Here is a 144,179-nt window from a genome sequence, read left to right on the forward strand (position 1 = left end):
TGCTCGCAATCGCATCACCAGAGTATTATCCCATCATCACACTAAAAATCGACGCTTTTCCGGTTTCGATGCTTTTGGTTAATTCGGTGGTTGATTATAAGTAATTTACATATTTAATTTGGACGAAGTGTATGGATTGTATTTGAGTGGTTGGTGATGGTCTGTGGGACTGTATCGAGTAGAGTATGAGGTGTGCGGTGTACCGGTGAGCACGGTGAGCACGGTGGCGACGCAGGGCGGCATGGGCGGCGCGGGCGGCGGCTGGGCGCGCGAGGCGCCGGCGCTGCTGAGCACGGCGCTGCTGCTGGGCGGCGCGCTGCCCGAGCGCCCGGCCGCGCCGCTCTTCACCATCGACAGCATCCTGGCGCCGCGCCCGCACCCGCCGCTGCCACCGCTGCAGCTGCAGCACCTCGCGCACTCGCCGTTCCATAGAGCACATGACCTCTTTGGTACGTTTGCCAACTCATTAGGTAAACATTGACGTTATTATTTTGCTTGGGATAGGTAAAGACTAACGCGTGAAAAACGCAAACCTAAACCTAAAGAGCTCAGCTAACATTTCCCAAAAGGCTTAACTGCAGGCTATAATGCAGTGTGCACCTAGTTATATCTTCCTTTCTTTATCCGTAGGAAACGGTAGTCGATTGCAATCTGCAGTTTTCATTCCGTTTTCTTATTTGAGGTAGGGTTCATTTATAACTATTCTAGCAACCTACGCCATATATGTGAATATTTATTTTAGGTAATACTTCTTAGTTTTTCCATATTTATTTTGATAGAAACTGTTATTGCCTTTAATATTTTTCTGATCGTTGTTATTTTTTTCACTCCTTAAAAAAACGATTTGTACTTCAAAACCCACACGACATAATTGTGTAATTTCTGTTATTTAATTTGGACTGTAAAATCTTACCAGTGAAAAGTAAACATTTTAACGAGGCCCTATTTGAACTATTCAAATTTTAATTGAAAAAAGTCTGTAAACCTTATTTTTGATAGATTTTTCCAAAACAACAACAACAACCTTTATGGTAATAAGTATCATATACTTCCTTCTTGAATTCTGTTGTAAGTACATCTTTGTACCTTATAAAACCAAACAATCTATTGTATTTAATTAAAATAGACAATTTCTACATTGTAACTATGTCTTTAAAATAATAACCTATATAAAAATAGAAATATCAAATATTATTAATATTCCTCCTTTTAAAATATTTTCGCAACTAAAAACTTTGTGCTACGAGCTACAACCGTCGCGCTACGAACAATCTTGCTATGGCGTAGTTAATAGTTATTTGTTATACAAGTGTGTTTCAATAATTAGAATCCTGAGCGATAGCGAGGGAATCAAAAGAGCACAAGGTGAAAAATCTTTGCACTCGAGTGCAACACGTAACTTTTCATCCCACCTCATCGAGGAAATTACTAAATGCAAAAAAACAAAATGGCGCGCACATATGAGTATCAAATTAAAAAGAAGTAAGAACCTATTAAAGTTCATTTCTTTGACAACTCAGTTTAAAAATGAAACGAGGTTAAAAATCTATGTTAAAACAATAATACAAATTACTTAATTAATTGAATAATTATTTTAAGCAGTATTTTATTTGTTTAATATGTATTTGTATGAAAAGTCTTATCAAGATTGTCACAAATGGAGGATTGCACACGATGTTCTAAATTCAAATCACTTTGCCGCTCTAGAGGATAAAACGGCTTTTGCGCTCAGATATCAAAGGGTAAAACTACTCTTTCCGAGATGGTGGGATGAAAAGATACTTTTTTAGTATTTGAATCGCTTTTTTTTCAAAAAAGATAACATTTAGTAGATACATTTCTAAATACTAATGTACGTGTGTAATTTTACACATAATTGTAGTATAGAGACATTGGAAGTCTGAGGAAAAAAATGAAGATGTATCAACCAAAAAATATCAATGAGATTAATGAAAAAGAAAGATTTCAACGCGCGTTACTATAAAGCACTTTTACCTAATTGTTCAATTCAAAAGTTATATTTTGATGCCATTTTATAATTATTTTTAGTTGTATATAAATAATATATAAATATAAATAAGTTTATTTTTAGGTCATGTAAATATGTACATATAATTCATTATTAATTATTTTGTAAATAAGTTAATATAATATAGCGATAAAACTGGCAGATATTTTAAGTACATATTGAATATCCTAACTGTAACCAAAAAGCTCCATGAAATATATAAAAAAAACTGCTTCTTACATTTATCCAACATTCTAAAGTTTTATAAAGTGAAGTGGTCCTAAGTTAGTTTTATAAAGCAAAGTTATGTAGCCAAGTCAGTTACCAATGCCTTTCATGTGTTTCCTCCTAATCAAGTTCTACACATAATAGTGTGTAATAGCTTGTGCAAATTTTTAAAAATATAGGTATGATACCTTTCTATACAAGACGTAACTCGCATATAAGTTATTTTTTATTTATATTAACAGTTAAACAGATCCAATACTTCGGCGGGTTGCACCATTTAACTACGACGATAACTGAACCATTTTTCGGTAATCAAACCACCGATTAGTCCAATAGGTGGCAGGCACAACCCTTCACGCATTGCTAAGAATGTTCATTTCCATGCAATTTTTGACTTTATATGGTAATACGAGCTATGACGACACAGGTTTTTTACATAAAGCTGTATAATTATTCTGCTTATATTATCAACTAGCTGACCCGGCGAACTTCGTACCGCCTAATTTATTGGAGGCACATTTAGTAAGTCACAAACACATGACACAATACTTTTTTAATTTTTTCCTTATTTGCTCACCGTCTAGACCTACCCTGGACTACGACAAACATTTTAAAACCAAAATCAGCTCAATCGTCCCAGCCGTTCCCGAGTTTTAATCAGACTTTGATAGACAACAATTCATTTTTATTTATATAGATAAATTGAAAACATTTTTTTCCATCACAGCGATAAACTGTTAAAATAAAGGAATTTGTTTTTACCCCTCTCAAATTCAATAACAGCTCGGATGTATTATATAAAAGACTAGCTTCTGCCAGTGGTTTCACCCGCATCCAAATCTTTCACTCACGATGGGAACTTTTGCACAAACCCGGATAAAAAGAAGCCTATAGCATTCCTCGATAAATGGGCTATCTAACAATGAAAGATTTTTTTAAATAGGACCAGTAATTCCTGAGATAAGCGCGTTCAAACAAACAAACTCTTATGCTTTATAATTATTTAAGCTTTGATTGATTAATAAAATAGTAGAATTCATAAAAAGTGATTAGTTCAAAACCATGAATGAACATTAGAATGTCTCAGGAAATAATCGATAGTGATTTTTACCATGACTTTATGTTTTTAAATCTTTCCTTCGATGCCTTAGAGTGAAAACCTCGTAACTGAAAAAAAAACTTTCTTGGAAGAAGGAGTACGATGTCGTTTGGAGGTATTCTTCCTAGAAACGTATTAAAGGAAATTTTTATATGGGTAAAAGGCACAGAAATACTTTTCTTTTAAACGTAATTAGGTTATAGTAATATTATAATAATAATTAGCAATAGAAAACTGCATCTACGCTGACGCTGAATTATTTTACATGGTCTTACTTAAGTTGTAATGTATGTAAAATGCATAACGGAGCACGTTGATCTTGGTCCTGCGCCTGATCTCTGTCCGCGTTTATGTCGGATCTCTGTCCTATCGGTCTATGAGAGTGGAGTTATAGTGAGAGCACCTGTGTCTGCATAAATGCTGGAGCACTATAATATGTCCTGCACAGTTGCCTAATCTCCTTACATGAGAACAGCCTCCGTAGCCGACAATTGGTTAGGAGGGTCTTATCATTTCTTCTTGGACATGATGTTGTCTTCTGTTGTCTCTTCTTGCAATTGAGTAACTGTTGTTTTGAAACAGATCATTGATGGAGTTATTTGGATGAAAATGCATGACTTGATATATGACGTACATTCTTAATCCAACATGACGGCTGAACCAAGATGGTGGACCAATTGTTTTTAATGCATGCAAACATTATGTGTGAAATGAAAAGGTTTGCTGATTATAGTTCGGCCATTCAGAGAATGCGTTCCTGACACGTCGCGATTGAACTGACGACGTAACTTTGCAATGGCGTTGCAGTTACGATAAAAATATTTTTGCTGGTTGTTTACCGTTTTAACAATTGAGGAGCATTAAAACAACATTATTATATCAATAATCAATGAATGTAGTTACGTCGTCAGTTCAATCGCGACGTGTCAGGAACGCATTCTCTGAATGGCCGAACTATAATAGTTTAATGAAATGGCTGACTCCTGAAACTTTCAATTCTCATGCAAATATAATAATCGATTGAGTTACGATTTGAAATAGATAAGTCGTATGACTCAATTTATATGATATATGTAAAAGATATGATGTAGATAAGAAGTAGATTAAATAATTTGATGCTTTTAATTCTATCTTACCAAAAAAAAACTAAATAAGTATCTAATAATACGAATATATCTACGAATAATATATCCTACTATGTAGATACTTGAATCTTGCGACGGTTAATGTTTTGCTATCCAGTGTCTTGGTTTAAAGTCGTTCATATCCTAATCCTAAACAAGATCATAATTATTTGAATTTCTCATATAATAGGTACGAATAAATCAGCAAATATGCCTTCCAATACAAGTATATTATTTTGCTATAGGAGCGGATTATTCTGAATTATTTAAAGTATATCTTCAAGCTTTTTTGTAAGTTTTTACGTAGTGTAGTAGTTTTAAGATAGCTTGATGCTAATCGAAGTAATAAATTAAAATGCTATCGAACAAGGATTGACTTTCTTGGTAATCTACAGTTACTTCTTTGTACATGCATGAGACTTGTCTGCCTTATTAATTGGAATATGCCTAAGAAATTGGAATGAATTATAAAAAACATTTTTTAGAATTTTTGCAGACACCTTTTACTTAGTGAGTCTCTTTAACATGTTATCTATGGACTACTTAGGCCCATTCTTTTGTCGGTGAACTTGGGTTTTATTGATCTGGTGCCAGAAGTAATTCACATATATACTTATTTGTGAATTAATGTTTGATTTTGAATTATTTTTTCACAGTTTTTAGGCGATTCTAATATATAATGCATATTATACCTCAATATGCAATCTCAAGATCAGGATCTATTTGAGAAAAAATCCCAGTGATAGACAATGTGAAATTACAGAATACTTTATGCGTGCATGTGGGAAGTGGGCAATTCTCTCAAGAGAGGACTGGCAAAACCTCGGCCAGTAGCCAGTTAAGAAGGTACCAAATCGACTCAGCCACTAAATATATTAACAGCCAAACCTTCAAAAAATTTAGTATCATAAAGAATATTTCATTAAAACCCATGAAAAATACATGTCCATGAACTCCGAATATTTTGATGCCTACAGCAAAGATTACAAGAAACAAAAGATATCTCAAAAGCTATGTGAGGAAAATAAGGTGTCTTTTCTATTTATAAAATTCAGACTGCATGTTCCTATTTTTAGGCTATGACTAAAAGCGTTAGTTGGTCTGAATGAGTAAAAATTACTGCTGGTATTCAAAAGAATCGTGTATTACTAAAAGTTTTCTACCGTATATACTTTAGCGGTAAAGCACAAGATATCGTCGGTGAGAGCCTCGGGCTTCCCTCTCACCGCAAAGAGGGTGAAGACGGCTTATCTCAATTAAAATCTTTTTTCCATCATCCAACCGAACATTTTAAAATTTCAAAATATCCCCAGGGTTTGGTGAATCGTTGCCATAACAAAAACACACTTTTATTTTCTTTTATTTTGGATGTTTAACTAAAATCTGCTTTAAGTAAGCGTATCGAAGTATAAATATTAGATGACTTGGGTCGGATAATAAATAAAAAAGTTATGCCATATTGCAAATACTATATTCAGGATTTAGATAACTTTGCGAATATATGTGTCTGTCACCCTACCAAAGTTCCTTTTTTATTATAACACGATACGTCAGTTATTCATGTTCCGTGATTAAATACCTCCCATAAAACCTGATTAACTCTAAACTTCTGTTTATTAATACTATCAAATAGGTACTTTGACACAATAATTAATTAGAATTGCTCCCTTCGGAACCCTCTTTGAGGGTGCTTGTCAAATTAATTCACAATTAGGGGTCAAACATTAATTGCTCATACTGTCTAGTTGCAGTCGTAGGTTGCAATGATTTGCTATCTATACATATAATAAATCTGTAGAAAAGTAATTTTTGTACATTGAAGAAATTGACAAAAAAAAATAGCCAGCATTTTAAAGGATAACTAACAGAACCCATTTCCATCATTTTTGTCATTTTTGTCTGTTTGTCTGTTTATCTGTTTGTTTGTTCGCGATTCACGTAAAATCTACGAATTAAATGCAGACAATGCTTATATACAAAAACTCTACGTAACTTGGGGTATTACTTAGTTTTTGTTTCATCGAAATCGATTCACTATATCAAAAGATATGATTAATTTTGTGAATTCAAGATGTAAAATATTACGGCACGCAATCTATTTGTCAAAACTGTACATTTGAATGTTGTACTTATATTAGTTGATCGGCCTATTATTAATCTTTACACAGAAAATCACACCTTTATAAGTAACATCGGAAGAAAAAAAAAATATGAAAATTTTGTTTAGCCAAGGTTAAAGTAGCTCCATCTGTGGTAAATAAAATACATCATCAATTTGTCAAAGGAGCGAGGTGGTAAATGACAATATTACCATACATTCTTTATAGAGGATTATTATTTCAACAGATGGAGTTGTGTATTTTCCGTAATTCACCATATTTTAACACGAAGTGTAATTTTTCGATAGACATTTCAATAGTGTTTGTCAGTTTGCCGTGCCACATCAAAATCCAACTATAATTATTACCTTGATGAAAGGAAAATTAATAGTTCTCGGCCAAATTTAAAACGGTGCCATCTAAATTATTTTTTTAACATTATGTCAAAAATGATGACTTTAGTGGAACAATTAATTATCATTTAAAGTTACAGATGGAGTTCATATCAGGATTTTTTCATAAACATAGTTTAGCTATCTTCCACTAATGTGGTGGCCTTAAAACAAATTACTTTGGGTGAGTAGTATTAAGTAGACCTTAATTATTTTTTCTGATGCAAAATATGTAAACTTAATCCTAGAAGAAATGAGGATCTATCTCTCGCAAGCGCTGCTAAGCGTGAGGTAGGTAATGTTTGGATTCTGTAGCTTTAAAAACAAGCCCAGATACAAAGTGCAGACAAGAAATGGGAGCTTTCTCGATTTAATACCATACACACGTAAAATGCTTTATGCGTCTGAAAACGTACAAATTACGCGCCGCATACCAGAGACATGTTTAACCTGTGAAACCACAATAACAGTAGGAGCCAAAGCGTATGATCGCTTCATAGAGCTCTGATTGGTGACCAAGTCAGGTCTGATTTGTTCGTTCATCAGATCTTTGAAAGTGTTTCGGTGGATACTTACTGTCGTCCTGTTTACGTGTGACACAAAATATGGTATATAAACGTCCTCCGCAATAGCGAAATTTTCCCGGTGTGCGGTAGTGACGCACAGTATACAACACTTATGTTTCTTTTGATTTGCTGGCTCCACCAAGAAATGGCAAATTGCGAGCGTACATTTTGAAAATCTTGGCAAAACTGCAGGTTTCAAGTACGAACACATGAAGTGGACTCGCACAGATACGTACATTTTGCCTATTCGTGAACTAATGCAAACATTTCGGTGGAGTCCCGGCTTAGGCCACCACATTAGGCGTGCGCGATCCTCGGGCGTGTGAGTAGCGCGGGCGCCGCGCGTGCGTCGCGAGCGCGTTGCGTGAGCGTCGCGTTTTGCTGCCCTGCGGCATTTGCAGCGCGCTCGCGGCGCGCACGCGCCGCTCTCCTTGACGTTTAACTGCTAAGGCGTTTAGCGGGCGGCGGGGATAGCGGGCGAAGGGGTAAGAACGCAACTCGAGCGCCGCGTGCTCGCCGCGAGCGCGTCGCTTGCACTCTTCACACATGCCGCAGGGCAGCAAAACGCGACGTTCACGCAGCGCGCTCGCGACGCCCGCGCTACTCACACGCCCGAGGATCACGCACGCCTAATGTGGGGTCAGCCTTACCATAGTGAGTAAGTGCACAGAAAATCCCCGTCATACAAGTGTTTCTCCCCAGTAGTGAAACTATCCTACCCTATGCGCCTGCTGATGATGATGACTCATTTTATCATCCATCCAGCTATTCCCCAACTATGTTGGTGTTGGCTTCCAGTCACCGAATCTGTTTGAGTACCAATATTTTGCTTGGAGCGACTACCTATCTACCTATCTTCAATCCAGTCAACTACACAAGACGATATCCATGGTAAGACTGACAGACTTTCTGGCTTCTGATTAGTCGCAGCAGCTGCAGAAAATGTACAAATGACAGCTTTGTCAGACTCAAAGCATATAGACATAGATTATAGCTGTTTCCTGTGAAAATTACTTACGCACCATACGTAATAATTTTCCAAATTGGCTGACTAGATCCAGAGATATTCACAACGTCACAAACTTTACTTCTTTTGTTTAGATAAATGGTCACATCCACAACACAACCTTGATCAATGAATCTATGCGACTGCTAAGTGCTAATCCTAATTATACTGTCACGTGAAAGAATGCACCTACGGGATAAGTAGTATTTTGACTATTCTATATTGCCCACGCAGACGAAGTTGCGGGCAACAGCTAGTCTTCAATAATGTTCTTATTAAATTGTTAGTTGTCAGATTTTTATGTTTGTGCAATGCAATTAAGTATGTACCTACTTACTTTAGTTGCATTAAGATCTAAGTACACTACTTTTTAAAGACACTTAATTCCCAAGTTAATTGAAGAGAGTAAAAAAAATGCTTCAGGTCTCATATAACATGAAATCTACGAATAATGCCTGGGCACAATCAACATTAATTCTTTAATCTTAATCATAAATTATGAGAACAACTGATTTCTGACGTCATATTATTTAGTTCGAGTTGGAATCTTATAAAGCGAGACTATGCTTCCAGGTTGTTACGTAGTTTATAAAAATAACACAGCACGAGTATTCATTGTATTCAAAATCGATAGGGCTTAGGCGGGCGGTCGGAGGTGCTGCGGCAGCGCGTGTGGAATCCCGCCGCTAGCGCCTTAGCAACGTGCCGCCGGCCTTAAAAGCTCTTATATTCCTTTAAGAAATAATACAGTGTAATGCCTCTCACATTTCCGGCACTGTGCAAAAATATTCAATTTTTATTCGTGGTGCTAATATTTTGAACGGGTCGCTTATGGAGTGCGGCCCGGGGGAGCCATGAGGGCTCTAAGCTCAGATCTTCACGCATCGCCTACTCGAACGCGTATTAACACTGATACGTGGTGACGCTTACAATTTTTAAGTACAGATTTCTTTTAGACATATTCAAATTTAAAAAAAGGACTTGTGGATGCCATATTTACAATGATAAGTCCGAAAAATGTATTAGTATATTTCCAAGAAAATACGAAAATGAAATGTCACTACTTAAGTTCCTTTAAAATAATTATTTTTATCTATATACCAAGGTAAAACAAATTGAACTCACTTGGGAAGAGGGATCCACATCTCCATGAGATCTGATTATTTATCAATAGTTTTGTTTCATAATGATAGAGACTGTGCCTGTTTTACTCAACTTACAACCCAGTTACCGCGTTACAAGAAGACACTTGTCACACTTTCGGCAGACTAGGCAGCTACTTACTACTCCTACAATATTCCTTTCGAGACATAGAGCACAGTCAGAATCAATAATGATTAATAAGTAAACTAATATAAATTGTTTTTGCTCATTTCCGGAAAAAAGAGCAGGTTCTCAGTTTGTCGGGATATCCGAACCTAATAATACTATCCCTGAGAACCATAGCCTATATTTTATATCGATACGAGAAGCAATTGCTCCGGGACGAGGGTGAAACTGCGGTAAAACAGTTAGTCCTACAGACAGCAATAGATGATGGGATATTTTGCATGCAGGTGTGAGCGGCAGCGCGGTGTCCAACGCAGGCGGTTACGCGGGCCTATACGGTGGGTACGCGGCAGCAGCACTGGCCGGGCTCGCGGGCCCGCCGCCCAAGCGCAAACGACGGCACCGCACCATCTTCACGGAGGAGCAGCTCGAACAGCTTGAGAGCACCTTCGACAAGACCCACTACCCTGATGTAGTGCTTAGAGAACAGCTCGCCTTGCGGGTTGATTTGAAAGAAGAGAGAGTTGAGGTATGTCTTTATATCTTCATTAATTAATTTTTTGTGAGAGTTACTTAATCAAGAGACTGGTTCAAAAAACCTGGTTATAGCTAGTTGATTATATTAAACTTCTACTGATTTTTTGATGTGTTTTTGCTAAAGTAAGTCATTCATTGTGAACTAGACTAGAAAGATATGACTTTTTATCATTACCCCTAATACCTTAATTAAATAAAAACGATTTTGTTCATTTCGGAAACTATGTACACTACCAATACCAAGTAGGACGTTATTAAAAAGAATAAAAAAGTGTCAGGAGAGTGATTTAAGAAGATCGATACGATACCATTTATTTCATCAGTTAAATGTTTTGGCCACGGTTTGACTGCTTGTTTTACTCTATTCAACGAACATACCAAATTGAAATATAAAATTGTTTCACTATTTTCCTCCAAACAAAGTTAAATAGGAAATCTACTTAGTTAATAATGCCAACATAAAACCGTATTTTTATTCCTTTGTTGTATAAGGCTTCATGTTAAGTAATAAAGAGGTTTTTTACTAAGAAAGTATAAACGTTTGACACTTTCCTTTTATCGAAATCGCTGCCAAAAATATTTTTAAATTCGGTATGTTTTTTGTGGTTTTTCATGAATTATTTCACGATGGTTTTAAATTCATTTATTTATTGGATATACCTACGGTTATGTATATCAATTTGACCAGATGTTAAGAAGATAGCTTAAAAACAAAAGTTAAATCAATTACAGTAGGTACTACTGAAGCATACACCGCTTTCCTGGGTTTGAAATGAAATAATTATATTATTTCGTTTATTAATCTGATAAAGACGTGTTGTAATATAAAACATATGATTAAAAATTCATAGTCTAATTAGCTAAGTAAAATTAACAATACCGAACAAGTATCCCTTAATTCACTGCGTTTAAAAATATACAAATAGAGTTTCGCTTAATCCTTCCTTACCCTAAAAAACGCATCTGCGGCGCCCATGGGTTGGTATGTGACGCTGCCTAACAAGTGACGAGATTAACGGGGCGTAACGTTTAGTAGTAGCGAAGGGCCAACGTGTCAACAATGATGACGAGACAAGTTCTACACACCACCGTTGTGGGTGGTCGACGATTTACTATGCATCAACATCTTATTTTTTTTTCAAATTTGACGCAATTATTAAGTGCAGTTTGCTTCTGTTCTATATTTCAGTAAAGTTATTAGGAAATAAACGCGATAAAAAAGATAGCCTACTGTCTGCTATCTGAACTTTATATTAAAATTTTAATATTCTTATTATCCGAAGTAGGTATTGATCCCTGAAAATATCATAAATACATCTCTGGTCACAAAATCGGAGTGAACAATATGTACCAAATGTTGGCAGCTCGATTGCACAAGATTAGTTTGAGATCCCGTGTAAAGGTAGTAGAACACAGAGTGGTTGGTATAGAGTTGGTGATGTTGAAAGTAAGTCAGGATATGTTTGCGGGCCGGCTGCCGGCCACCGGGCAGGCTACCGGTGTTGTGTGCCGACCACTTGACGGCGTGCCACCCAGCCGGACGGCACTGTTTGCTCCGCCACTCATCTTATCCGGCCACGGACTGCGCAAATCCAAATGACATTCTGTACTTCTTAACTTTCGAAGGTCCAATGAATTCATCATCAAGTGTTTGCTCGATGTTATGTCCATGTCAATGATTCGGTTAATAGCACAGTTTGCTGGTTTTTTTTTCTATAATTTCATTAAATCTTTTAGTATCCTAGAATTGTTCCTATTGTAACTTTACAGTACGCTAAAAAAACTTTGCTATTTTTGCTAATATTAGGGAATTTCGTTTCAGTTGATTTCTTAAGCCCTTACGGCTGATATATTGATGTAGTTACTGTGAGAATCAACCAATCGTTACCGACTTTAATTTACAGTTTCTTTGTTTCACAAATATACATTTTTAATGACATATCGATGATCATTAATTGTTGGCCTTAATTGGCAAAATGAAACCCTATGTATAAACAATTTAAAAGATCAGTACGTAGAATAAATAAGTAATTTAAATAACTTGTATGGCTTGTCAGGCTGAGAGCTACGGTCTACATGTGAAATTTGCTTTAGTGTAAACTTTTTATTAAGGAATCCATAGTAAATCACCGCGGGCGGGTAGAGTTTTCAACCGAGTAGAATTTTGCCTCAGGGCAAATAAAAAGGGACGCCCGACGCGGGTGAGACGGGAGCCGCGAAAATTAATCTGAGTTAATTAAATTTGATTTATTTATGCTGCCCCGGTCGGAGCGAAGGGAACGATAAAAGCACAACAATACGACTAATGAGGGTCACTTTTACGGCTTTTTCCCGGATAACAGAGTTTTTTTCCGATTTGCGTAACTTACAACTTCGGTAATCAACCAAAGTTATTCTTTATGCGAAGCTGCTGTTTTCATTTATCACTGGCCAGATTTAATTTGTTGAAGGATAAGTTGTTTTCAAATTCAAACTTTTTACAATGAAGTCATAGATGTGCCGAGTAGCAATTGTTTCGTCTGAATAATATTGATACCAGCGAATTAACCAACATTTAAATAGAAACAATGATATATTTTAGTCAAAGTTGTTGCTAGGTTACTCCTTGTGTAATTAGATAAATAGCATGCGCTTTTGTCCGGATTTATTTATTTGGAAATGGAAATCGATAGAGATATCAATTAAAAATTCTACATCGAGGTTAGGTATGTCAGGCTGAATGGGTAGTTACATAGGTAGATCATATTTAATTTAAAACTAACGTTCACAATAGCTTAGACCAGTTTTGTTAGTAGAGTATATTTTGTTATTTCTTTATCATAATAAAGAATATAAATATGGGAGTATTTGTGATCAAGTTTAAATCAAGTGCACAACAATGATCAATTACGAATGTTACTGTGTTATTAATATCACTACGTATTTATGTAGCCTTAAACCTTGTATGTATTTATTAACTTTTCACACGAAGTCTTTTTATTTAAGCTTTTACTTTCACTGCGATTGTTTGTAGGGAGGTAACCTACTTAAAGTCTAATAAAAGTAAAGTTACTTACCATATACCTACCTACCAATTGATGAAATAAAAAAGAAATTCAACATTTTCTAAAGCAATTGAAAATCGTTGAATAGATAAAATAACATCGCACAAAGAATAAAAGCTAACTCTGAAAAGCGCGATTCATCATTAAAACAACTATAACAACATATTATTGTGCAATATTGTATACCGAGTATGTGTTGTGTGTCGGTACAATGTGCTCGCAGATACAACAAAAGTGTGAGTTGTTGAGGCAATACACTCATTTCGTTGTTGCCCCTGTTATTTGCGGAGCGGCAATTGGAAATTGCATTATTAAAACGCTTTTGTTTAGGCATCACAACACTTGCTCGAAATCGAGCGCTCGCGCGCCGCTTTGTTTCTGTTTTTGATTCGGCGTTTTTTTTTTTTTTTTTTTTTGTTTCCACCATTAATTGATGCAGTGAACTGGGCAAGTTTTAAATATTTCAACGTTACAATAGAAAACCTCGGGCAATTCTAGCCATGAGAATAGTTAAGGAGCGATCATCACTCATCAGTTAGATAGATAGATTATGCTTTATTGTACACCAAGAAAAAAGAAAATTTAAAACACAGGACATAACAATACACAAAGAAGAGTACAAATGGCGGTCTTATCGCTAATCAGCAATTTCGGATGGATGGAAATGGAATGGAACTACTGCTTGCCGTTAATGAGATTCAGCCAGTAGGCAGACAAATAGTTTATATGGGGTCTCGTTGGCACGTCGAGGCTTTGGGCGGCGGCGACCTCTCGCGTCCGGCCCTGGTTCAGGCCATGGTCCGGGGCGAGAGGGAATGGGATGCCGTCGCCTCCTTCTGCGAAGCGGTCATGCTCGAGAAGGAGGAGGCGGAACGCCAGAGAGTTCGCACCTCTCATCCCGGCCACCGCGCTGGACCAGGTAGACACCATGGGCGCCGGGTGTCGCGAGATGACTCCCGGCCACCGTAGGCGTGGGTCTGTGGGCGGTGAGTTCGGGTGGCTCATCGTCCCTCTGTCTACTTAGACGACAGACCCGTGTCGACGGCGCGCGTTGTTCCACGCGCTCCTCAAAGAGATGTCAGCAACCCCAGCGGGGCCCAGCAGGGCCAAGGCCTGCCGGGGCTGCGGGTTGTTCGAAAGAGATACCGCGGCCCTGGTACACAAAAGGCCTATGACGGAACACGACGGTTTTTAGTCAGTAAGAGTCTGACACTCCTTCTCCGCTGCTAGCCCACAGCGGGAGGGGTCATTTGATGATTTTTGACGTGGTTAAAAAAAAAAAAAGGGTCTCGTTGGCACTTTGAAACCTAAGAAACGACCGCATTTAACAGCATTTTTATTTAACCACATAGGTATTTAAAAAGAATTTTAAATAGGCGCATAATCAGTCCTAAGACACAATATTCCTACTAATATTTTAGTTAGTCCCGTAGTCTTTCTAATATTAAAATTAGAAAGCATAGTTCATGAGGAATTGTGTTTTCATCCAACCTTGGTTGACTTGACATTATTCCGCAAGGTTTGTTGAAGAAAAACTCTATGTCAATATTGTAAGAAGAATGGCGGCTGAGCAAACGAAAAGACAACGAAGGGTGGTTTGCAATCTTCCACTGTACCGTAGACGTACAACTCTTTACACAAATTAATTATTAAGTGAGGTGTAATCTAGTTGTCTCCGAAGAGTGCTCGCGGAGCCGCCGCTGCTGTCGCCGCGGGCAATGTTGATCTTACGCTGCCACTGTCTGATTAACTGAATGGCTTATATTCACTTATAACTCCGAGATTTATGTTTTCTGACGATATTCATAATTAAACCATAATAATACGCCCCACACAATTTGCTGTTTCCATTATAATAATATTAGTTGCTTTATCTTGTATGTTCATGAGTCTTCGCACTTCGATTTAGTCTATTGTAGCCGTGTCGCGTAGTAGCCACGTAGCTGCTGCGTAGTATTGGCGTAGTCTCGGCGTAGCCCTTACGTAGCAGCTGCGTAGGCCTATGGTAATTTATCGTTTTTCTGTGCAGACGTTATAATATTTCGATAGAATTAGCAGTATTTTTTTTGAAAGTCATATTTATGTTGTTTTGGCAGCCTTGCCATAGTAACAGAAATTATTGTTAATTATTGTATTTTGTATATACGTAACTGATTTAATTATAACTAAATAAATATTGTAAAAACAGTTTCTGGCTCTGATAAGCTTAAAAAGCTGATAAATATTGAACAATTCAAATAAGTAAATCGAGTGTATCCTTATAAGCAAATGTAGAAAATATCAGATTTTTTTTTCTTGTATTTTGTTTAAATTTGATGCATATATTCCATAAACATATTTATGGATAATATAATATAGTGTCTAGCGAGGAAAATAAAAATTGAAAATCCTTTCTTAGAAAGATTTTTTTTTTTAATGCAGTTCGTCGACATAAGATTCTGCGATAATTTGTATGAAAGTAAAAGATCCAGCATTCGCAATGATATTGACGTAGTGTCGCTCGTGTGCGAGCAGATGACACAAATGGAAGAACATCCCTACACAGCGATGAACAAGAAAAAGTGGGCGTGACGCTCCGCCCAGCGGGGCCCGGCCACGCTTTCTTGTGATCTGCAGCCTCCCCCCGGCAGGACTTATCTCCTAATAGGTAGCTACAATAAAACAGATACGCTAGCAATGTGTTACTAAGTAATAAAGCGCCGCCATTTTGTCCTGTGCTTCCGTGTCGCCTGAAAGCAATAACGCCTTTATGAGCTGAGCAGCGATCCGGCATCAAGTGATCAAAGAGCTCGTCCTGTTTCATTTTACGCTTGTTGCTCTTCTTTCATTGTCAAACGAAACAGTGATAACACAATCTTTCAATTCTTTTTGTAGGTACCGTGTACCTTGGCTGTTCAAATAACTCGTGTACCTATTTGTCGAGGTTCGTTAATATAATATACGTTTTTGATTCTAAATAGTTGTTAATTTACAGAACAGTTTTATACAGTAACAAAAAATATTACTTCATTTATATACAATCACCCTTTCAAAAGTTTTCATTGTTTTTCAAATCCTTTTAGTAAAACTAGGGACACTTAGTTTTGAAACACTTTGACGCGTGCAAGAAACATAAGTTTTACATCAGGCGCCGCTAGCACACAAGCTGAATAATAAGCGTTTACTAAATAAAATTTAATTATTCATTAAGCTGTACCGACTCATCGTCGGTGTCATCCAATATGGAAGCTATTTACTATGTCACACAAAATATATGAAATCTAGTATCAAAATTAAAACCCTTCTGAATCCATAAATGGATTAGTAGAATAGAATAGAACAACATTCTGACTTCATGAAGAGTAAAGTACAAACATTGACGTTTCCATGCTTAAGCTTTCCTTCTCTAGACCCAAAAAATCACAATTCCCTTAAAACTTGTATTCAAAACACTTTTCCTCCTATCGTTAAGCCAACAATCCATATGTTTTAATACAGATACAACATGATTAATCGTAATTATAATTTAACCCATAACGTTAAATATTATAATTAAAATAAACGATTTAACGCATAAAAGGCTCCCTAAAACTAGTTATCAATTAACTGATTATTTTGCGCTCGTTGAATGTAACAGTGCGGTCACATCAGCGAGTGAAGTATCACTCTATTATTTATAGACGCGTTCGATACGCAATACAAATTATTGTTTTCAAAGTATAACGTTTAGGGGAGCGTTGTTTGCAGAACGACCCTCTGGGACTCCCCACGGGCTAGCGCGGCTCAACGAATTTCACATTTACTTATGAAGCTTTAAGTGTTATTTTGTAAGGCTATCGCTGGGATGAAATACTTTTTCGCTTTGCAAAGGTATTGTGGTACTATTAAAGCAATCTTTTGACAATTGAATTTCGGTTCGAGTGGCGCCCACAGCGCAGTTACGACTTTACGGCACAGAGCGATAGCATGGGTGTTTGCGTGCGGTAATTGATACAAAGTGACAGACACGAGGGGATACTTTTTCAGCCTCCGGCCGTGGAGAGGAGTAATGTTTTGACATCAACCGAAAAGAGATGGGTGTGATTTGAAGTGCCCTTTGTGGAATTATAGTCGCGGATGGCGTCTTTAATATTGACTAATGCATTTCGTTGATAATGGGGAAATGGAATACGACAGGTGCGAGGGCTTTAACGATGCTTGGGATTAAAAAAATAATGAATTTTATTAGTCTGTTTGATGTTACTCTGCAATTGTTTGATGTAAATCTACCGGTGCTCGATGTGTTATATTTAACTGGCTACAGGTCTACTAACTGTAAACTTTTAATGAATTGGACAGAGCGAAAAGGGTGGAAATGAGAATTATATTTACCTAGTGCTAAGCTCCGTTCTATTGTAAGGTTTGGAAATAATTTAGAGCGTAAACCCGGAGCATGAAGATTCCTTACCATAATTAATTTAAAACATATTGTTATTTTGAAACATCTTCTTTACTTTTGAATTGATTAAAAACAACGGCTTTGTCTAAGAACTATCTAATATCTAGAACTTATGCGCGAGCGTCTACTTACCTAGATATGCAAATTAAATCGACATTAAAGTATCAAGGGCGGATCAGGCGGTCCATTAATAAATCAGTTCGCTAAAACCGTAATTGTAATCTCAAACAAGGTGGAGGGAGCGCGGTGTTTGTTCTAACAACATTATTACAATAAGTTTGGGTTCGGTTCGCCGCCGCTCCGCCGCGCCGCCGCCGTGCCGCGCCCGCCTCGCGCTGCGCCCGTCGCGATCCCATCCGCGCAGTTCACACGATGTAAGCGGTGCCGTGGTTCACCGTTGCAAACCTTAAACATACATTACATATTTATATTTTATAGCATCATGCACCGCTTGCAGTATTTTTGCGGTCAACCTTCATTCGCCAATAAATACATGAGTTTGGTAAAGTCACACAGAAAGCTATGAACGAATGATTTATTTGTCTAAATCTTCCTTAGCTATGGTTTACTGTGTAGTACAGTGAAGCTCTAGTCTCTAGTTCCTATTCAATCCAACACGATTGATCATTCCATTAACTACTCACTTATCTGATTCCGATTAAATGTATCTATTAGTGAAGTCGGTAAAGTGCGACTGGTAATAGGAAGACTACTAACAGTTTGCCACACATGCCCCTATTATATTTGCGGGGGGTAAATCTATACTTACTGTTAGTTCTTATCTTTTTAGGTACTGTAAGCAAAGGCCTATTAGTTTTTAAAACTCGTGAAACTGATTTGATCTGCATTGTTCATATAGTTTTCCTTGACAGAATTTGCCATTTTCTGAAAATTGGTTTATCCTCGTTCAAAATACCAGAAAATATTTGAGTCTGTTGTTATTTTTAGGATTTTCATCAAAATTATCTAGCTTTAATAGACGTTTTTACCGTCCTATGAATACGAATTTATACTTTGGAATATAATAAAAGTTTTACTTTACCCACAGTCTTTGAATGTTTTCATTGTATAATTCGTAAAATTAATCTTGTTATCACTTTAATTCCAAACGTTTAATATAAATCTCATTATTTCAATTGGTGGTAACTTACCAAAGCCCTTTTATTATATTCGTATCTTACGTTAGAAAAATAATCTACGGGCGAGTACATTATGTTAAATTGGTAAGGTTTTCCTACAATTTCGAATCGATACTCACGTAGAATATAAATTACCTATGTAATTTTTAATATTTCTTGCTAGGTATAAATAATCTATATATATAAAAATGAAACCCGCTTTCCTTTGTCACGACATAACATGAAAACGGCTTGACCGATTTGATAATTAGGGGGGAGGTAGCCGGGGAAAAGGTTTTAGGATAGTTTTTGTCACCATCCGGCTACGGGATGCGAAACCGCGGGCGAAAGCAAGTAAATATATAAATAGCTTGGATTCTGTTATTATATATGTAGGTATATAAACATCGATGTTAAAAATAGCATGTATTCTGAAGGTATATTCGTCTCTTAACTGGTGACGTGTCATTGGGCGATTTCGTTAGAAGCCACTTTCAAAATCATCGAGTGTCTCTATCTATGGCTTGAGAAAAATGTCATGATGGCAATATGTGTGTAGTGTTGGTGGTGTAATGTAACACCCGGGTGCGTGTGATGTGATGAGTCTCACATGTTTATGCAGTATGCAATGTGGCCAATACATATAATATTGTTTTTATTACTATGCTTGGAAATAAGTTTTATGTATATTAAAGTATATCTCAAATACAACAACAAGCTATGTTTCTTTAAATTATATACTATGTAATATCGGTAACGGTGAAAGTTGAAGTAAGCTTTCATATAAAAATTATTACGTATGGCGCCGAAGAATTGATTTTTATTACATTTTAGGCAATATGACTTATTTAAATTATTTTCAACGCCGGATTTTCGGCTTTACAATTAACAATATCTCTTAGAACTGCACCGTCTATAACTAGTTATATTGCCTGCGAGGTGTCTTGCTCAATGCTAGTGCTGGGGTGCACGGGGAGGGCGTCGAGGCGTGGTGCACACGCCGCGGGCTGCGCCCCGCCCTGCCGTCTCATCTGTTTGTCTTCCCACACGACATATTCTGCCAAGCCACAGTGTACACTCATCACCGACTACCACTAAAACTTGTACATTCAGCTACAATTTATATTATTTATTTCTTTTATCAGGCACCTAAGGCCCATAGAAAATACGTAAATATTAAAACACTAGCTTCTGCCAGCGACTTCGTCCGCGTTAGATTCGGACTTTGTGCAAAGAGAGGAAGAAATAATAATGACCAGGCTATCCAGTTATCTAAATCTATGCGTACCTATTAGTACTACCTATTAGTAGCCTATTACTACTTAGCTTTAACCACTAAGGCTGCACACGCGACGGAAGCTTAAAAAATGGAGTAACTTCTCCCGTTTTCCCAACATTTCCCTTCACTGCTCTGCTCCTATTGATCGTAGCGTGATGAAAAGTATCCTATAACCTACCCAGGTGTATGAAGAATAATTGTACCAAGTTTCGTTAAAATTCGTCAAGTAGTTTTTGTTTCCATAACGAACATACAGACATTTTTGGCATCAGTATCGATCACTAATCACCCCCTTACAGATATTTTGAAAATATATTTAATGTACAGAATTGACCTCTCTACAGATTTATTATAAGTATAGATTAAATCATACACGAATAAGTTTGAAATAAAATATTATGAACCGAGAAATAGGTACGTTGAGGCGATATGCGAATGATTATTGACTACAAGTGACGGATCGACCCGTCACTTGTAGTCAATAGTCATATCAATCCGGATTCGTAAATTGTAAGTTACTCTTTATGTTATTTAAACTGGCAGTCGACCCTAACGTAGTTAGGTAGGCAAAGTAGGAAAAGGCTAGACAGATGACGATTTATACATATGGTAAGTTATACTTACTGTATTTTTATGTATTCGTACCTACTTGATTATGCAGTTCAGGCACGATCATGAATTTCATAATGGAACGATACTTGTGATACAGTCACGCAAATACTTAGTTTACATGCATAATTAAATCGATAACCAAGATGACATTTAAATTAAATAATACACATACAAACAATGCAACGTTTATATGATGTAGGTAAATTACCTACAAATGCCTACAATTAGCTGTGACCTGTTCCTGAAAACTAAATATCTGAGTCAATTAAAAACCCAATCAGTGATCTGTGCGTAGTTATTGGTGACTCTACATAAGTAAGCATCAACATTTAAATGTTTCATCTAGTTATGATAACGTTATAACCCGGTAGTTAGCTTCAATACAATGTTTGTGTTCAACAGAATGAACATTACCGGCAAAATTACCGCATTGATATTATGCATGCATGATGCCAGTACGCTGCAGCACTGGCATACAATAGAATTTGGGAATTCTCCACGCTCTCAATGGAATTAAAACAATGGGGAATATCAAACTTCTCATGTAAGCTATGACTATAAGCCTCCGAGTTTCCGCTTCGCTTAATGAAGCTAATCTATTTTAATCTAGGTGTAGCCACATTAACAATGGCTTTGGTTTTAGTTGCTATACTGTAACCAAAGTATTCATATTGTTATAGTGTAATCATAATCACTGATGCAAAGTGATTCTATGAAATCTAAAAATAAGATCGACTATTTTGAAGATATACCTAGCAAAAACGAGTGAGACTTAGGGTTTTCTTAGAAACGAAGTTTAGCTGTGTGAAGAAGTGCTGTTTTCTTAGGATTATTATAGATAAAGATATTCTTATAGACTAAAAGCATTTAAACTGCTCAAATAAGTATCGCTTAACAAATTATTATTACTATGTATGTTCTGCACCAAAATATAGCAGCTTCAAAAATAAATATCGACTATTGTCCATTCCCTGAGTGTATATCACACAAACGGATAAGTACCTAACGCACTTAACGCTGTGCAGAGAACAGGGGAACTTTTATTGCGAAAAATGAACTCATCGGCTGCAATGAAAACAGCAAACGAGTTAAACCAAACACAATCAGCAGTACACAAAAGAACATCGGGCTAATCTTGTTGTGGGTGAGGAATGACAAAGGAGTCGGGTGCGAACTCCACGAGCGAGTGTAAGGAGTCGGAGCCCCGGAGTCTGGCGGTGGCAGCGGCCATATTTGCCGCTCGAGTGGCGCCCAATGAGCAGGGCGCGGGCGGACGACACCAAAACCCCGTCACTCTTTCATCGAAAGTTAATGGGACCTTTGTCGGCCGCCGACCGACTCTTGTAATGCAATTAACTCCGACAATGGTGCTATCGTTAACGAATTAATTTTAAAGGTTCCTACTGAATAAGCTCAGGGTGCCCCTTTTAAAATGTAGATTTACTGTTTGGTACTCGTGTATTATCCTTTGAGGGATCACTTTGTTTCTTTAGATGTTTTTTTATGATTATTTTTATGAAATTATTAGGCTAGTTATTTGTTACGAATATTTTATTAGGTATTTATTAACTTTAAGACAGACTTGTTAATTAATATCTTATTAATATACTGACGTAACACCTGTCCGCAAGATTTGAAATATGTTGAGACTTAGGTACTTTATTTTTGACGTTAAAATTAATTTTCTACGAATTTTATGTTTATCTGAAGAATTATTTAAATATCATTGGTTTATGAAATGTTATGAGAATTCGTTTCGCTACGCCTGCGTTTACACGCATGATCGTTTTGTAATAAATAGTTCTATTATACTCACCTATTTAAATTGATATTCAACATCAATGAACGGCAATGTTGTAAAAGAGATGAGATTGGTGGAAGGCCGGTCCAGTGTTGTGACGGCGAGGTGCTACAATGGGCTGGCCAGCCGGCCAGGCGGCGACCACCCGCAGTCTGGGAACATCTCGCACTTGTGCCGACCCACTCGTCTGGAAGTGAGCCAGCCCTTCTCTACCGGGAAATATCAATGATACCTCAACAACAATGCTAGCTTTACGTTTTTTTTACTATTATGCAGTTCAGTAGCTCAACCAATGTTTGCTACAAAATTGGGTCGTTCCAATTGTCCGTAGATAACACAGTGTAACTTGGTATAACAATCAATTGATCTACGCGATTTGGTACGGATATGTTGATGGGTTCGTATTTAGCTACCGTTCTCAATAGCTCAATATGTAAGAATCCTTTGAGTTATGATATCATACCGTGTATTTGAGTCTTTGTCCTCAAAGTAGAAAAAAGATTTTCATTCAATTTCTGAACCCACACAAAAACAGATTTAGATAATACCTTCCTACGCATAAGTCTAAAATAAGTTGATAGACTTCGTAGAGGTTATAAGTACTTAGTCATTCAATATTAGTATTTTGGATCGCGAAAGGCCATCAGTTGCATATTGAAGTACCTACATATTGTGCTGTTTAATTTAGGTGTCATCGTAGTGCTACGTCAAAGTGGGTTCACTTGACAAAAATTTTATAGGTACCTATAGGTAACCACTCACAATGCGTGCTAAAGTGTTATGGTACACTAAATTTTTCTGGCGCAATTATTGAACTTTCGTTTTGTTGTCAGGTCTGGTTCAAGAATCGTCGAGCGAAATGGCGCAAGCAGAAACGCGAGGAGCAGGAGCGGCTTCGTAAGCTGCAGGAGGAGCGAGCATGCGGCCGGGCTCCGCTGCTGGCGCGGCCGCCGCTCTCGCCGGCGCACTCACCCGCGCACGCGCCACCAGCGCCCCCCACGCCGCGCCCCTACTCCGACGACTCTGACTCCGACCTAGAAGTCGCCTAAATACTAAACCACCACCTAACGGAACATTCGCGGGCTAATGTTTCTATAGACTAATTAACGATGTACTTTTCAGTAGACAAGTGTTTAAAGGTGCAATTTCAAGTGTTTTCAGTCCTTCTAAACTCAGTGCGAGAACGACAGTGAACTATGGTGTTGTGAAACTAATAATTCGGACTGGCAGTTATTTAAAACGTGAATGAATTATATGTAACTCAACTTACTTGCCTATACATAGGAGAATTATAACTTATCGCGTATTAAGAATGTATAATGTTTAGAAGTTAATATATTACGTGTATATTATGTATGGTACCATAGGTAGAATCAGTGCTTCGAAATCCTCTTGGAAACACATTTTCTTTTACTCTAGATGAACTTTCAATTATAATGTAGATGTATTGCACACATAACTACGATAATTTGCGATCTATCCCTTGATGTTCTTATCTAACTGATATAGTAAAGAAATAAAAATATATCCCGTTCTGAAAATCTAAATAAATGTTTAGCAACGTGTATTCTGAAGATGTAAAGATAGGTTATCTGACAAAAAACAGATTTGCTTTCTTATTTGTTACAATACGTTCCTTAGAATCAAATAGTTGATACTCCCCAGCTTCTGGAGAAACCAAGATTACTTTCATACTTCTTACTTTTAACTAAGCATTTATTCTTTTCAAATGTATAGATACACAATATGCATTATTGTATTATTTTGGTGTAAAGTGTAAGTGATATTATTTGAATCCGCACATTGTATATTACCGATTAATCAAGAATGTTACATGTTGTTTTATAGGTGCAACAAATTAGGAAATCTTGACTATGCTTATTGAAATAGTACTTACGTGCTTAACGTAACATAATTGTGGTTTATCTATGTAGATAAAAAGTAATTAAAATCTTAATTACACAATATACCTAATAATCATCTAAGTGTGTTTTTCTCCATTCTTTAAAATAATCTGCCAAATATTGAAAGTGATTGTTACAAAAGCCTTTACTTAGGTGCTTAATTAAAAACTATAACGGTAGTTACCTATATTGGCCTTCTAAGTAAGTATTTCTTTTATTTCATGTAATTTAGTCCAATTAAAGTTACTACAGCAATAAGTACTTCTTCGGAACATTATGGTAACCAGAGGGGGCACTCTGTATCTACTTACTTTATTGCAGTTCAGCTGGATAACTCTATAACATCATATTTTAAAATTAATTACTGTCTATTCAATATCATCTCTCATCTAATGCTCGTTTTAAATTAGAACATCAAGAGACATATTTACCTTGATTATATCGATGACAAGACGTGATAACGTCAACGGGGTTCCCAAAGGCGGATTAGGTATCATTGTGTTGTCAAAGGATGGGGTATTGCACTGGCATACTAATCAGCTTGAATTGATGTAAGTGTGGCCTTGTAATGCCACCATTATTGTGTCATTGACTATGTCATCCCGATTAATAGTTAGAGCACTCGATATGCATGCGTGTTAACATGGCGGTCAATGATGTGACCATAGATGCTAGAGGTGCTACTTCATATTATTTTATTTCGTGATCATGTTGCTCAAACGCGCACCAGTAATCCGGTCAGGTGCTACTGAAGAACATTTAAGATGAGCTGATGAGATGAAGGTACTACGAATTATTACCGATTTGTCACGTAGATACTTATATGAGTATTATGTGAATTCTGGTTCTAAGGTAGGCCTACTTTTCTTTTTATATATTCGCATTCTTAGGGTTTGATCGATCGAGCTTTAACGAGTTACAGAGACGGAAACTTTGGCGTGGATTAAATGCCATACAAAAATGAATTTAGACTTTACTTTTCTGAAAATCTTGGCACCTGCAAAAACGTAATGGAACATGGAATTAACTGTATTGAATTTGAATATATCTTATATATCAGTATTTAGCTACCTAGGTACCTATAATCTGATTGATTGTGTGTTGTGTTAAGTGTGTGTGTGTGCTTGGTTTAGGCTTGTATGCAACTCATCATGATGCAAACAGAATTCGGCTCTTAGTATTTGATGCGGCGGATTGCAAATTCTGGTGCATTCATTAGACACCTTACGGTCACCTTCCGAGAACCCATAAATTAGTATTTCGATCGAGTACCTACCTATCGATCAATTCTATCGTATTTATTTATAATCTGAGCCTCAGGTAGGTATCTGTATCGAAAGCCTACGTAAACTAACCTCTTGAAGGAACATTACCCAACTTGAAACAAAGTTAATTACTTATTCACGAAGCGGCCCGGTCTTCAGCCGGCATTGGCTAGATTAATTCTTCATATTTACTTTAATGTTTGTTTTCAATTAGGTACTTTTTTAAGTATAAACCAATAAAATGTTTTTTATTATTCGCTAAGTTACTATAGTTATATCGGATGCCAAATTCTAAAATCTTAGAAACAGAATTGATTTTTATTTCTGTTTCACATTTCTTTTACCTGACTGTCTCGTTCTAGTCTCGTGGTCGCAAGCGCGGCTGCTGTGCTCGATTCCCGGGTCGGGCCGAAATTGCTTTGTGGGTTTTCTGAAAACTTTCACAAAGCAGCGCGTAGTCTGGAAGTTGGTGATTAATTCACCCGTTCATCGGAGAGCACGTAAATGTCGGTCCTGCGCCTGATCTCTTTCCGGTCGTGTCCCATCGGGTTATGAGAGTGAAGGAATAGGGAGTGCACCTGTGTCTGCGCAAATGCTCGTGCACTATAATATATGACCTGCGCAGCTGGCTGATCTCCCTAAATGAGAACAGCCGCCGTGGCCGGAATCGGCCGTGGACGCCATTATTATTATTATTCATGTTTACTTTACAAATAAATATTAGAACAAAACTTTTAATAAATAAATCGTGAAAATTTAATAAATGATTGGTGAAAATTTTGTAAATATGGTGTAGATAGGATGGTACGAGTATGAACATTACAAATTATTTGTAAGTGTTGTATATAAAGATACCTATCTACTTACCTTTGGATTACAGCTCATACCTACTATTTGGATTATTATGCAAAAAAGATTCATTCATATCTAAGTTTAGAATACCAACCATTCAGGCATGACAAATATGAGTCATTGGCTGGTAGATACGTTATTAGGTAGGTACTTAATAAATCTTTGATCTAATTCTAGACTAGATAGGAACATGGTAACTGTGCCTACGTCATATTGTTTTAAATAAAGATTGGCAGAAAAAGCCCTAAAAAAGTGATTTAATAAGGAATTTTAGAAAATAATTTCAAATTAGGTAACTCGCCTTACTTATCAATGTAGTTGGTGTATGTACAAGCTCTTAGAAAAAAAAAATGCTTTATTTTTGTAGATATGCATTTATTCATATATAAATACCTCGGGTTTACATCATAACTTTTAAACCTAATATTATCACATTTTCACAACAAAACAATATAATTTTGCAACATCTACCGATACCTCGTGACTATGCAAAGGATCAGAATAGCGAAGTAAATATATGTGACAAAAACATTTAAAATTATGGACGATTCAACTTGTAAATCACATTATATTCCAAATCCTGACAGTCACGGAATACTAACGAGAACGTTTTACGAATCGTGTGAAATATACGAGTAAGTAAATAAGGTTCCTTTATTATTATTATCTTCATACGGACGTTACATCGGGAGAATAGACGTCACTCACTTTGGTGGGTAGGGGTGGTACAATGAGTGCTGCTAGTAATAGGCCAGCGGATAACTGTAGGCGTAGGCGTAGGGATAGGAATATGAGTAGGCGAGTGGCGCGCTGTACGCATAAGGGTAGTAGCCGTAGTCCACCAGCACTTGAGGTTTCGCCACTGCAGGGCTCACCAACAGCACCAAGGCGAGAGCGACCAGCATCAACTGTGGACAAAATTATATTATTACAAAATTGGAAGCAACCATATAGAAATAGGAGCCTTTATTCAAAGGAATACATGTGTATACTTAGGTACATAGGTACTGTAACGTAGTTAGAAACACACACGCAGGTATGCATGTATGAAAGATGATGAAAATATATATATGCTTAAGACATGCTTCCCATGGCATGTATGTGCGTTGCGATAGTTTAAATTAAACAGAGGGTTTAAGAAGAAAAACCCTTCAATAGTGTTTGGCCCAACTCACGTTAGTATCGTAATGAAAGCGAAATTTCATTAAAAATGCGGTACCTGAAAGCTACACTGTGGACACTGCTACGAGCATGTGATTGAAAATATTATAAATACCATAAATAACAATTGATTATGAAGTGCCTAGGTACCAAAAGTGGCAAAATACTGACTACGCACTATAAGATTAATAAACTGAACTTCCGAACAGTTAATGATGGGCCAGACCCACGATATTGTGAAAATTACTGAAAGTAACGACGTTAATTTAGGAGAGTTGAAACTTTAAGATTAACCTAGATGACATAAATTAACGACGTCACTATATATCAATATTTTCAGATAATCTAGTGAGCGTTACGCAGTGACTATGTTTTGGCAGAATGACGATACATAAAAGAGCATTCGAGAAGTGGCAGGTAATTAAATCTAATTGGTTATGGTTTTTAAAACTCACCAGCTTGAACATGATGAATATTTTCCGATTCTCCTCAAAGACACAGCACCAAACAAAATCTAGTAGAGACTAGACAGGACTGTAGCCGATGGATGCGACGGTAGATATCATAACATCTCCTCTCGCGGTCCAGCTTATATACGGAGTTCGAGGGCCGGCAGCGTCCCGTCCGTGATTGGAAAAACTAATGATCCTCAGACCGTCTTCAACACGCTGCATATAATAGGATGTAAAAAAATGTTATACACAATGTCGCATTAACAGTTAATAGTACTTGATTTCCATATCGGACCCGGATCATAGTGTGACAATAGACGCGTAGAAGATTCGACACAGGATTAATTGAGGCAAAAAATATAGACAAGGCTTATGTATGTACCTCTATGTTGCGTATGCCTATGTGTTGGACGCTATGAGATATTTTTATAGGTTTAGTCTGAGAATGAGAATACACACATGTACGTTATGTGTCTTATAAAATCTAAATTAATTGATCTAAATGTATGTCTAATCAGGGTTTATCAAAGTGGGGTCCACGGACCTCCTAAAGGGCAAGTGTATCAGGGAAATTGATGGGAACGAAACGCATTGTAGTTGTTGGGTGGCGAAGCTGCGAAGGTTTTTTTTTTCATTTCCTAAAATATTTTTTGACAGGGATCCGTGGAATCGTATAAACTGTGAAAATGGTCCGTAACTGCAGAAATTTTAAGAAATCAAAAGTTTTTAATTAAATATATTTTAATACGTTAAATATATTTTAATTCTTTAGACGTAGGGACTTGAAATGAGTTTTTGATATGCAATTCTATGATATTTTTTTTTGGTTATTTATTTGAAAAGCTAATCGAAACTACACTTACGTACCTACCTGATCTATATTCTTACGTACTAGGAAGGTGATTAGTACCTACCAGCTTAATTTATTACGGGTAATAAATCGTGATGGCTGAGTAAGTAGTAGGTACACAATAGATATCTACCTAGTATAAACTGTAACAAGATTATAATAAGTTGAGATTATGCTTATGCAATTATACTTATTTTGCATAACAACGTGATTAACAATTCTAATTTGTATGCAAAATAAGATGAGTGAATCTGTTGCCTCATAACAGTTTGTAGGACGAACAAGGACATTGCCACTGAAAATTGCTGAAAACGCTGACATGACCATCTGGACATAATGCGAAGAAAACGCCTTTTGACGTTTAACTGCATGCATGAATTATTTTTAGAAGATGCAGCACTAAAATAGCAGTCAATTAAATTTAATTGTACGTGCACAGTCAATACGTAATTGAAACGAGTCGTTTGTTAAAGTACAGCACGTCTACCACCTTTTATATAATGGTATGCGACGGGAATATTGTGTAGCTGTTTGTTTCATAAAGATAATAAATCAAATACATATATTCCTCATGCATGTGTTTCACACGTTTGATAATTCAATAAATACCTACTACTTATTTACGTTTCTTGGCGCCTAATAAGAATGAGTTACGTTACGTAGGTAGCTAAATCCTGAATCCTGTTCACATTGACCAAAATATCTTCGTGTTTTGAATCCAAAATAATACAGATTTTTTGTGTTCGCGAAGATCACATAGGTCGAGTTTGTGATTTATTATTCACATACAGCGTGCTTAAGTTTATGATCCATGGTTTTATTTATTCCCATCTTCCACCCATGGTTTCGCCTTAGTCCCAAGGGAACTCTTTGCTGCGCGTGGATAAAATGTAGTTTATGTGATTATGTTATTCTGTTAGGTAGGTACGTACATAGGTATTTTAGTTCTACAGTTCATCAAAATATAAACAATTACCTAAGCTTCAGCTTTCGCATTAATAATATTAGGGTAGGTTTATGTGCATTTCTATCAACAACGTCGAAAGCTAACCGCACTAGCAACATAGATAGCGAGGTAGCTTAGGTACTATGTATACATACACTTATTCAGATACCTACTGGAGAGGGTAAATTGTCGATAGACGTGATGGCACTTTACTAGGAGAAAAAAATATGACCATTCAATATTAGGTAGCTAGTTAAGCAGGTAGTTCTATTTATCTTAAAACCATTCCGTACCTACTTACTTGGCAATAAAATGTAGGTTTTTAAACATTCCTGAAGACCCATCTCTTTAATAAACACTGAATATAAACATTTTTTCAAATTAGGGGAACCCTTCTTTGCAGAGGTGAAGTCCTACAAAGGTGAGTAATTACCGACAACAGAGTATGGTTTCATTTCCTTAACTTTTCATATTCTGTCTGTAGCAGTTTATTTTCAAGGAGCTCTGGGATATATCGGATGTAGAGCCTAAAGGTAAATGGCTCGAGCTTGATATTTATTGTTTTGTTTATTGCATTAACCTCTTGAATGCCGCTAATTAGAGAAAAATAGAAAATCAATTATGTCTCGCGTATATGTACGCACCGGCATACAAGGGGTTAAATAACTAAGTAGGTAGCAAGTATTACGTCTAAGGCCGATTTCAGCCTTGGCGGTTATTCTCATACAAGGAGATCAGCCAGTGCGCAGATACAAGCGCACTCACTATTTCTTCTTCACTGTTATAGGCCGATGGCACGGAAAATCCGACGCGACCGGAGAGAGATCAGACGCAGGACTTAGTCTAGTCTTACCAACGATTATCGGGTTGTCCGGATAATTGGGTTGAGATCATGTAAGGAGTCGGTCCATGTAAAACACTGGAACTCAGCTGTCTTATCATTCGGTTAAAATGGAAGTAGATCCCAATATCGGTAGTTGAGAAAAGGCTAGGCACATGAGTTACGATATCTTATATAAAAAAGTATTTATAAACAAAACACGCTTTGATTTTATTTACAGATTTATTTCATTTCTTTCACATCAATAAATTCAATCATCATCTGTCTTTTGGCGCATATTTCTTTTAGGGTTGTTAAACTTTCTCTTCTTGAATTCTACGGGTTCATCACCGAGCGACTCTACGCGTTTCTCCTTAAACTGAATGATTTCGGGTTGCATAACAACTGGGGGTGGTGGCAACTCCTTCTCAATTTTTGGTAGTTGGAGATCCACATTTTCGGCGGGTCTGAAAAAGTGTATAGGTAAGTATAGGGTACCGAATGTTTTGTGCAGTTCACAACTGTAAATTTTCAAGGAAAATTTGCATTTTTTGTACTGGCTGACAGAATTGTCAACTGCACCAAAAAAACATTTTAATTTTATGGAGGGCTCACCAATGCCTTATGAAAGCATGTACTAAGAAACGATTTAAGAAATGAGCGTTAAGGCCATCCATCGCACACATCAGCGGCACGACGCAGCTGAAGCACGGCTGAAGCGTGTTGGAACTGCGCCGTGCCGTGCCGTTAATATTTACCTCTGAGCTTTATTCTATAGGAGAGTTGTATAATCCAAACTAATATTATAAATGCGAAAGTAACTCTGTCTGTCTGTCTGTCTGTCTTTCTGTCTGTCTGTCTGTCTTTTCTTCACGCCTAAACTACTGAACCGATTTGTGTGAAATTTGGTACAGACATAGTTTGAAACTTGAGAAAGGACATAGGATAGTTTTTATTACAAAAAAAAAAAAAAAAAAATATTCCGGACATATAGCGCCATCTATTGGTCAAATCAAATATCTGCTGGTAGTCACTATTCCACGCGAACGAAGTTGCGGGCAAAAGCTAGTCTGTACATAAGTTTGACTTACTGACTGACTACTGGCGTCCAGGATCCATACGGCTTACTGGCGCGCGGAGCTGGTCCATAATCAAAGAACTTTTTCGGCGGTTCTGGATCTTTCTTAACTGCTAACTCTCTCATTTTCTCTCTAGCTATGTGAGCATTAACTTCCATGTGCACCTCTTTTTGAGCTTGCTTTTGTTGTTGCTTCCTGAAATCCAAACAAATATTATTAATATGGGAAATAAACTTAAAGGTGCCAGATATATGTATTCCTACCCCACTTTGTAAGGCAACTTGCTCACTGCAATTTTTGTTTCTAGGCGAGTACCACAATACAATATTTTTGTCTATTTTATGAAGGACTTCACTCACTTTATTTTCTGTTTCTTTTTCTCTTGTGATTCTTCTTTTAATTTATTCTTTTCTTGTTCTGCTATTGAAACATACTCATCAGGAGCGTCCCAGGTTGTTTCTAGAATAAAGAGATATATATTTTATTTACTTGACAATACATTTAATTTGGACATTATGTCTGATCTGCAGATGAATTAATTAAATTGCTTCGTATGCAGGATATACGACGTTGTGTACTCTGCTCTTATAGGTTATTGTATACAATGCCTAGGTTAATTATAATCTGCCATATGAAGTCGGATAAATACCATTAGTAACAGTGTTCCAGTAATAAGAGCTACCATCTTCACTTTTAACTTCTTCCCATGAGGGTGGTGCCTTAGTGGTGGGCATGTTAGCAACAACTACCGTGGCTTCACTGCTGCCGCTCTGAGTCAATATTTCATTTATACTCTGGAAATAAAAAGTAATAATATTTCATTTATTCTCTAAAAATAAAAAGTAACAGCACTTCATTCCATAGATATAATATTACTAAACAAGATTGCGCACGCTCAAAATATATATTTACGAAAATGAACTCTATTCTAACGCAATAAGGTACTAAATTGGTTGCATAATACACAGAGGCAAATCCGAGCCAAGAGGGATAGTTCGAACGGAGGCTGTTTGTCTCTTTCTAACACCTTGCCAGCATAAAAAAAAATGTTGTGATCAAAAGTTTTGTCTTCCGAAAAACAATTGAATCACTTATATTTTTATCTTATTTTAACAATTGTAAGTCAACAAATTAATAACAATCGCATTAATTTATTCGTATTTATTATTAAAACATAAACAACATAAATTTTTATTTTGCTTTTTTTTATTTTCTAGCGGTAACCCTGAACATTCTTGGCGCGTAATCAGCATTTAAAATTTTGTTTATATTTTTTTGTATTAAATCAATTTAAACTATTAAAATGGTGAAAAAGTGTTGCGTTTCTACTTGCAAAAGTGAATCCTATGGTGGTTGCAATATATCGTTCCACAGGTTAGCTAATAATAACATTTTCGTAAACCAAACAACTAGGGTGCCCATGAATTCTTGTAACGAGTCAAAATATGGGTGATGGATTTTAAAACTGTTGTACTATTGTTATAGCTTCCCAAAAAATGAAGAAAGGCGACATAAATGGCTCAGCAGTCTATATATGAAGTAGAAATACAAAAAAAACAGTCTTCACTTCGAATCTTCCTGCTTTTATACTGCTAATTTCCGCTAATTATTAAAAGCCTTTATTAGTATCTTAAGGTCACAAACTGCGTAAGTTAAAACTTCAATACTAATCTGTGTTTAATAATCTTAGCAAATTCGGATTTGTCTCACATAGCTTAATCTCATAGTCACCCTATTAGAAAGGGACAGACAGCCTCCGTACTAACTGTTTCACTCGGCTCGTTTTTTGGGTTTATATGCGCAGTCCTGTTTACTAATATTATGTCTATGCTTCATTCATACTCTGAAAAAAGGTGAGGTCTACAAAGTAGTACACATTATTCAAAAAATAACATTGCACAATATCCATAGATTTATCTGTTTTGTGTTACAATACTGTTATACAGCTTGATAGTATTAAGTTAGCAAATGACACACATTCACCAATTTAAATTTACGTGTAAATATAAACATTACAAATAAAATGATTCACCTGTGATGTTAGGTCTGCATTGTTCTGCACATCTTTCAAGTAAGCAGCCATGGCAGCTGCTTCCATCTTCTTGATATCATCGTCAATCTTCTCTTTCTGCTTGAATTCTTTAGCACTCTTCTTACTGAGCTGTGATATATGTTTCTGAACGTTTTCCTTGTGACGCTTACCATTCTCATGAAATGAAATTGACTGAAATGTACAACTCTGTTAAGTATTTCATAAACCAAGTTGAACTAATATTGAACAAACTCTGACACTAACAAGTTGTCCTTCCAAATTATAGTTATAGTAATAGGTATAGTATAGCTATTGCATAGCATTCAAACAGAGCTTTGTGAAGAATGTAGCATGTACAAATCATGCATACAAATTTTTGAAAATTAAAAGGCTACATTACTTACTACTTTGTTATCAGCAAACCAACATTTGCAAAACTCACAATATTTTCTTGCCTGAGACTTCCAATATTCAGTCCTAAAATATAAAATACAATATTATTTGTGTATATTTTTTTTATTCCAACGTCTTGCTTAAACAACTTACATCGTGTAGTTCTAAAGAAAGGCAAGGAATATTATAGAGAAATATAAGGTTTTCCCTTTTGAGGAATATATGTTCGAGACTACAACTGTCGACTATCACAAGTCGCTTCAATACAAGAAGTTTATCATTTAGCACACATTTGTTACGTTTTATGTATTTACTTCGAAAGTCGAAAAGCAAAGTTTATCAAAGCAATAATATCAAACCAGACGACAGACAATTGACAGCAGACAGAATGTCATAGTGACAGTTTGGATTTTAGGATTTTAGTACCAAGCAACCATAGAGGAGATTAAGGTGAAAGTTTCAACTGCTTAATTAAAAGTGGGGAATACAAAATATAAAATAATATTTTACCTAAGTTAATATTCGATATCAGGCCTGATCTTATCGTTCGCAGTTTTTTAAACTCCGAAAGTTTTTTAAAATTCAAATGCACTCCAATATATATATGTAAGAACTTTCGAAGTTAAACTAAGACCTTCCAGGGACCGTCTTAACAATAGGGTCCTATTTTTCTTTTTGGGTTCGGAACTTCTGTTTTTCTATGCAAAATGAATAAGGAGTTAATTGATTCCTGAAAAGTCAAAGACAATACAGAAATGGAAAATATTCCGGGGCTTAGAATATACATAAGCTAGGAGTCTGCCGGTAACTGCAAAAGTGTCGCTAGTACCTAGCGCATGAACTTGATTAAAGGTAAACCATCTTGATAGGACTTTTAAACTGATACACTATTGCTTAAATCAAGTAACTGTTATTCATGTATTTGCACTTTTCTACTACTACTTACATCTTAGCCACATTTTAAATAGATAGATATTATGTACTATTAAATAGAGAGATATAATGTGATATTATGTATTTATAATTTGGAAAGCTTTGTGTAAAACGTAGCATATATCGATGCCCTTATGCTTGTTCCTTAGTGTCTACGATGTGGATAATGAACCAGTTGAAATAAAAGTTGTTGGTTCCCTTTTTTGTACTTTTCGCTTCCTTTATGGACATAAATGGTTGTTTCTTACAATACAGAATTTTCACCGATTTTAGGTGTGTCGTATGTTTATGTTTCAAAAATATATTTACTGTTGTAGCTTGGGATGAATTGGCAACACTGTTTTGGTTACATTGTGATGTCGTCGTCGAGTATCGAGTGTCGTCGTCTTTTGTAGAATTTTATCAAGGTAATGTTTATTTATGAATATTGCATGATTTTAATTTACTTTCCCCAGATAACGATTTAAATGAACTTATTTCTCAACCTTTATATTAATTACAGACCCTATTAACTACTTGTCATTTATATATTTCTTGGCGGCCATATTAAAATTTGAAGATAAAACTACGACTTTGTTTTATCCCTTGTAATCTTTCTAATCTTGCTGTGATCGCGTTTAAATACTTAATAATTTAGCATTAAATTTAATACTCTTTATCCTAGTGGCATTAGTTATAACAGGTATTTGTTTGCAACATAGATTTTGGTGTTTTGTAATTATTTGTACTTATTTTGGTGCTTGTTGACGCGTCTCGTAATCTCGTTTACCTATCTTGCTGTGGCGTACCTATCTATACTATATTGATAATTGACTATGGTCTATTTATTGTTTCAGATATCCCCGGACTAAGTTGGTGAACGTGATAAACTTCTAAATAGCTTATGTGTCGAAAAGTGACTTATCGTAAAATTTGTTTAGTGTCGGACTTGGACAAAGAATTGTGATTCTAAGTTTCTAATTTTAGTCGAGTCCCTAGTGGGATTATTTGGCAAAATGATGACCGAAAATAGAATTAGTTCAAGTAATCACGTCGGAAACAGTATGACCAGTCAGAATAAGGGGTTCGTATATTTCTTTGTTGCTGCTGTACTTACTAAAATCGTAAAGAATAATAATTTTAATAAAAATCGTTACTTTTTTTCAGTGATGTCGATAAAAGTATCGATGACATCGGTTGGAAATCAAAATTAAAAATACCCCCGAAAGACAGGAGAATAAAGACTAGTGTAAGTAAAACTCACTACCCTCACTTTTTTATTTGTCAGAAATTAAACCTATCTTTAGTCTAACAATTTTTTAACTGATACAGTTCTTCGTTAATATAACAACAGATGTTATTTATATTTTTTCCTTTTTTTATTTGATTTTTTTTTCACATATTTAAAGCATTGCGTAGTTTGAAGTAAAATAATTAACTTGAACTATTATACATGCATTTAAAATAGGTACTTTCGCCTTATGCTTATGGTGAGTGACCTGGCAGAGCATAACTGATACTTTAGTGAGGACACTTAACGATAATCAAACAATATCAATAATTTAAAATAATGAAGGGGTTTGCAAATAAAATGGCAAATATAGTTGAAGATTTAAAGGTGAACACTACATAATTTTTTTGTCTATTCAGTAACTTATCAATCTTTATTGATGTACATCACATTCATGGAGAACAAAATTACCAGCGGAGATATCATAACACAAAATATTCTAAGACCTAAGTGCACAAGTAATGTGAGTGTTTCAGGCAACGAGGACACTACTAGCTCTGCTCTTTATTATTTTCAAAATAAAATCACCAATAAATCAAGAGCAATCTTGTCACTCATTTATCTTTAACAGATTGGTTTTGATTTGACTAGGAACCTGAACACCTTTTTAGTTTTAGCAACAGATGATGCCTACTATACGTTAAAGGATGGCACCTAACCTACGTTCCTTTTGGAATCTCTGCTATCTTTCCTTCCTCCATTTGTCAGATTCAATTTTATGATTGATGATTTTATTCTTTAAACTCATAATTATATTACACTATCTGTTTTTGCCCAGCTTCATTCGCATCCCTTAGGATCTATTGACAGCAATAAGTTACTTGGGAATAGTGGTAGCTACCCAAAAAAGAAAGATTTTTTCAAATCAGCTCAGTATTAAATATACCTGTTTCCTATTACTATATCACTACATAGTATAAAACAAAGTCGCTTTTTCTGTCTCTATATAATATACATGTATGCTTAAATCTTTAAAACGACGCAACAGATTTTGATGTGTGATGCGATGTTTTTTTTAAATAAATAGAGTTATCGAAGATGAAGGTTAATATGTATAGCATCCATTAAATCCAACGCGATGCATGCACCCGGGGCGGGTGGCTAGTTAATAATAATAATAGAGGAAACATATTTGTTCCCTAAAGGCTCCAAAACTATTGTTGGAAAGCTACACTCTTTCTAAGTAAATGTAAACATAGCGGTTAACAGTAAAATACCAAGCTCTTAACATTGCCATAAATCTTAGCATTTACCATTTTTATTTGTGAAATTTAAACCAAATATGCATAGTGTTCATAAATATAACATAAAGGTACAGTAATCAGTTGTTTAAACTGCATTGTTTTTCAAAACACTGATAAACTTTCTACCAAGAGTTAGTTTTTTTTGGCAATTATCTGAAATTCAAATTTGGAATGTACTCTTATGCACCTCACTCCAACCCTTTAGTAAGACGCTAGTAACTCCCGTCAGTAAAAACCTATAAAATCAAATAGAATAGTCCTAAAATGAAATTTTTCTGAATGAAAAATATCTTTATACAATACATTGTTAAAATCTTTATTTTAACAATATCTTTATATTATATTAATATTTTCTGTTTTTTTTTTACAAAAGAGTTTTACAAATATTCATTCTTTATAAACAATTAATCTTTATGTAGTTCATTAAAAGTATGTTATCATTTTTGTTAATTTTTATTCCTCTTAAGCGGTATGTGTCACAGGGAAAAATTAGAACTGTCAGGGAACTCATCATAACGCGAAATCAATTTCATCTGCATCCACATTCCGAGGGCTACTTCAAGCATATAAAAGTAACTTTATATGTGTGTGAAAGTTTATGCATGTAGAAGGAACACATCCAGTTGAACAAAGTCCAAAGTAAAAAGTTGTAAGCCTCAATGAATAAAATTGAATCTTTTTGGATTAAAGGATGTAACAGACACAAGAGGTAATGAGTTTGAAGAGTTTTGCCTGAAACGTGAGCTGCTGATGGGCATTTTTGAGAAAGGATGGGAAAAACCTTCCCCCATTCAAGAGGCTTCTATTCCTATCGCACTCAGTGGTAAAGATGTCCTTGCAAGAGCTAAAAATGGAACTGGCAAAACTGGCGCTTATTGTATTCCAGTTTTAGAACAGGTTTGATACAATATTATTAACATTATTACTGTACATTTTTGTTTAAACTTTCATGATGATATTTTTGGATTCCCCTTCACTTCTTTATAAGTGACAAAACCCGTACATACTGATTTGATTTAAAGTCTATAAGCATGTTCTTAGATACAACTGGAATTACAAAACTTTTATTTGTCTATATTTAGGTGGATCCCAAAAAAGATGCTATTCAAGCTTTAATTGTGGTACCAACTAGGGAGTTAGCGCTCCAGACATCACAAATTTGCATTGAACTGGCAAAACACACAGATATTCGTGTAATGGTTACTACAGGAGGTACTAATCTCCGGGATGACATTATGCGTATATATCAAAATGGTAAAGACCCTGTTTTAATTCAATATTACTTGAATTGATATTGATAAGTTTTACATATTCATATATAATCGTTTTGTTTCAGTTCAAGTTATTATAGCTACGCCGGGTCGTATGATTGATCTCATGGATAAGCAAGTTGCCAAGATGGACCAGTGCAGGATGCTGGTTCTTGATGAGGCAGACAAACTTCTTTCTCAAGACTTCAAAGGAATGCTTGATATGGTTATTTCACGGTATGCTAACATGGTTATTACAATATGTGGTTTGCAAATAAAGCTTGTTGCTTGAGTAAATAATATTATTTCAAATCAAGTAATTTTTCATTTCAAGTAACAGATTTATAACTTCACAGATTACCCAAAGAACGCCAGATCTTGCTGTTCTCTGCTACCTTCCCACTGAGTGTGAAACAGTTCATGGAAAAACATTTAAGAGAGCCGTATGAGATTAATCTCATGGAGGAATTAACACTGAAAGGAGTTACGCAGTACTATGCATTTGTACAAGAGAGGCAGAAAGTGCATTGTTTAAATACACTTTTTTCAAAGGTAATTTTTATATTTTGTTGTATATTATTCTATAAAAATATTGTGTTGTGTATAAATATGAAATTAATAATAAAACTGTATCTCTGTTTCAGTTGCAAATAAACCAGTCTATAATATTCTGTAATTCCACTCAGCGTGTGGAGTTGCTCGCGAAGAAGATAACAGAGCTTGGTTATTGCTGTTACTACATTCATGCGCGCATGGCGCAGGCGCACCGCAATCGTGTGTTCCACGACTTCCGCGCGGGCCTCTGCCGCAACCTCGTGTGTTCTGACCTCTTCACTAGAGGTATCGACGTGCAAGCCGTCAACGTCGTCATCAATTTTGATTTCCCGCGTATGGCCGAGACCTACCTACATCGTATCGGCCGCTCGGGACGCTTCGGCCACTTGGGTATTGCCATCAATCTAATCACGTATGAAGACCGTTTCGCCCTGCACCGCATCGAGCAGGAGCTGGGCACGGAGATCAAGCCGATCCCGAAGGTGATCGACCCCGCGCTGTACGTGGCGCGTCCGGACGACGACGACTCGGCCGACAAGTAACGCCGTGCCGCCGCCGCACCGCCCGCGCGCTAGCGCCCCGCTACTAACTGGACTTGCTGACTGGTGAAAGGAACTACATAGTTTAAATCTTTAAAAACAAAAAACTTATTTGTAAAAAAGTGTAATGAATTTATTGTAACAAAATGTGAGTGTAAATAGTTTATCGTGAGTAAGACTTTGACCTGAATGGGTTACTTTTTTAAAGTGTAAATAAACCACACATCAGGACATAAACAAAAAGGTATCTTGTGTACTTTGTCCATATTGGATATTGTGTGCGAATTCCTACAATGTTAAAATATAAAAAATATTTATTTGAGCATCTGTGAGAGTCTACCTAGATTTGTCCATCATCTTACATAAATTGTGGTTGACTTTCTGCTGATATCACAAATACCTGCCCACACCATATATAAGTTTGAGCTAGCACCAGATTAATTTTCAATAAAAAAAACTTCAAATTCTGTGAGGTTGGGTAGGTATTAAGTCTAGCTCAAACAACATCTATTGTAAAATGAAGAAACATTTCAGTGTAAATCATGTTGTTTCTGACCGCTTGAAACAATGTTGGTCATCAAGCCGTAGTTGTAAAAAGGATGGTCATTATGATACATATCTTTTCAGACAAATTTAACTGATCATGAAAATCTGAGTAAAATCAAAATGAATATAAAAATTTCAGTTTAATTTTGGTCTATGTGAAGTATCATTTTGACTAACCCTTGCAGAATTGTGTTGTCATATTATATGATTCATTTTCAATTGTAGCGGTTTGTCACAGAGTTCAGTAATTTGCAATATAAAATAAGGCTGGAGGCATTCACTAAAAAGACAACTTATAATAGTCTTTTATTCTTATCCACAAAACATATTCTTTATTGGCAATAATAAATATGTGATAAAGTAATCCTGCTCATAAGTCCTCCAAGCTTTATCTGGTTAAGAAAATGTCTTGTTGCATAAAAACCTAACATTTGCCAGGAGCTGTGACATAAGTTGAGGAATGAACCATTCTGTTACGGCTTGCAGATATGGAACATTGCTCATACTTGGGGAAATAAATTTTGAGAGCTTCGTTTTGATAAACGAAACCACCATCTGCTCTCTGGGGATAAAAAAGATTCGGGATGTCAAGTGAAGAGTTAATTTGGTTAGCCAACTTACAGGAAGTATAGAGTACAATCAAAGTTTGTCGAATATTTTATATTTGGTCTACTAAATATATCTTTGTTTTGTTACTCGGTACAATCTCAAGTTTCCCTTATGTACATATGTCCTACTGTCAATTTACAATTTATTTCACAAGTATTTTTTAACATTTTAAATTGTCAAACAAATTAGCTGTTTGTAAGAAGATTAATTACAAACTTAAATTTGGACTGAAATTTCGGTGTTTCAGATTTTTTATATATACACTAAGCGTCAAGTATTATTTATTTTATTAGCCTGTTAGATTTGACCTATAAGAAAAGCATTGGTGCAAATGCAGGTTGTAACTTAAGGATAGACCAAGTTGACAATTGTTTTTGAAGATTGCTTTGCTGATTGACGATTGTATTTAGTATAAGGGTTGTTTTGGAACATGAAAGTTTGGATTTCAATTAATATTTGGTGGAAATTGCATTCAAATGTTGCGAGTCAGGGAAAATGATTTTGACAAAATATATCTGTGATAAAGGTTGATGATGGTTCCATGGTACACCCAGCAACACAGTGACTATATAATGTTTATAGCTATTAAAATATACAGAATAATTGGATGTAATGAGAAAATATAATCATCTGTGTTGCTGATCATGAGTAACAGGATTAAGATAGATTGTGCGTGTACCTTCTAACTATACATTTAATTATTTAGTCTTCCGATAATCTCGAAGTATGTGTAAATGTAACCGACCATTTAATGTTACGAAATGGCGCAGGTTAATAAAATAAAATGGCAATATTCCGAATAATACATTAACAAAACATGTAACGACGTTGATTCTGGGTTGCTGTATCGTCTGATAAGGATAACAGACTCAATACTCGGGAATAGCGTATTTTAATTAAAATTTGAAATAAAAAACAAATGAAAACAACGCTCTTAAGTGATAGTCAAGCTTATGCGCAGTATTTGATCTCTTATTTTCAGTTTATTATGCGCATAGCGATATGACAGACCAAGTAACCTCGTGTTGCTTTTACGCGTTTACGAATTATACTATTGATAATATGTACCTTTAATCAACGTTGCAGCTAATCCGACAGTAAGGGAAGTAATAATTATGATCTTAGCTACACCAGATTTTGAAACCCGAAATAGAAAGCATATCAGATAAGATTTTATATAGATGTTATAGTTTCAATAAATCATGCTCTTATACAAAATATGTGTCGAAATGTATACATTCTAGAGTGAACTATATTGGCAGTGGCATATTCTGTAATTTAATAATTGTTTATCTTGTTTTTATCTATTTCAGAAATATATTGTTGTTAAAAAACAGGCCAAAAATAAACTCTTCACGCCATTTTCTCTTTCATTTTATACATAACATTTTATTTTCCTGTACATTATTTGGGACATGTTTATATGCCATGGGAACTACTTCCCAGACCGGATAGATTCTATCCTATATTATATCTATAGAGTCCCCTAGAGTCCCCTGGAGATAGGCTACTTTCTATCGGATAGAAAGTATCTCCAGGGGACTCTATTCCAGATATCATCTCTATCGGTTAAGTCGTGGTCTGGGGTGAAAGCGGAACATACTCAACGTTGGCTTCCGTGAAAGGTCTCAACCGTTTTTATCCTCAATAAATGAGAATTTTCCAATTGGTTACCGCGTTCAAACAAAGTTCAACAGGCGATTGCTGTCCAGACCAAAATTCTCCGCTCTGATGGAATCTGGACCGGAGTTAGTTTACAAAATTATCCAATACATGCTCACAAATCCCTCACGTTTCAAAATTCCTGCTTAAGAGCATTGATATATGCTAATGACAGTTTGCGATGAACTGAAGGCACTAAACAAAAATCATTCCCTCGACGACCGTGTATTCCATGCAGAAAATCTACTAAGAGCTCTGCCTCACTAGGACGCCAATGGCGACGTCGCCGGCTACGTATCCAAGCAGTTAGTATTGAAATGTATGGAACTTAACTCACTTGGCGACGGTTTGGCAGCGTCGCCAAATTGGAAGCGTGGCCACGAGCTACAGTTCCCTACGTGGCATCTGGCTACTCTGGCAGCTTGGCGACGATGCCGCGGTTGCCACTATAATTTACGTGGTCAAGTGCACCTCCCTCACTGAGTCGCCAGTGTGGTCGCGGGTGAGCGTGCTATTTCTTCAGCGACGACGTAAACAATTGACTGCCGAGACGCCATGGCCACTCGAATTGGCGACCTTTGGATGCCAGAAGTGGCCAGACCTGAGCCGCTGGCGACGTCGCCATGGCGTCCCAGTGAGGCAGAGCTCTAAGAGGAAACCCTTTTTTGTTTGTTTGCACCTACCCTAAAGGATCCGTAACTACCGAACCGATATGAAAAATAATGGCTTATGTTTAACTTACCACCAAATATAGTAACAAATAGCAGACAAAAATAGTAAATGATCACCATAATGAAACTCGCATTTTAATGTAAAATTATAACCAAAGTTTTAACACTTTGCTATCCTATTTAAGTAAAATTACTCCAAGTAAATCATGAGTAGACCAAAAATAGTAAATGATCACCAAAATTAAACCAACATTTTAAAGAAAAATTATAACCAACGTTTTTAACCTTTTCACCGCCACCCCATATCGGTATTCCTATGCCCTGTACGCCAAGCCCGAAAATCTTAATTAAATATCTACTAAAAAATACATAAAAGTAATGATTTAATAGGTTTATTTTGTATTTTTCTGCGACCTGTTTTTTGTCGAGTATAGCCGTCGTTGGCGCACAGGGCACGCTTGCTCATGTCGGCTATAGCCGACATTGGCGTTCAAAAGGTTAAATTCTGCTATCCTATTTAAGCAAAATGAGTCCAAATAAATCATTGATATCCCAAAAGTAGTAAATGATCACCAAAATTATTGAATCGTGTCCGGGCGGGCGCAGCGTGGCGTTTGCGGTGCGGTGGGAGGGGATTGCAAGCCGGAGACATAACTTAATATGGCGTCATAATACTTTATTTGATAATAAGCCTACATTTTAGGGCAATCACAGTGATTTATTTAGGCAAAAATAATACATTAATTTGGTCGTCAAGATTTGGTGATCATAAACTAAATTTGGTGGTCGAATACAATTTAAAGTGGAGTCGTAACTAAAATAGGTGTTACTATTGTATTTTCAGACTTTATTTTTCTGGTGTTAAGTAGATATTTTTGCTTACAAAACTAAGGGTATCAAAGCATTTTATGGTGGTCATTATATTTATACCCAATTTAATTTTTTTCACTAGTGGTAAGATAGACTAGGTATTCCCGAGAACCACAAGTTCAGAGGGACATGGGTGAAACCGTAGGATTTTTTTTTTCCACTTATATTGATCACGAGATAATAATATGGTTAAAAAAACCCGCCGTTTTATATACACGTAAAATCGTTACAAGACTTCTAATACCTAAGTCAAAACACAGCTATGATTAGGTGTTCTATCATAATATTCCAGTTCATATCTGCCGGCTCCATCATCAGATCATTTCGACAGTACTTACTATATTATTGTATTTTCGTCAAAACTACATGTAGCCACCAGTTTTCATGACACTTATTATATAGTTACATACAGGTCGACCTAATTAAAAGCGTGTTTAAACTGCTCATTAGCGAACAAATGTGAATGTTTATTTATTTTTCATCAGTATCATTTTTTTTTGTATCAGGTTCTATTACTCAGCAGAAATAAAACTCATTAGGATGTGTAATAAAAGTATTTAATGAAAATCAGTCATAATTAAGTACATTATACAGTTCATGTAATTAAATCAGCAGTTTCAGTTAAATAACCGTTTTATTATTCTATGATTATTATTTACGTCGTAAATTGATATTTTAACCTGTTAATATTCGTATCATACAAACTGAATGTGAGGAAATTAAATATTTTACACGTTCTATTAGATATGTTGTTTCTCGTAGACGCCCGTGCTTTGCAATCGAACTTTGAATAAATATATATTTTTCATACAAGTTGAAATATTTATTTGCATCTAAGATGTAAAGTTAAATAAATAAAATTAAAAATAAGGACACTACCAAGCGCTTAGCAGCCAAACAAAAACCAAATAAAAAATATAACTCTGGGCAGTGTTAAGTTTAATAAATACTGTATTTAACTGGGATAGCCGTTGTGTATTTCAGTTTTTACCGTATCCTATCATCATCAGAAAAAATGAAACCTAATTAATTAGCCATTCTCATATACATGTTATCGCAGTTCTTCCTCTTTATACTAAACATAAAGCGATAGGGTGTTTTTCATCTGCGGCTTATATGTCCTATGTTAATTTAAAGACAGAGGGTGTTAATATGTCAGAATGGCATCTGATGTTCTGCAAATAATTTAATAATATAATATTTATACCTATTATTTACATTAAAAAAGAAATAATAATAGTACAATTTTGAACACATAGTTTATTATAGATTGGCAAATTCATTAGTGACACTCGGACTACGTGAGTTGTCGGGGGACATATTGAGATTGAGATCGTTCGACGGAAATGATCAGCGGATTATATAGTTTTTCGATATAATACAAACGACGTCTATTCCACAGAGATAGCGTTGACTGCGTTCAGCGCTTTTGACAGATTCCGCGCTTTTGAACATGTATATAAATGCATTTTTATGGCACATATCGATTGAATATAATTTTTGGTATTTTTTAAGTGGATTAATAACATCTTATTACTGCTATGGCTGCCTACCAACCGCAGACCATGACAGTGTCACTGACAAATTTGCTAAATTGAAGTGAAATATTGTTTTCACAGTAAAAGTAATCTAGGTAAATCAAATAAAAATAAAGCTGCCTTACGAAAAGCAAATGTTATCGGTTGGCGGACAATTCTGGTGGGTAATGGAATATTAGTTACACTTCAGGTCCCCTGATCTTATATGTATGTATAACTTTGTTAATCAGACATTAAATAAAATAAGAACACAAAAACTTTAAAACTTATAAATAGGGAATATTCATACTTAACTGCAATGTCATGTTTCCGCATGTTTTTTAATTATGTTACACATTAATTTGTTCATAGTTCATGACTAATAAAAGGTTCATATTCAAGAGATCAAATTGTGGTTAATAAGTACAAGTTCATTATTTTCTTATTATGAAGTATTTTATACACATACTTCATTTATGGACACAATCTTAGCGTTATATGGCATTCAGTTTCGAGAAAAGGCAATCAAGAAAGCAAAATCTCACACAATCAAATTTCTATACCTATCTAAAGACATTAAAATATATTATGTTAGTTTTAAACGCCTCTTACTTCTATGGGGGCCATTACAAAATATTTATATAATGACAATAGATGTAAATTCGTTATTCTATTGCGTATTGTAAGTTACGTAGTTTCGTAAACCAAAACGGCACAAACAATATACTGTGTAAAAAAATTAAGTTAAATTAGATAATCATCTCTATGTTATAAAAATAATGTGCGTAAATTAAGTTTGTCGACGTTATAAACTGTACTTGCTGATCACAAAGGAAGTCACCACTGCGGACTAATAAATAAAGGCGGCGCTAGTCTCTCGATAACAGTAAGTATAACTGGGTTTAGTTATTTATATACCCTACCAAACAAACATGTTACGTAGTCGCCTCGGGCGGTATATAAGTCTAATTGTACGAGGAAACGGACTTAGTTCATATTGTCCAATATTATTTGTATTATCTTAGAGAGCCACCGACTTGCCTATTCGTTACTGAGCTGCTAATTTGATGTCATTTTAAGACATTCATCAAGAATAATAACTTTTTTAAACGTGTCGTTGTCACTCGGTGGCTCTTTACGTATGTAGATTTTAGAGCACTTCGGCAAACCTCGGACAACCTCGTTTTTGTTCGGGTGAGGGGAGGTTTCGGCTAGTAACTCGTGTCGCTCATTCGATGGCGAGCTGCGACATCAGCAGTTCTGGAGGCGGCGTGAGTCCGGGCTGAAGCGTGACGGCGACACCGCGGTTCAACGACACTGCTGGGTAGAACGCGCCGCGAAGCCCCGTGAACGCTATATCACCCTGTGAAAGAACACGATAGAATAAGTGTGTATTTCGCAAACATTTAGAACATTACTGCCACTAATGCTCCTATTCAAACTACGTCACCTTTAGAAAGATATGGTAGCCTGGACTATTATTATGGTTAAACACGTAATATAAATATGTATGTAGATATTTTCACCAGGTATTCCCGGTGTCATGACGGAGTTGAAAACTAGCTTCTTTCGAAGTAGCAGTAGCATAGTACAGTACAGTAATAGCGCAGTAGTAGTAGAAGCGTCGTAGAAGTAGCGTAGTAGTAGTAGCGTAGCGGCGTAGTAGCAGTAGCGTAGCGGCTTAAGCTTGGGTTTCCTAGGAAAGCGGTGCCGCCATATAGCGGCCGTAATATTACGGACGCAAATAGACGGTCGTCTTTACGGTGATGACATGTGGAAAGTTCCACGGCCGTTTTAACACACCGTCATAAACTTTTTATTAGTTGTATTATACTTACTAACCTGTTTTATTTAATATTTCTCAAATTTCACGACACCAATTCTGTTTTAGTTACTTTTTCTATAATCTTTACTTTTTATATTATTTATTGCTTCGTGGTTACGAACGAAATCTATTAAAATTTCGTCTTCCTCGCTGCTCCAAGAGTTGGAACTCATTTTTTACATTATTCCGAAAAAAAAAAAACACAAATACGGATTAAAAACGTTCACCAAACCATCTGACACCGACAAGACGGCCGTCATGCAAATGCCGGCACCGCTTTTTGAAGTTACGGTGTCAGTTACCGCTCTCTAGGAAACCGCCCCATTTCGTTTACATAGACAACGTTCTAGTGACGTCATTGACCGCTGTATTACGGCCGCTATATGACTGCACCGCTTTCTTAAGAAACCAAAGCTTTAGTAGTGTATGTGTACCTGGGGACGGTCGTCGACGGTGAAGCGCAGCGTGCCGCGCGCGAGGTCGAGCAGCACGCCGACGCTGGCGCCGCGCGCGATGCCGCCCGCCGCGCGCCCGCCGTGCGCGCCGCCGTGCACGAACCACGAGCGCGCCCCGTCGATGTACATCGCCCAGCCCAGCGCGTCGCTGCCTGCACACAGAACGCAGCATTTATACAATCCCAGCGAACAATAAAGAGGACAGTTTGGGTGATAGACAGGTCCGACTTTCCTAGAGTTGTTTAATATATTGAATGATTATTTTAGTTGTTCATCATTATTAAAACGTGCTGTACTCAAATATGTTGTGAAGACTATGTGTTGGAGGTTAATTGCGTTTACAAAACTTTTATCAGCAATATAACTGCAAGCTATTGTTCGATTTATTGACGAAACCTATTTTACATCTTCGAAGTCCACCAGTTGGCGATACGGTGGTTGCAGCTATCCAATAACATTCTGCACGGTGCCCTTTATGTGTGAAACCTTAAAACTCCTAAATTTTCCTATAGATAACTTACCTAACATCTTATCCCTAGCAACATCAGCTCTAGCAATTCCAAAAGCAGGATCAGCATCACCGTCATAGCGGTCGATGCGTAGTCGCCAGTAGTGCAGGCCGCGGGCTAGAGGCTGATCGGCGAGAGCGACTCGCGGCTGCCAGCCTGTTGCTGCCGCGCTCAGGCCTCCCGCGCCGAGCGTCACGCCTCCCTCTGCGTCCGCGCACCGAGCGTCCCATGTGAACCACGCCACTGTTAGAAAGAAATGGAATTCGAGAATTTATTCCTTTGTGAAGTAATTTATAGAAGTGGTGCTGAAAGCGACCTCAACGTCGAGTCGCCCTCAATGGACGTTAATGCTTGACACACGACGCGACGTTGAAGTCACCGCTCGTGGGCTAGTGGCCATGATGTAAACAATAATACTTTTACAAACTGGCAAAAACTGTGGATAGGCAGTATGGTAATGTCATGTCCTTTGATGAAGAAGCCCTTCCATGAATCCTTCTTGCTTAGATATTAAGACAGTTAAGAAAGTCTCTCAAGTATACCTGGAGAAGTTTGTAGTCCAATGACTTCACTGTAAGGTCCCTCGCCGGCGCCATTGAATGCCTTCACTCGAGCGCTGTACAGCGACGCATAGTGCAGTCCATCTATTGTGCAAACAGTTTCCCGACCGCAATACACTTCCTAAAAACAAACCCAATTACTCGTTTATTTTTATATTTTTATCAATATAACAAGACACTTGTTATCTTTATTGTTAATTTTTTTAAACAAAACATTCTTAAATACGTCAGAAAAGAATTATCTTACTAAATGATAAACATTTCGGTAAACAATGATAGCACACTAACTAGTAAATGTTGTTGTACAATATGGTGCGATAGCTTATCTATAAAAGTAGGTAGGTATGGGACAAGGCCAAATTAGCTTATGCTAGAAAATATTATGATATCATTATACTCACTAACCCCCTTGATTATTAATAATCACGGAGTAAAGTAAATCTAAGGCAAAGCCGATGAAATTGTATGGTTATTTCTTGGTGTAACTTTAATCTGTGTTATTAGTAAGAGGTTAACATTCAAGGTTTGTAATACTTAACAGAACCTCAAAGTAAATTGTGCGTCTGGTATGTTGGCTTGTGATATATGAATGTAACCGTTACTCAATTTGGTTATGAATTGTTAACATTTAATTCCAACCACAATAATGCTATGCTGACCATTGTTTAAACAATGGCCAGTGTGAAACATGGAAGCTTGATTTAATTAAGGATGCATGACTCCCTAGCGTCAATTGAATGGTTCATGTATTTGGTGGCAATAATGAATGTGAATTCTCATATACCTACATCATGTTCTATTAAGTTATTTAGTATTGTAATAATAGGATTAGACAATTGCTAGTACACTGAACTATGTATTATTGTTTTCCTGACTTTACATACACAATCGAGAGTAGTTTTCGTCAAATGAGTTTTGAAGTTGGCCATTTGACGACTACTGTGATTCTTATGGCCGTTTCAAATAATTTATTGTTATTCTATGATCTAACTGTTAATTTGCTTACTAGAGAGAAACAGAATTTTGACATTAGTACAATATAAGTAATGTCAAATTTCTATCTTGCTGTGCAGGTCAATTACTGTGTAATTTGTAAGGAAACATTCCTATTTGTAAGTAACCTGTCGAATTAGATTAAGTTATCTGTAAGGACAAAGTAACTTTGTCATGTGATAAATAAATAAAATCTTTGGTATAAATGTCTCACCCGGAATGGTCCGCCGAGCCCGTCGTCGAGCTCGAGCACGTACCCGCGCACGGCGTGCGGCTGCGCGGGCGCGCGCCACGCCAGCGTGCACGAGCAGCCGCGCGCCGCGCACGCCTCCACCGCCATCTCCGGCGCACCCGGCGCTGTGCACCATAATATACAGTGTTATAACATTGACAAAGATCTCGTGGCTAAAAGTGCGTCTACATGGTGCAAGTAGCTTGCGCATATTGAGGCACACGCGCAGGTTACATGCATTTTAAAAACGTGCGGATCTAACGACTCGCGCATGTACCAAAGCAAAATAACTATCCGGTATACCTGTTGCGTGCGCGCGGGACACTTGCGCATGTTAACTAGCACCAGCTACATGCACCGTGTAGACGCACCCTTCGTCAAAGGCACGCGTTTCTATCGATCATAAGCCTAAGCAACGCTTGTCATGAGTTCTTCCGTGTCTCGGAAGACATGATAAACTGGCCTGGCTGTCATTTGAACATCTTTGGCAGTCGATACGAGTCAGAATCCAAAAAGTCTGCCAATCAGCCTTACTAAGGGGTATTGAGTTACAAGGTAACTGATTCGAGTAGGTCAGATCGGCAGTCACTCCTTGGAAGCCGACTCCAACATAGTAGGGAAAAGTTAGAAAATGCATTTATCCTCTGTGTTAGGCTTGCTAGTATCTAGAATAGGAATACAATACCTGTTGTTTACGACTAACATTCTAGATTTTCATGCAAATAATACTATAGTTTGTTTACCTGATGTCGCCATAAGACATTCAGCTGCTGTATATCCAATGTAAGCAAAACAATAGAAAGAAATATGATTACTAATCATTCTTCTAGAATAGGCAAAAGGTTCGTTGTTATTATTCTTACGTATGCATTCCACGAAGTTCATACTGCGGACGGTACGTAATACCGGCTCGACGTCGAGCGTGAGCGCGGGCGCCGCGGGCGGGGAGTCCAGCGACGAACATAGATTGGACGCAGTTTCTTGAGCACGCGCCGTCAATATGCTGCCCACCTGACAAAATAATCAATTGTTTAAGGATGTACTGATGTACTTTTGAACAAACACCAGGCTCTAGCTAGTTATATTTATCTATGGAATTCAAACATGGTGATATGATCCCTGTTTGGATAACACTTCTACCTTTACATCACATTGAGGACTGTCATGGATTTGTTTACATTGCTGCAGAAAGCTTGACTTATTGATAGCAGACACCTGGAGAAACAATCTATGACTGATAATAATACTTTTATTTATTATAATAGTTGTGATTCTTATTGAAGGATTCACCATTCTGTTACATTGATTATGATGATGTATCAATAATTATTGCTGCCATATTATAACATATATTTTTCTATAATGCAATAACTATTATGAATGAATAGGTATAGATTCTAGATAAACCGTAAACACTTAACTAAGCTATTTATATGGAACAGTTTAACATAGAAGATAAGCTTTATCAGTGTTATAGTACATAATACTGTTTGCTGATAGCGGTACACATTAGAATCAGGTCAATCTAATATTACATGATTAATATTGTGATGCAACAGGGATCATTTAGATTCACCAATATTATAAAGTAGGTCTTTATTTGATAGTTTAAATGGTAATGGACCTATATATGCCATACATGGCAACTCAAGAAGAAAGGACTTTTTTTACTAAGTATAAACTATGGTATCCCTAATGCTATAAAGCTTATCCAAAATTAAAAGGGATATCAGTAAATAGTTTTAATTTCTTACTTGTAGAAAAGCTGCATGATCAGATTCTTTTAAAGCCTCAATAGAGAAGTGTAGCAGAGCTGTTGCTTCTCTCAGTTTCTGAGCAGCATGTGATGTAAGTGAGCGCATGTTGGTTATGGCTTGAGACCTTGTGTTGCGAGCTGCTCTGATCAACTCATCTCGTCTCCTCTCTATGGCACGGGTTACTTCAGCACAAGTTTGATCTATTTGTTTCTCTAATTCTTCACATGATTCCTAGGGTTGAAAGCATAAAGGGATTATAGATGACATGTAATTTTATTGTAATAGTTAGGAGAGATATCATTGTAAAGAGTGCAAATTAATAAAGTACTTACATTAATTTTATCACCTGTTCCTTTAACTATTTGAATATACTCTGTCATGGCTTTGGCTTGTTCAGATAGATGTTGCAGTGATTGTGATAATTCAGTCTGTAATTAAGAATACAGTTTTTATTAGCATATTCTGGATTAGCATTAAAAAATAATATAAAGTGTAGTAAAGTTATACCTTATGAGCTCTGGCAGCAATTGACAATGCTTGTGTTTCATGGGTGGAGTGTCTCTCAGCTAGGCAGCGCTGACAGATTGGTACCAGGCAAGTGTTGCAGTAGAGGACGGGGGGCGAGCCGTGATCAGCGCATGTGGTTCCCAGCGGCCGCAGCTCGTGCTGCGCCAGTGGGCCGCGAGTGGGGTGCCAGGCGTCGCGGCAACCGGCGCAGTACCTCACCGAGCACTGCTCGCACCGCACCACGGCCGCACGCCTCTCACCCTCGCACATCTGACATGCCTCCTCAGCCGGCGGCGCTCCCGTGACACCCCCAAACCGCTCAACAATAGTTCGCATAACGCGAAACGGTGGAAGACCCTCAGCCCCATTATCGTCTAGGTAAACTAACTTACTGCAGGATGGGCATGTTATTGAAAACGCTGCGCTCGAATACGCGGGCGCAGCCGGAGTTCCTGCGTAACTATTAGGCCTTGATCCACATACTACTCCACTGTCAGTTTCGCTAGACACCGAGGCTTTGTCCGCTTCTTGATAATCGTTAGAGGCTGCTGGATTATCTCCTTCATGAATGTGGGTTTGTAAATTTACCGCACAAACTCTACAAAGTGCATGCCCGCAAGGTAATAAGACTGGTTCCCTGTAGAATTCTTTACAAACAAAACATCTTATCTCTTCTTCCATTTTGTTCTAATTGGAGTTAAGCTTAAACCCACTTTGACAATAAATTTAATTACAATTCACATATTCTTGTTTAATACAAAACATTGTTTAACTTATTTGTATGCATGTTATTGAAAAATAAATAAAATTAATAAAAAAAATAACGCAACATGCATTGCATTTCATTTGCAACACTACACCACAGATAAGATACATAACTTTTTTATTTAGCTGGCTGACCATAGAGAAAAGAAATATCTAGAGATGTACCCGTGCCAACCCGTACTACTAACCATCCTCATCCTTCTGTCTTAATCCTAATTTTATTTAAGTTACTATTTATTACAGCGTATTTTTACCTAACATAACTATTTCTTTTTGTAAAAATCATTGACTTATCGTAGCGCTCTAGGTCTCGGCGCAGACTACATGTTTCATGAATGCCTAAAAACGCTCTTACGACGCAAGTTAAATCGTAGTCTAGGGCGAGGCTATATAATATGTTTTAAGTGACATATTTATTGTGATATACTATGAGTATTTACTATGAGTATTTTGAATGTAAATTAGATTTTTTTATGTATTTAGGGTATGGTCTTAGAAAAGGTTAGGTAGCTATGATAGGGTTAAATTCCTGTCTAACACAATTGATGCCAACATTGACATGTTGAAAACAAAATAACACAAACATGTCAAACTCATGTCATATGTCAAAAGTAAAAATTTGTACAGTTTGTAAATAGGAAGATAATTGATTGCAGGAGTTGTGGTTATCAACTATCGATGTTTTTATCCTTTTGTTATGTGCTTTTGAATAATTATATACTATATTGGAATGTAGATTTAGTGAAATAATATCTTATTTGTGTAAAATAAATAAATTCAAAAATGGAGCCCGCGCTTTCCTCTGACGATAGTTGTGATTCCGAAATGAAGATAATGAAGAATGAATTGATCGGTAAAGCAGAAGTTCTATTGTATTTACAGATTATTTATTTTAATCAAATTCATGTTAGGAGTAAATCTACTACCTATATTATTTCAAGAATCGATTCAAAACTGCATTTTATTGTAACTTTGTTTGTTAGGTTGCTTCGTAATTTAAGTTTAATCTCACGATTTACGAGCCTATTTTATCTGTTTTCATAGAATTTGGATTGGAGGAAGACAATCTCAGCAAAGAAGAAATGACTGACCTTTTGAAAGCTTTGAAGAATTCAAAATCGACAGAACAAGAAGATGAAGTAGCACGAGACAAAGTAAATGTTAGATGAGTTTAATGTCTTATTACTTAATTTCCATAAAGTATTTATAAAACATAAAATACCACTTCATGAAAAAATAAAACATTTTTACATGTTCCAGGTTGAGAATACTGATTGTCCTTCCCCAAAAAAAAATATGAAAAGGAGGTATTTAAATGTAAGAGACAGACGTTTGCCATGGAGCTTGTTACCCACCACTATAACACCAGCTGAGAAGGCTCGGACGCTAGCTGTGTATATCAAACTTATGTCTCTGAACAGCTACCACCAGGCTAGACAGTCTGCTAACTTTGCTGCCTGGCCACCACCGTTACAGATTGTGGAAGAGACCACAAGAGTACAACCTGTGAGGTCAACAAGAAGTGGCCGCTCTGTGCCTGTCTATGCTGATTTTGATGATGACTCCTCAGACCTAGACTTTGTTGTCACTAAATCTAAGAAGAGAAAGGTATCTACTAGTGATCATAATGGAAGTGATGGCATATATACCAACAAAGTTTTGAGTCTAAAAAGAAAACCATCCAAGGATGAGAACAATAGGCCAGTGAAGGAACCTAAACTGAATACAGACAATAAATTAGAGGTTGTATCTTCAGTAGTTCCTGTAAAGCCTAAGAAAGATCTTTTTACTATAATTGAAGACTGAAAACCTCCTGTTCCAATATTTGGTACTTTAGAAACTTTTGAATGTTATTTGAAGGAACTGCAAAATGTGCTTTCATTCTTTGAGATGTCTGTCATATATTATAATCCAAATGTATGGAATTAAAATTATGAATGGATGTCAGAAAACAAAACTTTGATCTGTAGTCAAAGACTTATAGATTTTGTATATAACATAGTATATAGTGTATTGTAATCAGAGATATAGATACTAAATGCTCTTTGATGCATGAGAAAGAAGTATTGTATTTTTTTTGTAAAGGTGAAAACCAAGCATGTTAAAAATTATTTTTACTATACCTGGGGCCTTAAGAAGAATGCTTCAACTGTTAGCAGGGAATACAAAAATTAAATGGTTTCTTGTTATTTTACCTAATTTAACATTAGATGTGATAATATACCTCAAAGTAATTTTTCATGTCCTTATTTAAAAATTCTTACAATTCAAATATAATCCAAAGTACTACTATATTTTGCATTAAAAAGTTTATTGGATTGCATTTATTAGCTGACTATTATATTTAACTTACAGAGTTAATATTAAATATAAAAATAATGAATACATAAAAATACTCTGAGCTGTATTAATACCACTACTACTGTTAGCTTATGTAAATTATTTAAAAAATCATTTTATATTTACATTTTCTTCTACCAGCCTAAGTATACTCCTTAGAAAATGTGCTTTGAAAGTATTATATAACTTATGGCTCTCCAGGAAGATTCTTATAAGATAAAGAAAGTATATAAATGCTTAAATATATTCAAATTATGTTTATATGGCTGTTTGGTTACGGCTTATAAAACTTGTGTAGTGGTGCCTGAATAAATATGAATAATACCTACTCAAATGGAGCATAGATACATAATTTGGAGCTTTCCTTGTGACTGGTAATAGTCAGTTACTAATATAAGATATTCCATGTAAGGTGCCTGAGATTGCAGCTAATAGCTCCCCTCGTGGATAGCACTAAGTCATTTATCTACATAGAAATAATAAATAATATGGATTCTCTTATGTATTTTCGAATTTCCTCCATACCTCTCTCATTTCAATTTATTTATTTATGAAATTTCAAATTAGGCTGATATGTACAAAAAATCAAGTAAAAGTTTCTGAGTTTTTATTTTAATTTACAACAATCTCTTAAATCAATATGTCTCTTACTTAATAAATAGGTACATATTGAAGTAACAGTAGGTATAAGTATAGATTTAATAAAACAAACCTATCTTTTTGCGATTTTGAATTAATAAAAATAAATTCTAATTAATACTTACATGCTGAAAACACTAAATACTAATCTTTTTAGGGTTCCGTAGCCAAAATGGCAAAAACGGAACCCTTATAGTTTCGTCATGTCCGTCTGTCCGTCTGTCCGTCTGTCCGTCTGTCACAGCCGATTTACTCGGAAACTATAAGTACTACAGTGATGAAATTTGATGGGAATATGTGTTGTATGAACCGCTACAAAAATATGACACTAAATAGTAAAAAAAAGAATTGGGGGTGGGGCCCCCCATACATGTAACTGAGGGATGAAATTTTTTTTTTCGATGTACATACCCGTGTGGGGTATCAATGGAAAGGTCTTTTAAAATGATATAAAGTTTTCTAAAAAACATTTTTCTTAAAGTGAACGGTTTTTGAGATATCAGCTCTCAAAGTCGTAAAAAGTATGTCCCCCCCCCTCTATTTTTATAACTACGGGGTATAAAATTCTAAAAAAAATAGAGGTGATGCATGCTAATTAACTCTTTCAACGATTTTTGGTTTGATCAAAGTATCTCTTATAGTTTTTGAGATAGGTTGATTTAACTGTAATTTACGGAACCCTTCGTGCACGAGTCCGACTCGCACTTGGCCGGTTTTTTTAAGTCTAAAATGAGCAAATATTTTTTAACTAGCTTCTGCCAGCGGTTTCACCCGCATCCCGTGGAAACCTCTGCACGAACCCGGGTAAAAAGTAGCCTATAGCCTTCCTCGATAAATGGGCTATCTAACATTGAAAGAATTTTTCAAATCGGACCAGTAGTTCCTGAGATTAGCGCGTTCAAACAAACAAACAAACTCTTCAGCTTTATAATATTAGTACAGATATTAGGTAGGTACTTACACAGTTACACTTATAAACTAAGTAGGTATGTAACAATAAACTTAAAATTACATTATAACCTAAGATCACGTTTGCCCTTATACAATTAAAGTGCCTAAGTACATGCTCAGTACTTATTAGTATACAGTAGAAACTCCATAGTAACTTACAAAATTGTTTGATTCTGACTAATAATTTTAAGTAGGTAAGTTCCTAATACTGTAATTACCTGAGGAATTACAACCTATGGTTTTAGTATAGAAGTCTGATGCCACTAGTATTGATCTATTATATTACTGCCCCTGGTATTTTGATAAAATTTAGTCATCTCGTGGTTCACCCCTGGCCTTTGCCACCGACCTGACCAAGGATGGTGATGCTTCCTTCAAGTCATACGCCCATCCGATACTCGCGAAGTAATTCAACAGTGTTGTAGTCAAATTCATTGGTATTCCAAGTTCAGCAGCCTTGTAGTCCCAAGGGAAAGTGTGGTGGTAGTTGTGCCAGCCTTCGCCCATAGCCACTATTGAGACACCCCAATTTTCTACTGGCATTATGTTCCTAGAAAAGACGTAATGAAAAGTCCGTTATTTGTGTGTGTTATAAAAAGTGCCCTAGCTAAAAAGTACCGTCGAGTTAGTTAGCAACGGAGTTCAAAAGGAAGAATTGGAGACATACTTGTCATAAGGCTTGTTGCCCCACAAATGCGCGAAGCTGTTGACCGACCAGGTGAAGTTGAGGCTTAATAAGTACCGCAACACTGACTGCGACATGACGGAAATTTCCCAACATTCGTCCCAGCATAGGGCAGGGATCACGGAGGGTATGACAAAGCAGAAGACTATCTTGAATAACAGGAAATATCTGAAATATATCAAAATTGAAATGTTAAAGAAGCCATGTATATAGAATTTGTGGTTGAGGCTACGAAAAGCAAGTTTCAGGTAGGTACAGGTAAGCATTGCCCATTTACCTTTCTAACTCTTAAGCTTTTTGAAAAATTCTGTAGTATACTAAAGACTTGTAAGTAGTTGGATTTACGATAAAATTGTCTTTCCGAGACTTATCTACTTGGAAACCTTACCACGCAGGATGTCTCGTAAACAAAAGCGTCTTTCCCTTAAGTACCTAAATTCAGTATCTAGGTAGGTACATTTCGCTGAAATTAATGAAATATTTTATTATAAATTATATAGAACTACTTACTTGGTATGGAACTGAATAAGTGGATCATTGGTGATGTCGCTCAAGTCAAGCTTGGCGCCTTGTCTTAGCACATTTGGGTGTTTCTTCATCATCAGCCAGCCGACGTGCGAGAACAAGAAGCCTCGGTTTGCGTCATGTGGGTCTGCTGTGGTTTCCGAAAACTTGTGATGCACGCGGTGGTCCCGAACCCACTCGTATATAGTGTTCTGGATATGAATAAAGTAAGTAATTAATTATCGTGCCTTATCAATCATAGGAGAATTTAATATTAAGTACGCACATAGATTTATATAGATATACAACATGTAACGTAATTAACGCACACCCTCAAACACCCCAATTAGAATATTATGTTATAATCATAATACATACACTGAATTTTTAATTTAACATGTATATGCATTGTTATTTACTAAATTAGTTATACCAATTCTTGGAGAACTTTTTGGTCATACTACTACGCACGCAAATATCGCGCCGCGCGCCGTTCGACACAACATAACGAAACTACAGAAAAAGCCGACAATACACGAAGTCTTATTACTTTGAGTTACGGTCTATTTGAATTTGTTTTGACTGTACAGGTTAATATGACAATAATTTCCGTAGTTTTAATTATTTTTGGGATAAAAAATTACCTATATTAAAAATGATATAAATCGATTCAGTAAACGATTCTGAACAAACTAATTTCAGGATGTGCGTTAATTAAGTTACATGTTGTATATTATGTGTATTGTGATCTTTATAGGATAGAGAATATACTACCTGACCAGCCGCTGAGTAGCATATGATGAGAATCCATTGGAGAGGTAGTTTAGCTTTGTATGAGCGATGACACCAGTACCGGTGTGCTCCTCCCGTTACTCCAAAACCAGCCACCTGGCCAACGAGGTAGCCTGAAAGGTAAAGGCCACTGTATTTTACACCCGACTATGTCAATTCGAAATCATAATAATAATAATCTCCACACCCCGCAGGGCATCTGAGGCGGATGACGGGGAGTAGCGACCCCGCGGGGCTATATATCCGAGTGCTCCAGGGAGAGTATACTGTCCCCCATCTCCGGCCTGCCGGAGTGAAGCATGACGGGGGATAGGTCTCCCGCCTCTTGGCTTGCCTTCATCGGCCGGTCAGAGTGGAGTCGCTAGAGTAGGGTTAGCAGCCCGCTCGGAGGGTAGGTGCCTTGTGGTAGGTGGCGAGTGGGCCGGTGATGCTGGACCCACAGGGAGCGCGTGATCTGCGTTTAAAGTCCGCCGAGGTATCCTCAGCCCCTCATGTACCTGTTGCCCCCTTGTTGCGATTTAGCGACTGATTCCCGGGGGCCCAGTAAGTGAGGTGGCGAGTCTCCACCTGCCATTTTTACATGTATTTATTAATACATTGTGCCATAGTTCCCGTAGTTTCCCCATTCCTAGTCCATTAGCATCCCATCACAATAGCCCAAGTAGTTTTCATCCACAGTTAGCAATAGTATAGCATAGAACCGGGGATTGTCCTTGGGTACATTTCTATAGTGTATACAGGGATAATCGTCGGTTTTATGTCACCTTCTCATTAAAGTTGTCTCAAAAGGGCTTCAGCGTGTTGGCTTCGGCCCCACGTTCGCCTCCCAAAAATCCGGGGCTCCATAGTCCCGAGGTCTGGTAGAGACATACAAAATAATCTCCACAAATTAAGTAACTTCACGGGATTAGGCTTATTTTTCCAAGCCGGAGCAAATGGCAACAATGAAATTGTATTAATCCATTGTTATACCTATTATGTTAGGTACCCACTTCCTAGTTTATACATAGTATGAATAGATAGGGTGTCATAATAACGTACGTAATTACTGATAACAAAACAGTATCCCTTACTGGACTCGATTCGGTTTTGTCAGTAGGGAGTTACCTAAATAACAAAAGGTTCACTACTATCGTCACCAATTTCCCATTTGATTAATTATAGATCTCATGTTACCACCCAACCTCACGTTAAGGTGGCAAAGTAAATAATAATATAAATAAGTTGTTTATAGCCATTAAGTAACATGTAGACAAGTTGTGCATACTCACCGAATATTAAAGTTTGCCATTTGAATGGTTTTTCTATAAAATATACAAATCTTAAAAACCATAAAACGCCAATAATGTGGAATGCTGTTATAGCAATTGTGTTGACCCATCTAATGGGAGTAACGAAACCCATTCTTTTCTCCAAGCATCGTAGTGGCGCAAGGAATTTGGGTTCTTTAGGATTTAACATCTGGTCATAAGGACTGATCTGGTACAGTGTGCCATTGTCTCTGGTCTCGCCAGTGTCCTTCGCTGGGTGGTGAAGCTTGTATTGAATGTAGTCATTTATATGTAACGGTTGTTCTATCAATTCAGTTTCCGTGAAAGTTATTGGAGCCATTGTTGTTACCTGAAAACAGAACACGTTAAGTGTGACGAAGCTCGTTTAAACTCGTACAATCGATGATGTCTAGACTAGACATCTGTGCGCCCGGTGCAAGTGTCCAATCGTGAACCCACGGATTGGCGGATTTGCAGACTTTGCCCTCCCAAGGTCCATTTTCATTGACCACATAAACGTCCATTTTCTTAAAAAAACTAAACAATATCTTGAATAAAATAACGTGAAAATTCTTGGTAAACAGTTGTTTTAAGAAAATTGATGTATATGTTGTCGGTGAACTTGGCCTTCGCCAGTCTATAAACATATGTTTAACTATTTTGTAACACATAGGTACCCATTTAATTTCAGGTAACAAACCTGAACAAAATTTCGAAGTAGATTCATTTTAAGTAAGTTGTTTTAATGACAATGATAACTTCGATTGGCGTTATTGAAATGTCCGGAAATTAAATCGAGAATTAACCCTGACCGATTGAAGGAATTACTTTAATATTAAAAAAATAAAAAATCATGTCTGTTTGTTTCATGTCTAACTTCTTGTAACTCTACTTAACGTCAAAGGCTAGGCTGTAGGTATGCTCTGATCGGGTAAAATTAACTTAAAGGAATAATACTTTAAACACGCCAATCACGATATTGATACAAATTCTATTATTATATGTAGTTCAATCAATTAATACATCAGAATATGTTTGCCGGTACTGAATCGACGCATACATTAAACATGAAGTTATTTGTTTGAATAACAAAACAATGTAGAACATTAATCACAGTCGCACTACGGCTGAAATGATTGATTTATAGTTATTATGAGTTTGATAATTCTAATGTAGATAGATTTGGTGTATTCCATTTCGTGTCGTTCCCTATTACAAAGGTGAGGTGACTGAAACATTTTGTAAGTTCAAACTAAAGTTTTTAAATAATCATTATGTAGATAATATAAATTATTGTTTAGGTTAATCAAGTAGGCACAGTGTTTGTTATTATCTCCAAGGGTATGTAAAATAATTAATCATAATGATTGAATGTAAGTTCAGAAGACCTATAACTGATTATCGTAAGTTATATTATTTACATTTTGATATGAAAAAAATAAAAATAATACGAAAATGTTGAAATGGCACAATTTTATTGATCTGAACGCGTAATATTTTTTAGAAAATTATGGTATACCTACAGCAAGAATTCCCTCGATAAATTATTTATTTATTCTCAAGTGCTAGTTAAGAATATGATTTTCAGGTAATATTCTGAAGATGAAGTTTTTCGCCGTAGTGTCCGTTACAATATTAGGTCCTGCATTATCAGTAAACGCTTATTGCCCTGAAGCTGCGCTCGCGCCGTTGCCATTTGTGTTGGAGTACGCCGTTTGGCGCGGGTGGCATCAGGCTGTTATATACAGCCCGGATATTGAGCCAGGTATATATTTACTTATGTATATCAAATCACTGCTTCAGCATTATTTGATGAGATTTAATGTAATCAAGGTAAAATTAAAATCCTGCCGGGGCTGTGGGATTGTTCGAAAGAGTTACCGCGGCCACGGTACATAAAAGGCTTACGACGGAACACGATGGATTTTTAGTCAGTAAAAGTCTGACACTTCCTCACCGCTGCTAACCCACAGCGGGATAGGGTCATTTGATGATTTTTGCCAAAGTAAAAAAAAAGGTAAAATGAAAATAGTTGTTGTTGAGGCACGTGATAATTAGGTAAAGGCGCTGTTAGCTATGAGTCGAGTTGATTGTTTTACGCATGCAAAAAAATATTTGTTTACTTTTTAATTCAAGTCGTCATAAAACCATCCGATAAGATACTTATTGTTAAAAATGACATTAAACGTTGCAATTTGTAAGTAAAAAATTTAGGTCAGTAGGGTGAGCTCAGTCACTCGGAATCGTTAAGTTCATACCGATCAAGTTTTACTTCATACAAACTTATAAAGCCCCGGTTCACCTTACGCGAATATTAAATAATAATCAAGTTTTTTTGAAAGTCAAGTTCACAGGAAGTTAAAATTCATGGGCTATAGGTGTTTTGGTATAAATAAATAATTGGTAAGTGCACATGTGTATCAAGAGATAAGTATCTTTTGGTATTTTTTAATTAAAAGATCCTCAAATTAAGACCTTGACCGTAAAATGTATAGTTACGTGACAGCTGTACCGTGAAAGCCTGTAATGTACAGAGGTAGGTACCTATAATGTATTTCTTTCAAACGCAGCAAAGTGTTTGGTCAAAAAAATATAATTTCCTCCCCGCTTCGACAACAGTTTATGAGATGATAAAAGTATTTGACTATCTCATAAGTCTTAAAAAAACCATACATACTTTTTCAAGTTGTTCCAGTAGTTTCAGAGATAAGCTCGTCCAAACAAACAAAAGAAAGAATTAATTAAATAAAGAATGATAAAGTGACTCATTATTTCATTATGTATAGTAAGTGTTTCTTAATTTGTTTGTAGATAATATTTCAGTAACTGTGTTTTACTAAGTGCACATGAATGTACATACCTACTTGTATACCAAACTTTGTTTTTGTTTGTTCCGAATGCCCTCTGAAATGACTGGACCGATTTTGATGGAACTTTTACTGGCAAATAGCTAATGTAAGGAATAATTTAGTTAATTATTAGAATTGTGAAGGAATTAGTTCCTTTCGTGAAACCGCAAAAAACACCTACTTCTAATTATAATAAAGAATATATTGGAAAAGAGAGATGAACATTATTTTGACCTACTTACAATAACACTTATTTCCTTATACGTTTCGTGCCGGGAAATAATTTCTGATTATCCAAAAAAATCACATCGGTGAATTTTATTGATAAAATGATTCATGACAAAGACTGCTGGAATGTGTAATTAATGCTAACTCGAACAGATACGGCACGAACAATCTTTGAGATCGATGCATTTCTTACTCACCTACTGATAAAAACGACAATTTTTATTTTGCAGTGCGGTTAATTTATTTTCAACTAGCCGTTTTCCCGCGGTTTCACGCGCGTCCCGTGCTAACTACTGCCCGTTTCGGGATAAAATATAGCCTAAGGCACTCATGAACATTGTAGATATTTGGAAATCCGACCAGCGGTTCCAAAGATTATCCCCTACATACAAACTTACAAATTTTATCTCTTTATAATATTAGTATCTATAGATCACTCAATCTATCAATTATTACTTATTTCTCATCACATGAATTAGGTAGTTACAAATTGCATTAACCACAGAGACTGGTGTCTGATTTAGGTTAATCTTGTATTAAAGAACACTAGGCTTACCCTTCGATAATTACCTAGCTTTTGTCAGCGGTTTCACTTATCTCTGAAAGCACATTTTTGTTGGTTCCACGATAAAGGATACCGATTTGGAATTTTTATGAATCACGATTCAATTTGTTGAAGAATTAAATCGGTTAAAGAATTTGCAAAGATTGCCGTGATGTAAAACTTTTTATTTAAGGTTCGTTTTATTTTGTTAAGATTTGAAATACCTAATTTAAAATGTGTCTTTTATTTTTGGTATAGATTTATAGTTATTAGTTTATAGTACCTAAATACGGATCGCATTATGTACGGTACTCAAAATATAATTGCATGCATAACTTAATGAGTCTAATAGGTTTCAGCGTTGTACCTCATTTCATGTTTCCTTAATGAACGCAATTTACCTTGAAAGCGTAACGAGCAAAAACAATCACATTTGTTTTTATAGGTTTAGGCATAACAATTTGTAAGTTGCATTTCAAATTGTCCCGTTATCATATTTCAAACACGTTGAATATTATGTCAAATTAAAATATCAGTGTAGCACTCAAGTATAAAACAAAGGTACTTACTCAATATTTGTTTTACGTTTTTGAAATTGAGTTTTGTCTAGTTTAAAAAAAAATATATTCTAACAAAACAATAAACAAAAATGTAGTAACGGGTTTCTGCTATGTTTCGGTTCACATGCCTAGTATTTATTTCAGATTGTAAATTAATCACTGAAATATAAAACAATATTTTATTGTGTATTGCAAAATTACTAATTTTACTTACCAATTTATTTTCCGGTTAAAAATTCACACATTAATTCACAACATGAAAATGTTCTTGTCACCACAAATTAATCACGTGTGCGGATGTCGCGCGGACTAAGTTACATCTGTGTAATGCACGAAGCATGTGTGCGGCTGTGCTGCGCCCGCGTTGCTCACGTGTGTTTACCCTACGTGTCTTCAGCCTCTGTTCAGAATCTGCTCAGCACAAACCTTGTCACGTACTTTCACTGAGCAATGCTATCGATCAACAATGCGACATCGCTATTTATTAGTGCAACTAATTTGTAAATTGTTATTCTAAATAAGACATGTAAATTCAATTTGTAATATTTTATTCAACTTCATATTTACATGATTATATATAAAATTAAATTTCTTAGAATTCAATAGTTCACACATTTTAGTAATTTTACATGGATTCTGCATCGAATGACGAAGGAAAGTATGGATTAGTTAGGTCCGTTTCAGAAACGTCGTCGATTTAACACTTAACACGATTTTCTACTTACCTAGACCATTTTTATTTCACTGTCTGGTAAGGCATCTTCGCGAGCATATAATAGGTACAAATAAAGATTAAAAACACTTCATGTGTTCAGAGAATGATCTTCAATTTTTCATTCCAGCCATCTTACTATGAAAACGAATTTCATCAATAGTCTGAGAATTGTCCATAAATAGGCACGTCTGCTATTGTAGTATGTATATGCATATAGAACAACCTAAATGATTACATTTTAGATGTTTGGTATGGTGCTGTGAAACATACAGTCCTATGGTGCAGATTGCCGTGTCAAGGTTGCAAGGACACTGTTGTTACTGGCCAAAATGTTCTAGAAATAGACGACTCTGTTATTCCTACTCTGTTACTATACCTAATGGTTTGCAGAGATTGTTTAAACCAATTAGCACATCTGAAAATGTACACTATGCCATCATAACCTATGCCGTGTATGTAACGTAGTTCCATACACATAATTGCAATATAAACAAGTACCTATGTAAGTAATAAAAAATAAGTGACTATATTTAGTGCTGGCGGAAAAAATATATTTTTTTATATATTTATGTCATAACAATATATTATATAAACACAATTTCCAACATTTATGGGAAATTCATTTTTGATTTGATTCAATTTGCAGTGGTGATAAGTTCATGCAGACGTTTTATACAATTCAGTTATTTTCTCTTGGGAAATCAATCCTAAGGCTGTGGTACTTTGTCGCGGCACGACGTATTTGTACTGTATCTATTTGAAGAATATAATAATAAGTATATAACACATCTGCCAAAGATAGCTGCTCTGTACTGGGGTTGATAAATGAAGGAGGCAACAAACTCATCTTCCAACAACAACATATTCCACACATTCGAAACTTCTCTATTGCTAAAAATACATCATATGATCGATTTGCCTAATTATTTTCTTTTATTCATGGAATTTAGATTATTTTTCATCGTATAATAATAATATAACTATAGGGATATCGTTAACACAGCGAGATTGTGTTTGTTTACGTGATTTAATCTCAGGAAATACTGAATCAATTTCAAAAAATCTTTCAGTGTAACATAACCCATTTGTCTACTCAGGGCATCCGGGACGCGGGAAACCGCTAGCAGAAGTTAGTAGCTAGGTATAATATGAATATTTCTGTGACATTTCTTTCAGGATGTCAGTGGGCTATAGTTCGCTTGATGAAATGTCTGAGCATCAATGGAGTGGCTTCAGCATCAGAATCATTGCACAATGTTCGCTTACGCGCTAATCTTGGCATCATCATTTTATCTCCGCGTCTCAGAAGAAATGCTACTGCCAACCTCACGAAACTTGTTAATAAGGTAATTAGACTTTAAAAACTGGAATAATGCTTACCTTGAAGGGTTGAGGTATTGTGGCGCATACAGGTCTTACTGACCTACAAATTTCTTTTAGTTACATCACTTGCACATGGATACTTCTTCATACGACTGGTTGATAGCAGCACGAACTAATCAAGACTTTAATTATATCAACGAAGTACTTAATGTTACTTCAGTTCGCTTCGACCAAAACATTGTGGTTGCATACACGCAAACCAAATACGTTCCTGAAACCAACAAACTCGGATTGTGTGATGTTAATTTCATTTACAAAGGCAGGAGTAATTATTTCAGCCAACGCCCACGGGATTACGGGAGCCACTATAATAAATATCAAAATGTACACAGGAATCAGAATATCAAAACCGAGTATGAAAGGAACTATTATCGTACTTCGGAGAGGTTCAGAAATTTGACAAGGAATAAAACTTATAAAAGGGACGGAAATGTCCTTCCGCTGTATCAGACCGGAGTTACGAACTATAATTATTCAAGAACATTTACTATGTTGAATATAAGTCGCTTCTCACTGTATTCGCAGTTCAGGAAGTGGAATCAACTGCACAGTCTGGAACCCTCGGAGAGAGTCATTAGCGTTTTGCAGTATTTTAAAGTACGCGCTAACTCTACGCTTTACGCCTACTTTCTAGGTGAGCTTCAATAACAAATCATCTCCTATTTATCAGCAGGATATCTGAAAATCCGGAATATACTTATGTAGATACTTATTTATGAATGATTTAAAACATAAAATCACTCACACACACATCTTCTAGGCTTATTATTAATCTAATCTGAAATAGTGGAAATGTTATCGATCTATCCTGTTATTGATAAAAATGTATGTAGGCTTCTTTCTCTATAAGTTTAATGTATTATGTAATGCAGGTAATTGGAGCCCAAGTCAATCGATGTCAGGAGTGGAGGTGTCGTACCCAGTGGAGTCCCGCACCTTCTTAGGCGAGGAGCTAGTGGTAGGGAGATGTAACTCCACGGGTGATGGCAATCCATCGCTGGATGACGAGGGTCCATCTTCAGAGCCTATGTTGGATGACATCCTTCATTTCTTGACAGTGAGATTGAATACTACGTAAGTTTGAAAGAAATGTCTTTTCTAAAGAATATTGATGAATGTACTTTTTCATGAGGTATTCCAACGTGTTGGAGAATCTCATAATATTTTATTTAATAAATAAGTTTCAATTTTATTTGTTTTCCATACGTGTGACTCTTTTTATTAAGAGAGATTGATAGTTTGTTTGTTAGCATTGATTGATGATCATAAAGTTTTTCAGCTTGACAAAGTATTGTTTGTCGCCAGTTCATCGACACGGTATTATAGTAAGCTGGGCTTTCGCACGTACGAGGGTACATGGACCGGCCTCCTAGGCGCTCTGATGGACAATACCGTGGACGTGGCGCTTGAACCCGTCACCGTGCACGCGACCCGACTACAAGACATGGACTTTATCTTCCCTATCGCCGAAACAATGTGAGTGTCACTTATAACAGTATAAATAACTACACTCCTAACTTTCACGTGGGCGAGTAATCTATAATACCAAGTTCGGAGCAAGTTTCACTCAATAACGTTGAGACTTCTCAGAAAATACTCACAACAAGGAATAGCCGATTTTCTTAGAAATGAGAAAATCCTTCTGAGATTTTCTTCTTTACATCGAGAAATCTGCTAATACACCGAACAATTCCAAAGCGATGTGAATTTTATTAAAGCTCCCTGCTGGTAAGCTGATCACTTGACAATAGCTGGACTTTCTTGGCTTCGGATTTTCAGGAAAAGCAAAATTATGTGGGCGCGTAATTGGATTACTTGAACTAAACTAAGATTGCCGAGCGACCAGCAACGGGCTTACTTTAAATATGTATTTTATTGAGCTTTATAATAATATGTTTACAGAAAATTAAAGCACTTCAGGCATTTCAAAAATCAAAAAGTTTTCATTTCATTTATTCGCTTAAATTATATTAATTATTAGCCGTTTTCCCGCGGTTTCACCCGCGTCCAGTGGGAGTTACTGCCCGCACCGGGATAAAATGTAGCCTATGTTATTCGCAGATAATATAGCTTTCTAATGGTGAAAGAATATTTAAAATCGATCCAGTAGTTTTTGAGTTTATCCATTACAACCAAACAAAAAAACAAAGTTTTCCTATTTCTAATATTAGTATGGATTGTGTCAAGGATTAAAGAATAAGAATAGAAGAAAGCGAGTTCAGAGCTTTGTGGATAAACGTCAAGCTTTATTTAGATACTCAAATGTTTGATATGAAACATAATTTTATACATTAAAATATCCGAAGTAGTTACGTCTGATACGGCTGCATGTACATTATTTATGAAGATAAAACCCCAGATCGCCGTTTGATAAAGAATGATAATTTTGTCCATTATTTTACGTTGTTATTCGAATTTTATTATTTTACATCGTTAATGAAACAATCACTGGTATCTTAATATTGCTTCAGTTCATATTTATACTTACTAAAAAAATACTTACTCTAGCAATAGAAGCTTAAAAATATACATATACATAGGATTTTACATTGTATAGGTAGATTTTGGACGATACAAAATAATACTTTCGAATTACCGGTTTTAGTGATTTTTTGTGTTAGTAACATTAATGTCATCTATTTTGTGTCTAATATTTTGGCTTACTAGGTGCAATATCTACATTCGCCAGCAAGAAACATCGACAGTCCGGGACATATTCCTGGCTCCATTCAGCGTGAGGCTCGTGGCATGCGTATTGGCTGTCGTGTTGATATCAGCTATTGCCATCGTCATCATCAGCCGAGCTACCTCGACGGTATGCGCCAATGATAGGCGTATGGGTTACACCGAAGCATTGATATGGTCCACTGGGATATTGTGTCAGCAAGGTACATTTCGTCTGAAATTTATATTCTTAGGTTCCTCAAAAGGAAGAGTGTTCTTGGTATTTATAAAATTTAAAAAGTGCAATATGGCAACTCTTGCTCTGAATACTCCCTTTTGCTAATTTATACGTAGTCAGGTTGACCGGAGATCTTCGATCAACAATAATGATGTAAGCCGGAGATGACAGATTTGAATTGATGATACTTTAAGGAAAAAGTCAAATAAAAATTAAATATTTGCAATTTTAGAGCCTTGTCCTGTCCGTATTTGGGTGAACGAGTTTCAGAAATGAATAATTGCGAACGTAATGATAAAAAGTGACGTGTAATTACAAATCCCACCAAAAACATTAAATGTAAAAAAAAGCCAATCCTCTACGCAATTTCTCCACCGTAAAAAGTTTTGAGATCGCATAGAAGCCAAGTCCTGTTCAACTTTATTTGTAATAATAAATCAATATTTTGTCACTATATCAATAGTTTCGTTCACTTTACAATAATATTGACTTGGCCATGAGCACAATAAACTACAAATATAATACAGCATATCTTGGAGAGGTGAAAGTCAAACATGAAGTTTAATATCACAGAATTAAATACTTTTAGTTTATTCAATTGTTACTCAATGACCGACAGTCAGTATCATCCAACATCAATGAACTGCACATGTACTATGGCGCATGTTTAGTCCATGGTGATCTCAAATTCCAATCAGTGCATAATCAGTCCAATCGTAAAATCATGTCCATATAGAATTTATCAATTCAATGGTATTTACACATTATTTCAAGGAGCGACTTTTAACTTGTGCTCATGGCCAAGACAATATTATTGTAATGTGAACAAAACTATTGATATAGTCACAAAATATTGATTTATTATTATAAATAAAGTTGAACAGGACTTGGCTTCTATGCGATCTCAAAACTTTTTATGGTGGAGGAATTGCTTAGAGGATTGGCTTTTTTTTACATTTAATGTTTTTGGTGGGATCTGATTTATTTTTTGTAGGTCTCTTTCTTCTCTAAGTATACAGGGTGTGTCGTTCACAATCACATTAAATCCTATCGCATATACTTTATGGTATTCTATGGCGAATTGTAAAAAAATAGCCCAATCCATTCTGTGGTTTAGCCACAGGAGTCATTTTTCGTTTTTATAATTTACAACATCATGTGTAAAGCAGAGATAAAGTTATAAGTATCGAATGTTTTGAGCTGTCAGTTTTCAAGGGAGTATGTCAGTTGTTTGTAATGACTGACTTTTATATGGTGTTCTAATTTTTGCACATTTTTATTCTATTTACTTTGTTTGAAAAATCCATTTTTTTATTTTGACGTATTTTTATTTTTTCTTTGTTTTAATCGACATATATTAACCAGTACATTAAGGCATTTCATTTAATGTGATTGTGAACGACACACCCGATAAAACAAATTAAATTAACTTACATGCAACTAACTAAATATATGTATAACAAACTAAATACGTACACCTAAAGTAGCATGTAAACAACATTTTTAAAAAATAAACTATAAAATTTCGAAATTGTTGAATTTTTGAATCGATTTATTTCAGAGGTAGATGGCGCTATCACATGAAATTATTTGATTTTTTTTTAAAGTACTACTTATACTAAGCTATGTAACGAAACCATAGCGCGATTTAGACCAGCACAACGCCATCTATCGAGCGAGCATGCAGTATTTATCGCACTGCATTAATATGAAATATTTTATCATTATTCATTTCATTTTAACCTAGCTTTTTTATTCATATGTATGTATATTTAATACATGATAACAATATACCACACTACGTAACAATAAAACAAATACATTTTTTAAATAAATAAATAACAAAGTTATCAATGCAGTCAAAATTCAGACACAATGTTCTTGAAAAACCGCAAATATAAATTTGTTTCCTATTTTTTATTAAGTTTTAAGGTTTTTATAATTTTCCCTTTATATGTAGCTAATAACCTATCTTGGTGCCAAATTTGAAGGTTCTAATAAGTTTGCTAGAAGTACCTTAGACTTTTGATGATCGGTCAGTGAGTCAGTGACAAAATGGTGTAACTTTGATCGCTCATAACTCGTAAACTATTTATTCAAATGTCTTGTAATTTTGAGACTGAGCTTATTCTAATACTTACTCTTGGTCATCGAAAACCTAAACTTCTAGCTTTGTTCACATGGAAGATACAGGGGGCTGAAATAGCCGCGAAACGCTTCGAGAAAAGATGGTACGGCCGTGCCCGCTTTGCTCGAGTCTTGGCTGGGGCACTGCCGTGCCCTCAGATTCATGTTTTGTTTTTAAGTTGTATCGAAAAACCTTGCCAATTTTTAACATTGTAGGTCATCAACAGTAAGTTCCCTTTAGGTTTTGATTTACTGAACAGTTAATAAAAACAATATTTGCTGGTGATAAAACAAGATTTTTTAAAAGCTTCAAGGATCACTAGTGTTAACTATTCTTTACGGTGTAAAAATTACAAAGGAAGAAAAATATATGTATACGTTAAAAACCAATACATTTAAATAAGGTGGCTAACGTTATTATAGTAACATGTTGATAACATAATGGTTTTACAGCAATACTTTTCTAATTACTTAAATATTTAAAGTAAAAAATAAGGTTTTGAAACTAATTCTTTATGACTTACGTGAACACTAAGTCAGAATTTAATTAATCTTGGTACCGTTGTATTAGATTACGAAAGTACTTTCAATGTAATTAGGTAATTTAGGAGACGATATAAACCTACGGAGTGTTTCCAGAAGTTTATCTGGAATGTAGATTAAACCTTTTTGAGGACTGGGGCCTGAAACATAGGTACCTGAAACATAGGTATAGGTACATTTTGTGAATATCAAACATGTTGGAAAAGTCAAATTAACTCACAATATCAAGTTCACTCGTCCACGCATATTTTATAACATAACCGAAATATTTGATTCTTTTGAATACAACATTAATTTGTTTTTATTTCAAGTCGTTAACCTTGTAACAATATTATGTTAAGTATAGTAACTAATTTATTTATTCACAATATATTTACATTAATTGAAAATAAAATAAAATAAAATAAACTTATATATATATATACAACTTAAAACTAATAATAACTTTGTTTTTTTTTATGAATAAGTATGGATACTCTAGCGAGGTGAAAAATATTAGCATGTAAGCAAGGTGGTCGCGGGGATTACCGATTCAAGTTTAGCTTTGACAATGTATTTGAATGGCACGTTGCAAATATTGTATTAGGTTGAAGGTTTTCAGCATTGTTATTATTTTTATTTACACAAATTGTTTTTTTCCTCACATATAGTAGGACGGAGCTCATAGCGGGTGATGAGAGTAAATAAATATGAAGCAAGCCTTGATAAAAATATCCTGATTTTTATTTTTATGTAACAGTAAAATTATTAAGCTTATTGATTTTTATTTTTTATTTTAAATATATTAGTTATTGATGTTTCCTGTAGGTGGCACTTGGACGCCCTCGAACCCTGCCGCCAGCGTGCTGCTCATCGTGTGCCTATTCTTTGCCGTCGTCACGTACAATGCGTACGCAGCGTTCATCACCTCCGTACTTTCGGTCCGAGTAGCCAGCGTCGACACCATAGCTGCCGTGCTGCATTCACCCAACTTCAAGATCGGATACATTAGGAATGGAGCTGACCAGATGTATCTAATGGTATGGTTTGCGGAGGATGTAAAAGCAGTTGATATAGATAAAACCCCAGAAAATACAAAACCTAACGTACATACTAGTTGAGAAATCGCAAGGAGTGTTATCTTTCTTCTTCTTCCTGTTCCCAATTCTATTTGGGGTCGGCTCAATATGCCTTTCGCTTCCATGCCTCCCTATCGTCTTTCTGACACTCACTCCCATCTTATTCGTAATAATTAATCTTTGTTGTCGTTGCGATAAAATACAGGATTTTGCGCCTACAATAATGTATATAATGTACAATGTGTTTGTTTATATTGCAGTCGACAAAAGACGTGCAGCTGAATGCTTTTTACATTCGAGGCTATTCTGACGCTGACAATTTGGTGACGTCAGCCGAAGAGGGATTGGCGCGGGCCGCGAGGCAGGATTATGCGTTTTTTGCGGGACAAAGGGTTGCGCGATCGACTTTACGGTAACGTAAAATGGCTAGCTCGCAATTTGAAATTTTATATGTAACTTAAAAAAAAATTTGGCCATCATGTTTTTTAGTCTAGTTAACTTAATTTGCTTCATAATAACTTTTTTCCTTCGACATTGCATCTTTGCATGCACGTTTCACTTCAAACTCTGCAATGGCAGGCCACTTACAAAATGGCATCAATAAAAGTGTACATGCACGAGTACCTATTTTAAAGTAGAAAATACACTTGAGGGAAACTGAAGTAAAAGTTTAGAAGCCGATGCCTGAAGTTTGCACTTTGTTGAAAGTATATATTATTCGCAACACGTCAAGAAGTTGTTGCAATTCACACTTCAATGCAAGTGAGTGTAAATATAGAAGTTATTGAATGCTCTGAAATGAATATCACATTGAACTTTAGTATTGTTGGCTTAGCTGTGTTTATTTAGTCTGCTTTTGAACGGGGATCCGTCTTACAAAGTTTATGTTTTGTAGCATGAAAAAAGATAAACATTATAGTTTAGTGCTGTGATTAATCAATTAGTATAGCACATATAACAAGCTAGTCAGGTTTAGTAGTTAGGTAATAAATATATTTGCTTAGTAAATGATATATAACGTGTATTTACTGTATCATTAGCGCTTGAATCTCGTTAGAATGTCCTGGATGTGTTGTTATTTGCTTATGTAGTTTAATATAGTTCATATCTAAGAATATGTTGTGTTAGGTATCTACTTGGGAGACAAGTAAAATGAGTCGTTGCTGTTTAGGTGAATACCTACTGACCTTTATTAATTTGAACAATGATTATTTAATAAGTGCTAGGGTAATATGGGTACATACTGGGTACATACTTAGAGTACATGAGTACATAGGGTACAAGGACAAGAATATAAAGGCAATTTATGCCAAGCTGTGTGTGCGGTTGGCCTTTGCCTGGATAATTGATTGTTATCTCAATCAACATTTTGGAAACACTACCGTGCCTCGGAGAGCACGTACAGATTCGCCACAGATTTGCCTTCAGAATGGGAAATAATTTAATAGCCTTGTGTATTTTGCTTAGTTAGTTTAGTTTGGGTGGTTGCCTAGCCTTATGTATTTCTTTTTTGTAAAAACGTATTATCTGAAGAACATATGCTTATTTTTATATAAGTATGTCAATTAACGACAGTTTCTATTGTTCTACTACCTATGGTTTTGCTTAATTTGACATTACTTGTGGGGCTGGGGCTAATGTCAAAATTCTATCTCCAGTAAGGAATACAAAAGATAGGTAAAATATTGGAATAGTCGTTAAACCTCTTTGTCTCTGACAGGTCTTTAAGTCAAGCTCGTGGTCGGTGTGCAGTAAGGGAACTACCAGTGCACTCGACTCGGGCTCACCTCGCCTTCCCACTGCCTCGACAGTCGCCCTATGCTAGACCTACATTGCTTTCGTAAGTTTAATTTGGATCTTATAGATTTCAATATTAGAGTTATTTGTTTATTTAGGTTTAACACCTTTTAAATGAGTTGCCACATTGATGCTAAAAACTACTAGGGGTCACGAGTTTGTAATACGTACAATTTGCAACATCGCTCTTTATTTTTGGTACTTTTTTTTTCTACATGTTAAATCACACTACTTTAAAGTATTTTTTTAAACTTAAAGAAGATTATTTTTCGGCCTACGCAGGTGATAATCCGTAGTAAGTCGATAAAGGCGTGAGCATATTGTTTATTTTTTATGAAAAGACGCTCGATGTCATTGACCCACAAAACAGGCATAGCTACATTATTTTATTATACTTAAAAGTGCAAGTTTATGAGAATAAACGCAGAAAGTGCTTACGTGACTTGGGCAGCGTAGTGCAAACGAATCTTTACATGTGTGAAATTATAATATTAACGTTTTAGATAAAGACAGTAATGTTATTGAGGACTGATTTCACTGTACGAAACCAGATAAAAGATTAGTTTCTTGTACATAAAAACGACTGTCAAAATGTAGTCATGATAAACCAATTAAAATAAAACTAAAATATTCTTTGATAATGTAAAAAATACATCAAAATAATCATAAACGCTTTAATCGATATTTATCACAATTATTCTGATCTTTAGCGTTAAGAATATTTTTTTAAACCCAACTTAATACTTTACACCTTTTTGCACTATTGCCGACTATGTAAAGAACTGCAAGGGAGCAGCAATAGGCATGATGACAAATTTTTAAATTCCTTTGTATGATGTAGGTATACGTCTATTTTATATGAAAAATTATTAATTTTAAGAAAATGCGAAGTTTTTTTATCAAATAATTGCATTTTTCTTTGTCCACTTTGAATCCGGCGCGAAAACGCTTGTCAGTGTCATGTCGTCACTTGTGACGTCACGACTGAAATTACAAGACGCAAGTAAACAACGCTCGTGCAATAATTAAGTTTTTTGTGTTATTAAATATGAATTCGAAAGGGCATAGGTGTTGTGGGGTCCCCCAGTGTAAGAACACATCCAAAACAACTCCTGATAAGTTATTTGTGTACGTTCCTCACAATAAAAAAATACGAAACAAGAGTGGCTTAAACTTGCAAGGCGAGATTCAAAAGCAATATTGCCCAGGGTACAACTTTATTTTTGTGAAGATCACTTTGATGTAAGTTATTACATAGTTCTCTAGATTCTAGCATAGTTTATAATGTAAATAACTATTTCGAGGTTAGGTTTCATCTCTCATTGTTTTTTAATTAAACTAGTATACTTACATGGAAGTTTTAACATTTCTAAATTCAGCTGAACAAAAATCTTTATTTGATGCCAAAAACTTTCCCAGCATTATGATATCAATTCTAGGCAAATTAGCGCTGTTTGCCTTGATAAATCCGGGCTCCATAACTCGTGTTATAAACAATTAATTAATTAAAAACAAAGATCGCAGTGGAAGTTCACAATAACGAAATATGACGTTCGCGCGCTTTCGCGCGAGTTGTTTTGAGAAATGACGTCACGAGCTCTGATTGGTGTTCAAGATATCATGGCGGATTGCCTTATTTCGTAATTTTATTTTATAAAAATACATATTAATCACATTATTAATAAAGAAAACAATGCGCGTTTTATATTCCAAGCTTCAAGTTTAATTTAATAAATATATTATTTTAATGATTTTTGATTACTGTCATCATGCCTATTTGTAAATTCAATATTCACGAAATCAAATAAAAGTGAATTATTAAATTCTTATAAATAGGTACCTTTGACTTGGTATAGGTACGAGTGCTTGTAACTCAATAAGGTTCTATATTTGAACTTTGTATTTGTGTTCTTTTTAATAATTTTCGGAGAAAATTCGCTTTTTAAACGTACGCAAGCGCATTGAGATAGAAAATCCTTAAAGCACAATTACACATAGGCACCAACTTGGTTTGACTATGTGACTTTTAGTACTGAGCTATTTCTTAGAAAATATTGTACTTGCGTTAACTCAACCTTAGGCTAGAATAATCGACCTAGCTATAATTAGAGTATTCTCCAAAGATAGATGGTAAAAAATATTTTTATTGCTTGGGTTATGTTTGTATCTGTTAAAGGCAATCGATCTTAATACCATTGTGACTTCTTCTGACATCCGCAACTCACTCGGTTCTTTAGCAAGGGTAAACTTAATAGTTTACTTCGAAATCACTGTAGGAAGGTATATTTTGTGAGCATACATTATTTTCTCCTCAATGTCAACAATAAAGTACAGTTTATAATTGATCAAGGAAGAAAGATTTTACGTTAACTTCTTGAAAGAGTTTTTAATCGGCAAGCCAAGTCACCTCAATTATTTGTCAAGGACGACGCTGTAATAACTGAATTCAGCCAGACAATTTATAATTTATATCTTTAACGTCTGTTATCTGTAGTTACCTCTATAATATTACAAAGCTGAAGAGTTTGAACGCGCTAATCCCAGGAACTACTTACTTGGTGCGATTTGAAAAATTATTTCAGTGTTAGATAGCCCATTTATCGAGGAAGGCTATAGGCTATATATCATCATGCTAAGACTTATAAACGAAAAAACCGGCCAAGTGCGAGTCGGAATCGCGAATTAAGAATTCTTACTCGCACAGCCAATAGGTAATCTTTGTTAATTTTTGTGTGTAAATAATAACAAAACCTTTTTTACACAAAAGTAGCATGATGAACCGAAGCTTATCCTGTAATGATCAGTAATTCTCATCGTTACTCAATAAGGCGATTATTGCCTGGAGAAATATTTGTTTTCCAAAAGGCTGAAAGCTTAACCTATATTAATGTATATTATTCGTTGCTGAATTACTTATTACTAAAGATGTTGTTGCTTATTAATTAGCGTCTTTTATTTATTTATTTTAAGAACAAAACATTTTAAAATGCAGCTGAGATAAGAATAGAGTCTAGAGATAAATAATTAATAAGTATGTGTTCAATGACGAAATCTTACTGCATTAGCATTTAAATGCATGCTAAAGGTGATTTCCGGATGACTGATATTTTCTCATAACCTCCATGTTATGCAGACGGGAAGACCAAATTAATCAACTTAACTTATTTATGTATGGTGTTAATGATATCTTGCACATGATAATGACTTCCTAGCACAAGAGACGTAGATGTGACCCATACTCACTCATCTCTGCTGACAGGAAGACCTGAAAATTGTTTTTAGTGCTGAGACTTCACTATATTCCGTAAGGCCCTGAAGTTGGGTTCGAGTCATACTGTGTTGGTTGTGTTCAGACTTCTGCAGCTCCGCAGTGGTGGTGCTCTGGCCCGTCTGGAAGCTGCCTTAGTGCCCGACATGCCACAGTGCGCGCCGCCTCCCGGTTTCGCCTCCGCTAGAGCTACCGACGTGCGATCGGCCCTCATATTGCTAATTGTTGGCCTTATTACGTCATTGCTATTAGGTAAGTCCTTAGTGCTACTTAAAAGATTTATTCAAAGACAAACAGATTAAATGAATAACAATCTTATGATCCTTCAAAGAACTCTGTAGAAGATGTATATGTACTTGAGTTTGCCCTTGGTAGGTTCCATAAATTAATGTTTCAAAGAAAAAGTTATCAACCGTAATTAATTTAAACAAGATGACTATATTTTGACCCTTTAAGTACCTCTTTCTTTAATTAAAATCGATTTCGAAGATAATGTCAGGGCTTTTGTGATCATAAGGGCATAGCGTGTCTCGATGACCATCTGCTATCTGACGTCATAAGTACATTTCTCAAAATTGGCTGAGGTAAAAGATCCCAAGGTAAGCCACTAGGCGTGTTTTGGAACCGGCTGTCAATACACTTGCACTTTTGATCATAAACAATCCGAAGAGGCTCAAGGCTGGGAACAATGTATTTACTCCCTAAAAAGGTTGCATATGCAAAGGCGTGATTTTATTTTTAGATTCCTATTTTAAGCAATTACAACCTTCCTGAAGAGTCCTGTCAACTTATTTATGCATGAGCCAAATCAAAATATTTTTATATTGTATGATAATGTTAATCTTCGACATTTCAATAACTAAAATAAGGAAGGAAAAGTATCTGAATATACTTATTTTATTATCAAGTTAAGAAATAGAATACCTAATGGGTTATCAACAAAATGTTAGAAGCGGAACTCAACATTCCCTTGAACTTTTTCGGTAAGCTTTTTCGGTTAGTGATTTTAAATGAATCCATTTCAGGATTCATTTAAAATCACAAATAACTTAAGGAGATTAGTATTCATTTATATTCAATAATACATATTACTTAAGTAGAATCTGAGCTACTAACATCGGTTATTCGATTGATATAGTTAGCCTTTATGGTATGTTATATTTCACACCTAGATACAATGTGTACGTAGATACATAGTTTCATTATGTGCGCGTCACAGTCACAAAACTACGAAATGTCACATGGCATTCATTGTATGATCACATTTAACCGACTTCTGAAACAAAGAAGCATCTTTTACAGTCTTTCATGTATCTTTAACACCTACCTATAATTTATCGACGTTGTAAAAGACGTTATTTCTATTTAGATATATCATTTACACTTATAGATTTGGTATTTTTTCAGGCTTAGGAGAATATTGCTGGAAAAATCGAAAGGAGTTGAAGGCCTTTTTAGCTGGATTTTATCGCCGTGTCGTGAACATTGTAATGCATTAAGCCTTAGTATGTTTTGTGCTCGACAAGACCTCGGTTAATTTTATTAAATCTACCAACGTCTCGGAATTAATCCAATAGTAATAGGTAATGTGCGAGATTACACCGAAATTGATCGCAAATAAGTAATGTGAAACCGTTGGCCTGAGTCCACTGCTAGCATGTATTAGCAGCACACAAAGGTTGCAGATTTTAGAAAATTTTAGGCAATTGCTTGGTAGAGCGAGTACGAGAACAACAGAAGAAATATTTGTATCATCATCCTCCGAGCCTTTTCCCCAACTATTTTGGGGTCGGCTTCCAGTATTTAAATATTTGTATATGCAGCTATAATGCTTAGTAAGTATGTTATGTATGTATGTCTAGTCAAAAACTTATTTTAGTACAGAGTTTTAATAGCACGTGTATTTATGTAGCATATGTTCGATTTATCAGTATTACCTCGTATTTCCCAGAACCGTTTAATACATCAATATAGACTGCATGCATGCCTATGGCGTTGTTGATAATTTCTCGGCAAACCGACAGAGGAGTTAATTTACAACCAAATGTACCCTGGCGACCCGCATGGAAATTTCAACGTAATCACCATATTAATTACTCGACGGTTCGTCTCTTTTCTTGAATGTAGGTACATAAGCTTTGCAATTTTTTTACCCGACACCACCAGCATGAAGTTTATATCTTTACCTAGTAGTAGGCTTTTAATAAAAATATTTGTAAGACATTTGTGTTTAAAGCGCTTTTAGTGTCAATTTTTCGGTCAAAAGATGATCCAGTGATATCCCTTTTAGGTTTGTTGTCTTTTATGTATTTTGTTGTAATAAATTCAAACCCTTTTGCTGCTCCAGTTCCTAATATTATTTTACCAACGAGAAATATTTCGAAACCATTTACTTACGCTTTATTGAAAAGAACTAAGGTACGTAGACACTTCCAAACTTTCCAGTTGAATAAATATCGCGTGGCCATTATATGGTAATTTGTAAAGCTAATGTAGATTAGCTTTCTAAATAAAATGTAGATTTTATTTTACGCCCATTTACGTTTTCATGACAGTATACAATGTTCGTAGGCATTTTAGCTTAGTTATCCAGAATTGAAATTCAAATCTGCTATCTGTGTAATAAAGGTGAAACATAAATTATTTCGTGTGTTAAATCTAAATTAGTCGATGATCTCGAAACATAATGAGTAGTAAATAGAATGTGATATACGACCTGGAGCCTGGAGCTTTGGTCAAGGTTTCAAATGTTCCAAACCATTTGAGACCTTACAAGAAAATTTGAGAATACAGGTCTTAGATATGCGAGTACCTACCATAATTTTCTAACTAGAAAAGCTAAATATGAGCTCTAGCAAGTGTTATCGCTTCTCGATTATTATCTACAAAACGCTTAATATTGAGTGTATTGATAACTGTGATTGTAGTTGTGTGTGGTTGTTTAAATAAAGTGTCGTTGCTGTAAAATCTGTACCTATGTGTATAATTTATCACAACCGTAATTGAATCGAGTTGAAAATACCACAGCACTCTGAGTGCTATTGAAGCACTTACTGGGAAACGAACGAAACAGCATTTACTATAGAATAAACCTTAATTTAATTACAAAATAAAAAAACATTAAATACTATCCTCTTTTTAAGTAATGCTCTTCTGGAAGCTTCTGGTTTACCACGGCTTCGTCAATGCAGGTTTTCAAGTCCTTCTGAGTTCTTGCAGCATCAGCTAATGCCTTCTGGATGGTATGAGCTTCCACAGTCTGGAGGTTTGTGGCCAGACCAAGAGCTGCCCACACTCGGATAAAGGCCGACGAACAGCCACAGTCTAAAAAAGAAATTCACAATAAGAACTTTTTTGTTTGCAATTGGAGAAAGCTTTAAAAAAACGAAAAAGAGACATTCACGTTTCTGCGAGCCAAGTCTAAGGAAAACTTCATTAAACTGTAATATTTATGGAATTTGTTTTCAGAGAAGTTAACTGCGCGTGGCAGCCGACATTGTTTGTTCTGCCTCGGTGCAGTGCAGGTCTATTAAATTGTAGCAATAATGCCTTTGTGAAAGTTGATGCTGATGATAGCTATTTTATTATCGAATTTTGTACTTTGTTTATTGTCTTGTGTTTTGATACGACTTGTATGTGATAAATAATAAAAATTAATCTGGTCTCTATAAGACGTTACCCACCATGAAATACCTACTATTGAGTTTTCCTTTTCAGTCACTGTTGACCGTTTTGTGGAACGTTTCAATTCAGTTTCAAAGCGCACACAAAATATACTAATAGCAACACATTATGTTACTTCCTAGGATTCCTAATCCGTATGTTGACAATTTCGAATAACTTGTGATGAAAAACTATTTGAGTTACTTACCATATGTTCCGTATTCTCCCGATTTGTAGTCATAAGGCACGAGGTAGTGGTAGTGAGGCCAGAATGTTTTTGTTAATATGAATACTGTGTTTGAGTCTGGCGGAGATCTGTAACGAGAGTTATAAAACAAACGTTATAATCTTATTTCTAAGTATGTATGTGTAAAAGAAAGTCGAGTTAGTTTTCCCCATCCGGGTACGGGAAGTAAGTTCAAAGCAAGACAGCCACAAAGCGTCTAACTTTCATACACAGTTACTGTTCTACCTATTTAGTTAAGTACTAATTTAGTTTTAACAGTTAGGGAGTAAGTTTCTCCGCTCTCAAAGTGTATCAGTTTAATATGGTATCACAACACACTTAATTTACGTTCTGACATAACTAATTAGGTTTCCTAAATATAACTCGTAATTTTACTAAAAACATTTAACATGAAAATATGAAAGCAAATAAGTTACATTGAGGTACTTAGTTTAAAAAATAGCCAGAGGTTTATCTAAAATTCCACCAGCTTATAGTAAAATCAACTCAGATATTGAAGAGGCTACAAAAGTACACCGAAGGTCTCGCTTTAAAGAGATTAACTAAAACCTCTTCTGGATTAAAAGTATAAGCGTTCTGAATAATAGAGCAATTTCAAAGAAAAACGCATTGAAATGTTATTTGTAATAGGGTTGGAAGTTATTTTTACAAATTAATATGTTAATTTAATATGATCGCTTTTAGGTTAGGTTTAATGCTCATTATGTGAAGTATTTTTATTATCAGACGATTGGAAATTAGGATTTCTATGTAAAGCAAGGTACCTATGTAGTCTTATAAAGCAGACACAAGAGAATTCAATGTTTCTTATACTATAATGTACTTACTTTTCTCCGGGCCTCAGTCCCCACACACTGATAGCGCTGTCAATCAGCCAGGAGGCATGTAACACGATTAAGTATCGAAGGAAGCCGACGACGAACACGGAGCTCAGAACTGTGTCATCCCAGTACTCGAGGGGAGCATTCAGTGGTAGCAGCGCGAACAATATCGCGTATAAGAACCAATACGCTCTGCAACAAGAAAAAAATCATTTAGCTTTACAATACTTCTGGTAGCAACTTAAAAGATGGCTTATGTCATTACAAGCTTCTGCCAACGGTTTCACTCACTTCCCGAGGGAGCTTCTTCACGCTCCCAGGTGAAAAGTAGCCAATATCTTATTGTGTGTGACATATAAGCTACATCACCGCCAGGTTGAATTAAAACCCATCCAGTAGTTTTTGCGGGAAGAGTAACAAACATCCATAAGTACAAACTTTCGCAATCGAATGTCAGTAGTATTTATACGTGTGTTTGAGTGAGGATCGTAAGTAAATAAATGAAAGAAAAACTTATCCTTACTTCTTTTGGAACATAACAATAGAATCGTTTTCAAGATCCGACATGTCTATGGCACTCTTCAGTTTTTCCTGTTGCGGGCTCAATTTCCTCAGTCGAGTCAGAAAGTGTGCGTACACGAAGCCTTTGTTATAATCATAGGGATCGTCTTCCGTGGCGAAGTGGGCATGGTGGAGTCTGTGGTATTGCACCCAGTCGTATATCGAACCCTGTAACATTAAAATAATTTGTTATTAATATAATTTCATATCCGCATTATATTCCTTATCGTAACAAGGGTCCGTAATAAACATTTACATCTTCTAGTGGCGTAGTTGGTGTTATTAGACCTCTGTTCAAATTAACTTTTACTACGTCCATACACCTTATTGTGACAGATTTTAATATTTCTTGTATTACAGGTGAGTACTCCTATTCCATTGTCTCAAGTGTTATTAAATGGTGAATCTCTAAGCTACTAAAAGACGCCGTATTTTGTGATTATCCATTCATTATTAATTGAAGAGCAGTCGTCTATGAAGAACAGCGATAAAGTTCTTTGTTTCCTGAATAAAATGGGAAATATCTGTCATATTTCGTTGTTCATCTGTTCATTCATAAGATTGATTGTGGATGTGAATACCTTGAATGGTGTCAAAGGCATTAATATAGTCCCATGACAATCAATAGAAGTACCCACCTATTCAATGTTATGGGGGCAAATAATAAAGAATTTATCTTTTGGGGTCATCTGTGGCGTGAAATGGAACAAATATCTTTTGAGACAATACAGGGATGGAGTGTACAATCTCGTAAAGTGTGGTCCAGCTAGTTCAGAATATACTTACAACGCCGGCTAAGGTCTGGAACAGCATAAGCGTGACCCGTAGCCCCGTGCTCGCTTTGTACGCTCCGTGTGCCCATAACCGATGTGCTCCGGTCGTCATGCCCAAGATTGCCACAGATGTGAGGATGAAAACTGAAAATGTAAGGCGATTGTAAGTTATCAGATGTAATAAGGCACTGGTTTAAAAAAAAAAACATACGAATTGGGAAGTTTCTCCTTTTTGGAAGTCCGTTAAAATTACACACTGGATGTAAATAAATGCTGCTTGATTGTGAAAAGTGGTGGATTGTTTCCCGATGCGGGTGACATAATCACTATGTGATTAGAGCCTTTTACAAAAATAAATATTTAAAAAATGTGGTGGTATTTTTTAAAATATAAAGTTGTTTTTGTGACTTACAGAATAGAAGGGTCAACAGTTTGACTTCAAAGATCAGCAGCCATAATCCGTATAGAGAAAGGAGGTGTATATGTATGAAGAAGAGGACCGCTGGCCAGTTGGCCTCCCGGCTTCTGCTGATCGGTTCCTCATTCTCAGGCACCGCTTCTTTCACTTCCACCATCTTGTCAGGAGATCTATCTTTAACAAAAATAGTCAAATATTGAAATACAACTTTTAATTTCTTACTCAGAGTTTTTTTAAACAATTAATTCAAAGGCAACTTTCAGTTTCAATCGTACACTGTTAGCCCATAAACTTTTAATTAGCTAATGAAAAGTACACAGAAACAAAGTACATTCTTAGATCCCTGAACTACATTGAAATAAAAAGTGAATTACAAGAAAAGCTATTGCATAGAATTCCGTTGTTCTCCCTTTCTTTTCGATATATCGGATCTTTACATATCGATTTGTGGTAATAACAGATATCCTTGTGAATACTGAATCTTATAAATAAATGCACATAAAATCAGTGAATACGAGTAAAATGCGAAAGAGAAATGACCCATATTTGTGACGTATAATGAATTCACGGGTTTACAAAGAACATTCGCTGCGTACAAAATGAGTGCCAAAATTAACAATTTAGATTTAGTACCTACAGTACAATTGAAGCAATGCAGTTTCTACTTCGTTGCACTGCAAGGGTTATACTAAATAGATTAACTGGTAACCTTTTTCTTTTTGGGTAGGGGAAAGGGGGGTAGCCCCGGCCGGTGGGTAGCCTCGGCCATAGTAAATATTAGTATTTCGCGCGGCGTGATTTTGAAGTTCGTGTGATCTCCATGTGCGTTTAAGAGTAATTCGTCAAATGCAAACAGTTGAAGTCGATTGACCGCTGCGTTCGGGCGTGATAGAGTGAATTTCTTTTTCGTCGTCGACGGCCGCGTGACTTCCATTGTTTCGAAAACCGTTATTCATTGGATAAAGGTAAGTAATTATTTATTTGATTTTGTTTACATAATGGAATACTATTCTATTTTGCACTTTGAAGTTTATTTCAACGTATAATTAGCTGCTTTTTTTTTATTTTTTTTTTTTCGAAGAAAGTCATGTCGGGTAACCCCGGCCATTAGTTTTGGGGGTATCCCCGGCCATATGTTAGTCTATATAGAGGTTAATATTTTAAGTCTTAATTTAAAAAAAAAATAATTTCAGTGTCACAATGCCGAAATTTAAAACTAGAACTACGAATCGCGGAGACTGGAGTGAAGAAAACATGAAAAAAAGCCATTCAAGCGGTGCTTGAGAAAAAATGTTCTGAGAGAGCTGCCGCAGATCAGTATGACGTTCCACGAACTTCTCTGCAGGATCGGGTCAGGATTGGATTTAGATTGGGCTCACGAGGCATGTGTAGATATAAATCCATCGGATTTGTACTATAACTACGATGCGTGTCTCGCCAAAAATCGATTTGGCCACTAATTACGTAGGTGGCCGGAGCTACCCGCCACTTTTAAAAGATATCAAAATTTGACCACTATTTGAAGTGGGTTTAAAACGTATTGGATATTATTTTTGTTCAAATTTTCAATATTCTAATACGAATAAATATTGTGTTGATTATTTTTTCGTAGTTTTCGTTGTATTTCCCTTGATAATTTAATCACAATAACAAAAAAACAAAATTGGCCGGGGCTATCCCCCTTTCCCCTAATGAACTTAAGCAACTAATTAGTAAATCTGGACTGCTTAAATGAATAGCAGTATAACCTTTGACCATTCATTGTCCCGATGTGAAATTAGCCCTGACAAAAAAGAATAAAAACAGTGAGTGAGGTTAGCGGTGCATAAATTGAATTTCCACAAACATGCTTGCTATGTTGAGGTTTTACGGGGAAAACTTATTTACTGCAAAATAATTGAATATCTATTATATCCTTGACATTGTGTACGTATAAAAATCAAAATATGTGTATATTGGGGTTTTAATTTATTATTTCTTTAGTGTAGATATTTTTTGTTTGTTTTAACGTTCGTTCCGTGCAATAAATTTATAGCAACCAGAGGAAAAGTGCTTTGCTACAATTAGTTAAGTATTAAGTGCTGCACTCTTGCTACAATATATAAGTATAGACTGAAACTACTCTGTTGCTGAGATCATACCTACTTGTAGGTTTTAAGACTACGTATTATATCGGGTGTTTTGTACCTAATCACATTAAATCAAATACGTTAATTTACTGGTTTTTATATGTCGATTAGCACAAAAAAACGTAAAAATAAAAAAAATGAATTTTTCAAATGAAGTAAATAGAATAAAAATGTGCGAAAATTAAAACACCATAATATATGAGTCAGTCATATGTATATGGTGTTTTAATCATATTCATAATTGGTTGTAAAACTGGTAATAAAACATTCGATACTCCTAACTTTATCTCTGCTTTTCACATAATGTTGCAAATTATGAAAACGAAAAATGACTCTTGTGGCCAAACCACTGAATAAATTAGGTTACTTTAAAAAAAAAATGCCACAACATATCATAAAGGATATGTGATAGGATTTAATATGACTAAGTATGAAACATGCTATATATAATTTTACATACTTGTTAATTTTTTGCACCCGTCAGCGTCTTCAAAAAACGGATAGTGTTGAAACAAAGAACGTGTAACAGTGTGAAGGTCAAAAGAGCAAATGAAACGATTGTATGTAAATGGTAGAATTACTTTTCCAAAACGTACCTATCATTTGAAATTGAAATAGGCTGATTGATAAGTTTGGAACAACGAACTATCTGGTATAATAATGACCTACTTAACCCAGGTCTACTATTTTTAATTTTCTCCGATTTAGAGTGCCCTACAAAGTTTTAGTCGCCCGATGGTTTGTTGGGGCCCATAAATCAGTATGGAAAGCACGCACATTAGAACAACATGGTATTTGGCCGGTATCCGACTGACTCAAAACTTTGATTGAATAAACGACTTGTTTTTTTTAAATATTGCTTTCCAACCATCGGACCAATGGAGGTCGACTGTTTAGTCTGTAGTGTGCGAACACGTACTCTTAGACATACGGTAGGTATTAATTGTTCATTTATTCGCATGTTGTTTTTCTATTATCTACCGACGAGATTGACGGTTGGTTGGGACCAAAAGCCACGTGTCACTTTCAGGTCTAGATGTAACTAATGTGATTTTAATGATGACGATAGTGCAAGTTAAAAGTAGTGTACCTACTGCGTGTTCATTTAGGACACCGTTGATACTTGACAATGAAGCAAATGTACGTAGCATTTTTTAAAATAAGTATATAAAAATTATGCAAATATCATAATTATGTAAGTTTGTTAATAGCTATAATATGTTAATCAAAGAAGCACAATGACGATATGCGTAAAAATAATTTTGTTATTTTTTTTATAATTGTTTTTTGGATTTATTCCAAGTCATTAGTGTTACGTACGTATTACTTACGTAATAACTAAAAAAAGAGACGTCGATAACCATCAACTTTTAAACTTCAGTTTATTATAATTTAAGGCTGAAACTACTACAGGGGCCCGATTCTCCAAAGTTAATAATGTCAAAATCGAATAGAAATCGGATCGCAATAGCAGTTTTAGCCATATCGGGCATTCTGCTACTAATATAAGACCAATCGTATACCAACGACATTCGATTGGTTTGCGATTGGTCTGCTATTTTGGTGATTTTGGTCTATACGGTAGTTTGCTCTTCAATCATATTGCAATAGTTAATCATTTGCAGACAAAATGATTTATTATTGAATGACAGAAAAGGATAAAAACGTTTATTTCAAAGAAAAAATTGCGGAATGCCACATATGTTTCAATCGCAATCGAGTCGGGATTGGATCGCAGTCGAACGTGAATCGTATGTTGCTTAAGTAAAATTAGGAGAATCGTGCCCCAGGACTGAGTCAAGTTTTCTCCTTACTTTTCGCTTTCAGTTCGGTGAACCCATTGAAAATTAAAGTGCGGTCTCGTCAAAAGTTAAAGCTGCGAATATTAAATATCTATTATAAGTTGTAGTTATTAATAAAACACCCCTTGTCAAAAGCGAAATTTCCTTTAGGAACGGTTATTAAACTGGAGAGAGCTAGGTGTTTATTCACAATATAAAGTTTTCATCCTCATTGGCAATCTTGTTTCAATAGTTGTTGATTCACAGTGATGTTTCAGTTTCTGTCGAATCGCAACGGAATTTCGAAATAGCTCCCAACCTTCTTATCAAAAGCCTTCAATGAGACCAAACCTTTAGATAACTTTACATAATCTAAAGACCGCTTTGAAGTGATCTTTTTTACAATTCAATTTTTGTGGGAAAGTATTTAAGAACTCGCAAAACTTAGCCACAGTTGCTAGGTATCAGAAAAACCTTTTAGACAAACTATGTTTTTAATTAGGCATTTATAAAATAACTTATTACTGGCGTGACTATAAATCAAAACTCAAGATACTAGAATTTATATTGAGAAACCTACGAGGCTCATTTGACATCAATTCTGTGGACAATAAAGACACTACAGACGGGTGCAAATTCTTTTTAAAAATATTCATACGCATTTTTGCCGTGCTTTACAAAATCTGATTATGTAGTTACCTACATTCCGTTTTCTGCTGTTACTAGCTAAAACAGTTAGGTACGTAGGAAACAAACTGCGTACGGTCGTTTTTTATTGCTATTGTTATTAAGACAATGGTAGTGTTGCGATATATTAGATACACAAATATTTCACAAAACCTTGCATTATTTTGGGGTCATCAAGTATTTTGGCTTTTTCGTTCTGCACATTGAGGAAATAGATCTCAGTGGCGTGCACTTGGAGAGGCTTGTATTTTGGAGTGCAGTAAAGACCATGACTGAATTTTTAGTAATCGGCTTGTGGGTAAGTAGTGTGAATATGTTTGAAATATGCAGTCATAATTCGCATTATCTAATGTTAATAAACATTTTTTAGGGCCTGAGTTCAGAGTGAATGAACCAGTCAAGGTTTCAGACATTGCCCTCGGAAAAATGGAATCATCTGATGGATGGATTAAGTTTTTTTGAAACATTATCTTACAAAACACCCTATTGTGGGTTATTGTTATTGTGTTTATTTCAGAAGACTCATTTTATTAGTCCTTCCAATATTGTTTCAAATCTGAAGTTATGACACTAATACTATTTTGCAGTAGTAGGTACTTCTTTTTTTTTCATTGCAAAAAATCTCGTATGTGTAGGTAAATATAACAGATTAAAAAAATGATGGCGATCAAAACTTACTAAGCATTGCCCATTAAATAGCAAATAATAAAAAAAACGAACTCACCCTGCAACACTGAAAGACAGGCAACCGTAATCAATGAACACAACACAGTGACAAAGCAGAACCACGACTCAAATCATTATACATTCACGAGCCCTGGGCCAAGCTACATGGTTAATTACGGCATGTATTTAACGCGGCGACTAAGTAAAACGAATATAGGTTTTAAAAAATAATAGACTGGGTACCATGTATAATGGGTTGGCAGCTAATAAGGAGTATCATAATAAGTAAAAGGTGGCATATTAATATATCAGTTATAAGGTCCGTTTTATTTTAACTTAGCATCAAGTTTTTCTTTTGGCAACTGAATTAATATCTAAGCGAAAACTTAATGATGACAATAAAATAGAAAATGGGCATTCATAAATAATACAAATCAGGTTCTATTTAAAATTGTTTGTATGAAAAATAAATATAAACTAGCTTATATTATAAATATATTGTGCGACTTTTTAATAGCTTTAAATAAACTCTAAAATGGCATGAAGAAAAAATATTTTGTGGCTATATTTTCAAAATTATAGGTGAATAGCATGGAAGTAAGCATGCAACATGCAGCCAGCATGGCTTCTGTTACGGCTCCGGTGCTGCGGGGCTTCGGCAGTCCCATGCGAGCAGGCCGCCTCGCCCCTCCGCGCCTACGCGGTTTTGAATTGCACTCTAGGGGTAGGGCAGACAAGACTACGTGGAGTCGGTTTTGCAGCGATTCGTTTTCGTCACTAACTTAAATTTTTAATACAATGTTTTTAATTGAAGGTTATAAATTGCAATATGCTAAATAAAATGAGATAATACCACCGCACCTTCCGCCATTTTCATGAAATTATGATAACAAAATATTAATAATTAACTCTTATTCCTTTTTATTGTACTCCTTATAACATTTAGAGCTATCCGCAAGGCGAAGCCTGAAACTGGGTTTTTAGTTGGCACGAAATAGTTGGTAATATATTATCTTTGCCACCCTACTAACATTATTAGTCGCCAAGTCATTATAAATAGCTCCTCACCTAATATTTCAATTGACTGGTATAGTTTATTTGCTACCCAAACGCAGCTGCTAGTTTTTAGTTTTTATAACACCCTTAATTTTGAACCTTACATAATATAATAGTCGCGAAAATATTTAATCGCTGGCAAGTTATTTTATTTGTTGCAAACATTTGTCGACTTTTAAGTTATTAGTCACCCGGAAAATAATAAGCCGTTAATTATTCACGATACCTACAACTCCAATACATTCGATTATAATAAACCGTTCAATCGACTACTTACTACGTAAACTTCAACCAGACCCTTGCGCATTTCGATTATATTGGTAGGCAACTCGATTTATAGTTGAATCGAGTTTCAATTTCATTTTAGTATCGCATAACTGAGTTTAGTCAGCGAATCGCTCAAAAATTTAAAATTCAGCGCTATTTGCTAGTGAGTGAAATACCTACCCAACTTAGTTCGGTAATGTTATTTTACACCAAGTGGAAATTTCTAGAGTTTATTCAACTTTATATTTACATATTTGCGAATTCGATATGGAAGGAAATTCGGAAAGTCAATGCTGGTCTGTAATATATTTTTTTACGTACTATGTTTTTGTTAAAGATATTACCATGCATGCTGGTCATCATCATTGATGTTTTAATTACAATTATCCTCAAAACCTAATTTACGAGAGGTATTAATAGTAGGTATAATGTATCAAATCGTAACGATATGCTGTAATCTACAAAGGATTGTGAAATTTTGAGTTCATTAAAGTTTGTGAATCCTCTGATGTTTATTTAAGGGAAAATAACATCAAAACAACATGAGTGAGCTGCACTTACTGCATGTTCCTGAGCTTTTTTTTTTATTTGTGTAAAGTCCGTTTTTTGCTTGTCCCTAGGATTTGACCTAATTTTATTCTTAAACCCATTAACTATTTGAGTTTTTAAAGATAGTGGACCAAAGAAAATACATTTAATTTTAATTTAATTATATTAGTTTATGTTTTAATTATCCATTATTTTGTTTTAACAGCATTTAAATAAACAGGAGTAGGCTTTTTTGCTTGTCCCTAGCTGAATTTGTATGATTGGATCAAGAATATTTAGCGATTTTTCTACGGACGATATACTTTTTTTAAGGGGTTTAGTTTCTAAATGTCATCATTTAATAATATTCATCAATTCATTTGTAATATTCTGGCTTATTCACATAAAAAACGTATAAAATTACGATGATGAAATTTTGATCCACCCTGAACATTCAGTATTGTGACCGCATTTTATAGTACTTTCAGCCACAATTTTTGGGTCCTAATACTTTGAAACAGGCACTACTTAAACATACTACTGCGTTTTACTTTACTTTACTATTAAAGTCAAAAGAATTTTGAGGAACGTAGACGTTTTGTTGCTGGCTCCGTACAAGAACGGGATTTATGTTCATATTTGTGTTTGAATTTTACTACAGCGTAACCAAATATTAGGATTGCTGTTTATTTCTAGAAACCGCCATTTCTTTAAGTTACTGTTTAAAATGACATCAAATGGAAAAGAACCACAAATAATTATTTATAATTTTTTTTTAATCGGCAAGTATGAAAATGTGACTTCCGTTTTGTGACCAAATCTATGGTCACATACGGGCTGAGCTCAAAGTCACAACATGACTGATCCTATAAAGTTAAGTTTACACAATGTATGTAACAGTGATGTTGTTTCAGAAATTCAGAATAATAGTTTTCTGTGGGGATCACTTTTATTTTATTCATGTTTACAATCTTTATGTAAACGAGGTACAATATTTTTTTGTTATTATTTGTTCCATTATTGAAAAGATATAGTATTATATAGTATTTCTTGATTATTATTAAATGTTGATCTGGAATATTACATAATTATAATAATAGCGTCCACGTAGATGAAGCTTTATACTTTTCAGACGTTCAGTTGCGTGACTGTCCCTATTTTCTATTTTAAACAAAAAAATATTTAAAATTCTTTATAAAATACTGTTTTGTTCTGTTTTCGCTCGATGGACAGGAATTTAATTTTGATTCATAACTAGGGATCACTGCAGAAATATATTTTTATTACAGCTTAATATTTTAAAAATTAATATCCGATGTGCATCAAAATGAACATGTTCTACCGGAACCGATTGCGATACACGGCGCCGTTCTCGAAGTTGTTCGGAAATATATATGTCGCAGGGATATGATAAAAACGGGGATTTGATCAAATATCTTAGGGAATTGATCAAATCACGGAGGATGTTAAAATAACAACACGATTTTATCTTTTCCCTAAACAAATCTAGTGAATTGAACAAATCCCTAAATTGGTTCAGTGAAATGACAAAAATAATTTTGCTTTGATATTTTAAAGGTTAATTTGGTAAGATATACCTACATAATGATATACCTACATAGTGGGCTGGCCATATTAGCCGAAGAACCGATAACCGTTGGGGTAAACGAGTTCTAGAGTGGAGACCACGCCTCGGCAAACGTAGTGTAGGACGTCCTCAGGCACGGTGGAATGATGACTTGCGCAAGACGGCTGGCAGGAGCTGGATGCGAGAAGCCGAAAATCGATCTCAGTGGCGTGCACTTGGAGAGGCCTATGTCATGATGATGATGATGATGATGATGTGCATCAAAAGTCACATAATTGAAATTGAAGTTTGATTTTTGTTATAAAGCGTTCAAAGAATTGTCGTGTTTTGTGTTTTTTCCTTTTGACAAGATTGTTTTCTTTAATTAGTAATAAAAATATTAATAATATTTTGTGTAGTTTTTTGTTAATATCATACTCAATAGAGTCACATTCTGGAAGTGATCACATAGCTTTTTCCATTACGTATTCGGATATTTGTTATTCTAGCTATGTTTTTGGCGTTCCAACTTAATTTTCGTTAATTTCAATCTATACACTATTTAAAAATAAAAAAAAGTTGCCATAAATTAGAGTTTTTTAAAAAAACAAAGTTACATACATGTTGACACAAATAAAAAAAAAGCTCTCCTGTATTAAAGTCTGAAAATGTATTTACACGAAAACGGAACGGAAATGTTCAAACTGCAATTAAAAACGTTCAAGTTTTCGAATACTGAAAATCGACGTGGTTTGGAACTAAATTAAATTCAGATCTAAAAATAAGAACATGATAATCTCGAATTGGGCTCGAGCGCCGAGGGTTTCGCATCAATGATCATTAATACAGTTTAGAAAACGATTTAGGTACATGTAGTAATTTTTGTAATTTAAAAATTAGGTACCTGTTGTGCAATGTGCTCTATTTTGTCCCCACTATAAAATATTTAAAGATTTTATTACAAATAAGTGCATATATGTTTTCAGTATTTTTATGGTCATAACGATGCCAAATGCACAGTTGTGGGTTAAACAGAATTGACCTACCGATTCCACAGAGAGTGTCGCAATGTACTTAGTATGTTTTTTGCTGACTATAAAACCATACGTTTCATTCCCGAAATAAAAGAAGATGACAGACCATATTTCCGTCACTTTTCTCTTACGGAACCCTAAAAAGTCATTAGGTATTTTTGTAAAGTTTTTTATAGTTTTCGAGACTTTTGATCAGGCGTCATTCCGCAAAGGGTACAACCCTTTGCGGAATGACGCCTGATCAAAACATTATTGCAAGTTAGTATTCATGAACATCGTATCGGATATACAAATGTGTTTAAAGGTGGTCGGCAACAGTGACCCGTGTTAAGGCCAATTCTTTAGAGATTTTTTCCCCCGTAATTTAAATTTCAATTCTACGTTACATTATGTAATAGATTAAAAGGTTGATAATGTAAATTAGAACGATTGTTGGAACATCAACTGTATAAAAAACTTCCTTTATTTTCGGAGTCGAGATTTTTTGTTGCTCCTATCACAGATTACCTACTTAATACGTACTCATGATTACTAGGTAAGTATGTATTTAGGTAACTGGCATTCATCTAATTTGAATGCAATAAATAAGACAGCCCAATAACTTATTCCAATTTAACTCTTTGTTAACCTTTCAGAAGTAACTACATCTACGTTTTGTGTCTATTAACAGTCACAGCATAATAGTACGTCTAGCCGACACGGCACGGTAATTACTTGGGCCATTATTGTCAATAAAGTCGCAAGTACTTGGTTCTCATAGTATGCATGTCACTATTTAGATATCGTGATCAGCTGTTTTCGTACTAGATAGCGGATAACCTTGCTGAAGGTTTAACCTTAGGGGACGTGTGTTATGTATGTGACACGTTAGGCTACCATCAGACGGACTAATGGTTGCAACCAGGCGTAGTCGACATGTGACGACTGACTGGGCTTTAAACGATCCATACTTCAGTGTATCAAAGAGAAGGTAAACTGAGTTTACATAAAAATCACAACATAGATATATATGTTGATTTATATGTAGTTCCGTTTCTCCGTCTGATCCTATCTCTGAAAAATGTAGAGTTCTTTGACAGATATGGCACTAAGTAATCAAGATTTCAGTCGTGATATATACCCAGTAATATATCAGCTACCATATAAGCTTTTTCGTAAATGTCGCAATAAAAACACGTTGCCAAAGGACACTAACTTAAGCACCACTTAAGTAAGGTCGATCTCTAGAAACCGCAGCTGAGCATGAGGCAAAGTTAACTACCACTATTTGAGAGCAAAAAGTGGAGACTGCAGTATATTCGCCATTCGCGACAATCTTATTAAATACTAAGCGCTCGCAAAACGGTCACTTGAAGGTCAGAAAAAGTGATTTCTTACACATGCTCTTCTTACTGTATCATGGAAATCATTTATCAAATGTCTTGTCGAACCCGTCCTATGTTATGTGTAGGTATAACAAATGTTGGTTTTCAAATCCCATAGAAGCGCTCAAGACAATAGATAAAGGGTATTGACCTCCGAAAATCTACAATCAAAATTAACGAAGCAAGATAGATGGGATTAATTATTTATTTGCAGTTGGCTTGCTTCCAGAGGTTTAGAAGTACATTTGCATGGGAATGACAAACAAAATTGTATCGGAGTGGAAAGTGCCAAACTATCGCCGATCAATATTGATATGATGACACTTTAATTATGATGGAATACCACTATGCGACTATTGCTTAAACTATTTAGGGTCTACGTGGAAAAATGTTATTAGAAGTCAATTAAACAGAGTACTTTTCTATGGGTTATTTCGCCGAGTTATTCCCGATCTTATAACATTCCGATTTGGTCCCGTCCATAAAAACGTGTGACGGATCGATACTTAATAGTTAATTTCGTCCATCATTATTTGGTTTCTAAAATTTAGTAGATGGCACCATATATACATTTGGCTATCGACAAGCCGGAGAGCTTACTAAGAGAAAAATCCCTGTATAACACGTCAATATGTTTTAAGGCTTCACAAAAGTATTCATTGGCCTTAAAGTTGTCTGAAAAGTTGTTATAACTTTCAATTACTTACCAATTCTGATATATTATTGGTAATCGGTATTTGTTATAAGTGGCACGTCTATAGAAAACAAATTTTAAATCACGCCGGTCTTGTCTGTCTGACACGTAGGAGCTATATTATATTACTTTCTGAGATCCAATTATGTACACGTGTTGCTAGAACAAAATCGCATAAGAAAGGAATCGAAGTTTCTAGTTTTCTGGCTAGCTCTTCCAGACGCCAAGCTGTGTAGCTTTTTATAACAATGAAACTTAATGAGTAGGTGTCGAATTCGAAATTTATTTTGGGACTTTTTTCACATAACCGTTGTCGCATAGTTGGCATGATGTGTTTTCGCAGATGAAGATATTATGCTTTTCACTGGGACGTAGCATTACGTAAAATAAAAGACAATATAAACAATTATCAAAGTCTACCCTTTTATTGTTGTTTTGAATCACACAATACTTGTCACATACTAATGGAATAGGTGTAGTGATTTTTAACAAAAATATAAATTCTTAAAACAACAATCTATTTACTACTATTTTTTTAGGACATTATGTTGCCCATATTGCCATAACAAAACTTATAACGTAAATTATCTTAAAATTACAAATGTCATCTCACATTTATTGAATAGCCTAAGACTATTGTAATCTTTATTAGGCCAGGTCTTATAATGTATTACACTGGATTTTAAGAACCAAAATATGATTTCTTTCAATGGTGTTTTTTTAGTGAATAATTTAAAATGTTTGTCAAATAAATGTGCCTGTTGCCACGAATTGGCCAAATCCGCGATTGGACTACTGATTATTTTACTTATAACAAAACAAGAACTAAAACTAAAATATAACAGTCACTAAAACATGAGATATTCCTTTGCGTTTCGGACATTAGTATTTTTTAATCTCAGTCTTACATAATGGACTTTTGTTGCAAGTCTTTCTCCCGAAAAGACAAAACTACATACAAATAAATAATAATAATATTAAAAAATATAGAAATTTAAGTACATACAAAATGTAAATAATAAAATAAGAATAGCACCGATGTTTTCTTAGGTAATATTTTCATTTAAACAGTGAAGGAACGACATAAAGTCGACTGTAGAGTGATGAAGAACGTAGTTATAATAAGATCACTTCGTCTGAAAATGAATGTAGCAATTTTCTATAAGCTTACTTAAACAAGACTTACAAAAAGTTTGCTCGTTCCTGGTCATTGCTATTCTTATTTTCATATTATTATAGAAGGTCGTAAACGTCGAACACCTTTTAATGCAAATGTATTCTAGTCTAAAAGTCTAGGACTAAGCACATCTTTGGATTATCGACAAGTTGTTAAAACTTCAGTAAAGTGAAACAAATCTAAGTAACTTTGTGAGTTACAACTGGAAAAATGTTAAACAATTTATGTACATATTATTCAATTTTATAAGTGATACAAATATACATATCAAATGCAAAATGAATCAATTACGCCTTAAAAGTGAAAATACCCATAACAGTTATCAGTTTTGTAAACAATTCTTCTTATAGTACATAGACTTATAATATTTTTTATTATACTTACATATTAAAATTATATTACAAATTATTATCTTATACAAAACGTCTTAATGCACTTAAACATGCACAAGGAATATTTATTTACATTATGTATAGAAAGGATGTTGTTTTATTATTCTCGAAAATATCCAAATCTTAGTAACAAGTTCTCCTACTTGTAAGTTTTCATAAAAATATTTTATAAGTACTTTGCCAAAACCTTTATGAATATCTAAATCCATCATAATATCAAATTCTGCACAAACTTATTTGTCATAATAAACACTTTTAATTTTTCTATATCTTTTACGTTTTAGCTCGTAAACTTGAACATAATAATACGAGAGATGAGAGTGATAGGTTAGTATTTATGTATGTCTAAAAACTGGAAAAAGATTGTGTAACTTTCAGTTAAACTCCTTATCATTCTTTTTATTGTATTTTGATATATTAAAATCTTTTTTTTGTAAATGAAAAGAGACTGTAATGCAATTATTCTATTTCAAAATAAGAATTGGTAAACCCACAGATTCAGTTCTTCTGAAATGTTGTCAGTGGCGTTTCGTAGTCAACGACATAATTCACGTTTCATACCTTGAACTGGGCTGAAAGCTGACGGCGACATGAAAGCGGAGCCTGGAACGTATTGTGTCTTTCTGACAAAACCTTCAAAGCCTTAGATAGTAGATAGGTATAACCATGGAGAACGAAATGACTACCGGACGTGCCATAACGAAAAATCTCTTAAGAAAGTAGCGCGCCAAAATGCGGACGAGGAAAGTTACTGTCTTCGCCTTCATAAGTATTTTCTGGACCCAACATTTTTTTGTAATACGAAAATTCGTTGACAGATTCGTTGACAGTCTCAAAGAACCCGTACACCTCGTTAGTTCACTCGTGTCAAATGATCAGTCGTTTTGGTCTTGCCCTTCGTACGTATTTGATCTAAAAAGACGCGTCTGATCCTATCTCCGTGGGTATAACCTATCATGCTTTATAGCCTAGCAAAGATGCAGACTGTGGCTCTCGAATATGGCAACTTTATACGTATTAGTACAAACTCCGCTTCTGACATGTGCCTCAGTCTAATTGGCTCGTTCATTGTCTACTGATCAAAAGCTGGATTAATACTGATACCTACTTTAAATGTGGTGAAGTTGCAAAGAGGTAATAATGCTTAAAAATAGACCCATTTTGCATAGTCGAGCTAGTTACTTGCATAAGGTCTCAATTTTGACGAGTTTATTGTTGTGCTGGAAATAGTGTGTCTCGGGAAATCCATTGAGTTGTATTTCCCTACAGCATGTGGTATTTCTAGATATAAATCTAGATGTCTTTCATAAGTCCTTACCTCATGATACCTTAATTTATCTATTTGACGGGAATTTTATTATGTTTTGGAAAGACCATTTATAGCTATTACGCAGCAACATTTAATTAGGTATATTGAGCTGTGACTTGATAGTTGTATTATGCGAAAGTGGTTAATTAACCTACAATTTGGGTTATTTCTAGATATTTCATAACATAAATTTGTTTTGTTTGAAATTACTCTAATTAAGCAAAAGTTTCGAATTCAGCGAAAGTTTGCATTGTCGGCTAGGGAGACAGCAAAAGTTCGTAATTTGTCGCCTTAGAAACGTCAAGTGATTTATTAAGTTATGTCAAGATTATGATGAGTATAATACACGGCAAGGGTATTGTTGATCTTATTGATTTTCACGTCCATTTTATATGTCGAAGGTGTAGTTAAGCTCGTTATAAATAATTACGCGTAGGAACCGCAAATATTTATCTTTCTAAATTGGTAACAATCACTATGAGTAATAAATTCGTAAGATTTTTTATATATCTGTTTCGTAAAGTGTACTATAACTATATCATATTAATTTTTTCACCCTTTTCAAATCGTCAATTTCATGATGAAAAGATTTGCCCGCAGAACTGCCATCAAAAGTGCCAATATTCATTATCTGGTCATGGGTTGTTTTGTTAGAATAAAAACATGACTTTTTATTAATAATCAAGTAATATAATGCCCCTACATTGCAATTTTAAATGCTTATTGCTGCCGAAGCATACACTAGAAAACTTGGTAGAATTATATAATTCAATACCTAAACGAACGTTTTGTTAAACGATCCGAGTTTAATTTAATAAACAACACAATGTTTAAAAATTCATATCAGATACTTATATTATATGTACATTAAATGTATCCTGAACCCAGCTTAAAATTATTACGCACTTGTGGTTTTTGTATATCTATACGCCATTAAAATTACTATATACATAATTCGACGTAGAGAAATTGACAAATTGTTCTCATTTGGTTGGCTTATTTCAAAGTCCACATTTACATATAATTTTATCCATACTCTTTCTCACGTTGTATTATTCTTAGCTTGATCTCTTTGAGGTACTTCTCTGGTTCGTCTGCGGAGTAATCTCTTTTTTCTTCTGCTATGTTATTGATTAACGCGTCGGGTGTGACTGTGATAGTCTCGGTTGGAGACGAGGGGTAGGTGCAGCACACTGGCGAGCAAGGTCTTCGCTTTTCGTTCGCGAGGCGCATTGCTGTGTCTAAGTAGGAGTGTCTGTTATTGATGATTTCCTCCTTCATGGCGTGTTGGAAGGAGTGCTTGCTGCAGGTCCTGTAGTCGTGGAGGGGCGGCGTGACGATGGTCCTGCCGTTGTGGCACACGTGCACCGTGGGCACGCACCGGTCCCGCACGTCGTGAGGACGCGACTTGTAGCGAATACTCGTCTCATGCCGCAATGAGTTTTTCAATGAATTACCTGTAATACAGATTTTTAATTATAAAACAATGTAATTCACAAAATATAAGCATATAAAAGCTTCTACACAATCCTCTCAATATTGATCTTGTTAAAGTTCGGGAGTAGCGAATGTCGTATAAGTTAAACATTAATTATTGTTGAAATTTCCCTACCAGCAAGCAAAAGTCCTAATTAGAGCATGTTTGCTTGGTTGCCACAAAGAAGTGGATTAGTTTGTAAACCTAAGCTTGTTTTGAATAAATGAAGTCGTCAGAGTAATTGGATCATAAGGCGAGGCAGGCAAACAGCGTGGGATCTGACTTTGTCACCACGAGGCGAACCTAGCGTTCAAAACCTAGTTATGGATCTTTGTTTGTATTATTTTGCTACAATAATATAAACACTAATGAATAATTTGATAGCTTGAAAAGGTGTTTTATTTGTGTTATGCGATGTTATTATAAACATCCGAAATAAATATCACAACTAAAATTATTTTTCTAACATCATAAAACCAGAGTAGAATTGAGTTGGCAAGCGTTTTAAAGGAATTTAAAGTGTTGTTTTTTTTTCTAAATAACCTGAGTTAACAGTACCGCTGGAAGTGGGGTTCCGTTGAAAGGCCATAGCTGTGTACGAGCAGCGCTTAGCCGTCGCCTTCTCGTTGGAGCGGCAGCACCATAACATCATGGAGTTCTGAAACAGAGCATCTGCAATTTTAATTATGATGAACTTGGAGCTCCTTTTCGATTACCCATAACTTTAGCTTGTTTGCTACAATAAAAGATAAGAAATAAAAAGGATACTTTAAAAACATGACTGAAGCTTTGAATATAAATCATCTTTATTGTGCTTAAAATTGCTTTACCCTTTTGTCTATTTTTAAACAACATACGAAAAAGAATATGATCATCAGTCACCTTGAAAGCGTCCCTAAATTTATTGGACATGATGTGGTAGAATATTGGGTTGATGCACGTGGACATGTAGTAGAACACTCCAGAAATGTACGTAATCAGAGAGTACACGGAGAGGAGAATCGGAGAGCGCGCGTAATGGTTCTCAGTGGTTCCGTATATGGCGACCAGACGCTGAGCGTGGAAAGGCGCCCAACAAATGAAAAACGCCACGACAACTGCCACTGCAAACAAAAAAATATTTTGAAATAGTTATAACACAAAATAGGTAGAAAAAACTTTATTCCGAAATTCGAAGTTATGAATTTCAAAGCAAGTTTTTGCATGGTTCGTGTTTGCATGTTTCAGTTTCCAATTCCCCGACTTCGAAAGTATAAACTTGCAGGATTTTTTGGGAGTTTAATTAACGTGTATGCCGTTTACTCATGAGTTGCAAGTGATAGGATTTCCTAATGTAGATTTGAACAAACAAAATTACGTATTTTCCAATTTTGCACTCAACCTAAATTGCTGCTTTAGTTTGACCAATGAATGATTAGTTTTTAAAGTAAGTACAAAGTTTGGTACGAAGATAAACAACATTGTTTTAGTACACTAAAGTATGTTTACAAAATAAAACTACTGCATACATGTCATGTACTGTGAACTTTACACCAAGAAAGAGTGCCAAATAAGACAAAATGTTTTATTTTTGGCGTGTACACATACACAGATAAAATTGCGATGTCACGAAAGTTACATACGTCTTTGCTTGCTACTAAAGTATTTATGTATATTATTGTATGTGTTTTATCATTGCCTTAGATGTTTAGGAACAAAAAACAGCTATCACGTGTTTGCGCACAAGGGTTGTAGTATCGTGGACAGTTTAGAAATGTTCACTGTTATTATTATTTTCTACAGCGAGTAGGTCAGAAGAAACATTTGTGTACGTCACTGTATCGCACACCAGTGAAATTTCGCCTTTAGGATTATTAAACCTATTACCTAATATTTGATTGTATCAGTTTTATTTAATGTATGAATATAGCACTCCACTCCATAGTCAGCAGTTAACTATCTCCTTTATCATGCGTCAATGTAGTTAGCAAGTTAACCAATTCGATTTTCCAGCATTAAAAAAATAATGTAGTGATAAAAGTTTATTCACCTACATTAAATACTGTAGTATCTTTTATGTTGCACCATATTACGGTCACGAGTTGCAGTTATGTAGGGTAATGCATGTTTAAGTGAAGTCTGTTTTGAGATGCATCTGGCATTCGTGCAATACTTTTTATATTTTTGCCTCCACATGGAATATTAGTACCTACACTTATTACAAGAAAATATAAGTTTTTTCTTAAGATAGGATTTCGAACTTGACTTATTTCCTCTTTATTTAAATGGAACGGGGCAGGGAGATGATGATGATGATTTAAATATCAATTTCAGTGATATAACATGGTATCGTAATGATTACAATGAAAAAATCACGAAAAAGGAAATAGGGCACGGTAACCGACTGGTATCTAACGTTTGTATTAATAGAAATGAACTTCTCATGAATCCAAAGTTTCCAAGTAATAATAATGCTATAGATGCTGCCAGACAGTAAGATGTAGGTAGGTTCCTATTTTAATAAATTATTCAAAGCAATTTAGATAAAACTCGTTACAAACGAGTATATTTACATAAAGAAAAAGAATAGCTATTCAAGTACATAGGTTTTTTCAACTTTATAAGTAGGTATTGAAAATAAAAGTGTATTAAATAAATTCAACAAAACCTGTCCGAAGTCCAAACATATATTTTTTGTCATTTTTGAAAGTGATATTCATAGGTATGACTTTATTTTCCTTAACCTACATACACTTTTTTCAGAATCATGTTTAGTTTCTGTTACGGACACTTTTCGCTTGTTTCCACAATAGGTAGCGATACTGGGAACACACTTTCTATGAAGATTTTTTGTGTATCATAATCTGTTCAGTTCCTTTCGAAATATGCATTATACCAGTTAGATTTTAATATAAGTATGAATTAGACCAATGTGATAGAAAGCCTAAATCCAAAGTCTAAATATTTATTGAATACACACTAGTAAGTCACATCTGTTCCTGAAATAATATTCCATGTTTATTCTGAGCGTTACCCATGGAGAAATCGGAAATTTATTTCTAGATTAACGCGGTGTCCTGCGTGAGCGACGAACGCGACGCGACGCGACGCAACACGACGCGACGTAATGCGACGCGATGCTATACGCGACAGATGTCCTACGTGATTTTGGTCATTACTTCTCAAATCATGGAGAAGTTGTGTTACAATTTTGCTTGAAAGTTCATATTTAAAGTACAGACAGCAACAATCTTCCAACTTGTTTGTACTAATAAACGATTTCTTTAATATTTATGTTTTTTTTGTCCCACAACAATCAACGCTTCTGAATAGTTCGCGGTGTCGCGTCTGGTCGCCCTCAAAACAAGTACGCGTTACGTCGCGTCTCGCCGCAGACTGTCACATAGGCCGCATGTAGGGAATTCCTTTGAGTTGATCGCGTTCGTCGCGTTCGCAGCGTCGCGTCGCGTCGCGTTCGTCGCTCACGCAGGACACCGCGTAAGATGCGTCAGTCAAAAGGAATATCATAATATAATTATGAGTACCTATTTTTAGATTCTACGTGGAATTGTCGTTGATATATTATGTTATGGCATGGGAGAGAGTGCGTACCTTGAATCACAAATAAATATGTTTTTACTCTAACGTAATAAGTGGGATATATGATATTGCGACGGTGAGTTTGTCTTGTGTCAATTTTGCCCTAGTTCAGATAGAATATTTTGTTTATAGAGTCTTTCTAGGAATAAGGCTGTTAGAAGGTTATGAAATAAAATATTAAGCAAATGTTAGTCCTAGCTATCGGAGCTTTGGTAATCATATTACCAAGAATGGTACAGCGTTACACATATTGAATTTAATTCAGCCTCCTGTCAAAGATTTTAATTCATTAAATTATATTCTCCCATTTACCAAGCATCGTATATCGTGTGTTTTTAATACGGCGTTAAAACAGTGGAATCTGATATTTGCAAATTCTCTACTGAAACTAGTAAATAAAATATAAAAAAATTTCTCACCTAACATTTTGACGACTCTCCTCGTGGACTGGCTATGTTTCCGTCTGATTTTATGGGTGTATCTCATACTGGTGTCGAAATCTTTCTGACTCTGTTCTTTGCTTATATTCGTTTCTCTCAGTTTCAGCCCTATCAGTGAGTACAGCACTGTGATGAGGATCATCGGCGCGAAGAAGAAGAAAAATGTTGAGATTTCAAACGAGTGTTCTATGATGACCCTCGTCTGCAGGCACATGGTCACTCCGCTGTGCTCCAGGAGCCCGAACTGCAGAGCTTGTGGCAGCGCCAGCCCCACTGCCGCCACCCACAGAAACATCACATGCTTCGTTGCTCGAGAAAGCTTCGACATCTTATGTGAAACAAACGGGTGGCATATTGCTAAATATCTCTCTACAGTAAATAAAGTTATCGTCAAAACACTGGCATTCGTTGACGCCTCAGCTGCTAATCCTCTAATCACACAAAAACTGTGTCCAAACACATACGGCCACTTTGACCATATTGAATACATCTCCTGGGGCATTCCACTTATAAGTAAAAGGAGATCTGATATAGCTAAACTAAATAAATAATAATTTGTTGCAGTGTGCATACTTTTGTTCCGGACTATCACTAGGCATGTAAATATGTTGCCTAGAAGCCCGGTTATGAATATAAGTGCATATACGATAGTGACAGGTAGCACGATGAAGAGGGAGTCTCTCTGAGGGCCGAAGATGACCGTGGGGTCAACTGGTTCTGAGGTGTTGCCGGTCAAGTTGGCCACCTCACTGATGGGACTCATGATGAGTCTTTTGTATCGGCTCTGGTGTTGTCGAAAGCATCAAAATGCTTTATTCACTCCTTTCATTAGTCTGAAACAAGGAAAAAATACTTTTTAATATACTGCAGTATAAGAGAGTAGAATCGCTAATATGTGAGAGAATCGTGTAATATAAACGTCACACAATTTACGATAAAAGCACCCATACAGCAAAATTATATTGTACGTTTGCGAAGCATCTTTTGTGAGTTTTATCAAAAAATGTTTTGATAGAAAACATCAAAAAGTTTACTTAAAATATTTCTAGTTCGTTACAATACCTACGATGAAATATTTTCGACAGTTCGACCGACACTAAAACGGTTCGCTGATTCGCATGTACATAGTATAAAAACGTAGGTATAACTTGTTCACACGTGGCTCGTGGATTTATGTTAGTCAACAGGATTTACACTTTTGTTTCAAAAGATACTAACAGCCAGTTTCTTCATCAAAAGTTAGCCAAAGTAAAAGTCAAAGTAATGTCTAAAGTAAAAGTAACGGTCAAATTCAATTTTCCTATTAGTTTTGCTGTCACTTTAGCCTTGAAAAAACGTATTTGACCGTTACTTTTACTTTAGACACTACTTTAACTTTAATTTTTGATGAAGAAACTGGCCGTAAGAGTAATAAAGTTAAATATAATTCTAGCTGACTCGTTTTATGTTGTATTCAAAACAACTTTATTTATCTTATTGTGATAAAGAGATATTGTAAACACTACGTTATTCAGATCAAATTACCTATATTTTGGTCAGGAGAAAGTGTGGAATAATAACCTGTTATGGAAGCTTGCTAGTAAACAGTTTGTGAGTGTACTAACAGAGGGACTCGTGAACAACATTGGCATATCATCATAATTGCAAATATGCTAGAAATTGGAACAAACAGGATATCTCCGAGGCGATGCATAAAGAATACATTTTGTGTGTATTTTGTAAGTAATTGGATTGTATCTTCCATGCCCATCTCGAAAATTCAATCTTTGGAATAATAAACTGATTTGTTTTCCGATTCAATTTGCTTGATTGACAAATACGATATCTATTTGCCTTTAAATCGCCCTTTGTGTTAAATTGGATAAGAGAAAAATGCCTCGTTGAATAATATCTGAGGATTAGCATATTTACTCGTGTAGTCAGGTAGCTCATACCTAAGCATACGTTGGGGTAAGTATTTTTCATTATAGATGGTTTAACTTCTGTATTTTTAAAGATGGACGATCGATAAATGTCTCGTTCAGATTTCTACTTCCCTAAAGCGTTCTCTTTTACAATAATCGAATCTCGTGCAATTTCATAAAGTTCAACCTCTATCTTCGGTTGCCACAGAAAAATATTGGTTTTGTGAAGGTTCTAGCGTCATTTTTGCAATATTACTCTCAGTTACAATATAATGTATTTCAGTGCCACATGTAATTTATCCGGAATTACTCACCTATATCAATTTACTGATGGATGTTATTTATTTATAAGTTCAAAAGGAAAATTTTGAACAAATGGAACCAAATAACAAATTGTATTTAATTAAAAATAGACCAAGAAGATTTAAGTAGTTGTCGCAGGTGCGGGTGAAACCGCGGGATATCATTCAGTCATAATAAAGCACAAGTACTCTTGTCTTGTTTAACCGCTAAGTTTCATTTTATTCAAAGTGGCTCTTGTCTTAATTCGTTTAAATGTTTGCACCATTTTAAATTCGTGCCTCGGTCTACTCTTGACATTTAATTAGTAACAAGAAGTTACTTGCTGTATGAACTTATCAATTTAATGGGTAACGGTTTAAACAATAACATTTGGTTTTGTAACAACTTAAAATGTTAGTTTGTGTTGGCTATATCTATACATTTTACTTTGCAGGTGTAATTTTAATAATATCTGCACTATTTTCCATCAGCATTGTTTTGGCTTTACTGTTTTCTTCTGAGATAAAATACAATACTTACCATTTTCATACTGTTTCTCAATTTTACCTAGCTCATCTCTAGTATGTTGTAATAATTTATTTTTGCTACAAGATTCTTTAGTTCAACAAGGAACAGAGCAAACTACAAAGGAAGATACAAAATCTACATACAAATACAAATATCTACAGACGACGGGACCAAGTAATGACTAGACAGGGATGTCCATTACAACTCACCTTTTCGGAAAACAGAGTGACCTGTCTACATGTATTTATTTTACCAATTGGACTGAAAGAGAAGGTTCCACGTAGATGGATTACCAAAAGAAAAACTACGAAAAAGGCACTTTTTGCAATTGTTCTCAGCCTACTTCGTAGATTTTTTCATTTAATAAAAAGTTAGACTGCCATCTGAATCTGAAAATAGGAATTCTCCGTTCAGAATATCTTAGCGGCGCTCTATTCTTTGTACCTATTGTTTACTCGACGAGTTAAGAGATTGAACATAAAAAATATGTGAAGACTTGTAATAAAATCAGTACCCTAATTATTGTTAAAGGTGCTGCTTCCACCTGCGACTGCTAATGTTGTGTAGGTATATATTAATCAATTTCCTACAAAAAAATCACGAATGACAACAAAATATTTTACTCGAAACAGGAAAATGAAAATAAGCAAATCAGCTGACATGACATCCACATGACACAACGAAGGTTGGCATCTTTATAATATCCGCCTTAAAACGACTTTGCTATTGTAAACAGATATGAGGGTTTAAACTGCCCCCATCCCATCCCCCTAACCCTGGGGCTCAGGGTGACGTGAGCGGATGAAATAGAGAATGATAAATTATAGCTAAGAGCGTTGACGACTTGACTAACGAACCGTGCCTGTAAGCAAATCTGAGTTATACATGACGCTGCTTCTAAATTCAACATGAAAATACCATCCTAATTACTCAAAACAATTTACGTCAATGTTGCTTACATTTTGTATGCTCCTTTTTGAGGAAAAAGTCTTTATGGTTTAGTGTCTGAAGAAGTTGTTGACAGACAATTTAATCATTTAGAATTTATGCAGAAACTTTATACTTTTGCGGGAAACTGCATAATCTCTTTGTTTACAAAATAGCAACGCCATACCTACCGATTTATCGATAGTTTATTGAAATGCCCTTAATAAATAACAAATAGATTTTTCAAACGATCAGTCTCTCGACAATCCTGATAAGTATTGGTAAGTTAGTTACTTATTTCTTTTATTAAATTCATAAGAACACAAAAAACTCATTTTCTTATCAGAATCATTCCAGCCGTTCGCTCGTGATTCGATGACCAGAAGAAATATTTACATACTTATATTTAGATTTTAATGTCACATTTGAGCCTTGATATAAAGTATAAAAATAAATAATAATACCATACCTACTCATCGTTCTCATTTTGTTTGCATTTGGCTATGATATGCACTGTAATACCTGATTGTCGGGTATTACGTAAACTACAGATGAACGTTTTGACTAATATGAATGGGTATTAAAAATTTGCTAATATGAAGAACCAAGCATATTTTTCTGTTCTAAGTTTTTAATTAAATGAGGCCGTATAGTGGATATATTTTCTAACATTTTTGTTAAACAATTTGAAAATATGTAGGTAGATATGATAAATTAACTAAACCAAAAAATATGTTCTAGATAATATTTTGTATTTTTTTGTAAATATTTACAGGCTACTAATATTAATTGAGGAATTTTATGTAATCTAAGCTAAAGCTAACACAAGCTTTTCAACATCATAATTAGGAATACTGATAATCTCATTAAAATGTGTGTATTAATAGATTAATGTAAATATTTACATTTACCAGTTAATGAAATGTTAACATGTGTCCAAAAACAGTTTGTATATACCCTTGTATAGTACATCAATAGTGTACTTAGGTACTCATTACTTCTACATAGTATTGTTATAGGTACTTAACGGGCTTAAGTATACCAGTGTTACACACATTTTTATCCAGCTTCTAAACTTCTAACTTTAAGTATACTATGAACAATATATAAAACGACTTGACGAGAGTACCTGTACGTCCATTCTTCGAGCCGAGGCTTACCAATTGCCTAAATTGACGTTACGTTACAGCCTTTTTATCGTCCCACTGCTGGGCACAGGCCTCTTCTCACACGGAGAAGGATTGAGCATTAATTGACAAGCCAGATTAATTGTGATGGGTCTGCAACTGTGTAGGTTGACATTTACGTTACACGTGCCACAAATTCTAGTTTTTTCACGGACATATCGCATTTTAATTGCCCGTATTGTCATACAACTGTTTTTACAAATAATAATTTAGAAATAGCTCGCTTTTATTCTGGTAAATATGCAATTCATAACTGATTATGAACGAATACCTACCGTCATCAAATTCTTGAATTTACATTAATTTGAAATTTTAATCATTCTTAGCAGATACTTTTAATTATATTTTAATTTGGAACAAAGGTAACGAGTCTCACTTATCTAGCTATCGAACAGAAATGAAAATCAGGTGATCCGTACTGTGACTGCTGACCGTACTTTAATTGGAATCTCTGCTAAAGTTTCTATTATTTCAATTAAGATTTAAAAAAGAATCAATTTCTAAAATAATCTGATACGTCGAATCAGATTAATGGTCTAAATCACAAGTTACGCAATACGAAACTCAAAATTAATTTGATGCTGAAAAATTTATAAACTTTTCACAAAAGTATATCCAATTAAAAGTTCAGAAAATGTGTGGCCAGTTCAAATAATCGAGCGGTCACACAAAAAGTTCATGGAAAAAGTATTTATTGATCAAATATAATTGTTTGGAAAAGAAATAGGTACTTTTATAATAAAGATCGTACTTAGCAACTCCTTGGATTCACAGAGCTTGCCTTTATTACCAGGAAGAAGAAGTAAAAAGTTATTATGAAAGTTATAATCAGACATTATTATATTCTAAGTATATACTTAGTATATAGGTATATTACTTAGTTATTATATTTAATCTCCCTTTAGTCTTTATTTAGATCATGCAAAGGTACAATATGCAAGTAGACTGTAGGTATATGGTAAGCAAGATATTTGCAATAAGTTAAAAAAATATAACCTGCATGTACATAATTGGTATGATTAATAACACCTAAATATTATTTTTTCCAATTTGATAAATAGACGGATTACAGTATAAAAGAAAAATGCTAGGTTTTAAAGCAAATTAGCTAACATACCTATATACATTATTTTGCCATATGACATTAAATGAATTATTAGAAATTGTCAAACTTACCTAATTAATGTAGTGTGTCACATTTAAAAAATACCTACTGAATGTTTATTTCTGATTTTTTCCTGTTTAATTTACATTAAAATGGCAAAAAAAAACAAAATTTCTGCAGATGCAACATGAGATAAGTAGATGATAATTCTATATTTATTGATAATTTTTATTATTTGGACAACAGTTGATATATTAAGTCTAGCCAGTTATGTTGTATGCTTTTGCTATTTTAGGAGGCACGTGCTTAAGACACGAGAAAAATACCACAAGTAAAAACTTATTTGGCATTGTTGGTGCAAATTATTTTTAACAGACTTCCCAAAAAGGAGGAGGTTCTCATTTTGTATATGTTTCTAAAAACTATTTAGCGTTCTCAGGCGTTATTTTGGGTAATAGGTTAACGTTGTAGGATTTAAACTGACTTCTGAATCTGACTATCCATGTTTCATATAACACCTGCGATAAAAATGTTAAAAGATATAGTTTCATACATTCAATACAAAAAAACATTCATTGTTTTTCTACCAATTAAATCACCATCTAATTAATGCTGCGGTTGACTCAGAAAACATCGTTTTAATCGATCATCATTATGGTTAAGCATTAAATACAATTCTGTCACGAAAGTGGTCAAGGCTTTTTAGAAAAAATCTATCTTTTAATTGTAAGATCTAAGTGCTATTAAAGAAGCATTATTTGATTTTTCAATGTGGGTTAACACCTAATGGAAAACAGATAGAGGCCAGATAGCAGAGCTCGTTGTAAAGCAGTAGGTACTCTAGCTGTATAAGGTTAGACTGGAAGCCGACCCCAACACAGATGGAAGAAGGTAAGACAAACGATGAATAGCTAATGGTAAACGATCAGTTAGTAGAGACTCCGGAGGGATGTTTACGTAGAATATTCATCAACCGACTACCAAAAAAGGGAGAGGTTGTCAATTTTACTGTAAATTTATTTATAGTTATTTAATCGCAATAATAAAATGTAACCAATGACAATTAAACGAAGTAATAAATGCTAGTATCTACATATTTTATCTACTTGCATTTTTTTTTATATTGGACGCCTGAAATCGAACGCAACTATGTAATAATAACCTTAATAAAATATCTCCGGGTAAAATGACAACCTTTAAAAACATTGAATTTATAGAAGAAGAAAGAAAGAAAATAAGTTTTATTGCGCAAAATATAAGACGCATAAATGCCCTTAACAAAATGAGCATAACATGGATAAAAAGATAAAAAGAACATAAAACAAATTTAAGGGAAAATATGCGTCCTAAAGCGATAAATTTGTATTCAAAATTTTGATTTTTTAGACACTTGTCGTTTGATTGGATATTTCAAATATCATTCGAACACATAGCTTTAGCATAGCAGTAGCTTTGTTTGAATTTGCATGTGTGTGCGTCTGTATGTTCATCTGTTTGATCGTCTGTGTGATCATGTATCCGATTAGTTTATATAGCTGGCTATATATAGCTTAGCACTGGTCATAATTAATCCGTTGATAGGAAAATTCACGGTATATTAATGAATGGGTAAGACGTTGCAATAAATTAAACTAAGTAGTTGTACATCTATACTTATATTATAAAGCTGAAGAGTTTGTTTGTTTGAACGCGCTAATCTCAGGAACAGGTTCGTGCAGAGGTTCCCACGGGATGCGGGTGAAACCGCTGGCAGAAGCTAGTGTAACGATAAGATCATGCCTTTTATTGCAATCGATTGGAGCACATTTTAACTTAAAAATCTCGAATACCTATGTATCTATTAGAAATAGGTACGGGGCAATATACACGTGCTCATATTATTTAACGCCTTTGTATTTATCTAGATCTATCGTATCTGTACCTATAGATTGAAATGAACAAAATCTAACAGAAATTACACAGACAGTACATAACCACAGCTATATATTTTCTTTTATAGATGTATCATCATCATTAGCTTACATAGAGCGACTGTCTAACTAACTTCCTCATGCCAGATACCTGACTTTAATGAATGTTATGTAGGTATCAAAAATAGGGGGAATTTCAGGTTACTATTTCTGAATAAAGTTTCCCTTTGTGAAACGTCGTCATTGTCTTGTATAAAGAGGAGTTACAGTTATGTTGGCCTTTAGGCTACCTATCTTACTACTGTGAAAAACACAAAGAACTTGTTCTGTGGGTGTATTACAACATGGAGTAAGTTTCTGATTCCAAAAGCCTAAGATTTTATGTAGATATATTTTTGGATAATTTGTTTCATTATACTTCGGCCGTTCAGAGAATGCGTTCCTGACACCTATCAGTTAGTCACGACTAGTGATGGGCACAACATAACACTGAGTTCGTTACCGTTCCTTCAAAATGAACCGCCGCATTATTTTAAGATTATTTTCGTTTTAAATTGGCGGAATCATTTGTTTTATATTTTAGTTATTTAAGTGGAAACCAAAAAAAGGTAATATTCATATAATAAAATTGTTTTATTTATTCTTTGTTACAAGTACATTGAATTGAATGTGCGAACAGAATATTAATCAGACTCCGATTTGCTTGAGGAGGTGGTGTCTTCATCATCATCTTCGCCTACATGTATAATTATATTATTATCAATAACAGAATCAATCCTGATATCTCGGTCTAACAAAAGCCGGGTAATCAAATAAAAACAGATCGAAAACACTTGAAAAACGTGGTCTATGCGCACGAAACGACAACGGACGACTGTTTTAGCGTCACAAAATGGCGGCCCATAACGCCATTTGGGGTTACCATTTTTAATCTAAGTATAAAAATGCGGTTTGGTCATAGTTTTATTTTTATTTTTCATAAAAGTTATAATTAAGTCTTATAGTCCATTATTTTCCAATTCTTAAAAAGAAAATCAAAACGTATTATTTTATATTATAACTGTATAAGAACAGATTACGATACTTGCCAGTTATTTTTAGCACAGCACTACAAAATATAAACCGCTGACATAACCTTGTAATAGCGCAGTATAGATTTAGAAAAATATTGTTTACCAAGTTATTTGACACTCAGTTTGGCACAAAATTATAACATTCATTGATTATTGATATAATAATGTTGTTTTAATGCTCCTCAATTGTTAAAACGGTAAACAACCAGCAAAAATATTTTTATCGTAACTGCAACGCCATTGCAAAGTTACGTCGTCAGTTCAATCGCGACGTGTCAGGAACGCATTCTCTGAATGGCCGAACTATAAAGAAATTCGTGTATCTTTTGTGGTAGACCTTTCTTTATATATAGTTATAAATAATGTCTAAAGTAAAATGATGTTTCTTTTCTATTTTTAGCGTTAATAAAAGATTGCTTCTTTATGGCATTTTCATCGATATATGAGACTTTGTATGCTTGTGTAGCGTCGACAAAGTACCTTAAACTTAGAACTCGTTCACACTCGAAATGCTGGCAGTCTCTACTCGGAAAATAAAATTTAAAACCATATAGAAAAGGGAATCTTTGTAAGGTGAATTTTCTATACATAGGTACATTCAAAACTCCCACATCGCAAAAAGAGAACTAGTAGGTACAATAATAATTGCTCCTGTGTCAAGTAAACCCACGGGAAAAGACTTACCTACATGGTGTAGAAAACATTATATGAATTACCATAGTACTATTAGATTGCAGTCAAGGGAACCGTTATACAGTTACACTAAATTGGGCACTACCACAATATTAAATAGTGTGTTTACATTTATAAAGGTACCTAAGTAAATATAGATTGTAAGTATATAAGTATGTGGTATTGTATGACTCAGTGTGAAGTGTTATGTAATGGAACTTGTTTATTGACTTACCGGTAACAAATTGTAATAAACATTTTGCACCTGTTCTACCTACTCCAATAGAGCAGGTATTTTTTACGAACATTTTTATCCTGATTTTTTGCAGGCGTTGCAGGTGTCAATTAAGCTAGAAAAATAAGAGGTCGTGCTTTAATTGTAGAAAGGTTTATTGATCAAGATTTCTGAAATCTTATGTACCTACCAATAGCAATGAAAAGTATTTTTTTTTAAACTTCGAAACTACTGAACTGATTTCAAAAATGTTTTCACAATTGGAAAGCTACACTCTTTCCGAGTAACATAAGCTATATTTAAACCCGGTATTAACAGTAGTTCTCACGGGACGTGGGTGAGACCGTGTGGAAACGGCTAGTTTAAAACGTTTTACTTAAAAAAAAAACTAAACTGAGCTGGGTTTTTATAATTTTTTGTATTGCTATAAAAATGTTATTATAAAAAAAATATTTTATATCCATTCATATTATGTTAAAACTTGCCGTTCGCTTATTAGCTTGTATAAACATGACACTAAAATAATTAATTAGTTTTTGCTTCTACATTTAATTTAGAAACTCTTCTGAGGGTGGATATTTTCCAAACAATATTTGAATTACATTCCGTTACAGTTAATATACTCTGTTGAGTAATTTTGAATTTTCTAATAGTATTTTTTTGATCTTCCTTTTATAAATATTATATAGGAAGATTTTATGCGTTTTCTGCTGCTAGCAAGTTTTATTGTGAAGTATTCCTATTCTGTAACATAACTTTATAGAAAAACAAGTTTAAAATAATTCCAACAGTTACATTCATACATCAAAACGAAGCTTACATTTTATTTTTCCAAGTACATTTTCCTCATAAAAGGCGCATAACACAATAGCGGTAATCACAAGCATATAGTACTAGTTACTATTAGACATACAGTTTTGTTTACGTTGTTAGTGCAATAAAGTGGCTGGATCATATAAATTGCAGTAATTATCAATGAGTGCAGTAATTGCATAACGACTGCGACATTGAAACGAGTTCCGCAGAGATTGTCGCGGGGATAATTGACCAAGATTATCATTAGAATCTTTGAGACAAGATAAGTTGTAACTGGGTAATCCCGACAGTGTAACACGTGCACTATGTTTTTGTTGTCAAGTTTTATTATTTGGTTCATTCTTTACTGGAGCTTGCATTGTACATTTAGCGTGATTGTCAGTTTGGGACGTGGCTGTCAGTGAAATCGATTGTTACGTCTACTGCCATGCTAAAGCCGTAGATATTGTTTCACTGCAGCTAGGTATCATAGTGTTTCCCTCACAGATTTGTCTCCTGCATATGTATGAAAAAAAGTAGGCGTCTCTTTTCACTCGACCTTAATTCACCAATGGAATCTAAATAAAACAAAATTATGTGAGTAAGATAAGATGTTTATTTGAGAATGAAATGGTCAGCAGATATTATTGTCAGCAAAATATCTTTTAAGTATATAAACCGTTCTCGATCAAGGAAATACCATACATTTGAAATGTCGGAGCTGCGTTTGTCGATGTGTAAGGGTAACTGACAAATGTAAAAGGGAAAACGATGGAGGTCGACTAAGCTGATCTGTCACAATCAATCACATTACTTTCATGATAGATAAGACACTTCCAGCTATTCCGTATATTTTGAGAGCTTATACCTACTATATGCGTTAAGGGACGTAAAGTCTTAGTCCTCACATTACTCTGAAGAAGAAAGTTTTGTGTTGTGACTCCAAAATATACTAAGGCTCTAACTACAGTATATAAAATATTGAACTATGTGTGTGCATATTTGATATTTTACCCGTAGGAATTTTTAGTTCTACATTCTTATACCTATGTAAGTGCCTGCTGACTTAATGAAAAGTACTAATGAATGATTGCTAAAACATTGAAGTTTCTAATTTATCTACCAATATCTGTTTAACAAAGGAGTGTAGACAGACCTGACATTTACGACCACAGAACTTTTCACTAATTGGATCAGAGGGATAATTAGATGATCACAAAGCTATCCTTAAAATAACTCTTGCAGATGATTTCTGAGAATCAACCACAATTTGTGCCAATAAAGCAATAGCTTTAGATGTTACTAGAAATGATACGAGTGGTTTGTTATTATCAAGTCAATTTAACTGAAGTAAATTAAGACTATAACGTCGTAGGTACTTGACTGACTTGAGTACATTGAGCGGATGCTGGGTTAGCGACGAGATGATTATATTCTGTAATTGGAATGTATGTAGTATGTACGTACATATATACTGGAAGTCGAAAATAGATCATTTGCAGCCCGATAGATTGACACGTAGCGATAACAGGACACATTTAGGTGGATACCACATACAAATCCCTTTGATCATTATAACCCAAAAAATGTTATTGTTTTGTTTGTAAAGAGTTTTCGTTTGTTTGTTTATTTTATCTAAGCGTGCGAATATTCATATAAAAAATAAAGCGTGTAGGTATGCACTCGCCCTATCCTTGTTTACATTCAAACGAAGCATCGTCTACATAGCGGTCGTTCGAGATTCAGCTCTATGTAGGGTTCGTAACTGAAGCGTAAATTGGTGAAACGTTACGCAAACCAAGACAAACCTTTTGATATGAGTCAGCAGAGTGACAACAATTCGTCATCCTGAGATGCTATGCGATGCGACGAACTTAGCTCAGATATATACAAAATAACACGAACTTCCATCGTATCCCGATACTTACTGTTGTCCTATATTGCGAATCTTACGATCGCTGCATGTTTTTTTTTTAACATAGATATAATTTACAACAACCGTAGTTCACCGACAACATAGACGGCAGATTTCTTAAAACAACTTTCGACTATGAATTTTTAGTTTTTTGTAAGTAAACAGTTGTTTTAAGAAAAACGGACGTTTATGTTGTTGGTGAACTCGGGCCTTGGGGTCAATATTTCAATCAACAGTTATTTTCTATCTAAGGAACATCAAACATCAAAACATCAAACACATTCTTCAGAAAAAAGTTACATGGCGATTGAAAAATCGGATAGCAGTGATATTCAATTGTTTATTTCAGCACGTTTTACTTTGTTACTGGTTTGGGTAAAGTAGTAAAGTTTATTTTTATTCTATAAAAAAGTTTCAATAGCGTCAACATGCCAGTTCTGATTAGGTTAGGTACCTAACGATGAAAGTAATTCCCAAATTATCGATTGCTGTAAAATAAATATTATGATTGATATCAATATTTAGGTTTAGTTCCTGTCCGAATTGTTTATGGTTACTTGTTATAATAGACAATGAATACATATTATTGACAGCAACATTATTAATGTACGTCAGGTAATCATTATTTTACGATTGAGTTTATTTTCCAAAAGCATTTTAGGTACTAAGTTTCACTATTTAAAGTTGATTTATCAACAATAGTCTTTTTCACAAGTAAACTAAATTATGTTTCAAAAAGCTACTATACTATACTAGAAGAAAATACAATTTTCCGGCGTATATGAATGGGAATGAAAACTACTGAAATATTTATTTTTTTATGTGTTCCATAATTAAAAAAAAAAAACATGATTAAGCTGATAAACCTACGTTCAAATAATCATGAAAACGAATAAAGAATATAAAAGTAAAGTAACAATATTGTTGTTTGTTCAGAAACCACTAGCTTAGTTTTGAGTGACACGTAAATCTCATTGTTCGTACATACATACTGAATTAAAACATACTTGAGTTACGAAAGTTCAGGGAACTCTGACACTGGCACAAACATGTATGTTGTGTGGGTACTTTATATATTAACGAGTTGAATCCAAGCCATTAAGAGAGAGTGGATACTTCGTCTAACTAAATAAACAAATGCATATCAATTTTCTTTGAAAGGATAAGATTAAACCCACGAAGTTGAAATCAAAGCTTGTAAGTAACAAGGTTAAACTTCACTATTTTGCTTAAGAAATCAATAAATAGAACAGAAAAATTGCGAAAAGTTACCTATACCTACTAAATAGGAATTTGTTTCTACAACAAAGAAAAAAAATCTCAAATGTTCGTGAAAAAGTAAATGGAGTAGAGTAGTGTTTAAAGGCTTACCAATGGAAAAGAGACACAACGAGCACGGCCTATTCGCAAAATGTAAAATATTCCAATTAAAAGTTGAGTATTAACAGTAGCTTCACAGAATCACATCACAGAAGTTCAAATAAGATATCACAGTAATTAGTTATTCCGAACATGTACACGCGTGTAATTTGTACAAATACTGTTAAGAGTAGGTAATTGAACTGGTGTATTTAATAAGCAGCATTTAAATGTAACTTGACAGAACACCAAGTCGATTTAAAATAAAAGAGGATTTTACTTGATCTCACATTGATGAAGCCACTTGGTTCAGCAACGCGAAAAGTTAAAAAAATATCAAGCGCTAAAAATGTTGGTACGTTTCTGTTCAATACAAAAAAAAATTAAACCGACTTCCAAAAACACCAAAAAGCAAAAAAAAAAAAAAATTTTAGGTGCATCGGCCTAGAAGTCGGTGTCTAATGGATGTTACTAAGTTAATTTTGCCACCGACTTCTAGGCCGATGGACCTAAAATTATATTTTTTTTGCTTTTTAGTGTTTTTGGAAGTTGGTTTAATTTTTTTGTAAAAAAGTTTTTTATTTACAGCTTTTTAGTGATACGAATAGTTGTCACTATCCATATAAGTGGAAAGTTCTTATCAATACAAAGAATATAAGCCCAAATACTAGGTATTTTGCGCTAAGTCGTGTCAGAAGTATAGAAGGTATAGTTTTGTCAGATTTGGACACCAACAAGTTACTTAATTTACCACACAACGACAGGGCGTTGGCAGAAATAACGAGGTTAAGAAATCTTCCTTCAAATACTTAAACGTCGGTAAACATTTCCATTTAGAATATCCTTAAACTGTTTTTTGTCTTCACTATCGAATCTGCAATATTACCCATCTCAGCTTTAAGTGCACATCAATACGAATAAAATACGCCCAAACACTATGTAGCTGCTATCGACCATTAAGGAGTTCCCTAAACTGTACTGCACCTGCATCACTGACCTTGCTGTGGCAGTCATAACCCATCTCAGCTTAAAGATCTTGTCACCACGAATAAAATAAACCCAAACATTATGTAGCTGCTATCAACCATTAAGGAGTTCCCTAAACTGCACCTGCATCTCGGACCTTGCAGTGGCAGTCATTACTCATTTCGGTGTAAAGATCTTGTCAACACTAATAAAATAAGCCCAAACACGAGGTAGTTAAGATGTGCCGTTTAGGAGTTCCCTCGATCCTCTGTCGTCTCCATCATCAGATCTGCCCTAAACCTCCATAGCATTGTAGTCTCATAATATAAAGTTTTTGCCCCATGCTCGCCTACAATTGTCAAGAGATGCCCTCGATTTCTCAGGGTTTCCACCATCAGATCCTAATCTGATGACGATGGGACCAAATGACAAGCAACAGCCTTTCAAATAAAAAAAGAATTTTTGAAATCGGTCCAGGCGTCTTTGAGAAATCGAGTAACAAACATAAAAAAAAATACAGCCGAATTGAGAACCTCCTCCTTTTTTTTGAAGTCGGTTGAAAATAACAAACGCTGCAGTTCATTTTCTGTAGTTTTTACTGTTCCGCTTTTGTGTTCGTGAAATGCTTTTTTGTAGGATTGTGATCGTTTATCTCTGGCCTGCGTATTGCGTATTGACCGTTTTACAATATTGACCACGTAGGTTTGCTTATAGCATATGTTTTAAGCATAAATATCAATAGACTAGAAGCGATATGATAATTAATCATGATACAATTGTTACTATCTTCGTTTCATTATGCTACTTACTGTTGGGTAGGTAATTTAATTAAGACAAACACGTTCCTGATTTATATAATTCTGCGAAATACACGGAAATATAACGAGTTTGGATTTACAAGTTAGTTGTAAACAGATATTTACTCTAACAAGGTTAGCTTTAATTTGTATTTCTCGTAATTATCTAATTTTGACGGAAGTACTTCAAAACGAACGAACAACTGAAGAATAAAGTAAAAGGTTCTTGAGCTAGAACTCATCAATTGCTGTACATAGCTGTGTTAATAAACTCCGATTGGGTGCGTCGTCGGGTCAATGGACAAGCGTTGAAATCTAGCTTGTTACGGAAAATGGAACGAGAACCCTTGAGTGCAAGCTATAACGGGTAGGGGTGAAGCCACATAAAATTGAAAACTATTGTCTGTAAAGAATAACGTCAGTTTCAGCATCTTGTTCAATCAAGTAAAATAAATTGCTGGAAGCAAGTGCTGATTCGTTTTTATGAGCAGATTTTAAAGCTCCATTCTATTTTAGCACTTCAGTATTATAGATTATAGCGTTGAGGGTTTTAATCTTGTAAAATCTACTCATATTATGATAACAATGAATTTAATCATCATTCTCATCAGTCTATTTATTCCTGACCTACATATGTCAGCTTATCGTATTCCCATTTATTGCATTTTATCATTTCCAATAAACCTAAACCTACTTCTGCATTTGATTGATCGACAATACTCATTATGATGCTAAATAGAGAACCCGAATTATGGTAGTTAATTTGACAGATGTAATGTAACTGTCCTACTTCTCATTATTGCCCAAACGAGTCGTCCAGGCTAATACCAAACAACAAGGGATGAGGACTAGACATGTTACGAGTGATTACTCACATATGGGGCATAACCCGAACCGTGCTTAAGTGAACTCATTAAACCTTTAATGTCACTTGTAAACTTCTAAATACACCATTTGGGAAAATTCCTAAGCCTGAGACTGCTGGCGGTGCTTATTACAAAGACACTTGATATTATTGCTCATGTCTGAATAAATAATTGGGTACATAAATACGCTGTTTCGAGGCGGGCTCTGGTGCATTTTGATATTAATTATGCGAATAATAATTTAGGGAAACTATTTATACAAAATATATAGTTATATTTGAGAGAGCAGTAAATCTTGTAAGCTCACAAAGAAAGTCCCGTCTTCAAGTCATATCACAATTTATGTAAAACGTTTCATATCTGGCACGAGTCACTTTAAAGTAGAGGGAATAGGATTTTATTATCTACTTCTTTTTTATGATATCGTAAATGTCATGCAAAATAGTTATTTAAAATAGCTAAATTCAATGGAAAAAACTTTTCGGTTGCCATAATTGATTATCAAATCACGTTGAATATTTTTTTGAGAAAGGATCATTTTTGAAAAGTGGTTTAACTCAGCTTTGCAGTTTAATTTTGTCATGGGTAACTTGCAGATTTACTATGTATGATCAAATAATGTAGACTATAGAGTAGTAATAAGAAATGCGATTACATCATGAAGTCGGCAGGTGTTAACAGTTCTGAAGTGAAGAACTAATGTGATTGGATTTAGCACTACTAGTCAGTATTTACGAGCTCATTTATCTCTTCAGATACACGAGATTTATAGTTTATGATTCATTCACCATTTAGCAAATTCTTGAGATCTAAAAAACGCCCGCTGTTTTACTGATATTCCAGTATTTTTATTATTAATTAAGGAATGTTCGTTACTTTCTGGGTTTCACGTTTGAACTCTTTGATAAACAGTTTTTCTAATGTAAACACGAATTTATCAGAATAAGATATTTTCGTATGGATAATATTAGCTTTAACTTCTGTTGACGGCAGGGCGTTAAGAACTTCTCACGTATTAGTTAGGTTAGGTTACATATACCAATAGCTATCGAAAACCAACTTCTTTAGCTAGGTACATCTATATCTGCGTCAAAGGTATTTGTTTGTATTTATAAATAGACACACCTCAAGAAATCGTGGCTACTTACTACAAATTATGATAATTCAATGTTTAGGAAGCAAATATTTACTCCAATTATTTTCGTTCAGCAATAATTACAGTCCTAGCGAAAATACACATAGAAACAAAGAATATTGTGTTTCATTACCGTTAAATGCATCCGTAATCGTAATAAAATATTCATTTATTCTTGTACTTTTCATAACTTAATAAAGAAAACAGCGCGAGTTACCGGATTCGAGTTTCAATGAACTAAGGTTTCGATAACGGAGGAAAGAAATGAGGATTATTAATAAAACCACTGAATAGGTTTCATGAAGAAGTAAGAACTTATATAAAAATAGTATTTCGCAAAGGACATGAATATTAAAAATGAGTTAAAAAAAGATATAGAAAATCAGAGCAGTAGATAAAATTACGTCTTTGTTGATATAACACCCCGAAGAGCTTACATATCCTAAATATTACTTGAATGTGTTTCCTGGTAGTAATCCAAGGATTAAGTCAACCGTGAAAGGCATGTATCCTGTGTGTTCAATATGGTTCCGTTAAGTACCAAAAACCTGTTGGAGCGGTAACATGATAAAGTACACCTACATTTTTGCATTACAAAGAAAACTTATTCACATACATAAGGTGTAAAATCAAATCAGAGATCAGAGGCTGAATTTCCTGTGTAAAATGTTACCACGCGTACCACGGTCATCATCGAACTTTGTAACAAAACTACGTAGGCGGACTATTAATAAACGTCAACTATTAATCCAGGATAATTTCCGGGTGCTGTTGGGGCTGCCTAGATACTGCAGTGCGTCGGGCATGTTCGCTGAAGCACGGGTGGATGATTTTTATGCACTCATGAGGAAGAAGGCTGCCTCGTTGCTAAGCAGATCTAGGTCCAGCGTTAACAGCATCCTACAAGTCTTGGCCGACAAGCATGATGCTCCGGTGCTTAGACATTGGATGGAGTTGCTTGTTAGGCAAACGTTTAGCTTTTAGGTATTACTAACCCTTAGTCGATAAGTTATAGTTGATAAGTTACTAACAATTGGACCATTGTAGTCATGAAATAAACGCATTATTATTATTATATTATAAAGTTTATATCCGTGTCCGATTTAATCCTTTTAAATTCATTTAGCCATTTCTGTAACAACTTTAGACGTATGTTCCACGTTTGCTATAGTTATAGAACTATGGTCCATGCCTACTGCTGTGGTTGCCCTTTGGGGCGGTCATTGGGTCTTAATTGAGTTCTAAATGTAGAAATCCATGTTTGCTCATCTAGGCACGTGGGAATCCGAAATGTCATCAACCTACGCTTATCTTCTTCTTCGCTTCGCTTTCTTGACGAAATTTTAATGCACTAAATTCTCGGTAAGAATGCAAAAATATTCCGTCTGAAATTAATAAATCAGTACCGCTCTTAGAATGTTTATGTATTTTCAGCGTGTGAAAAACATCTGGTCGATCTCAGTAGAAATGAAGGAAACATAAAATTAAAATGAATAGAAATAACGAGATAATTTAAACTCAATTAATATTCTGTACTTACATCAATATTGTAAAATGCCTCGTAATTATTAATTTATTCATTTGATAAGTTCTCTGATGAGTTAACCACATTTAGATCGTGTTTGACCCTCGGGATATTAGTGATAAATATCCATATTAGTATAGAAAATATTTACTAATATAGAAAATCACCTTTATTTCAGAACATAATTTGAATAATATAAGATACACTTCATTAAAATCTTTTTACGAACAAAAAACAAAACTGAACACTTTCTGAACATTTTAAACGATCGTTTAAGTTCATACATATTCCTAGAGCCCAAGGAACGTAAACAAGAGCTTGTTTTTAAGCGTTTCCATTGAATGAACTGTGAATATAATCTGTCTGTACGTGTGGGACGGCACATGTTTATCGATTGATCATGAATCCACGGCCTTTACCTAGTCATTCGTTTGTTGACTCTAAGGGTTTACAATGCGTGTAATTACTCTTTTATGTTTTTTTTAGGGATAAATAAAAGACAACTACATGTAACAGGGATGAGAGTGTTGACAGGAATGTGTGGTGATCTAATGGAAAAAATAAGGAATGGATACAGAAGAGGAAGTTTGAAAGTGACATCGAAAAACTATGTGGAAACCGGCTGTCATGGAATGAATAATATGTATAATGCTAAGCGATGAGGATCATGTTGTGAGATTTTGAACAAAAGAAGTTTTGAGCAAGAGCAGGGATGTGTATGGAGAAAGGAGCAGTGCAAAGAAACAATGGGTGGCTTGTGTAAAAGTTGATGTGGTTAGAAAGAATGTTAGCTGTGAGATGATAGCAGATATAAGAAGAGTATGGAAGGAGAAAACCTTATATATGAACATTCTAATACGTAATATTCAGAGGTGTAGAATAGTAATTTCGTCTTGTTCGTAATATGAGTCAAAGAAGTAATTCCACATATTATAAATTACGAAACCAATATTTTAACATTTGGTGTGAGAAGAATAAATAACACGCTCCAGATTTTTTTACATATGTATAATATTTTTACTGAAATTGCTTAGAATTGAATTTGCAAAAGTCGTTGTGTCGTTAAAGCACGAGCCTCTCAAGTATGAGTGTTTTCGATTAGAGGTCAAGCAAATACTAATTTTGTAAGTTATACGTAGTTTTTAAGTACACTTGACTTACCAATTACTTGATTTACCAATGACTGAGTGAAGGTGAGGAAAAACGTCTTGAGGAAACCTGGACCCCAACCCGCCTAGAGCAGGCGTGGTGATTAATGCTCATACCTTCTGTGTATGATATTATGTATCTGTGCCCAGAAGTGGTACAATAAAAAGACGGAAAACAGTTAGCAATTTATATTAAAGCATTGAATTATAAAAAGATGACACGTGACCCTAATTACTAGAAATCTCAACAACAGAATATACATTGTCATGTATTTTCAAAGCGGATACCGCAGAATAGGTTTTTGTCCCTATTGTTGCATACTAAGTAACTGTTTTATGACTTTAATAGCACCTGTTTGTGAACTAACCTTTAGAAGATGAAGCCAAAGGCTGATGACGATGGAGTCAATAGAACTAATCTATGTATTTTAAGGTGGGACGTAAATTTTGAAGAAAGTGCAGTGGGTAGAAGATTGATGCGGGCCAGTATTTAATTGGTGGTCACTGGGGAAGGCCTACGTTTAGCAGTGATCGGCCATATGCTGGTATGATGAGAGGATCATTAATTCCTACAACATATTCTCTCCATTATGGTAGTTAGGTACCACAAGGCTACGGTTTGTTTGACTGCAAGCAACATTACTTTGTGACTTAAGTTGCCGCTGTTGCCTGGGAATAAAAATATTTTATTCAGAGAATTTAATTTGAACACAAATAACAAACAGAATTCTAGAAACTTATCTTAGCTTAAATGTTGCAAGTCTTTGTTGGTCTAGTCGGTCTCTTTCTGATTATGAATCAAGGTTCAGTTCCCGGGTCAGGATATTGTTATTAAATTGCACATATACGATCGTATATGTATATTTCTATTTCTATATTTGTATATTTGTGCTCTGCAAAATTCTAACTTTAAAAATTGGAGTCAACTTAGCTCTCAATACAAATATTATTATTTAATAACTCAAAAGTTCTATCTTTGTTTGATTTAATAAAATAGTACTTTGAAGTTTTCAGGCGACTTAAATGTAATTCTGAGACTTATTAATTTAATAAATAATTGTATCTGTGTAATTATTTTAATTTTAGTTCTTTATAATTCTAATAAGATTTTAATCATTCCAACTTTAAGAACCTAATTAAAAAAATTCTCAGTACTTGTTACATAGTTTGAAGTACAAAATAAAGTATAAGTGTATGTTCGGTTTCTTAACCCCTACAAACATCAATTTGTGTACTTTTCAGGCTAAATCAAATACAACGTATATAATATTCTTACAACATTTACACTTAAATGTAGGTATGTTTTGACGAATAATTGAATTTCAGTAGCGTACCTATCTTTAGCATACGATTTTATCCGATGGTCAGATATGTATGTGAAGTCAGCTGTGGTTTAATTAATGCGCGCTCGCCTTTATAAAGTCGAAATACAGATATTATTATTATTTTGGTTAATTTGCATCCTCTGTATACGAGAGAGGGAGATTTTAGCAAGCAAATATAAGTGAATCCACATACATATTACCTATGTGCTTACTCTTACGACTAAGTAAAACATGACTTAGAGCGGATATGTATCACAAATTAGTATGAACTTTTTATTTATCATTTATGCACTATGTTTTATTATTTATTTATTTTTTTTCCTCTCTTACAGATTAAATCGAATTCGATTGTATAACTTAATTCTATATATCCTACAATTATTCTATGTTTTATGACTAAAAATACATACTGCGGCTCTCTCAAACTTGCTCAGTGAGCAAGTTATAAGTTTCTAGCGGTAAAATTTCAAAGACTGTTCGATGTCTAGAAATATTTACCCAACGTTGCATCCTCACTTTAAAATGCAAAAGTAACTACCCGCCTGTCGCGCTTTCACGTCGAGAATACTGAACCGATTTCATTATTGGTACACAAATAGCCTAGAGCTTGGAAATGTTCTTAGGTTATTTTTTATGCGGGTGAAAGATGGAGGAGCTGCGGGGAACAGCTACTTTCTATATTACCTATACTTTTTGTAGATATTTTATTCCGAATGATAAAATATACAATTAAATACCGAATCGAATCTCTCTATCGGTTAAAGGTTGGCTGTACGAAAATCGAATTCTGGGTTAAGCTCGCCGTTGTTCATATACTGTCTTTATTCTTTGTATATTTATTGTAAAGTTTGCAATACAGAATAATAATGATTCTACAGGAGCAGGAAACAAAAAAAAAACCTTTTTAGTCGAAATAAAGCAAACGTTATTGGGAGGCTTACATAAAAATAGGTTATCGCTGTGATATAATCCCGTGTAGCCTCTGATTAACATGTATTTTCGTGCTAATCAGTGACCCAGAAATTCATAAACAATAGCTTTAGAGCTATCGGTTTCCATGTTAACTAATTACATACTGATAAGGTATAATATTCTCTACAAGCTCTTATTGTCTCAAGCTTATTGATTATTCCAATACAACTACTCGTACCTTAGTATATGACATTTCCTGGAAATGCAGCAAACTGTTTGGACTTTGGTGATAAATTAAGATAGTATACAAATATTGTGGATAATTAACAATGCATACTTACAATTAATCATGTATTTAAAACGCTTCATCGTTTACACAATGTTGGGTAATTTTTGGAACCAGAAAGGCGTAAAAGTATTTTTTATGTACTGTCGTGTTATGCTCTATGACCTGTTGAAGACAGAGTCTACTCTAAGTCTCTGTCTAATGATGATGAAAATGAAAAAAAGACATAATATTATCTTTTAATTGTTTTCTAGACACAAAACTATATACAAAGGTATTTCTTCAATAAAAATAATAGTAAATAAATGATTTTATTTTATCAACGTATTCAGTGTTCACGAAATGCGTGGCTTTACGCCGTGAGCTTCGGGACCTTGTCTTCAGTGACATCCATTTTATGGACAATAAAACATAATGGCTTTTAGAATGGCGACTAGCGACGCCTTCGGTCAGTTTTAGGTTTTTTTTGGTGGAAAAATTTACCTTATATGACAAGAAACTAAATAACTCAGAACGTTTTTAAACCTTATCGTCTGTGGTTGGTCCCCATCTTAGGAAAATTTCAAATACTAGGTATTTACAAACCATTCAAAAAATTGTTATGTGTTACTTACTGACTTAAGTACTTGTATAAAGAGTACCAGTAGTATTACTTGCACTATAAATATTGATGTTAAAAATATGAAGGAATCAACAATAGAGAAATGATTACTGTGTGTGTAGTTTAATTGTATTTCTCATATTACAGTGCTAGACAAGTCGAAGTCCATTCGAACGTTTCAAAGCACGTGCAATTTATTAGTAAGCGATTTCCTTTTACTGTTGAGCTAGGATTAGAAAGATTAAACATTCACAACTATATTTTCCTTTTGTAACCGATACTCTAATCCCATACAGCGTCGCAAACAAAACTTTAAAACACCAAAAATACAAATCAAAGTTATTTGTGAAATGGCATCCCACAACACAAGTTACTCGAGTTATTTACGTTAACAATCAATAGCAAACAACAGAAACCGAATAATTTGGTCGTAGGTAACTGAGTGGCTCATCAATCACTTGACAAGGTAAGCAAGGTAACCAAGGTAAGCATTAACAGGTTGCAAGTTCGCACTTGAAGTTGCAAGTAAGCTCAAAGCTATTGAAGTGACCGAAGCTGTGCTTTACCTACAAAGTGATTGTATCAATACCTGAATACGACTGTAGCCACTACTGTTTCAATTAATTGTAAATGGTTCACGTTACGATTCTGTTGCCGATAGATTCCTACGGTAGGTATCGCTAAAAGACGTACCAGTAATAGTATTTGTAATAGCCATAAAGATAGTAAAGGGATACATAAACTTCCATAGGTTTTATTAGTTTGAACGCGATCCTTTTTTAGAATGATGTAAGACGCTTTGATGGCATGTTTTAAAGAAGAATTTTAGGTTAACTTTTCAATCGTGGATGAGCAGAATTCGAAAGTACATTATATGATAAGAGAGTAGAGAAGTAGTTATTTGTGTTAAAGTAATAAATATTAAAACACAGTTTTACAATATTTTATTAGCAGTAATGGAAGTAGGTACCTACTTATCGCTAATTAAATTGTTATAGAATTCACGATAATTTAAGGCTGATCCACCGGTCATCATGTTGTAGTAATTTGGGAAAGCCGAGCGTAATAATTTGATTTCAACCGATCTTGCATAACACATCGGTATTTCAAATAATGTTTATTTTACCAACTGAACAAATAAATGTATAAACCACGGAGGAGAAAAGACTAGCGGAGATGCCCTAACGAAAAATCTCCTAACAAAGCAGCGCGCCAAAATTCGGGTGAGCGGGGGACGAGGAACGTTACTGGCTCCACCCGTGCTCCACCCTTATACGCCTTTTATGGGAAGCCACCCATTTTTTGTAAATCCATCTAGCGTGGAATAGGATGATTAAAATCTAACCCTAAACTAACATCGACCACTAGTGACATACTCAAAAGTAAAGTAAATACTCAAAATTAATAATTCTTTTAAAATAGTAATTCAATTAGAAAGTTTAAAGAAGCATTCATTTGAAATGAACGAAGAAAAAGAGAGAGATAAAAAGTTAGAAAATTAATTGTTATATAAGTATTATTTTGTGCAGAGAACTTGCCCCACAACAATTTATTTACTCCTCCAGAAATGAAATAGGTATCTAGGAACCATTAAACGGAGACTCGATGAAAAATCATTTTTATTCACCACGGGTCTAAAATACCCCCATGGTGTAATTTAAGTATCAACTTATGGCATTGTGTTAGTTCGTCTACTAGCCACTATGGCATCACAAGCACGAAAATTCGTTCTATTTGTTCTAGAACATGTCTAAAACCGTGCTGCGATGACTGTTGTTATTTTCGATGTTGCCACATTACGAAATTCACCAAGAAAAATGGGAATTAAAATTATAGGGACAGTGTTTATCAAATTAGAGTTTTCACAACTATATCATAACGGCGCATCCACTAAGTGGCTGACATTATGTGTGTCCGATGGTGCTCTGAGTAAAGGTACATTCAAAAAGTATGTACGGCAAGAGAGATATACCTATGTAAAACATTGCTGATCTATTCTAATATTATAAAGAGGAAAACTTTGTTTGTTTGTTTGGTTGTAATGGATAAACTCAAAAACAAACAAACTCAAACTACTGGACCGATTTTAAATATTCTTTCACCATTAGAAAGCTATATTATCTGCAAGTAACATAGGCTATATTTTATCCCGGTGCGGGCAGTAGCTCCCACGGTACGCGGGTGAAACCGCGGGAAAACGGCTAGTGATGAATATAAATAAATCTACATAGTTAGAGTTATGATTAATTTTAAGATAATTGCAGCTTTTTTAAATAAGACCTTTTTTAAGAATGGGTGATTGAATTTTCGATGTCTGGTAGCACTTAATTTTGTAACGGGTCTCTCTGTCTTGATGAACACAATTTTACTTCAAATATACGTAAGTCGACTACTTACCGAAAGATGGTGTTTTTATAATATTAAATTTTCATGATAATATATCATATGTTTTGGTTTGTAAATAATCTATAAAAAAACTTGTAGGATGCAAGGAAAAATGAAGCTGCTTTTTAAGGCAAAAATTGGTACCAATAATATACATTGATACAAGATTGATACGAAAATAATACAAATTCACTTAGAGGTTCTAGAAATGCAGCTATTCGACGACAGATGTCTCTAGCAAAAAATATGTTTTAAAGCTAAAATATTACTTACACGTGAAATGTTATCCTATGGTATGTTTGAGTTTGGATCCTGAGCAATTTCTACAATTAATGATAGCGCATTTCATCGTTTTAATCGAGTAACAAATAAAATCTGTTGAAATTGTGGTAAAAATACAACCATGACAAGATGTCAGTTTGATGTAAAGGACGATATATGGGCGGTGTCCAGCCACGCCTGCCGTGACGTAGTCGTGACGTATTTGACCTACCTGAAGGCGCGTGACCTACCTGCGTTAGGGCATCTCCGCTAGTCTTTTCTCCTTCGTGGTATAAACAAAACAAAATGTAAGTTTGCATCAAAAAAGGTTAAGTACACACACTGAAGGATTCACATAATTTTCAGATTTACAAACATTTCTCCTTTGACCCACTTTAGCAAGTATACGGCGTATATGTATACTTGCATATACTAGCAAATAACGTTGTCTATATAAATGGTGTTTTTAGAACGTATTGAACTTGGTTTTTAATAAGATCCTTTATATTTCGTTAGGTTTGTATTAGCATACATATATGATCTTCTCTCGTAGCAATGTGCTACGCCGTAGCAATACTACGATACAATGCAAACCTGCATGGCAAAGGTTAACTTATCTATATGTTGTTACTCCCTAAGAGCTTTGCTGATTAGAAAACACTCATTTGCATGTTGCGAGAATCATTTAAGTGTAAATATGTATTTAATTTAATTTATGCATTAATCATTTTATATTTCTTGGTCAAGTAAAAAGTCCACAATATTAGTCCTTAACCAAATAAGTCTATTTTAGTTTACATAGCGTGTTTTCTAATTCATATTCATGGAAATATTAGGGTAAAAGTGTTTCATAATTTGTAAAACAAAAAAAAATACTGCAAAGGTTATTCTTTCGTGACTTTTGGTTGGTTACAAAGTAATTAGCGCCGAGAGTTATGATTTTAATAATTACTCTAATTATTTAACATAAGACATTTGCCCTTTTTGGGCTCATCTTATTAAAATTGATAACGAGCACTCAAATTATTCCAGGAGACAACGAATTCACTTTAGACGGACATTACGATTAAAATTTTGCCTTTTAATTACGAAAAAAAAAAAAAAAGCTTTTTTATCGTGCACCAGGAATAAGCAGTCAGCTATGGAGTTCATAGTACTGTGAATAAGGTTGAGTGTTTTATTTTCCGGGATAAGGCACTCGACCTAGTGTGCCAGGCCTTTATTGAAGCGAATGTATGGGTGACGAACAACGAGAGGTAAGCGTTCGTAATTTGCTAGGACTCGATTGCGCTCGGCAGTCACTGCTGCTATATACATTGGCGGTTGCAAAACATTCGAACTGTAGAACTTTTCTCACAGACGAGTACATTTTCGGTAAAGTAATTAAACGATGATAAAATTAATCCACAGTCTCATAGTTTATAATATTTTACAGCAGTGTAAAGGGGAGCGAAACCAACAAATTTCCACAAAAATGTAGACCATCGACTGTCACTTCTGATCTCTCGCTTCATGGCCCAGTTACAGATTTGGAAATAATTAATTCAAAAATAAAATATTGTACGCCTCAATAGTTCGACTAAATGAAAGAATATTTAGAAAAAAAAGTAAACTGCCATTGTATAATGCTGCCCGATTGCCAAAATGGATTATGTTTTGTAGGGTTTAGTCGCGTTTTGCCGCCTATATCAAAATAGCACTAGCAAGCACAAAGAATTATTTATATTTCTCAGTCTATCAATGATCTGGAAAGATCTGTATTTTAACAAAGTATTTTTATATCATTCTATGCATAAGTAACTATTCTACGATTTTTATGAAATCGAGTGGGCACTTAATCGGCCAGCAACCGTCTTGCTGTTCAACTCCATGACATTAGTATTAAAGTGAACTTAAAAATGCGATCAAAATATTTTATTTTCGATACTAAAAGAGGACATTCTGAAAGATACCTTCAATAATAAATTATTTATCGAATTTCTTACATCTTAGCTTTTTTGTTAGTCTGGAAATGTGATTTGCAAAACAGTACAAGTACGTGCTCTTTTATGTTACCGCTGTATTTAATTAATAGAAAATTCCAAAGAAACCAACTGTTGAGAATGGGATCGAGCGTCGATCGATTACAGATGGTTTTGCACTGTTGTGTGTTGTGTTTGTTACATAGTTCGTAACAGTCTGGTTGTCCGGATCTTCTGAAGCAATCTAGAAGATATTAACGTTCTCTACACATGCCTGGCCCTGTTGGCTATTTGTATAGACGTTCGCCTAGGATACGGTCAGCGTATTTACTAAGAGCACGATAACGTAACTGAACTGTGAGAAAAAGCGCTGAACAACGATATTTCCGCACTTAATTAACTTTTATGAGGTTTATACTAACTTTTGGGGTAAAAGACGGTTACTTATTATGTATAAAAAGTATAAGACCGGTATTGCAGTTACTAGCATTATACATATAGATAGTTTAGCATTTTTCTTGTCTATAACTCACAGGAAGACGTCGTCGGCAGAAGGTAGTATGTAATAATTTGCCCAATATTTTTATCATGTCAAGGTTATGTGATGTTATTCAATCGCACAAATGTAGGTCACACCCTCAATTTTTATTTAATGTTTACTGTTATTAGAATACATATTTATTAGGAGATCGTCATTACCGAGTGCCGAATGTGAGTTTTGCAAGTTAACAGCCTCGATACGTAATCAAATCATAGCTCTGCTGAATTAAAGAGTCATAAGTTACGTCACATGATTTGAATATTTCCCTTTACGTACATTTCTGAAGGCTTTCATAATACAACCAAAAGCCAATGGCAGCTTTATTGAAAAAACAGTCCTGTAAATAAATGTTTCGTGATTAACTTTTGTGATTACTTACGTATTGACGACGGCAAACAATTTGCAAATTCACAGTAGGCCCTCAGGTCACCTGCTAATCGTGAAATTTCAGCGTAAACGGCTTTATATAATATACATTGTAGATACCAAGTTGTATATCAACACGTGATCTACCCATAATTTATATAGGATACTGACACCCAAAACAACCATGGGTGAAGATAGACGTGACTGATGTTCCAAGGTTGCAAGTTATAGTTTTGGTTAAAACACATATTCTGGACACAGCATTCGATCACAGAGCGTGGGCTCGTGACATGAATACTTTTGCGAAGAAGCCTCAAGTGGTGAGCGGGAAAACGGAAAATCATTTTGTTTACCGAAGAACAAAAGTGAGCAGATACGTCACGTTTGTTATAGGTCGAGTTTGTAGGCTGAATACAATGAGTTTCTTTGAGATAGGAGACAATATATTTTTCTAACACACATTTACCCTTATCCTTTATTATCTACATTTCTCTAATGTAAACTAACAGAGTTCTGCTTCAATCATCTGCAGACATAATAACGAACAGCGGAATAATAATCACGCTTTGACAGTAGCTACATGTAATTTTACATTGCTGCATACCTTTTGGCATTTATCTTACTAAAATGTTCGTAGCAATGAACCATCAAACAGAAAATGGCGGACTGCTCATATTATAAATGGCGAAGACAAACCCTATCGTAAGTACTCAGCAGGTTTATCTAAAAATAAGTTGAACTCTGGAAATGCACCCGAAGTTATGTCTGCCCATTATTTCACTTAGTATTTATTGAACCTAAAACAGCTAAAGCAAACAATCAGGATCGTCAAACTTCAGTAATTACTTAGGTACGTGTTTAGTCCCTAACTTTTTTCATCCAAATGTTCGCCCTTTTATACCCTTGCCCCCTTATAAAAATCTCTAATCACCTTCTAAGCAACATTTTAACTAATCACTACTTAAAGCCTTCAGTACTGACTAAATGTTAGTTAAGACATGCTTAAGCAACGTTTATAAGTAAGAATTTTCTTAAACATCCCTTAAGTATTCCTTATTATTTAATTCACGTTTATAAGTAAGGCTGTAAATCTCTGATATTGACGTGAGTAGTTACCTAAGTACCCAACTGTTTGTTTCATAACTGAATCCAATTGATAAGCTATGTGTTTAATGATGCAATTGAAAATTAGTTATTCAACAGAGTTGTCATAATTAACATAATAATTTCCTGTTATTAAGTTAATTTAACATAAGGTTGCTATGGGGTGAAATCTCGAGAAAGATCACGACATTTTAACAAACTAAGAGCTAGACATTAACCTGTGGTTCGAAGTTTGGTTCTCGAACTCGTGTTTACATTATTTTTGTTGAACTTGACATTCAATTCGTTACTTACTTCTCAAACAGTATGTTAAGTATTGTAGGTAGATTTATAGGTTATTATTCTTTATTCCTTTTTCTACGTAAAAAAGTAGACATTATTATCTAACTTTATAACATGATTTTAATAAATAACGACCCTATCAACTTTCACTTCGGTGAGGCATAGATAAAAACCTCTAGAGGATAGGCACCGTACCAGGGTATCCTGTAGTTATTTATTATATAATGGCTTGCTCTTGGCCTCGATACAGCTAAGTGATAGATACAGAAAGTGATAGATAAGGCCATGTCTACTTATTGACCATAATTAGATTAATTCTGTTATTCTTGAAGCACGAAGTTTTTGTTTGTTATTATTGCACGTAATCATTTTACAAAAAGCAAACTTATTAGGATTTATTTTTTTGTAAGGATTCCTCAAGATTATCGTGCCAATTTGCTGAAATATGTATTAATATTTTTTTAGATCTTTCTAATTCTCAGCCTGAGCTTGACATGTAATCAAGTTGGAGACTGAGAAATATAGAATATAAAGTGTGCTAAAGCTTTAGTACGGTAGTTGGCGTATATTGAAATATTCAACATATTTTACGTGATAATCGATATATCCAATAAAGGTAATGTAGGTACTCTAGATTAATTGGACGTAGTTATGCAGAAACGTTCCAACCCACTGTACGCGTAAATGCTTATATCTCAAATTAAACTTGAATTTGAGACATAAGCATTTACGCGTTTCAGTTGTATTCTTTTTTATTCAAACTAGTAAAGGTACTAGAGGTTTTATTGTTGAATTATATTGAGTTTAGATAACCATATGCTAAATTTTAGGCTGTTCAATCACAATAACTCGATTTCGGGTGACTTGTGGGTTGGAACGTTTCTGCATAACTACGTCCAATTTGGCTTCTAGCTACTTCAAAGGGAATCTAGATTTTCACGTTAAGCTGTTTTTGCTAGTTTGACAACCACGCAACTTGTTACTAGATCGTCTATCGGCATTGAGCACCATAATTTATTCCAGCACGCCACTTGATCGCATCTACTGATGACTTCCATTTACCCCTGTCATAGTTTCAGGTCTAAAATATGCTCCTTTCATTGCACCCATCAGTGAGCGATCATCGTTAGGATAAATCAAACATTTGGTTTCGATATCTCACTGGTTTGAGGACATATAAGCCAGGGTGAAATCGTCAAAAGAGTTTTGACATCGCCTTAATTTTATGTCATTGTAAGGGTGGCCATTGTTTCCATAGCTGGCCTTCCTCATATCGTACCTTCTTGTAATTAAGATTAAAAGATAACTAGTGGACAGGTGGTTATTATTATGATTTCTCTGCTATTAGTTTAATTAAAGTTGATAAAGCATGTTTAGGTATAACTGTTATGTAATGTGTAAAGTATTTGACGCTTTATAAATATAAATGTACTTAGAAACCCTGTTAATTGTAGTTTTTTTAATATGGCAAACCCAAGGTTTTCGATTCGTTCAAAGTACAAATAGTGTCTGATTGGACTAAAGTTAAACGTCCAATGTTAGGAGCCATTTATTTGAAAGTTAGTAATCTAAGATTCAGACACTATTATGTTTCAGACGACAGATAAATATCAGTAGAATTGTTAGGTCTTCCTGTCGCAAATGTTCAAAATGCATTCATTACTTCAGTAAGTTGAGCTTGGATGTTCAATGAAATTATTATCAAGATATAAACTTGATGTGGTTGTAACGATCACTTTGTGGAGAAATAAGTACTAATGTTTTGTTTTGTAATGTCATTTATTTGTGGTTTTTGTTGTACTCAAATTCTGTTCCTAGGGTTAAGTTATTTTTTTCCTTTAAGAAAGTATACTTTTAGACTTCCTTTAAGGAAAAGGTTAATTTAAAGTATTCTTACGTGGTGTCTTCGGAAAACAAGCCTCATTATAGGAAATGGTGTCTCTTCTCTCAATCTATAAATACGCTTTATAAATGGTTACGAAAACGTTTAAAATCTAGGAATTGTATATGTTATGGACCAAGTCATAAATTGGGCAGTATACATAATGCCCGGTCATTATGATAAATGCCCAATATGAGAGTGCAATTTGATATTAATTATTTAAATAATCAAATTGACCGGGCACTATACATATTGCCCGTGACCTTTTGGGCAAAGTAATACAAACATATTTAATTTCATTTTTTTTATTGTTATTGCCATTTAACTTAAAATAAACTAAATATTAAACCACTTTAATAATCGGCCTCATGATTTGGATTAATTATAATTACTTCTGCCTTAAAAATCCACTAGCTTTTGCAATTTAAAAGTTAAGGAAAGTCATAAATTAAAAATATACCTAACATTAAAAATAATTAAAAAAACAAAAAAATTACAACATAACTTTGTTTTATAGAAATGCACTGGTAGTTCATTTATTTATTTGTCCACATATCATTTACATTTTTAAATATTAAATTATAAAAATAAAAAACACAGCACAGGGTCCAAGGTACCGGTGGTTAGGGTCCCAGAGACAGAAACCTCCTCACAATACGCGCCGTATCAAGGAGTACTGCCTTCTGAATCAGTCCCTTGATCCAGCCGCCCAACGAGAGCCTCCTGAGGTGTTGGTCGAGGCTCTTGGCTATTAAACCATTGGCCGTAACGACAATCGGCACAATAACAGCCGTGTCGACATTCCACATGGCGACAACCTCATGCGCTAAGTCGAGATACTTTATTTGTGAAATGACTTATTATTATAAAACAAAATAAACTATCCCCCTTACTTATATAAATCTCTAATCACCGTCTTAGTAACATTTTTACTAATCACTACTTAAAGTCTTAAGTAGTGATTAAATGTTAGTTAAGACATGACTAAGTAACGTTTATGATTAAGAATTTTCTTAAACAGACCTTAATTATTACTTATTATTTAATTCACGTTTATAAGTAAGGCTGTAAAGGTTTAAGCAATCAGACTCAATATTTGGCATATTAACATCTTCTCTTAATAAAAGTCAAATGAAAATATAATTAAAATAGAACATAAAATTTAAAACAATAATCATAAAATATGTAGCAAGTCTAACAGGATTTATTTATTAGAACAACTGCCACTGTGATGGTATTTTGAGGTACATAATTTAAAATATAGCTTTATTATCAAATGGCCCAACTGTCATGTAGCAATATAATAATGCCCGTGCAATGTGATAAATAATAAGGTTAAGATAGTTATTAATCACTTGGCCCGATAAAGCTAGACATTATTCATAATGCTCGGGCATTATTTATAATGCCCGAATTAATCACATGGTCCATAACATATATATTAAACTCTGTATTCATTATTTTGCACATTTGTATTAAAAAATCGAGTTCGAGCTAAAGTAATAAAAACATGTATTGAATATTAAATGGATGTCAATCATGTTGCTCAATACGGAGGTATTCCATTATAAGGTCTTTGACGCCACTATGGATTATATCCGTAATGAAATATGAATTTCATCATAATGTAGTTTTATAAATATTAAAAAGAAATAAAATGTGCTATTTATTACTTTCATTGCATATTAAAAAAAAAGATTTATGAATATAAATGTAGAAACAGATACATATTTCCTTCCTTGTGTCTTCTATGAATCGCAAGGATCTTTGTTTTCATGTAGTTCAGCAAGGATTTGTTTCGGAGAAGAAGGTCAAATACTTTTGATGAGAACTCAAAAATAGTACCGTATGTTGAAAAAGTCACCACGGAAAATCGAGTTTCAAAGTAATTGGGATGTGGAGGTCATACGTGCAGTCAATCATACATATATACTTTACCAAACAGACATTAAATCACATTATAGAGGTAAAGTTGCTAAAAACGTATTGCAAAATATAAAAAATATCTTGACAATTGGCAATTAAAATTAAATTACGAATAAAAAGGTTTTTAAAATTGTAATGTTTTGCATGATAATATGAAAATAGTGTTGACCTTGAAAAATACATTAATTCAGTAAATTATTATTATCAGTTCTTTTAAAAGTCACATAATTTTGTGCATGATATTTCTCAGCTGTGATAAAAATGTTTAAATGACATTGAAATAAAATCAAACCTGTTCCTTCAATATTATGATACCACACCGTAAGTTAGGCAGCTAGTAATTTTAATTTAAAAAAAAGTATTTATTTATACCTACCGTAGCAAAACTATCCGAATTCTTACCCGACCAATAATTTATAAAAAAATCATTTTTGTACCTATTTAGAGTTTCGATAGGTACTCAATAGTCGAAAATTATGATTAAGTACGTAAGTGAACTCAGTGCGTCCCGACGCGACGTGTCGTACTCAACAGGTCATTAGATAGGTACGAGTACGACAGCAGAATGACTAACAGTCGACGTCGAAGTCAATAACTAAAAGTTAGGTACTTCCATTTTCGTTTCACGTTTTCAGTAGTTTCATAAAAAGAAGTTTTGTAAAGTAAGTACAACCAATAAAAAAAATAAACAAATCTTGTCAAAGTAGGTTGTAGAACTTCAAAATTAAGTTGTTAATTTGATGGTAAAATTTTCCAAGAAATGTGCTTAGATTTTTCGCGCGATTCAGTCACGTTCTTGAATGAGGGGGTTTTACTACGTTCTTGTTTAAGGTTTAGCTAGGTCATGTTTTATGGGAGAACGCTCCCATGACGCACTTGGCAGCCCGATTACTATGTCAAGGCTTCCATTAGATCATCCCTGGAAACAGCTTACGTCTGCATCTATTTTGATTTTTAGCTGAGAAAGGGAGTCGCGGGTATATGTCGCAAAGGAATTCCAAAACGTCAGAACTTAATAGGAGTTTTCCGCGATGCCACCTGCATTCCGGTGGAATCAACTACGTCCCTTTCTGAGGCTCTGGTCTGTGAATATAATTTTATTTAAATTGGTTCAAAAGCACGACGGCCCGACGGAGTCACTCGCATAGAACATTAAGGATTTGGAAGCTAGTGAAATAAATGTGGTTAGGTATGTAGTGTCTACCAATGATAAAAAAAATCTTATTTTGATTCAAAAGTAATGGATTGTTTAAAATTCAACGGTGTAAAATTGTTTCATAGTTGATAACGGAGATATATTTACAACAATGTATATACTTACATACTTTTAAGTAACTTGTTTTTCGGGAATTTCGTCAATAACCCTTGAAATACACGCCTAGGTGAATGAGTAAAAATAAAAAGCTTTTAAAGGGCCCAATGAATGCTATTATATTATTTATTTCTAGAAATCCCTAGCATAAACGGATTGTTAGATTCTGAAATATTTCGAGTACATTTTGTTTCTAGCTCAGAATAAAACTGTATTTATCGCACAATCAATTTATTGAATTGTATATCGAGCACTTCAACATTTACTTGATATCAAATTGCCATATTAGTCTATTTGTTCAATACCTACCTATTTGCAAATATGATATTTAAGCTAAAATCTGCTAGGATCAATTTATAGCTGTCCCATAGTTTTTTTGAGTTTAAAGGATGACTGAAATAAGGTGACATAAGCGTTTGCTAACCATAAATCATAATCTACTGGCACATAATAGCATATTAACAATAATTTTACACAAAACTTTAATAAGTACATACCAAACTGTCATAAACAAAATATCCTTCAGATTTTACGATCGTACGTAGAACTGATATATTCAGAACAGTTCTTTGTTTTCCAGAAAAATCATATTTAAATCTTATATTATTTATTACAATGACCTTAAAATATTAAAAATAGGTATCAGTTGACTGTACAAAACTTAGTATTTACCTGAAAATACATATGAAGGTAATTTAGTTGGACGGTTAATTGTAGAATTTTTATTCAAAGCACTAGTAGTCGTTAGACATTGTATTCAAATATCACTGTACTTATGCAGTAAAATCATGCCTATTCCATTTTCGGCGACAACATTGTTATGCAATTATGTAAACGTTGTCCTCATTAGTGACCCAATTCGTTTTAAACCAAATGTACACGCTCCAACACCAAATGGCTAATCAAAAAGTGTTTATTTCCTTTTTAATTTTAATAATTTTGCTCTTCCTTGAGATTACTTTTGTTGACAATAACAAAACCAAAAATAAAGAACTAAGCTAACCATCCACGTGTATAGGGATTGACCGCAGTTTGTTGTATCGCGGTTGTATCCCGAAATTACTCACCCGTATTCTACAGTACAGTACAATTTTGACTGAAGGTGTTTAACATGATTATACACACCATACTGATTAAGAGACCAAACAAACTACTTACAAGCCAACCTGAAGTTTGAACACTGTTGAGATTTAACTCTAGATTAAGAAGATTTATATAAATGTTTGCTCAGTAATAATGTGCATAATATATGATCGACTGTTCGCGGCAGCTTGTGAAAAATTAACACATTGTGATATCGTGGGAGAATTGTCAAATTATTATAATTTCTATTATTTACATAAACAATGGGTTTCCTAACAATATTTAAAGCAGGCATTCATGTGGCATTTTTTTGGGTTTGTCTGCTTATATAATTTACAGGATAATATGTTTTGAAGAAATAACATAATAATGATGGAAAAATTTATTGTGATACTGGAGGATTGTTTGTTGTTACAATTAAGGTAACCAGATTATTTCGATTTCATTTTACCTAAAAGAACAATTAGGCATATCTGTACAATTAGACATATATATAGCAGTAGCAATCATTACTCAAAGGAAAACTCTTTTTCTCTCAGGAAAGATGTAAGACTCTTCCGAGCTTGTCCAAAGTAAGTACCAGAAAATGAAACAATGTGGTTCAAAATTGTTTGAAACTCTCGCGCCTTGGAAAACTACTTTACATACCCAAATTGTTGAAAGGGCGACATCGACTCAAGGCTATTCTCTCCCTCCTTCAAGAGTTTATACATAAAGGGTTTAGAAACATTTTCACGAATCATTTTAATTTAAATAAAGTAGGTACAGAAGATAACACGCCACAATACATTTGAAAAAATGTTGCAATATAAACTTCAGCCAATATATCTCGTCTATCTGATCCAGAGCCTTAGAAATTGTGCGAAGGCTTAACTTAGATAGCTATTAAGCGAAGGCTTTGAACTAGATATGCGGGTAGATACGACTTAACATTTCATGTCTGGAACACTCACCACAACTACTAGAGAGCTGTAACTCATCCAAATAATGTTTTTGGTTACTAAAATATTCTTTTTTGCGTACTGTTTTTAGGGTTCCGTACCCAGAGGGTAAAACGGGACCCTATTGTTTTCGCTCTTCTGTCCGTCCGTCCGTCCGTCGGTCCGTCCATCCGTCTGTCCGTCTGTCACCAGGCTGTATCTCATAAACCGTTATAGTTAGAAAGTTGAAATTTTCACAGATGATGTATTTCTGTTGCCTGTTATTGTAAGTAGAGATCAGGAAGGAATGAATTTGTATACCATTATCATTATCGATTTTCTACCATGTAGATTTTATTATTATATGAATATATTTTAAGCAGTCAACATAGGTATTTTATTAAACAGAGGAAAATGTAATTGCTTTAAGGTTAGACAACCTCTACGTAGTAGCTCTAGTAAAACTTTTAGCAATTATACATAATTTATTGTGTTTTGTAAATTTCCGATACTTTTCCCTGATTTATTTCTGGATGAAAGACCACTTTTTCCGCCTCATCCTTTTAATTAAATTATAGACAGTGCTATTCTAGTATATGTGTCCATATTTTGCACAAGTTACCCACAAAAGTTGCTCACCTAAGTATAAAAATTTATCCGAGATGAGTAACTAAATCCGCTTATTTTTTTTTACATTTTTATAATTTTTTCTGTTTTTTTTTTTTTGCTTTTGTATTTAAAGAAACCCTCACATGATTACAATATCTTTATAAATGGATAACTGGATTTAGGTTTGCTGACAGATCATAACTCTTTTTTAGAATTGTTTATTTATATTTTACTGTTAAATCGTTTGAAGTCTGCAACATATGTAGGTATTAAAGAATTAAATTTTAAAAGCATTGCCCTCGAGTTATACCTACGCTGTCATTTTATTTGAACCGCGTAGACCTTTTGACATGTTTAGATATTTATAACAGGCATAAAAACTTGTTTCTATACTAAAATTATGTAGTTAGGTATTAGATACTTAACACTGAAACGTAGGTCACAGGTTTGCAAAGCCGTCTAGACTAGTAATTATGTAGGTATAGGCATTTTAACTAAATACATGCCTACCTACCTACCTGCCTTATTATATTATCGTTGCCTATATAATATAAGAAGTAACAGTGCAGTTGGAGATTAGTGTCAGTAATCAGCCTCAAATCTATGAAATGTAATTACTTTTAAAATAAACCTTTTTTGGGTACATACAGGTATGGTTTTGGGTACATATACATATCTAGGCATGT

At 34.8% G+C, this 144,179-nt stretch overlaps 9 protein-coding genes and 1 long non-coding RNA gene across 15 annotated transcripts in view; 4 read left to right on the forward strand and 6 right to left on the reverse strand.

The window, feature by feature from the left end:
• Nucleotides 1–241: 241 nt before the first annotated feature.
• On the forward strand, nucleotides 242–24,380 carry LOC124630035 (homeobox protein goosecoid-like). The gene is made up of 4 exons (XM_047163741.1): nucleotides 242–470; nucleotides 5,550–5,558; nucleotides 10,079–10,320; nucleotides 23,433–24,380. The coding sequence occupies exons 1-4, from the start codon at nucleotides 242–244 to the stop codon at nucleotides 23,646–23,648; spliced, it is 696 nt and encodes a 231-aa protein (XP_047019697.1). The 3' UTR covers nucleotides 23,649–24,380.
• Nucleotides 24,381–26,978: 2,598 nt separating this feature from the next.
• Nucleotides 26,979–28,671, reverse strand: LOC124629791. The gene is made up of 2 exons (XR_006984327.1): nucleotides 28,237–28,671; nucleotides 26,979–27,528 (listed from the first exon to the last, which is right to left on the reverse strand). It is a non-coding gene; the product is annotated as an uncharacterized LOC124629791 (long non-coding RNA).
• Nucleotides 28,672–31,073: 2,402 nt separating this feature from the next.
• LOC124629542 (WW domain-binding protein 4) lies at nucleotides 31,074–34,754 on the reverse strand. Its single transcript, XM_047162970.1, has 7 exons — nucleotides 34,507–34,754; nucleotides 34,365–34,437; nucleotides 33,961–34,152; nucleotides 32,578–32,722; nucleotides 32,288–32,387; nucleotides 31,941–32,123; nucleotides 31,074–31,316 (listed from the first exon to the last, which is right to left on the reverse strand). Coding segments are annotated over exons 1-7 (891 nt in total). The 5' UTR covers nucleotides 34,509–34,754; the 3' UTR covers nucleotides 31,074–31,120.
• An 821-nt stretch (nucleotides 34,755–35,575) lies between these two features.
• LOC124629541 (ATP-dependent RNA helicase me31b) lies at nucleotides 35,576–42,660 on the forward strand. 2 transcript variants are annotated; one of them, XM_047162967.1, is made up of 8 exons: nucleotides 35,576–35,693; nucleotides 36,123–36,349; nucleotides 36,433–36,514; nucleotides 38,491–38,697; nucleotides 38,883–39,054; nucleotides 39,137–39,287; nucleotides 39,407–39,602; nucleotides 39,695–42,660. In XM_047162967.1, exons 2-8 carry the CDS (start codon nucleotides 36,282–36,284, stop codon nucleotides 40,145–40,147), a joined length of 1,329 nt encoding a protein of 442 aa, XP_047018923.1. In that variant the 5' UTR covers nucleotides 35,576–35,693; nucleotides 36,123–36,281; the 3' UTR covers nucleotides 40,148–42,660. The 2 variants fall into 2 exon arrangements, with proteins under 2 accessions (XP_047018923.1, XP_047018925.1); XM_047162969.1 differs by lacking the exon at nucleotides 35,576–35,693 and adding an exon at nucleotides 35,946–35,968.
• A 2,381-nt stretch (nucleotides 42,661–45,041) lies between these two features.
• LOC124629818 (E3 ubiquitin-protein ligase TRIM9) lies at nucleotides 45,042–53,727 on the reverse strand. Of its 2 annotated transcripts, XM_047163387.1 has the most exons (10): nucleotides 52,858–53,727; nucleotides 52,683–52,778; nucleotides 52,348–52,581; nucleotides 51,457–51,604; nucleotides 51,337–51,363; nucleotides 50,576–50,718; nucleotides 49,351–49,489; nucleotides 48,821–49,051; nucleotides 48,279–48,451; nucleotides 45,042–47,382 (listed from the first exon to the last, which is right to left on the reverse strand). In XM_047163387.1, exons 1-10 carry the CDS (start codon nucleotides 53,536–53,538, stop codon nucleotides 47,248–47,250), a joined length of 2,007 nt encoding a protein of 668 aa, XP_047019343.1. In that variant the 5' UTR covers nucleotides 53,539–53,727; the 3' UTR covers nucleotides 45,042–47,247. The 2 variants fall into 2 exon arrangements, with proteins under 2 accessions (XP_047019343.1, XP_047019344.1); XM_047163388.1 differs by lacking the exon at nucleotides 51,337–51,363.
• A 485-nt stretch (nucleotides 53,728–54,212) lies between these two features.
• Nucleotides 54,213–56,460, forward strand: LOC124630085. Of its 2 annotated transcripts, none has more exons than XM_047163809.1 (3): nucleotides 54,213–54,475; nucleotides 54,667–54,782; nucleotides 54,883–56,460. In XM_047163809.1, the coding sequence occupies exons 1-3, from the start codon at nucleotides 54,406–54,408 to the stop codon at nucleotides 55,426–55,428; spliced, it is 732 nt and encodes a 243-aa protein (XP_047019765.1). In that variant the 5' UTR covers nucleotides 54,213–54,405; the 3' UTR covers nucleotides 55,429–56,460. The 2 variants fall into 2 exon arrangements, with proteins under 2 accessions (XP_047019765.1, XP_047019767.1); XM_047163811.1 differs by having other exon boundaries at nucleotides 54,217–54,475; nucleotides 54,667–54,776.
• Nucleotides 56,461–57,524: 1,064 nt separating this feature from the next.
• On the reverse strand, nucleotides 57,525–67,282 carry LOC124630050 (acyl-CoA Delta(11) desaturase). The gene is made up of 6 exons (XM_047163762.1): nucleotides 67,081–67,282; nucleotides 60,805–61,153; nucleotides 59,516–59,646; nucleotides 58,748–58,953; nucleotides 58,220–58,405; nucleotides 57,525–58,102 (listed from the first exon to the last, which is right to left on the reverse strand). Exons 2-6 carry the CDS (start codon nucleotides 61,142–61,144, stop codon nucleotides 57,862–57,864), a joined length of 1,104 nt encoding a protein of 367 aa, XP_047019718.1. The 5' UTR covers nucleotides 61,145–61,153; nucleotides 67,081–67,282; the 3' UTR covers nucleotides 57,525–57,861.
• Nucleotides 62,168–74,129, forward strand: LOC124629683 (probable glutamate receptor). The gene is made up of 7 exons (XM_047163196.1): nucleotides 62,168–62,177; nucleotides 62,393–62,569; nucleotides 67,956–68,157; nucleotides 68,389–68,559; nucleotides 69,751–69,971; nucleotides 73,463–73,674; nucleotides 73,974–74,129. Exons 1-7 carry the CDS (start codon nucleotides 62,168–62,170, stop codon nucleotides 74,127–74,129), a joined length of 1,149 nt encoding a protein of 382 aa, XP_047019152.1.
• A 7,724-nt stretch (nucleotides 74,130–81,853) lies between these two features.
• Nucleotides 81,854–90,684, reverse strand: LOC124630051 (acyl-CoA Delta-9 desaturase). Of its 2 annotated transcripts, none has more exons than XM_047163764.1 (7): nucleotides 90,583–90,684; nucleotides 85,256–85,431; nucleotides 84,857–84,987; nucleotides 84,033–84,238; nucleotides 83,516–83,701; nucleotides 82,650–82,756; nucleotides 81,854–82,102 (listed from the first exon to the last, which is right to left on the reverse strand). In XM_047163764.1, exons 2-7 carry the CDS (start codon nucleotides 85,416–85,418, stop codon nucleotides 81,906–81,908), a joined length of 990 nt encoding a protein of 329 aa, XP_047019720.1. In that variant the 5' UTR covers nucleotides 85,419–85,431; nucleotides 90,583–90,684; the 3' UTR covers nucleotides 81,854–81,905. The 2 variants fall into 2 exon arrangements, with proteins under 2 accessions (XP_047019720.1, XP_047019719.1); XM_047163763.1 differs by having other exon boundaries at nucleotides 85,256–85,435; nucleotides 90,583–90,654.
• A 6,751-nt stretch (nucleotides 90,685–97,435) lies between these two features.
• The window catches only part of LOC124629890 (pyrokinin-1 receptor-like), a 67,513-nt gene continuing 20,769 nt past the window's right edge, over nucleotides 97,436–144,179 (reverse strand). The window contains exons 2-5 of one of the 2 annotated variants that reach the window (XM_047163545.1): nucleotides 105,388–106,241; nucleotides 102,272–102,492; nucleotides 101,948–102,047; nucleotides 97,436–101,369 (exon numbers count right to left, since the gene is read on the reverse strand). In XM_047163545.1, the coding sequence (XP_047019501.1) occupies nucleotides 100,939–101,369; nucleotides 101,948–102,047; nucleotides 102,272–102,492; nucleotides 105,388–106,171 (1,536 nt within the window). In that variant the 5' untranslated portion in view covers nucleotides 106,172–106,241 and the 3' untranslated portion in view covers nucleotides 97,436–100,938. Of the gene's footprint in view, nucleotides 101,370–101,932; nucleotides 102,048–102,271; nucleotides 102,493–105,387; nucleotides 106,242–144,179 lie in introns of both variants that reach the window. The other variant, XM_047163544.1, reaches the window with a different exon arrangement.

This window comes from Helicoverpa zea, chromosome 4 (assembly GCF_022581195.2).
Source record: "Helicoverpa zea isolate HzStark_Cry1AcR chromosome 4, ilHelZeax1.1, whole genome shotgun sequence".
NCBI lineage: Eukaryota > Metazoa > Arthropoda > Insecta > Lepidoptera > Noctuidae > Helicoverpa > Helicoverpa zea.

Bases quoted from the DNA above. Each gene is read 5' to 3' on its own strand.
- LOC124630035 (XM_047163741.1), top strand. From the start codon at position 242: ATGGGCGGCGCGGGCGGCGGCTGGGCGCGCGAGGCGCCGGCGCTGCTG. The intron at 10,321-23,432 runs GTATGTCTTTAT...TTTTGTTGTCAG, and splicing joins TGAAAGAAGAGAGAGTTGAG to GTCTGGTTCAAGAATCGTCG.
- LOC124629542 (XM_047162970.1), bottom strand. The intron at 34,153-34,364 runs GTAAGTAATGTA...TGTACATTTCAG, and splicing joins GGTTTGCTGATAACAAAGTA to TCAATTTCATTTCATGAGAA. The intron at 32,723-33,960 runs GTGAATCATTTT...TTTTATTTCCAG, and splicing joins ATGCAGACCTAACATCACAG to AGTATAAATGAAATATTGAC.
- LOC124629541 (XM_047162967.1), top strand. From the start codon at position 36,282: ATGATGACCGAAAATAGAATTAGTTCAAGTAATCACGTCGGAAACAGT. The intron at 36,350-36,432 runs GTTCGTATATTT...ACTTTTTTTCAG, and splicing joins ATGACCAGTCAGAATAAGGG to TGATGTCGATAAAAGTATCG. The intron at 39,603-39,694 runs GTAATTTTTATA...TCTCTGTTTCAG, and splicing joins TAAATACACTTTTTTCAAAG to TTGCAAATAAACCAGTCTAT.
- LOC124629818 (XM_047163387.1), bottom strand. From the start codon at position 53,538: ATGGAAGAAGAGATAAGATGTTTTGTTTGTAAAGAATTCTACAGGGAA. The intron at 51,605-52,347 runs GTAAGAAATTAA...TTATTTTGTCAG, and splicing joins ATCATGCAGCTTTTCTACAA to GTGGGCAGCATATTGACGGC. The intron at 49,052-49,350 runs GTATACTTGAGA...TCTTTCTAACAG, and splicing joins TGGACTACAAACTTCTCCAG to TGGCGTGGTTCACATGGGAC.
- LOC124630085 (XM_047163809.1), top strand. From the start codon at position 54,406: ATGGAGCCCGCGCTTTCCTCTGACGATAGTTGTGATTCCGAAATGAAG. The intron at 54,476-54,666 runs GTAAAGCAGAAG...CTGTTTTCATAG, and splicing joins AATGAAGAATGAATTGATCG to AATTTGGATTGGAGGAAGAC. The intron at 54,783-54,882 runs GTTAGATGAGTT...TACATGTTCCAG, and splicing joins TAGCACGAGACAAAGTAAAT to GTTGAGAATACTGATTGTCC.
- LOC124630050 (XM_047163762.1), bottom strand. From the start codon at position 61,144: ATGGCTCCAATAACTTTCACGGAAACTGAATTGATAGAACAACCGTTA. The intron at 58,954-59,515 runs GTAGTATATTCT...ATTCATATCCAG, and splicing joins GCTACTCAGCGGCTGGTCAG to AACACTATATACGAGTGGGT. The intron at 58,103-58,219 runs GTATGTCTCCAA...CGTCTTTTCTAG, and splicing joins GGCAACAAGCCTTATGACAA to GAACATAATGCCAGTAGAAA.
- LOC124629683 (XM_047163196.1), top strand. The intron at 68,158-68,388 runs GTAAGTTTGAAA...GTTTGTCGCCAG, and splicing joins ACAGTGAGATTGAATACTAC to TTCATCGACACGGTATTATA. The intron at 69,972-73,462 runs GTACATTTCGTC...TGTTTCCTGTAG, and splicing joins TGGGATATTGTGTCAGCAAG to GTGGCACTTGGACGCCCTCG.
- LOC124630051 (XM_047163764.1), bottom strand. From the start codon at position 85,418: ATGGTGGAAGTGAAAGAAGCGGTGCCTGAGAATGAGGAACCGATCAGC. The intron at 84,988-85,255 runs GTAAGTCACAAA...TTACATTTTCAG, and splicing joins ACTGTTGACCCTTCTATTCT to TTTTCATCCTCACATCTGTG. The intron at 82,103-82,649 runs GTAAGTAACTCA...TTTCTTTTTTAG, and splicing joins GGGAGAATACGGAACATATG to ACTGTGGCTGTTCGTCGGCC.